Consider the following 144,179-nt stretch of genomic DNA (forward strand, 5'->3'; position numbering starts at 1 on the left):
TTGCCATCATTCAAACTGGCCAGTCCTAGACTGTTTCCCCTGCTCTGCCTTGCTTTGGGCTATGCTGTCACTTGACTCCTACTTCTGTCCCCTGACCAAGTTGGTGTTTCATCACCTTTGTGAAGTGGCATGCTCCCTCTTCTGGGGACATGCAAATAACAAAAGTACCTCAATGCCATTTGTGTCTTTGTGTCACCACACAGTCACCTCCATAAGTTAAAATGTCACAGGCATTTTTTAAAAGATTTTATTTATTTATTTGAGAATTTATTTGCGAATATATTTATTTATTTGAGAAGAGAGAAATCACAAGTAGGCAGAGAGGCAGGCAGAGAGAAGGGGAAGCAGGCTCCCTGGCAAGCAGAGAGCCCGATGCGGGGCTCGATCCCAGGACCCTGAGTTCATGACCTGAGCTGAAGGCAGAGTCGTAACCCACTGAGCAAGCCAGATGCCCACCCCAAAATCCCACAGGTATTTTAACTAATAACAAATGTTATTAGTCTGGAGACCTAGGAAGAGAAAATATTGCAGTTCAAGTTTGGAGTGGTCTGCTGGCATAATAACCTTCTTCCTCAGGGACACTTAGTCTTTTGTTCTAGTTAGGCCTTTGACTGATGAGGTGAGGCCCACTCACATTAGGGAAAGACTTATGCTTTACTCAAAATCCACTGTTTTAAGTATTAATCACATCCAAAAAACACTCTCACAGAAATATCTGGAATAATGCTGGACAAAATATCTGGACACTGTGAGACAAACCAAGTCGGTATATAAAATTAACCATCATAAGAATTTTATGGGAAATCTGCACATATTACTTTGGGACCCCAAGGAGCCTGACAAGGTAAGACACACTGTTCTCCTCAAACTCAGGAGCCTGCAGGGAAGGAGTGGAAAGGAGAAAGTGGAGGAACAGGTCAATGTGCCTTTGCAGTTTGACTAGCTAGGGGTCTGTCAACCAACAACAAGCTATGAATGTGGTTTGAGGTGGTCTGTGACTGGTAGGGCTCCAGCCTCCTGGCAGACATAAATGCTGAGCTGCTCTAAAGGAAGGTACAGTCATTCTTGGTATAAGGAAATCACTGTAGTTAATTTTGCTAAGAATAAAAACCAGCATATGGTCAAACAGAACCAACCATGAAAGGAAACAAAGCTCATGAAATAAGAAGTAGAAGATATAAGAGAAAGCAGAAATGGACTTCAGATATAATTAGGGTCATAGAAAAGCCACAACCTTCTATTAATCTGTAAGTGTTAAGCATGAGCCTTTAGAGAATAAGCATATGTCTTTAACAGCTTCTAGTTATGGTGCCATTATACTTGCCCAATTTAATGCTGCCAAAACCAATATGTAAAAAAAAATGCAGTACAAGGTTGCCAAAACCCAATTTGTAAAAAAATGCAGCACTTGCAAAGCTCAATAAAGTGAAGTGCAATAAAATGAGGTGTGCCTATATGCCACTTCCTAAATGTAGTCTGCACATAGTACACGATAGAAGGTGGGGTGGTCAGTGTGTGTATAGAAGGTGATAGAAGGTGTAAACTTAAAGAAATCTTACAAACAGTACCTCAGCCAAGTCATCAAGATTAAAATTGATAGACATATCATGCTGATAATATGTATCCTTAGTATGACATGATGAAAATAGCATTTCACCTGAGTGGTCTTCATTCCCAAAACCCATATCCTCAGAGAAAAGTCAGATAAATTACAGTAGAGGGGCATTTTACAAAATTCCTGACCAGTATTCCTCAAAACTGTCAAGGCCATCAAAAGGAAAGTCTAAGAAACTGCCACAGAAAGAGACGCTTAAGCAGACAACTTAATGTACATAATGTGGTGCCTGGATGACATCTCAGAATAGAAAAAAAAAACATGAAGGGAAAACTGAAGAAATCCAAATGAAGTATGGACTTCGTTTAACAATAAATCAATCTTGGTTCATAATTGTGACACATATGTCATAATAATGTTAGAATTTAATATCAGAGAAATTGAGTGTTTTCTCTTTGTAATTTTTTCAGAAACACAAAACTATTCTAAACTTTGAAATATATTTATAAAGTTGTTAACCTGATTTGAAATGTTAAATGGAAATGAACCCAGAAGAGCCAAAACAATTTGAAAAAGTAGAACAAAATTGAAGGACTTAACCTCCTTGAATTCAAAACTTACTTTAAATCTACATTAGTTAAACCAGGTAGTATTGACATAAAGACAGACATAGAGATCAATAGTACAGAGCTGATTTTTGGCAAAGTTGGGAATGCATTGTAGGAGAGTCTTTTCAGCAGTTAGTGATAGAAAAGTTGGATATCAATTTATCAATATGCAAAAACAACAAAAAAAATAACACCATACGAACATAAAAAATAAATTACCTTGAAATGGGCCATATGTCTGATAGCCATTTGTATGTCTTCATTGGAAAAGTGTTTGTTCATATCTTCTGCCCATTTTTTTAATTGCTTTTTTTAAAAAAGATTTTTATTTATTTATTTATTTGGCAGACCACAAGTAGGCAGAGAGGCAGGCAGAGAGAAAACAAAGCAGGCTCCCCACTGAGCAGAGAGCCCAATGCGGGGCTCCATCCCAGGACCGTAGGATCATGACCTGAGCTGAAGGCAGAGGCTTTAACCCACTGAGCCACCCAGGTGCCCCTGCCCATTTTTTTATATGATTGTCTGTTTTGTGTGTGTTGAGTTTGAGGAGTTCTTTATAGATCCTGGATATCAACCTTTTGTCTGTACTGTCATTTGCAAATATCTTCTCCCATTCCGTGGGCTGCCTCTTTGTTTTGTTGACTGTTTCCTTTGCTGTGCAGAAGCTTTTGATCTTGATGAAGTCCCAGAAGATCATCTTCGCTTTTGTTTCCTTTGCCTTTGGAGACATATCTTGAAAGAAGTTGCTGTGGCTGATATTGAAGAGGTTACTGTCTATGTTCTCCTCTAGGATTCTGATGGATTCCTGTCTCCGGTTGAGGTCTTTTATCCATTTTGAGTTTATCTTTGTGTACGGTGTAAGAGAATGGTCGAGTTTCATTCTTCTACAGATAGCTGTCCAGTTTTCCCAGCACCATTTAGCAGAAGAGACTGTCTTTTTTCCACTGTATATTTTTTCCTGTTTTGTTGAAGATTATTTGCCCATAGAGTTGAGGGTCCATATCTGGGATCTCTACTCTGTTCCACTGGTCTGTGTCCCTGTTTTTATGCCAGTACCATGCTGTCTTGGTGATCACAGCTTTGTAGTAAAGCTTGAAATCAGGTAACGTGATGTCCCCAGTTGTATTTTTGTTTTTCAACATTTCCTTAGCGATTCAGGATCTCTTCTGATTCCATACAAATTTTAGGATTATTTGCTCCAGCTCTTTGAAAAATACCGGTGGAATTTTGATCGGAATAACAAACACTTCTCCAATGAAGACACACAAATGGCTATCAGACACATGGAAAAATGTTCATCATCACTAGCCATCAGGGAGATTCAAATTAAAACCACATTGAGATACCACCTTACACCACTTAGAATGGCCAAAATTAGCAAGACAGGAAACAACATGTGTTGGAGAGGATGTGGAGAAAGGGGAACCCTCTTCCACTGTTGGTGGGAATGCAAGTTGGTGAAGCCACTTTGGAAAACAGTGTGGAAATTCCTCAAGAAATTAAAAATAGAGCTTCCCTATGACCCTGCAATTGCACTACTGGGTATTTACCCCAAAGATACAGATGTAGTGAAAAGAAGGGCCATCTGTACCCCAATATTTATAGCAGCAATGGCCACGGTCGCCAAAGTGTGGAAAGAACCAAGTTGCCCTTCAACGGACGAATGGATAAGGAAGATGTGGTCCATATACACTATGGAGTCTTACGCCTCCATCAGAAAGGATGAATACCCAACTTCTGTAGCAACATGGACGGGACTGGAAGAGATTATGCTGAGTGAAATAACTCAAACTCAAACAGAGAGAGTCAATTATCATATGGTTTCACTTATTTGTGGAACATAACAAATAGCATGGAGGACAAGGGGAGTTAGAGAGGAGAAGGGAGTTGAGGGAAATTGGAAGGGGAGGTGAACCATGAGAGACTATGGACTCTGAAAAACAATCTGAGGGTTTTGAAGGGGCAGGGGGTGGGAGGTTGGGGGAACCAGGTGGTGGGTATTGGAGAGGGCACAGATTGCATGGAGCACTGGGTGTGGTGCAAAAAACAATGAATACTGTTAATGCTGAAAAAAATAAAAATAAAATATCAGAACCCAAAAAAGAAAAAAGGAATGGACCATAGATCTAAATTTAAGAGGTAAATAGATCTAAATTTAAAAATATACAAGTATTGGAAAAATATATTAGAGGTAATTTTTATAATCTTAGGTTAGGGACAGAGATGGGGAAGTTCAGGACTAAGAGATGTTTTGTGTTTAATAGTTCTTTATTAATTGGAAGTAGAAACACCCCACTAACCACTGGTCCTATTCAAAATATGTTACGAGAGATCCAGCATGAGTACCAGCAGATTGGATTGGAAGCTAATCTTTGATCCTAGCAGAATATCATTCTAGCCACCATCTCAAACAATGGCTCATATGTCTATTCCGGTGTTCATAATTCTGAAATGAGTATAAATTTCAATACCCTTTCAGCCACTACTTGAGTAAAGAGCAGGAGGGTGAGAAAAGGAAGAGAACCATATAGTTGACCTGTCTTCAAATGTTGACTGAAACCAAAAGCAAGGGTTTGGGAGAGGATATGAGGGTTAGGGGAGAGGCAAAAGACATTAAAACACCTCATTTATTCTGCCAAAGTGTGAGTTAAATTCATAAAATATACCTTAAGTGTGTTTAGACATTTCATTCTTTCATTCATCCATATACGAATGCTCTGCATAAACAGGAGGGGCAATATAAAAATGGGCAAATACAATTAAAGAAAAGTGCAAGAAGTGTTCTTAAATCAGAATTCTGATTCTGTCCCTTGAGGTGACAACGTTTATCTCTTTGCTGGCATCCTTCAGCTTTTAGATCCTCTGCCACCTCCCGAACATTATTCAGAATCTTTTTTTCTTAATGTATAGTGAATTTCAAACACTGGTACACCTATGGTAGCCAAACTTCCTTGTGGGATTGGTTAACGAAATGTTGGTTGTACATTCTGACCACATCTTTAAGTGGGCTCTTCTGCCCAGTGTTGTCTCAGATAAGCCTGATGTTATACTGTGATTATTCCAGTTCCCCTCATCTAAGGTTGCCTGTTCTCTGGCTGGGGACTGGTATAGTGTGATTAATTGACATGACTTATGGTGTATTTACTTTCTAAGAAATCTCAGTGGTGTCGATTAGAAGACAGATGCCAGTTTTCTCTTCTGCTTCTATCCTATTTCTCTTCTCATCTTCATTTATCTTCTTCTTAGCACTTACGTTTAACAGGCATTATCAATGTTAGCAACAGAATGGACCCTTGGAGAGGTTAATGGATTTGGCGGTAGAGTAACTTTAATTTTGTACACTCAGTGAAAGCATCTATTCCTTTCTTTTTTATTTAGTGAGATTTAAAAAATAATGGTGGTTCAGTTTAAAGAAAAAAAATGCTTTTTTGTTGTTGTTAAGCAACAGGTGGGTAATAAAGAGGTGAAATGAAGCAAATAGTTTTCTTTTCTGTAATCTCATTTTTTGATATATATAAATTACTCTTAGTGGAGAGAAAGATTGTGAAGTCTGTCACATCTTATTCTTTTATGCTTCATCTTGTCTTTGCTTTGTAGCTTCATCCTATGCTTGGTAGCTTCAATCTATCAATCTTCAGTATCCAAATAACTAAATAACCAAAGTTTCTGGCATGTATAACTTCTGGATATTATATTTCAAATGAGTTGTTTTTTTTTTTTTTATAGGAGCTTAGTTTGAAATATATTAAGTGTGACTTAGTTGGAAAAAATATAGTAATTTGAACATTCTTTTTGAAAAGTGAATAGTTACTGTTGTTGGTCAATGGCAAATCTACTTTTAGTAGATATCCAAATTCTTACTGTACAAAGCTCTCTTTAATATTCTAGAAAGAAAATAACTGAGAAAGTAATAGATGGATGCCTTAGTGGAGAGCCCTTGATATCAGGGTCACTCCTAATGGGAGCATTTATTTTTTATTATTAGCATATCATGTATTACTTGTTTCAGGGGTACAGATATGTGATTCATCAGTCTTACATAACACACAGTGCTCACCACAATACATATCCTCCCCAACGTCCATCACCCAGCCATCCTTTCCCCCGCTTCCCATCCAGCAACCCTCAGTTTGTTTCCTGAGATTAGGAGTCTCTTATGGTTTGTCTTCCTCTCTAGTTTCATCTTGTGTCATTTTTTTTCTCTCTTCCCCTCTGGTCCCCTGCCTTTTTTCTTAAATTCCCCTTATCAGTGAGATAATATGATAATTGTATTTCTATGATGGACTCATTTTGCTTAGCATAATGCCCTCTCCTTCCACCCACATCATTGAAAATGGCAAGACTTCATTTTTTGATGGTTGGGTAGTATTCCATTGCATACACATGCCACATCTTCTTTATCCATTCATCTGTCAATGGACATCTGGGCTCTCTCCATAGTTTGGCTATTGTGGACATTGCTGTTAGAAATAGAATTAAAAGGCATCTGAATCAGCAAAGAAGAAGTCAAACCCTCACCCTTTGCAGATGATAGGATACTTCATGTGAAAAACCCAAAAGCCTCCATCCCAAAACTGTTAGAACTCATACAGGAATTCAGTAAAGTGTCAGGATTAAAGAAAAATCAATGCACACAAATCAATTGTATTTCTATACACCAACAATGAGACAGAAGAAAGAGAAATTAAGGTGTGACTCCCATTTTTAATTGCATCCAAAAGCATAAGACCCCTGAAATAAATTTAACCAAAGAGACAATGGATCTATACTCAGAAAACTACAGAACACTCAAGAAAGAAATTGTTGAAGACACAAAGAAATGGAAAAACATCCCAAGCTCATGGATTGGAAGAACAAATATTGCTAAAATGTCCGTGCTACCTAGAGCTATCTACACAGTCAATGCAGTCCCTATCAAAATACCATCAACCTTTTTCACAGAACTGGAATAAATAATCCTAAAATTTGCACGGAACCAGAAAAGACCTCAAATAGCCAAAGGTGTGTTGAAAAAGAAAATCAAAGCTGGTGGCATCATGGATTTCAAGCTCTATTACAATGCTATAATAATCAAGACAGTATGGTACCGGCACAAAAGCAGACATATATGTCAATGGTACAGAATAGAGAGCTCAGAAATGGACCCTTGGCTTTATGGTCAAGTAAACTTTGAAAAATCATGAAAGAATATCCAATGGAAAAAAGACAGTTTCTTCAACAAATGGTGTTGGGAAAATCAAACAACCACATGTAGAAGAATGAAACTGGAGCATTTCTTTACACCATACACAAAAATAGACTCAAAATGGATGAAAGACCTCAATGTGAGACAGTATTTCATCAAAATCCTTGAGGTGAACCCAGGCAGCAACCTCTTCGACCTTTGGCCCAACAACTTCTTGTTAGATGCATCGCCAAAGGCCAGGGAAACAAAAGCGAAAATGATGTATTGGAACCTCATCAAGATAAGAAGATTTTGCACAAAAAAGGAAGTAGACAGACAAGACGATGGACAGAAATAGAGAAGATACTTGATAATGACATATCAGATAAATGTCTAGTAGCAAAATCCATAAAGAACTTATCAATCTCAAAATCCAAAGAACAAATAATCCACTCAAGAAATGGGCGGAAGATATGAACAGATATTTCCGCAAAGAAGCCATCCAAATGGCTAATAGACACATAGAAAAGTGCACAATATCACTGGGCATCAGGGAAATACAAATCAAAACCACAGTGAGATACCCCTTCATACCAGTCGGAATGGCTAAAATTAAGTCAGAAAATAACAGATATTGTTGAGGATGCAGAAAAAGGGGAACCCTCCCACACTGCTGGTGGGAATTCAAGCCAGTGCAGCCACCCTGCGAGACAGTTTGGAGGTTCCTCAAAAAGTTGAAAATAGAGCTACCCTACAGCCCAGCAATTGCATTACTGGGTATTTTTTGCAAAGATACAAATGTAGTGATCCGAAGGGGCATGTATACCCAATGTTTATAGCAGCAATGTCCACAACAACCAAACTATGAAAGGAGCCTAGATGTCCATCAACAGATGAATGGATAAAGAAAATGTGGTCCGTATATACCATGGAATATTATGCAGCCATCAAACCCCCCAAATCTTGCCATTTGAAATGATGAGTATGGAACTAAAGGGTATTATGCTAAATGAAGTAAGTCAATCAGAAATAGACAACTATCATATGATCACACTAAAATGAAGAATTTGAGAAACAAGATAGAGGATCATATAGGAAAGGAGGGAAAAATGAAACAAGACAAAACCAGAGAGGAAGACAAGCCACAAGACAGTCTTAAACTCAGGAAACCAACTGAGGGTTGCTGGAGTGGAGGGGGGTTAGAGGGTTGTTGTTGCAGGGTGATGGCTATTGGGGAGGGTATATGCTATGGTGAGCTCTGGAATTGTGTAAGACTGGTGAATCACAGACCTGTACCCTACAACAAATAATAGATTATATGTGAATATAAAAAAAGAAAGTAATCAAATATCATGATCTTTGGGGAAAAAGGCACCAACATCATCACACTACTAAGATAATTCATTGGGGAAAAAGGAAAAGATGTACTTAAATTCAATCATAAAAGACAATGGTGGGATTTTAAGACACTGGAACCTCAAAATATCTTTATTTAATTTTCTATTTTCATGTTGTTTCTATTTTTCATTTTCTAAAAATGATTTTATTTATTATTTGTTTATTTACTTACTTATTATTTATATGAGAAGAGTGCACATGGACAGGGGAAGGAGAAGTGGGAGAGGGAGGAAAAGACTCCCTGCTGTGCTCAGAGCCTGACATGGAGCTCAATCCCAGGACCCCAAGATCATGACCTGAGTTGAAATTAAGAGTCTGTAGCTCGAATTTTATTGATTACTGGGGAGGAGTCAAGATGGCGGAGAAGTAGAAGGCTGAGACTACTTCAGGTAGCAGGAGATCAGCTAGATAGCTTATCTAAAGATTGCAAACACCTACAAATCCAATGGGAAATTGAAGAGAAGAAGAACAGCAATTCTAGAAATAGAAAATCAACCACTTTCTGAAAGGTAGGACTGGCAGAGAAGTGAATCCAAAGCGACAGGAAGATAGAATGCGGGGGGAGGGGCTTGCTCGCAGCAAGCGGCAGAGCAATGGAGCACAAAATCAGGACATTTAAACTTCTGTTCCACTGAGGGACATTGCTCCAGAGGCTTAACTGGGGTGAAGCCCACATGGGGTCAGCATGACCTCAGGTCCTGCAGGGTCACAGAAGGATTGGGGGTGGCTGAGGGGCACAGAGCTTGCAGGAATTAGAGCAGGGAAGCCAGCTACAGAGACAGAGCCAAGGAGTGAGCTCACAATTCGGGGTTACCTTGAGCCGGTTGCAGGCTCCGTGAGCTCAGAGCACGGCCAGAGGTCAGGCAGACGGGAATAAATGGGCGCTGTTTCTGAGGGTGCACTGAGCAGTAGGGCCCCGAGCTCTTGGCTCCTCTGGCCAGAGACCGGGAGGCCACATTTTCATTCCCATCCTCCAGAACTCTATGGAAAGTGCTCAGGGAACAAAAGCTCACAAAAGCAAAACCGAGTGGATTACTCAGCCCGGCTCCGGGTAAGGGCGGTGCAATTCCTCCTGGGACAAAGACACTTGAGAATCACTACAACGTGCCCCTCCCCCAGAAGATCAACAAGAAATCCGGCCAGGACCCAGTTCACCTAAAAAGGAGTACAGTTTCAATACCAAGGAGAGCAGTGGAATTCCAGAGGAGGAGAAATCAAGCATGGAACTCATGGCTTTCTCCCCATGATTCTTTAGTTTTGCAGTTAATTTTTTTTTTTCAATTTTTTTCTCTCTTCTTCTGCTAATTTTTTTTAACTGTTACCTTTTTCTTTTTTAACGTTTTTAACTAGTTTATCTAACATATATATATACATATATTCTTTTCTGTTTTATATTTTTTCTTTATTCATTTTATTTTTTTAATTGTTTCTTTTTTTTTTCTTTTTCCTTTCTGAACCTTTTTATCCCCTTTCTCCCCCATCACGATTTGGATCTCTTCTGATTTGGTTAAAGCATATTTTCCTGGGGTCTTTGCCACCCTTCTAGTATTTTACTTGCTTTTTCATATACTCTTATCTGGACAAAATGACAAGGCAGAAAATTTCACCCCCAAAAAAGAGCAAGAGGCAGTACCTAAGGCTAGGGACCTAATCAATATAGACATTGGTAATATGTCAGATCTAGAGTTCAGAATGACGATTCTCAAGGTTCTAGCCGGGCTCAAAAAAGGCATGGAAGATATTGGAGAAACCCTCTCGGGAGATATAAAAGCCCTTTCTGGAGAAATAAAAGAACTAAAATCTAATCAAGTTGAAATAAAAAAAAAACTATTAATGAGGTGCAATAAAAAATGGAGGCTCTCACTGCTAGGATAAATGAGGCAGAAGAAAGAATTAATGATATAGAAGACCAAATGACAGAGAATAAAGAAGCTGAGCAAAAGAGGGACAAAGAGCTACTGGACCACGAGGGCAGAATTCGAGAGATAAGTGACACCATAAGATGAAACAACATTAGAATAATTGGGATTCCAGAAGAAGAAGAAAGAGAGAGGGGAGCAGAAGGTATATTGGAGAGAATTTTTGGAGAGAATTTCCCCAATATGGCAAAGGGAACAAGCATCAAAATCCAGGAGGTGCAGAGAACCCCCCTCAAAATCAATAAGAATAAAGCCACACCCCATCACCTAATAGTAAAATTTACAAGTCTTAGTGACAAAGAGAAAATCCTGAAAGCAGCCTGGGAAAAGCAGTCTGTAACATACAATGGTAAAAATATTAGATTGGCAGCAGACTTGTCCACAGAGACCTGGCAGGCCAGAAAGAGCTGGCATGATATATTAAGAGCACTACACGAGAAAAACATGCAGCCAAGAATACTATATCCAGCTAGGCTATCATTGAAAATAGACGGAGAGATTAAAAGCTTCCAGGACAAACAAAAACTGAAAGAATTTGCAAACACCAAACCAGCTCTACAGGAAATATTGAAAGGGGTTCTCTAAGCAAAGAGAGACCCTAAGAGTAGTAGATCAGAAAGGAACAAAGACAATATACAGTAAAAATCACCTTACAGGCAATACAATAGCACTAAATTCATATCTCTCAATACTTACCCTGAATGTTAATGGGCTAAATGCCCCAATCAAAAGACACAGGGTATCAGAATGGATAAAAAAACAAAACCTATCTATATGTTGCCTACAAGAAACTCATTTTAAACCCGAAGACACCTCCAGATTTAAAGTGAGGGGGTGGAAAAGAAGTTACCATGCTAATGGACATCAGAAGAAAGCAGGAGTGGCAATCCTTATAGCAGATCAATTAGATTTTAAACCAAAGACTATAATAAGAGATGAGGAAGGACACTGTATCATACTGAAAGGGTCTGTCCAAAAAGAAGATCTAACAATTTTAAATATCTATGCCCCTAACGTGGGAGCAGCCAACTATATAAACCAATTAATAACAAAATCAAAGAAACACATCAACAATAATACAATAATAGTAGGGGACTTTAACACTCCCCTCACTGAAATGGACAGATCATCCAAACAAAAGATCAACAAGGAAATAAAGGCCTTAAATGACACACTGGACCAGATGGACATCACAGATATATTCAGAACATTTCATCCCAAAGCAACAGAATACACATTCTTCTCTAGTGCACATGGAACATTCTCCAGAATAGATCACATCCTCGTTCCTAAATCAGGTCTCAACTGGTATCAAAAGATTGGGATCATTCCCTGCATATTTTCAGACCACAATGCTCTGAAGCTAGAACTCAGTCACAAGAGGAAATTTGGAAAGAACCCAAATACATGGAGACTAAACAGCATCCTTCTAAAGAATGAATGGGTCAATCAGGAAATTAAAGAAGAATTGAAACAATTCATGCAAACAAATGATAATGAAAACACAACGGTTCAAAATCTGTGGGACACAACAAAGGCAGTCCTGAGAGGAAAATATATAGCGGTACAAGCCTTTCTCAAGAAATAAGGAAGGTCTCAGGTACACAACCTAACCCTACACCTAAAGGAGCTGGAGAAAGAACAAGAAAGAAACCCTAAACCCAGCAGTAGAAGAGAAATCATAAAGATCAGAGCAGAAACCAATGAAATAGAAACCAAAAAAAAAACAATAGAACAAATCAACGAAACTAGGAGCTAGTTCTTTGAAAGAATTAATAAGATTGATAAACCCCCGGCCAGACTTATCAAAAAGAAAAGAGAAAGGACCCAAATAAATAAAATCATGAATGAAAGAGGAGAGATCACAACGAACACCAAAGAAATACAGACAATTATAAGAACATACTAATAGCAACTCTATGCCAACAAATTTGACAATCTGGAAGAAATGGATGCATTCCTAGAGACATATAAACTACCACAACTGAACCAGGAAGAAATGGAAAGCCTGAACAGACCCATAACCAGTAAGGAGATTGAAACAGTCATCAAAAATCTCCAAACAAACAAAAGCCCAGGGCCAGACGGCTTCCCGGGGGAATTCTACCAAACATTGAAAGAAGAACTAATTCCTATTCTCCTGAAACTGTTCCAAAAAATAAAAATGGAAGGAAAACTTCCAAACTCATTTTATGAGGCCAGCATCACCCTGATCCCAAAACCAGACAAGGATCCCATCAAAAAAGAGAACTACAGACCAGTATCCTTGATGAACACAGATGCGAAAATTCTCACCAAAATACTAGCCAATAGGATTCAACAGTACGATAAAAGGATTATTCACCACGACCAAGTGGGACTTATTCCAGGGCTGCAAGGCTGGTTCAACATCCGCAAATCAATCAATGTGATACAACACATTAATAACAGAAAGAACAAGAACCATATGATACTCTCCATAGATGCTGAAAAAGCATTTGACAAAGTACACCATCCCTTCCTGATCAAAACTCTTCAAAGTGTAGGGATAGAGGGCACACACCTCAATATTATCAAAGCCATCTATGAAAAACCCACCGCAAATATCATTCTCAATGGAGAAAAACTGAAAGCTTTTCCGCTAAGGTCAGGAACACGGCAGGGATGTCCGTTATCACCACTGCTATTCAACATAGTGCTAGAAGTCCTAGCCTCAGCAATCAGACAACAAAAGGAACTTAAAGGCATCCAAATCGGCAAAGAAGAAGTCAAACTATCACTCTTCACAGATGATATGATACTATATGTGGAAAACCCAAAAGACTCCACTCCAAAACTGCTAGAACTTGTACAGGAATTCAGTAAAGTGTCAGGATATAAAATCAATGCACATAAATCAGTTGCATTTCTCTACACCAACAACAAGACAGAAGAAAGAGAAATTCAGGAGTCCATCCCATTTACAATTGCACCCAAAACTATAAGATACCTAGGAATAAACCTAACCAGAGAGGCTAAGAATCTATACTCAAAAAACTATAAAGTACTCATGAACGAAATTGAGGAAGACACAAAGAAATGGAAAAATGTTCCATGCTCCTGGATTGGAAGAATAAATATTGTGAAAATGTCTATGCTACCTCAAGCAATCTACACATTTAATGCAATTCCTATCAAAGTACCATCCATTTTTTTTCAAAGAAATGGAACAAATAATCCTAAAATTTATATGGAACCAGAAAAGACCTCGAATAGCCAAAGGAATATTGAAAAAGAAAGCCAAAGTTGGTGGCATCACAATCCCGGACTTCAAGCTCTATTACAAAGCTGTCATCATCAAGACAGCATGGTACTGGCACAAAAACAGACACATAGATCAATGGAACAGAATAGAGAGCCCAGAAATAGACCCTCAACTCTATGGTCAACTAATCTTTGACAAAGCAGGAAAGAATGTCCAATGGAACAAAGACAGCCTCTTCAATAAATGGTGTTGGGAAAACTGGACAGCCACATGCAGAAAAATGAAATTGGACCATTTCCTTACACCACACATGAAAATAGACTCAAAATGGATGAAGGACCTCAATATGAGAAATGAATCCATCCAAATCCTTGAGGAGAACACAGGCAGAAACCTCTTCGACCTCAGCCGCAGCAACTTCTTCCTAGGAGCATCGCCAAGGGCAAGGGAAGCAAGGGCAAAAATGAACTATTGGGATTTCATCAAGATCAAAAGCTTTTGCATAGCAAAGGAAACAGTTAATAAAACTAAGAGACAACTGACAGATTGGGAGAAGATATTAGCAAATGACATATCAGATAAAGGGCTAGTATCCAAAATCTATAAAGAGCTTAGCAAACTCAACACCCAAAGAACAAATAATCCAATCAAGAAATGGGCAGAGGACATGAACAGACATTTCTACAAAGAAGATATCCAGATGGCCAACAGACACATGAAAAAGTGCTCCATATCACTCGGCATCAGGGAAATACAAATCAAAACCACAATGAGATATCACCTCATACCAGTCAGAATGGCTAAAATTAACAAGTCAGGAAATGACAGATGCTGGTGAGGATGCGGAGAAAGGGGAACCCTCTTACACTGCTGGTGGGAATGCAAGCTGGTGCAGCCACTCTGGAAAACAGCATGGAGGTTCCTCAAAAAACTGAAAATAGAACTACCCTATGACCCAGCAATTGCACTGCTTGTTGTATAGCTTAAAGATACAAACATGGTGCTCTGAAGGAGCACATGCACCTGAATGTTTTTGGCAGCAATGTCCACAATAGCCAAAGTATGGAAAGAACCTAGATGTCCATCAACAGATGAATGGATAAAGAAGAGGTGATATATATATATATGCAACGGAATACTATACAGCCATCAAAAGAAGTGAAATCTCGCCATTTGCGATGACGTGGATGGAACTAGAGGGTATTATGCTTAGCGAATGAGTCATTTTGAGAAAGACAACTATCATATGATCTCCCTGATATGAGGAAGTGGAGATGCAACAAGGAGGTTTGGGGATGTAGGAAAAGAAAAAATGAAAGAAGATGGGATTGGGAGGAGAGAAACCATAAAAGACTCAATCTCAAAAAACAGACTGATTGTTGCTGGGGGAGAGGGGACGGGATAGGGTGGTGGGGATATGGACATTGGGAAGGGTATGTGCTATGATGAGTACTGTGAAATGTGTAAACCTGGCAAGTCACAGACCTGTACCCCTGGGGATAAAAACACATTATATGTTTATTTAAAAATTTAAAAATAAATATTAAAAAAAGATACTTTGGTATCTTGGTACACATGAAATATAAATATAATTATTTTAGCAATGGGCCATGTGACTAAATTTGCTTAAAATGGGCATATTACTTTCAATGGACTACTTCCAAATTATATTATGATCATGGAACTATAATTTCAAAACTTTCAGTTTACATGGAAGTACATTTAGAGAGTTATCTCTTCCAAAGTATTGCCTCTGGTAGACACTGTCTTTTCTCCATAATGACATATATATATATATATATATATATATATATATATATATATATATATATATATATAAAAACTTAAAATAATCTCTCTTTTACATGAACATTCTCATGTGAATATTAAATTCTAGTCTTAGGCAGTGAATAGCCAATAAGTTACTTGCTTTCAAAATTAAAATAATAAGCCAAATATAAATGATTAACTTATCTTAAGAATTAAGATGAAATACAATGTCACCAATTTTGCTGACAGAAGAAACTTCATAATAGGCATAGAGAGAGAAGAGGAACTTTGAACTGGTTTTGCAAATCAAAGTACAGAGTAAGTGGCAAATAGAAATCCAGAGAGAAAATAACCTGTTAAATTTGGTCATTTAGAAGAAATCTTGTGATAGTGTTTTATTTTATTTTTTTAAAGGTTTTATTTATTTATTTGACAGAGACAGAGTGAGAGAGGGAACACAGCAAGAGGAGTGGGAGACGGAGAAGCAGACGTCCAGCCAAGCAGGGATCCCAATGTGGGGCTTGATCCCAGGACCCTGGGATCATGACCTGAGCCAAAAGAGATGGTTAAGGACTGAGACAACAAGGAACCCTCTGATAGCATTTTAAATACATATGGGTAAGGATTAAAGTGGGCCACAGGCTAGGCTGTTGCTTGTGATTTGTCTGTATGGAAAAGCATAGCTTACCACCCTTTTAAGAACAGAAATAACAAAAAGAAAAAAGTAAATTCCTAAAAGTGCTCAGAAATCAAATCTAAGGACTGGGGGTATTGTTATACCAAACACTTTTTTCTATTCTGCCAGATAAGAGCAATTTAAATGATCTAGTTCAAGGAAGGAATGGATTAAAAGTATACAAATTATATTTTCTACTTCATCACAAAAATAGTCTTCTCCTCTTTCTGGATTTTGTTTTGGATATTTCCTTTTAATGCTGAGGTACATATTACATATTTTGATAGGTCATCAATAATTTGAACAAAGGAAATCATAAACTACATTTTAATGTACTCCAAAGATGCTCAAGAGACCCATGGTTTGCAAGAGAATGTAAGGTTTTTTGTTTTTGTTTTTGTTTTTTAATATTCAGTTATTCCCTCTATAGTACATCATTAGTTTTTGATGTAATGTTAAGTGATTCGTTATTTGCTTCTAACACCCAGTGCTCATCACAACATGTGCTTTCCTTAATATGCATCACCCTGTTACCCCTCCCCCCCAGCCTCCTCCTCTCTGAAACCCTTAGTTTATATCCCAGGGTCCTTGGTCCTCATGGTTCCTCTCCCTCTCTGATTTCTCCTCCTTCATTTTCCCCTTCTCCCAACATCCTCCATGCTATTTCTTATGTTTCACATGTGAGTGAAACCATATAATTGTCTTTCCCTGCTTGACTTACTTTACTTAGCTTAATCCCCCCCCAGTTCCATCCATGTTGATGCAAATGATGGGTATTCATCCTTTCTGATGGCTAAATAATATTCCATTGTATGTATGCACCACATCTGCTTTATTCATTGGTCTGTTGAAGGGTACCTGGGCTCCTTCAATAGTTTGACTGTTGTGAACATTTCTGCTATGAACATTAGGGTGCATGTGCCCCTTCTTCTCACTACATCTGTGTCTTTGTGGTAAGGACCTTGTAGTGCAATAGCATCAAGTTTTTTTATCAAAATAGTAATATATGTCTGTGTTTGATCCTGGCAGCAAATTCACATTGTTTCCTGATTAAGAAATATAGGTTTATCTACATATTGTTAAAATTTTGTTCTTAGTCTAGTGGGCCTGTGGGATATAGAGCAATGGCTGCATTGCTTGTATTTGGAAAAGGTTGGTATTTTCTTGATGTGGGTCCTTGTGCCTTCTCTCAGAAAATTGTAGCTCAGTGGCATAGGATGACCTGTAAATATTACAATTATGTTCATTTATAGCATGGGAAGGATTGATGAAAGGTAGTTTTGAATGCTGCTTGAATTTGGAAAACATATAAGAAGACAATGAAAAAGACTTTAGTTTTGTAATGGAAAATCCAGTCTATTTTCAGGGAGTAGGAAGAAACTTAACATAACAAGATTCTGTATTTCCAAATATTGGGCAAAAAGTATTATGTTTCAATTTCCATATTAGAGGCAAAGGCAGCTAATAGCATCAGAATTAAAACGGATAGAAAATTAGAATTTTTTTATAGCATATTGGTTTTTTATAGAATGGGTAGCTTCCAATTATTTTCAGTAAAGTTTTTTTTGTAAATTTTATTGTAAAGGTCTGTTTTCCCAAAGTGATGCCAACAGGTTAAACAGTGATTTTGTTGTTTATGCAGTAAAACTTAAACTGTCCCTTCCTCCTTCCCCCAGGGGATTTACTTAAAAACAAATGCCAGAAACTGGTCCCAGGTAACAAAGCCCAAATACAAGGGTGGGTCAGGCCAGGTGGAGATATTCAATCAGTGGGGGCACATACTGTCTCCCTACTTACCAAGGAGTATGTGTCCCGCCCTTTGGGTGCATTTTGGGGGCCAATTCTGACCAAGGTCATAGGCTAGTTCAAATATCTACTATAGGGTAAATTGCAATTCAATTGGTCACTTATGTGTGATCTAGCAGGACTGTACCGCTTTCTCTGTGTTACAGTCTCATTGGCCAGGCCCAACCACATGGCCTTTGCCCTTAAAAGTCAGTCTGTAAGGCAGAGAGGGGTCACCTCTTTGCAAGAGACAGCTCTGGCTGGTCAGTTCAATTCTCCATGCTTGGTGCAAAATAAAGCTTTGCTTGACTTTTGCTTTGTATCAGTCTCGCTCCTTTGACCATGGACCCAACATTATAAACTCTCATGCATTTCAACAGATACATTGCTTTCCAAATATTGCAAAGACATTTTCTTTTTTGCATTGTTTAAAATATTTTTTAAGGATTTTATTTATTTATTTGATAGAGAGAGAGAGACCATGAGAGGGGAGAATGTCAGAGGGAGAAGCAGACTCCCCATTGAGCTGGGAGCCTGATGTGGGACAGGATCCCAGGACTCCAGGATCATACCCTGATCTGAAGGCAGTCACCCAAGCAACTAAGCCACCCAGGCAGCCTGTCTAAAATAATTTAACTTTTTGGCTCTGGCAATTTCAAAGGATGAGGATTCAGAATGGGTTTATTATATGGAAATAACTCATACAATGGATTTTGCACCACTCTTTATCCAACCACATGGATTAATCAAAAGCCCTTCACTGGTGTTATTAGAGATTTTTTAAAAAAATAAATATAAGTAAGCATTTTATATTTCATCAAATAACACTCTTTAGGAGGACTTCAGGTGTCAGATAAGAGGGGAGTGGGTAATAGAGGTGAAGAAGTAGGATGCTGAGCAAAAGGATTTCCCAAGACATAATTGTCTAAAAAAGATCAGCTTGCTGAGAAAGGGGAGGCTGCTGTGTCTTCTCTCACTTACAACTCTGCGGGGTTAAGTATAAAAACACTTTCCTCTATCTAAGTTGTCCTAACATGATAATGTTTCTCTTTTATGTTTACTTTGACATGGTAATATTAAGAAGTTCTATTAGTTACACTAAAGAAAGAGCATTTGACTATAATGGTTTATACTATTAGCCTCATTCAAAAAATAGGAGATAGAATTCCATTCCCTTATAATCTTTGTTGATGGGTTATTGAAAGCCATTGTGTAATTCAATAATGCACATACACAAGTGACAGTCACTGTAACAGCTAATCACATTTTACATCATTTAGAGAAAAAATATATTCTTGGTTCACACGATAGGAAAATCAAGGTAAGAATTCCATAGAATTACAACGGCACTCAGCTTGTCCACTCAGGGAGGAAATGAGCATACTCTATTGTCCTTCCTAGGATCCCAGATATAACCCACAGGTGAAGAAGAAATTAAGAACTTTGATTAAAGGTTTATTTTAAAGGTAAGAGAACTGATATTGATTGAAAGTTTATTCAAAAGAATTGTAGTTACTTACTACAGCAAAAGTTTTCTCAAATTTCCCAAATACGGGGAGCTATAGGTCCTGAGGAGATCAAGGACAATCAACTGCTTCAGTTTGTTTTGGCATTTTTCCCATGGACCTCCGTGTAGGGATTCATTGGCTTTGTATCCTGTATGAGACTAATAATGAAATAACAAAGTCTTGATATAATGTTTTATTTTGTACTTTCATAGTATTCTTTTGCTTACTCAAACAAAAACTCAGCCTGGCTGGTTTCCTAACATCAAATCTTCCAAAACAAAAGACAGTAGGGTGTTTGCTTCTTTTATTTTTTTAAGATTTTTTTCTTGGTCACATAACACCCTGATGCTTTTAGACATTCTAAGTTATTGTTTTATCTGCATGATGATAGACACAGTTCATAGAAAAGAGAGAGTGTGCTTGCTTTATTTAGAGGAATACTAAATTCCATGCAGTTTTCTGTGACTTCAACCTCATTCACATTTCAAAATTTATGAAGAATTATACACAATTCAGTTCATGTTGTGTACTTTAATTATTTCTACCCCTGCAAACTGGCAGATGCAAAGAAGCCCTCTATAGGTACAGCTATCTGTTTGGAGAAATTCCCTTCAGAAAGTGTAACCTAATTAATTGGTAAATATCTCTATGTCCACAGGTATTTGCTGAACATTTAACATGACTTAACACTATCACTCAGGAAGTATAGAAGTATAGGACACTGTATCTTAATTATCTAGAGCAAAAAAATCCAGTTTTAAGTATTTCTGCTTTTTCGCAAAAACTATACAACTGTAAAATCCAACAAAATAAATTATTAGGAAAATGAAATTGAATTTAAAACAAACAAAATACAAGCCAATTTATACTATTAGATTCAACTGAAAATATGACATTAAACAAATATAATCAGAACAAGCATTTACTTACAGAACAGAAAAGATTTAAAAACTGTACATATTGTTCTTTGAAAGTTTGCATCACTGTGATCATATAAAGAACCACTATTACACTTGAACTTGTTGTAGTTCCATAACAGAAATTAAGTATGAGTAAAATAGTGATTCTCCACATGGAATACCTACTTCACAATTTGAAGAGACATCTTACACATCAAAATGTAAAGTTGTAGTGTAAAAATGAACTTGTTCCTTGTTTGACTAATCTAATATATCCTCTATTGGTCACAACAGTATTCACAGGGAGAAACATATCTGAACTACTTCAGTTTCATAAAACTTATAATAGAGGAATCAGTCTCAAAATTACATTGATAATTGTGAAAGAAGTGATTTTAAAGCAATTGCAGCAAACTCAAAAATACACATTCTTAAATTTATCTAAGATATAGAACTTGATGCCATAATTTCAAAATTCATCTTTAATTCTTCATCAGTATCCAGCACTAACAGTTTATCCTGAGAGTTATTGCTAACCTTTACTTAACTTATGATGAAAGAAGTTGGTCTTGGATTTCATTAATATCTGTAAGTGTTCTTTTGATGGAAAAGGACTTTAAATCATTCTACCAAATTTATAAGGTTGTTGATAACTTTACACAGGTAAATTATTAAGTTTACTATCTACCTACTGAATAATTATATTGAATTCTGGATCACATAACATTCTGTGGGAGTTCTCTTATCTCACAAATCTCGCTTTTGTTTTTGCCTTTAAAAAAACATCCTTCAGGAGAGAGGCAAGATGGCAGAGGACTAGTGGACTGAAATGACATCAGGTCGCAGGAGTTCAGCTAGATAGTTATCGAACCATTCTGAAACTTACAAACTCAACACGAGATCAAAGAGAAGAGGAGTAGCAATTCTAGGAACAGAAAATTGACCACTTTCTGAAAGGTAGAATGTGTGACAAAGTGAATTTGAAGCAGCAGGAAGATAGACCATGGGGGAAAGGCCAGCTCCCAGTAAGCAGCGGAGCTGCAGAACACAAAATCAGAACTTTTAGAAATCTGCTCCACTGTGTGATATCTCTCCAGAGGCTAAGCTGACCTAGGGGACAGTGTGATCTCAGGACCTGCGTGGTCACTGAAAGATCGGGTTGTCTGAGTGTGGCAGCTCTCCCAGGTATCAGAGCAGGGAAGCTAACTACAGAGACAGAGCCAAGAAGTGAGCTCCCAGCTTGGGGTTACCTTAAACCGTGATCTGTAGCACAGTTGGACCACTGCTCTTTGAGCAGGGACCCCACAAGTGGCGGGTCCAGGGAGACACACGTTCCTCCAGAGGAGGAGCAGTGTGGCAGGAAGCTGCTGGGTTTGAAGACTCCAAACGTTCTGTGCACCAGAGACAGAAATGCTCAGTCACAGGGTGAGCCCAGAGCATGGCTGGAGACAGGGAAACAGGAGTGATTGAGCGCTTTTCTCTGAGTGCACATGTAGAATGAGGCCCTGAGCTCTCAGTTCCTCTGGCCAGAGATTGAAAGGCCACCATTTTCAGGGCACCTGGGTAGCTCAGTGGGTTAAGCCTCTGCCTTCAGCTCAGGTCATGATCTCAGGGTCCTGGGATCAAGCCCTGCATCGGGCTCTCTGTTCAGCAGGCAGCCTGCTTCTCCCTCTCTCTCTGCCTGCCTCTCTGCTTACTTGTGATTTCTCTCTATGTCAAATAAAAAAATAAAATCTTTAAAAAACAACAAACAACCAAAAAAAAAAAAAAAAAAAAAAGAAAGGCCACCATTTTCATTCCCATCCTCCAGAGCTCTACAGAAAGCATTCAAGGAACAAAAACCCCCAAGAGTGAACCCTAGCAGATTTCATAGCCTGGTCCCTGGCAAGGGCACTGCAATTCTGCCTCCAGCAAAGGCATTTGAGAATCACTACAATAGGCCCCTCCCCCAGAAGATCAGCAAGAATATCTAGCCAAGACCAAGCTCACCAATCGAGGAGAACAGTGGAACACCAGAGCTAGGGGTAAACAGTGTATGGAATTCATGGCTTTCTCCCCATGATCCTTTAGTCTTGCAAATTTAAGTTAATTTTTTTAACTTTATTTTTTCTTATTTTTTTTTACCTTTTTCTCTTTCCTCTTTTAATGTTTTTTAACTAGTTTATATTAATACCTTTCTAAAAACAATCTTTTTAAACCTTGATTATTATAGTCATATTTTATCCTTCATTGTACTTAACCTTATCTTATCAACACATACCCTATTTTTTTTCTAAAAAATTTTGGGATACAATTTCTTCTAATAGATTAAAATATACCCTAAATCTAGCACGGGGCTTTGATCTAGTCTCCAGCCTGAGCACATTTTCTCCACTTTTATTTTTTTTTTCCTTCTTTCTTTTTCCAACCAACTTATCTTATCAATTCCTCTTTTAGAATTTTTTTTGTAACTTTCATCTTTATAGTCATATTTCATCCCTTCTTTGTGTTAAACCTTACTTTTGTATATATATATATATATATATATATATATATATATATATATTTCTTTCTTTAAAATTTTGGGAGGTAGTTTCTTCTATGAGATCAAAATACACCCCAAATCAAAATCAAGTGGGTGGCTCTGTTCTATTCACCAGTCTACTATATGTGTGTGTGTGTGTGTGTGTGTGTGTGTGTGTGTGTGTGTGTATTTAAAAATATGTGTATTTATATGTGTATATATATGTATGTACATATATATATACAAGTATATAAATTTAAAAATATGTGTATATATATATATATGCATATATATATATATATATATATACACACACATTTTTTACATTTCTTTTAAATTTCTTTCTACCCCCTTTCTTCCTCCCCTGGTTTGGGGTCTTTTCTGATTTGGTAAGTGTACATTTTTCTGGGGTCTTTGCTGACCTTTTAGTATTTTATTCTCTCATTCATATATTCTTATCCGACATAGGTGAGGAAATTCAAACAAAGCAAAACAAAAGAGAAAAAGAACAAGAGGCAGTACCAATAGCTAGGGACCTAATCAATACAGACATTGGTAGTATGTCAGATCTAGAGTTCAGAGTGACAATTCTCAAGTGATAGCTGGGCTGGAAAAATGCATAGAAGATATTAGAGAAACACTGTCTTGAGAAATGAGAGAACTAAAATCTAACAAAGGTGAAATTTTTAAAAAGGTATTAATAAGGTGCAATCAAGAATGGAGGCTCTTATTGCTAGGATAAATGAGGCAGAAGAGAGAATTAGTGATACAGAAGACCAAATGACAGGGAATAAAGAAGCTGAGCAAAAGAGAGACAAACAACTACTGGACCAGGGGAGGAGAATTCAAAAGATGAATGATACCGTAAGATGAAACAATATTAGAATCACTGGGATTCCAGAAGAAGAAGAAGAAGAGAGAGAGGGTCAGAAGATATATTAGAGTGAATTATAGTAGAGAATTTCCCTAATATGGCAAAGAGAACAGGCATCAAAATCCAGGAGGCACAGAGAACCCCTCTCAAAATAAGTAAAAATAGGTCCACACCCTGTCATCTAATAGTGAAACTTACAAGTCTTAGTGACAAAGAGAAAATTCTGAAGGCAGCTCAAGACAACAAGTCTGTAACCTACAATGTTAGAAATATTAGGCTGGCAGCAGACCTATCCACAGAGACCTGGCAGGCCAGAAAGAACTGACATGATATATTGAGAGGACTAAATGAGAAAAATATGCACCCAAGAATACTATATCCAGCTACACTATCATTGAAAATAGAAGGAGAGATTAAAGAGCTTCCAGGACAAACAAAAATTAAAAGAATTTGCAAATCCCAAACCAGACCTACAGGAAATATTGAAAGGGGTCCTCTAAGCAAAGAGAGAGCCTAAAAGTAGTAGACCAGAAAAGAACAGAGACAATATACAGTAATAGGCATTCTACAGGCAATAGAATGGCACTAAATTCATATCTTTCAATAGTTACACTGAATGTAAATGGGATAAATGCCCCAATCAAAAGACACGGGGTATCAGAATAGATAAAAAAATCAATATGCTGTCTACAAGAAACTCATTTTAGACCCAAAGACACCTCCAGATTTAAAGTGAGGGTGTGAAAAACAATTTACCATGCTAATGGACATCAAAAGAAAGCTGGGGTGGCAATCCTTATATCAGATCAATTAGATTTTAAGCCAAAGACAATAATTAAGATGAGGAAGGACACTGTATCATACTCAAAGGGTCTGTCCAACAAGAAGATCTAAGAGTTTTAAATATGTATGCCCCTAGCATGGGAGCAGCCAACTACATAATCCAATTAATAACAAAACCAAAGAAACACATCAACAATAATACAATAATAGAAGGGGACTTTAACACTCCCCTCATTGAAATGGACAGATCATCCAAGCAAAAGATCAACAAGGAAATAAAGCCCTTAAATAACACTCTGGACCAGATGGACATCACAGATATATTCAGAACATTCCATCCCAAAGCAACAGAATACACATTCTTCTCTAGTGCACATGAAATATTCTCCAGAATAGATCACATCCTGGGTCACAAATAAGGTCTCACCTGGTACCAAACAACTGGGATCATTCCCTGTATATTTTCAGACCACAATGGTCTGAAGCTAGAACTCAATCACAAGAGGAAAGATGGAAAGAACTCAAATGCATGGAGGCTAAAGAGCATCGTTCTAAAGAATGAATGGGTCAACCAGGAAATTAAAGAAGAATTGAAAAAAATTATAGAAACAAAGGATAATGAAAATACAACAGTTCAAAAACGTTGGGACACAGAAAAAGTGGTCCTGAGAGGAAAGTATATGGTGATACAAGACTTTCTCAAGAAACAAGAAAGGTCTCAAATACACAATCTAACCTTACACCTAAAGGAGCTAGAGAAAGAACAGGGAACCAAGCCTAAACCCAGCAGGAGAAGAGAATTAATAAAGATTAGTCCAGAAATCAATGAAATAGAAACCAAAAGAACAGTAGAACAAATCAATGAAATTATGATCTGGTTCTTTGAAAGAATTAATTAAGATTGATAAACCCCTGGCCAGTCTCATCAAAAAGAAAAGAGAAAGGACCCAAATAAAATCATGAGTGAAAGAGGAGAGATCCCACCAACACCAAAGAAATAGAAACAATTATAAGAACATATTATGAGCAAACACATGCCAGCAAATTTGACAATCTGGAAGAAACAGATGCATTCCGAGAGGCATATGAATTACCAAAATTGAACTAGGAAGAAATAGAAAACCTGAACAGACCCATAACCAGTAAGGAGATTGAAGCAGTCATCAAAAATCTCCAAACAAACAAGGGCCCAGGGCCAGATGGCTTCCCAGGGGAATTCTACCAAACATTGAAAGAGGAATTAGTACCTATTCTGACACTGTTCCAAAAAATAAAAATGGAAGGAAAACTTCCAAACTCGTTTTATGAGGCCAGCATTACCTTGATCCCAAAACCAAACAAAGACCCCATCAAATAAGAGCATTACAGACTAATATCCTTGATGATCACAGATGGGAAAATTCTCACCAAAATACTAGCCAATAGGATCCAACCGTCCATTAAAAGGATTATTCACCACGACCAAGTGGGATTTGTTCCTGGGCTACAAGATTGGTTGAACATCTACAAATCAATGTGATACTTTTAATAAAAGAAAGAACAAGAACCATATGATACTCTCAACAGATGCTGAAAAAGCATTTGACAAAGCACAGCATCCTTTCTTGATCAAAACTCTTCAAAGTGTAGGGATAAAGCGTATATACCTCAATATCATCAAAACCATCTATGAAAAGCCCACAGTGAATATCGTTCTCAATGGGGAAAAATTGAGAGCTTTTCTGCCAAGATCTGAAACATGGCAGGGATGTCCACTATCACCACTGCTATTCAACATAGTACTAGTAGTCCTAGCCTCCACAATCAGACAACAAAAAGAAATAAGCCTCATCCGAATCAACCACAAAGAAGTCAAACTCTCACACTTTCCTGATGATATGATCCTTTCAGTGGAAAACCCAAAAGACTCCACTCCAAAACTGCTATAACTCATACAGGAATTCAGTAAAGTGTCAGGATATAAAAATCAATGCACAGGGGCGCCTAGGTGGCTCAGTGGGGTAAATCTCTTCCTTCGACCCTGGTCGTGATCTCAGGGTCCTGGGATCTAGCCCCACATCCGACTCTCTGCTGAGTGGGGAGCCTGTTTCCCCCTCTCTCTCTACCTGCTTCTCTGCCTACTTGTGATCTCTCTCTCTCTCTCTCTCTGTCAAATAAATAAAGAAAATATTTGAAAAAAATCAATGCACAGAAATCAGTTGTATTTCTATACACCAACAATAAGACAGAAGAAAAAGAAATTAAGGAGTAGATCTCATTTATCTGATACAGGGATTTCACTCAAAATCATAAGATACCTAGGAATAATCCTAACCAAAGAGGCAAAGAAACTGTAATCAGAAAACTATAAAGTACTCACGAAAGAAATTGAGGAAGACTCAAAGAAAAGCAAAAGCATTCCACACTTGTGAAATGGAAGAACAAATATTGTGAAAGTGTCTATGCTACCTAAAGCAAACTACACATTTAATGCAATCCCTATCAAAATACCATCAGTTTTTTTCAAAGAAATGAAACAAATCATCCTAAAATTTATGTGGAACCAGAAAAGACCCCGAATAGCCAGAGGTATGTTGAAAAAGAAAGCCAAAGTTAGTGGCACCACAATTCCAGACTTCAAGCTCTATTACATAGCTGTAATCATCAAAACAATATGGTACTGGCACAAAAACAGACACATAGATCAGTGGAACAGAATAGAGAGCCCAGAAATTGCCACTCAACTTTATGGTAAATTAATTTTCGACAAAGGAGGAAAAAATGTCCAATGGAAAAAAGACAGTCTCTTCAACACATGGTTTTAGGAAAATTGGACAGGAACATGCAGAAAAATGAAACTGGACCATTTCCTTACACTGCACACAAAAATAGACTCAAAATGGATGAAAGACGTCAATGGAAGAGAGGGATCCATCAAAATTCTTGAGGAGAACACAGGCAGCAACCTCTTCGACCTCAGACACAGCAACTTCTTCCTAGACACGTCTCCATAGGCAAAGGAAACGAAGGCAGAAATGAACTATTGGGACCTCATCAAGATAAAAAGCTTTTTCACAGCAATGGACACAATCAACAAAACCAAAAAAGAAGATGGGTTACTGACCATGGCTTCTTCTACAGTTTCAGATCAAGTGGACTCCCCCTTACCCAACACTGAGATGAGAGGGGTTTCCCTCTTCTCCACACATGGTGTCTTGAGCAGGAAGCACAGAAACAACTCTCCCACAATCTGAAATTGAGGGATACCAAGTTTGGGGCTGGCAGAGGAATGGGGTCATGGCTAGAGGAGCCTGAGGGCTGTGGACAAACTACCTCTAGTGCCAAAGCCCTTGGATAAGGCTCTCTACATCCTGCAGCTTCCATGAGCAACCAATGTGCTTTGTAAAGGCCTTTCTTGCTCACACAAGTTCAAGTGGTTCTTTCCGTTGCCACTAAAAGTACATCTGGAACACATGTCTGTAACCCACTGATCTGCGCTGTTCTTAGAGGTTTCTTCTTGAGAGGTTGTGGTCCAGCCAGCATGGACAGGGTGCAAGCCAAGAGGAGTTGCCTGGCCTGCACCCCTCTGCTGACCTGGAGCAAGGCCTCATTGCTCTAGTTAGAGTCTGAGTTATGGAGTACCAAGGGCTAGAGTGGCTGGAGTGTGTACCAGACAGGACCTCAGTGAGATGTGTTCCAGGACATGGGACAGGGATGTTTGTGGGGGAGGACACATGGGGGGGTGTGGCAAGGCTTTTCCCTGCTCTGTGGTCACTCCCAGTACCCTGATGGACTCACTACTGGCTTGTCCTTCTCATGATTTCAGGTCTCATCTATACACTATGGAGTCCCTCCTTTCATAAGCAAAGCTGCCTTTAATAAAGAGAGCATTGATAGAGGAGCCAGCATCCAATCCTCCAAAAATGTGGTTAAAGTGTGTTCCCGAAATGGTGCTTGTAAGAATCACTCCTAAAGGAACAGATTTTGGCACAGACATACTTATTACTATTATTATAAGAGTCAAATAATTGGAAATGGCTCAGTTGTTCAACAGATGGGGTTGCTGAGTGCTGTCACTGAGAATGCCCAAGGGGACAACAGCAACAGTGCCTGTCCACTGTGAGGGCACAGGCAGAACAAGAGCCCAGCCCTAAAACCCTCCCTGCCCCACTCACATGCACACACAGACACACAGAGATGCACACACGTACACACACACACACAGTACACTTAGAGGGAAAATCATGGAGAAGGGACACTATTTATTATGGGAGATTATTTCTTGGTAGAAGGAATGTGTCTTCTTCATATTTCAATTATTATTTTACTAAATAAACATAGTTTGGCTAAAACCTAAAGAACTATTTACTTTATTACTTGACTTGTGGGTAATAAATGCAAAGATTTAAGATGGGATTTTATTATTTTTATGATATGCCCATTAGAATAGTTTAAGTGTGCCCTAACCAGGAAAATAAAAGAATTTAAAGATGTCTCATGGACCCAGACATTGCTCTTGTGGTTTCTACCTCTCAAGGCATCCTGATTTTAAAAACAAAAGAAAACAAAAACTAGCCCAGATAATAAAAAGCGTTCATTTTGGGGTTTCCCATGATCTTTGTTCTTTCAAGGAATGTTTTTTTGTAATAAAATACCAAAAAGGAAAAGAGAAAAAAAAAATCTATCTCTCTTACATTCCATAGCAGACATAGAAGGCCATGTTGTAGGATTGCAGGCACATGAAAATACCCAACTTTTGTATCAACACGGATGGGACTGGAAGACATTATGCTGAGTGAAATAAGTCAAGCAGAGAGAGTCAATTATCATATGGTTTCCCTTATTTGTGGAGCATAAGGAATAACACAGAGGACATGGGGAGATGGAGAGGAGAAGGGAATTGGGGGAAACTGGAGGGGGAGATGAACCATGAGAGACTGTGGACTCTGAGGGGCTAACTGAGGGTTTTGGAGGGGAGGGGATGGGAGGTTAGGTGAGCCTGGTGGTGGGTATTGTGGAAGGCACGTATTGCATGGAGCACTGGGTGTGTTGCATAAAGAATGAATTCTGGAACACTGAAAAGAAATTAGAGCAATAAATAAAAATTTTTTAAAAAAGGAAGAAAATCCCAGATGATGTAAAGTACCAGAGACAGAGAGAAGAGCAGTGGTTGCAGGGACCAGAGTGAGGGAATGAGCAGTGAGTGATTAGTAGCACAGATTTCTCTGTGATGGAAATGTTCTACAAGTAAATGGTTGTGCAACAATCTGAGTGTACCTAATGGGCACCTTGATACAAAACTGAAAAAAACCAGAGTAGGAGTTTATGTAAACTAAAATTCTACTTTATTTAACGAACAAAATAGATTAAGCCATTATACAGGTGTATAAAAAACACAAAAATTTCAAAGAGAGTATGACAGGGAAGGGGAAATCATTCTTGGGGTTCCAGCCAGCATGAGCTCTCGCTCAGAAGTTCAGGATGGTTGCTCCACTGAGACAGGTGGTAGACCAGGCTCTTTAGGAACTCCAGTAGCATGGTCAGGACTCTGCTGGACCTCTGGGTTGGGCAAAGGGGCTGGTGGCTCTTCCACTTCTGGAGAGAGAATGAGAGCCCTGACTACCAACTGCACTGGCCTCAATGGACAGGTGCCATCACTGCTCTTCCTGACTGGTGACCTCCAGAAGCAGGGATGGGTTGGGCCAGCTCAGGCTCTAAAGATGCAGCAGGTGCCACAGTGGGAGCTGGGTCAAGTTCCTGAGGTGGATCAGGATCTTGTTCTTGGGCTGGCACAGTAGTTCCATGAAGAGAAAGTATCATCACCGTGATTGATTTCCCATGTCCCTTCTAATAAAGGAAACTTTTTCTGCCACTCAATGTGGTCTGCATCCAAGAACCAATCCGTGGAGGGTCTGCCTGACTGAAGACTATGGGGACAGGGATCTGAGACTACTCATTCCTCTCAGCCCAACTGCACTCTATGGAGGCTTGCTCAGTGTGGCCCACCCTGTCCCTTCCACAGGTCCACGTAAGTAACCCCAGTCTTTCTCACACTCAGCCTCTGGCTAAGTGGGATCAAGGTGTTGCAGCTGTGACAGCAGAAGCTGGGCACCATGTTCCAAATCTGAGCCTGGCCATTGAGCCCCAATGATGCCAGCAGCATATCCAGGGTGAGAAATTCTGGGGGCTGGACACAATCCTTGGGATATTGTTCTAGCCATGTGTTCAAGATGGAGGAGATGACCCTGGGGATAGACAGGCCAAAGAGTCAGAGGACAGGGCACCCTCCCAAACCAATATCCCAGGGAACCCCTGTGGGAAACTGAGAGCTTGGGCTTCCAGCTCCTGTCAGAGAACAGTTCTACTCATTGTCCTCCTGTGATCTGGCAGTCCTGCCTGAGACAGGCCTGGTCAAAGATGACAAGCTGGTAAAAAGCCACTATGAGTGTGAGTCCTTAATCAATGGTGTGAGCATTCCTGTACTTCTTAGGGGAGCTGGACGCACTCCTCAGTCAGTCTTCTTGTCCACTTGCCACTTGAATTCAACTGCATGTGCCCAGGGAGTGGTGGTGTCTGGCCTCTTAATTACCCTCACTGCACAGGCCACTGCTCTGTGAAGATCCAACCAAGGAGGGAGCAAAGAGACTCTGTCTCTAGCCAGGACTTTCCAAGACCCTCCCAATACCTCAAATGTTACCACTTGTGCCCATGTGCTGTCTCTTTCACTAGGTTCCATGAGTGGGTCTCCTTCCACTAACACTAATCTCACACAGGGTTTGGAATATCTGGCCCCTGAGCTCTCACTGGGTCTCCTGAGCACCCTCTGAGCACCCAGTGTCCAGGTTCCAACACATTGCTGAGTGTGATGGTTCCCATGGCCTCTATTCTGGGTCCCAGGATTAGGGTAGAGTCAGGGGTAGGAGGGGATTGGGTGGGGAATAAATCTATTAGGAGCTAAATCTGTCCTCCAGCCCCCTCTACTGTCCCACAGTGCCCACACTCACAGCTCTCCTGGGCCCCTTCCTTTCTCCATAAGAAACTCTCAGACCTTCACCCTTAAAGATGAACCACAGATGTGTGGGATGAGAGTCAAAGAGTCCTTCCAACTCACAGTTCCCTGGCTGCCCTGGTGGAGAGGGAAGGCTCTCCAGCATCAGCCAAAACTCACATGTTCTGTGGCTCCTGGGCTCTGCCACCCTCATCACAGCTGGAGAAAATGCACCCATATCTAGAGGAGACCAGGGGACATCACATGAAATAGCCTGTGGATGCTACCTCTCATGACGTCCATTGTCACTGTCTGACCCATGACTAGTCTGGAGCCCTGGGATGCTGTCTGCTCTGTGCAGGGTTCACAGTCAGCTCCTAAAGAAGCACCTGTGCTGAGTGGGACTTCCTGAATGCTTGATGAATGAAATGGCCCCAACCAGCCCATCACAGATATCTGAGTGGGCCTGGGGCCCCCTGCTCACATCCAGTGATCCCTGCTCTGGTTTCACCTGACACAGAATCCAGACAGAGCCTCAGATCTCCTTTTAAATGGCCAAACATCCCAGATCAAGACCATAGCGATAGTGAGGAATAAGGCAGAGGCTTCATCATGAGCAGCAGGACAATGATAAATGAGCACAACCATAGCCCCTCTAACAGACCTTTCCACAGCCCCAGGCACCCAGTTGCACCTTCCCTTTGAGACCCCACTGAGTCCGTATGATAACTCTGCCTCAGTCAGAGGAGAAAACTGAGGCTTGGGAAGTTTTGGGACATTCCTGAAGCTCACAACCAGGCCATGGCCAATTCCCTTGGGGCAGTTAGGGACTGTGTGCTCAACTTGTCAACAGGAGGTCCAGCACCTCTTGGGTTGTGGCAAAGGCTCTGTATGTGCCCAGGAATATGTCAGCTTAGCTGAGGTCTCCTCCTAGGAAGGCAGGCACCAGATGTTGTATTTGCTTCTCCAGCAGGTTGGCCCAGTTGGTCCATAGCACGTGGTTCTCACTCCTCTTCATTGGTGAGCCATTTTTCCCCTGAGGTGAAACAGAGGAGTCATGAGTCAGTGCTATAGCCACCAGGAGGGTTAGGGGTTGGAGCACAGACCGAACCCCCAAGATCCCAGTGACTTACTGCAAGAGGTGGAACAAGAGGGCCCACAGTCATAAAAACAATAAGGTGACTGTGTGGTTCCTTGGCTTAATCCTAAGAGTCATGCTTTCAGCTCAGGACATGATCTCAATGTACTGAGATTGAGCTCCACGTAGAGCTGCGTACTTAGGGCAGAGTCTGCTTGAGGATTCATTGTCTCCTCTGCTTCTCCCCAATCTCCCCTGGCCTCTCTCAAATCAGTGAATCAACCAATCAATTAATAAATCTTGAAGGAAACAGAAAAAAATGTTCTTGGCATCCATACAAGAATTGAAGTAAGTGAAGTCTGAACTTGATGGTAACTCAGGTCAATTGTGAGCTGAGTATTGATAGCACCTCCCTGGTGAATGGCATCAATCCTGTGATTTCTGATAACACATCCCATTCTTGAGAAGGGAACACAAAGACATTTTCTTAGGTGAGACAGCTCAGGAATATTAGGGCATGTAGGATGTTTAGTGCAGCACTGTGAGAGGGCAACAGAAGGGAATCACTTCAAAGTGCTGCATCAGTGAATAGCTCAATGGCTGTGATAAATGACTGGCCTCCTGGAATGTTGTACCGCACAATGAGGCCCCTGCTCCTGACCCTGGAGGGCACCAGGGATGTATTCCTTCACAACCAAAAGGCAGAGCAGGAGACATAGTACCTTGGGCCCCATGTCCCTTTGGGTAAAAGTCTCCCAACTCACCATGAACATGTGCAAGACTTGCAGCACTTGGGGAAGGACTGTCAGGCCAAAGGGAATGCCTGGGAGCAAGAGGTAGGAAATTGCATAATGCAGTGCAAAAGGATTCTAGATGAAAGGGATAAGACAGGGTTTAAAATCTCTTTTCTGATATTCCTACAACTATGTGGACAGAGACTCTGCATCTGGCTGAGGCAGGGGCAGGGCCATGCTGGCAAGTTTGGGGAGGAGATGCTGATGCAGATTCATATGGGTACAGGACTCTAGGATGGAGCCCAGGGCAGAACTAGGTTACCTCCTGGCACATGGGCCCCTTTTTGCTGCACTGGGGCCCTGGGTGTTTGTTCTCCCCAGCACCTGCACTCACCCTGAGCCAGTGCTGGACTCTATTGGCAGTGTGGTGCACCTTCTTGTCCTTCAAGGAGGTAGAGCAGAGGATCTCTTCATTCAGCTCCTGCCCCATCTCCTGTATTCAGCCCTTTAAAGACAGTGCCCGGCAGCCCAGCAGGAGGCCTCAGAGCCCTGTTGGCTTCCTTTGCTGGTCCTCAGACCCAAGGCACTCCATTCCAGACACACAACACCCCAGTATGTGCACACCTCCACCAAGGAGATAAACGTGACACAGCTTCAGGGCCTTGGATGTGCTCTGGCACAGGTAAGACACACCTCACAATCCTCTTTCCATCCTGCCCACCATAACATTGGTGTGAACATAAAGGAATCACCAGGATATCCACTGTCCTGCAATCTCCTCCAGCTCAGTGGCAGGAACCCACACATGTCCCTCTTTGCCAGAAACTCAAGAGGAGGGGATGGGGCTGCCCTGGAATGGCTCATAGGGGTGGCTTGGCCTGGCTTAGGCTCCTTTGTATTACCTTATGGACCCTCCTGCCAAGTGCCCCGAGGCATTGGGGGTGAGGTTTGAGCCAAGGTCTGCAGCATGTGAAAAAGCCATTCCCCTGGGGTTTCTGGAAGCCAGAGCCCCAGGAAAGTAGGCAAGAAGCAAGAGAACATCTTTCAGTACTAGATGTCTCTAGCAAGTAATCCTGGTATTGGACTGCACTAGAATGTGTGCACCTGGTTGCAGGGGTTCTAAATTCTGTAGGGGTCTGTAGTCAAGGAAGTGTCTTCACTGCCTGGGATCACCACCCACATCCACTCCTAGACTGACACCTACACAAACAGTGCTCAGGGCTGCCATCTTCTCATCCCCTTTGTGCATACAAGGCCACATCTGCACACAGTGACACCAATACACCCCTCTCCACAGGTCCCAAAGGAATGCCTGGGTGCAGCCAGAGTCTCACCTGACTTCAGACACAACTCTCCACTCTTACCTGTTTTTGACCTTGGATAAGCCATTATTCCTATCAGGGGTGCTCTGCATCTTGTCTGTACAATACAGATGATTCTATCATGTACTTCCTCCAGATGTCCATAGGTATATCTGGAATAATATCTATGATATTAGAAGAGTGGTGTCACATGTAGGAAATGCCTCCTAGCACATTTTCATCCTCTTCCTACTCTCTCTGTCTGCTACTAGTCAGATGCCACCCTACAGTCCCTAATGGTGTGTGTGTGTGTGTGTGTGTGTGCGTGCGCACACGTGCACAGTTGTTCCTGTGTCCACACATATGGTCATCAGTGCTCACATTCTGGAGTTCAAGAAGATGACAGCCTCATCTACAGAGGTGTGAGCAATAGTTTCCAAAGATCTTGGGCTTTCTAAGTTTCCAAGCATACCCTAAAGAGGGATTGGAGCATTGGCCCTTGATGGTCAGAATTTACCCTTACCCCTAGAGACTGCATATCCTGTGCTGAGAGCTATTACCTCCTTTCCAATGGATAGCATGTGGATAGAGGTTGACTCAGTAGATTGCCATGATATGGGCTACCCCTCAGACAAGAACTTGCTGGAATGCCTCTTGTCTACGATTTCAATGCTCACCCTCACCCTGATACCATCTCCATGTCTGTAGCCACTTCCTTCAACACAAATTTTTCCAGAGCCCTCCAGTGAATGGTTAGGTGCATCCAGGGCCCCAACTTTGAGGACACTCACAAAGAGCTGGTGTCATGCCTGGTTCAACCTTCTTACCAGTCTGTGATTCTGGGCAAAGCACTAACACTGCAAGGGTCTTCACCTTCTCCTCTCAGTGGTTCCCTGAAATCCCATATCCTGTTTACACATCCTTGTTTAACCGTGTTCCCGGGAGTGTGTTCTGGACTGAGTGATTCCTTCCATTCCACAGAACATGGCAACATGACCCACAAGTCCCTTCTGAGATTTAGTTCTAAAAGCTCAGTGCCCATCCCCATACTGCCTCTGACCTGTGTTCTCTCTCAATTACTCACACAGGAGTACAAGCCCCTATGCTGCACATTGACACACACATGTGCACGTGACCTAACAATGACGCCAACAACAGACAGAAGAACTCAGGTTTTCTGAGATGGACTGAATCCTGCCAACAACCGTAAGCGAGCTCAGGTTCTCAGTGAACCAGGTCCTGCCTTGGTGTTTTCAACAGCCCCAAAGTACTTAGGGGCTCTGCCAGGAGCCCCTAGCTGAGCACTGCTAGATTCCCTATCCTCTGAGACTGTGAGACAGTGTTTGTTGGTGAAGCCACTGAGTGTGGGGTACTGTAGTCACACAGCACTAGGAGCAGGGTACTGATACAGTCCACCTTCCCTAGGCTGTGGCCCTCCTTCTCTTCCTCTCTGCTCCTCCAGCTGCCCTGGCCTCCTTTCTTACCCCCACTCCAGGAACTTCATATCCTGCTTCCAATCCTCTGCACTGTGGTGCCCTCTGCCGGGCTAAATATACTCAGCTATGTGCAGGGCTCTTCCCTTTTCTTGCTACAGAAATTCTGAATGTCATCTCAGCACAGCCTGTCCCACCTCACCTGGTGGAGCTCAGGACCCAGTTGTCATCCCTTGCTCTTCTCTTATGGACCAAATGTTCTTTCATTCACCTTTTTGGTTCATGTTTGTCCATCTTCTCCTCTAGACCCTGAGCTCCTAGAGAGAGAAACTGGTTGCCTGATAAGCACTGGCACCACCTGAGTGCTCAGGACCCAGTGGCTGAATGGACAGGTGAGAGGATCCAGCCCACCACTGACCAGCTCTGTTGTCCAAGCCTAATTGATTTTGGTCATATGTAAGTCCTTTTTTTTTCTTTTATTTCTTACATCAACTCTGCGTTCCATGTGGGGCTCAAGCTCATGACCCTGAGATCAAGTACCATATGCCTTACTGACTGGGGAAGCCAGGTGCTTCTTTGGTCATTTTTATGTAGGTTCTAGGCTGATAACTATTGAAGTTTACTTATTGATTTCAACATGTTGTAAGTATATTACATTATGCTGAATTACCAAATAACTCTCCAGATATCAGGAATTCGGAGTCCCTCCACCATGGGCCTTCTCACTCCCCAGGTTGTCATACACCTCTGATGCCATCAGTTCAAGGGGGACATCCCTGAATTAAAGGTGTTCAAGTGATGAAGTGGGGGAGAATCTCAGGTGTGGAAGCATGATCTCAAGATCCCAGGGGTCACAAGAAGAACAGTGGGGCCTGAATGCTCCAGAGTCCTCAGATATCAATTGGGGAAAGCTGGCTGAAAACCGCGAGGCTACGTGCTGGTTTTCTGCTCTATGTAGCCCTAAACTTTGAATCCCAGCACTTTGGCAATCGCATTCATGGGAGGAGTCCAACAAAACACATGGCAAGACTTCCAACACCTGAGAGGCATAGCATGACTCTGTAACACTGGAATACATAGAAATTGGAATTGGAACTCAGTTTTCTGCCTGAGATAAAAATGCTTTGTCATTGGGATGCTGAATACAGAGTTCTGATAGAAACTGAGGAGATTAGACTGATGGATTGCTTTTTTGTCAGGGAATACCGAAGAGTTGGGATGTAAATTTTCAGGTCCTGGGTAGAGAGTAAGGTGCAGCCATATTCATCCAACCTAATCATACTGAAAGCCTTCAGGGATTAAAAAAAGGGTCACATATTGAAATGCAGATTGTTTGTATGGAGGCCTGCCATTGCTTAGGAGAAGTGCATTTGCATTAGCTTAAGTACTCTTGAAAATCAGTCCAACAGGCTCCTCCCGCAGAAGACTATCACAAAAACAACTCACTCCTGTCAAGTTGGCTGATCATAGAGTGCTGCAAAGCTTCAACTTTTAGGGAAAACACCTAGTAGCATTCTTTCTATTTTTATTTCTTAGCTTTTTAAATTTTTTTTTCAGTTTTTTTTCTTATTTTTTTCATATCTTTTTAATGTTTATTCTGGGGGACCTGGGTGGCTCAGTGGTTTGAGCTTCTTCCTTTTGGCTCAGGTCATGATCTCAGGGTCCCAGGATTAAGCCTTGCTGCCAGGGATTGACACTATTGATATAAATCAAATTTCTAAACTAGACTTTAAAAGAATGATTCAAAAGATACTAGATGGGATAAAAAGAAGCAGAGCTACATTAGAGAATCCCTCATGTATAAATAAAAGAACCAAAATTTAACAGACTCAAGTTAAAAATGCTTTTACAGAGATTCAGTCCCAAAAGAAGACTATAAAAAGGACAGTGAATGAGACAGAAGAGGAAGTCAGTGAGACAGAAGATAAAATAATGGAAAACAAGGAAGCTGAAAAAGAGAGGATAAAAAAAAGAGAGGATCACGAAGGGAGGTTTTGAGAACTCAGCACTTCCATAAAGTGAAATAATATCCAGATCATAAAGGTACCAGAAGATGACGAGAGAAACAGAAGGGATTATTTAACAAATTGGAGTTGAGGAATTTCCCACCTAGGGGAAGGAAACATGTACTCAAGTCCAGGTGGCACAGAGAACCCCTCTCAAAATCAATAAAAATATGTCAACGTCTTGACATATAAGCATCAAGCTTTCAAACTGCAGTGATAGAGAGAAAATCCTGAAAACAGCTCAGGACAAGAGAGCCTTAACCTATAAGGGTAGATATATAAGGCTGGCAGCGCACCTAACCAAAGACACCTGGCAGGCAAGAAAAGACTACATCGTATACTCAATGTGCTAAATGGGTAAATTATGCAGCCAAGAATACTTAATCCAGGGAGCCTGTAATTCAGAATAGAAGGAGCATTAAAGAGTTTTCTAGGACAAACAAAACTTAAAGATTGTGAACATTAAACCAACCCTGAAAGCAACATTTTTGGGGTTCCTCTGAATGTAGAGAAAGCCCAAAGGTAACAAAACTCCAGAAAGGAACACAGACAATCTATAGAAACTGCAACTTTGCAGGTAATACAATATCACTGAATTCATATCTTTCGATAACACTCTGAGTTCAAATGGACTCAACACTCCAATCTAAAGATATAGGGTATCAGCATGGATTAAAAGAAGGGAGTTGAACCCAAAGAACAAATAATCCAATCAAGAAATGGGCAGAAGACATGAACAGACATTTCTGCAAAGAAGACATCCAGATGGCCAACAGACACATGAAAAAGTGCTCCATATCACTCGGCATCAGGGAAATGCAAATCAAAACCACAATGAGATATCACCTCACACCAGTAGAATGGCTAGTGCCCTGTAGCCTGTAGCTTCTAGATGAAAGGGCTGCTGGCACAGTACCAGGTAGCCCCAGTTATGCACAAGTAAGTGCTTGTATATATCTTGAATTTGGGGACTCCTTGGCTTTTCCTTCTCACCTCCTTCTGCTTTTCCTTCCTCCTTGCCTGTTCAAGTGATTCTCTGCATTCATCACTTCTTCGTCTATGGGCCCACACACATCTACTCTCTGCCTGCTATGTGCCAATAAGCAAGATGGGCACTGAGCCTACTGACATCTTTAGGGATACTTGTTCACCATTTTCCAACCAGCCTAGTTGGGGATCTAGGCTTTCTACTGGTAACTAAAACTAGCTGCATTTAAGCTAGATAATCACTAACATTTTCAGTTAGTTGAAATGAGTTGTTTTGGGGCACCTGTTGTTCAATAATTAAGCATCTGCCTTCGGCTCAGGTCATGATCCCATGGTCCTTGGATCAAACTGTACATCAGGCTCCCTGCTCAGCAAGAAACTTGTTACTCCCTCTACCACTCCCCTTGCTTGTGTTCTCTCACTTGCTGTGTCTCTCTCTGTCAAATAAATTAACAAAATCTTTTAAAAAATGAGTTATTTTAATTGACATATGACTAAATTGGTGGCAAAAGTAGGATGATACATTGATAGAACCTGTGTTGAGAAAATATCTAGTCCTATTTTTGTCCAATTGATTCTAAAATAGCAGTGATGATGGTTACTTGGGTGGCTCAGTTGGTTAAGCCTGAGACTCTTGATCTTAGCTCAGGGACTGGTGAGTTCAAGCACCAGGTTGGACTCCAAGCTGGGTGTGAAAAAGTCACCTGGAGGCCTGTCATCTCTCAGTTGGGTTATTTCAGGAGGGAAACTCATTTGACTCCAAACTCACACATCAGTTTCACTACTATCTTCTTTGCCATAATAAAAGCTGCCCACATGGTCTTGGGTTTACTTTTAGGCCAAGCCCTAAGATGAGTCTGCCAATTCCTTTTGTATGCACCTCCTGGCTTCATTACCAGCTAAAGTTATGAAGAGGCTGCTGGGTCTGGATCTCTTAATCTTGTCTCTTTCCCGGGTATCAGGTATATCTCACTTAGAAATCACAGGTCTGAGAGAGTCACTGTGCCTCAATTAAACTTAATTCTATATCCACCCTCTACATAGTCCCTCTTGGATTTACTCATCAAGGCACTGCTGCCAGATACCATCCTTCTCCTACTTGAGCTTGACATCCATGAGTTTCCATTTTCTCTATTATTCAATATCTCCTTACCATGGGTTCTAATTTCTGTTCCCTTCTAAGACAGATTTTAGCAGCCTTTGGAAAAACATCTGCAACTTTTTTCTGAGTGATTGTCAAGTTTATTTCTCTTTACTGCTCTAGAACATTTCAAATAAGAGTTCTTTAGACTACACACCAGGGGCCAGTTTCACCTTTTATGTGTTGACTCACACTCCCTAGAGCTGTGCAGCAATGTCTGTCTGGATAATCCTCACATCCTGTTTGAGAACGTGGGGGACTCGTCCTCTGGATAATTGGTCCATGCCCTCATCTCATTGTGCCTCTCTTATCTTGTGTCTATTAGGGAAATCATAAGAAGTTTGCACCTACCCTAGAGTTATGGTTCATTGGTTATGGTTCTGAGGAGCAGGTGAGAAAATTGTGTTTCTCTCCAGCATGCTCCTCCTCAGGGTCACACATTTGCTGTCCAGTTCTTACCTCTACTCATGAAATGGGGCTTTTGCCTGCCTCCCTCTCATTTCCTGCCCTTCCCCATCACCATCTGTGAATGTCAGCTTCTGCCATTTCTTTGTCCAAATAGTGGGGGCTACTTCTCCCTCAGGGGTAAACAAAATAGAAAGGAAGGTTACTCAGGAAATCCAAAAGGCTGGGTGCTTCATCAGAAGAAAGATGTACACCCAATCACCTGGCCCATCCTTTAAAGAAGCAGGAGATATTTTGAGGGATGGGAGAACAAGCCAATGTTGCCTTTTCCCATGCGGTATCCCAGGCCTCAGACTGCAGAGTGTTCTCCGTGATCCTCTGTGTTGCATGTGCACATATCAGTAGCCTTGACAATGGAGAAGTCCACTGGCTATGCTTACCAGACCTTGCTCCTTTGGGAGACTTATGAGCCAAGTAACCTGCCAGTGTTCCCTCCTAAAGACCATTTTCATCTACACAGTGAACTCTGCTGCAGAAGCAATGCTGCCAACTGGAGAATGGGTGTCCATGGGTAGCAGAGATGCAAGGCACACATCTAGAAGGTTGTAGCCAAAGGGCTCCAGTCTCTCCCTCAGGCAAAGGGCTCAATGACCCACACTGGTATAGGGCTCATACCTGGGGAAGACACCATGACTCTTCCCTATAGTAATGACTGTATCTAGACATTTACTTTTCTCATACACTGCCCAATAATTTCAGTCTGGACAGACCTGATCAACTAGCACACATCCTGATCCAACAGCACACACCCTTGAGGTTCCCATCCTCTGGTTACCATTCTGTCTCCGTGGCTACTGTGTGAGTGCATACACCTTGACCACTGGTTGAGCCATCCTCTCCTGCCATGCTTCACCTCCCCTCTTCTCCTGCAGTGTAGGACAGCTCCCACAGATCTCCTCAAGGACAGTGCTGCCTCCTATACCAATGCATTTTTAAATTTTTTTTTAATTATTTTTTTATTTTTTTATAAACATATAATGTATTATTAGCCCCAGGGGTACAGGTCTGTGAATCACCAGGTTTACACACTTCACAACACTCACCATAGCACATACCCTCCCCAATGTCCATAATCCTACCACCCTCTCCCCCTTCCCCCGGCAACCCTCAGTTTGTTTTGTGACAGTAAGAGTCTCTTATGGTTTGTCTCCCTCCTGATCCCATCTTGTCTCATTTTTTCTTTACCTACACCCCAAACCCCACACATTGCAGCTCCACTTCCTCATATCAGGGAGATCACGTGATAATTGTCTTTCTTCTATTAACTTATTTCGCTAAGCATAGTACCCTCTAGTTCCATCCACATACGGGACTGGAAGAGATTATGCTGAGTGAAATAAGTCAAGCAGAGAGAGTCAATTATCATATGGTTTCACGTATTTGTGGAGCATAACAAATAGCATGGTGAACAAGGGGAGTTAGAGAGGAGAAGGGAGTTAAGGGAAATTGGAAGGGGAGGTGAACCATGAGAGACTATGGACTTAATTAAATTATCTGAATTTAACAATCTGAGGGTTTAGAAGGGGCGGGGGGTGGGAGGTTGGGGGAACCAGGTGGTGGGTATTGGAGAGGGCACAGATTGCATGGAGCACTGGGTGTGGTACAAAAACAATGAATACTGTTATGCTGAAAATAAATTTTAAAAAATTTTAAAAAATGACTCCAGAATGTTCCTCAAAAAGTTGAAAATAGAGCTACCTGTACCAATGCATTTTTAAGTGTTTTGATGAAGGTTGTGGATTGATTGCTGTTTCTCTCAGCAAACATATTTAGGGATGGCTGAGAAGACTGCATATCACAGATCCATTTCAGCATTCCTGATTCTTATGCTTCCTGACTTCTTCCTGCCTTCTTCAACAAAGAAATAGCAGCATTTCACCCTTATTGACCCAATACAGTGTCCAGAATATCAATGCTACATGCAAGTGGTCAGGGTAGTCCTCTAAATCTCAACTCTTCACTGATATTATTCCTATCAATGAATTCAGTACAACCCATATCTTTATTTTGTCCCTTTGGTCTACCACTCTCACAACTTATTCCAGCCCTGCGACTCAGGCTTTTCACAACACAGATGGGTTAAATTTCATAAGCTGTCAGTGTATGGTCTAGCCTTCAGAAAAGGCCTGGGAACTTCTAATTGGATAATTTTCTTTTTTTATTGTATTATATTATCACCATGAAATACATCATTAGGTTTTGATGCAGTGTACCGAGATTCATTGTTTATGTACAACACCCAGTGCTTCATGCAATACATGCCCTCCTTAATATCCATCACTAGACTCACCCATCCCCTCATCCTTCCCTCTAAAACCTCAGTTTGTTTCTTGGAGTCCACAGTCTCTCATGGTTTGTCTCCCCCCTCATCTCCCCCAATTCAGTTTTCCTTTCTTTCTTCTAATATCCTCCACGTTATCCCATATGTTTCCCAAATAAGTGAAACCATATATGATAATTGACTTTTTCTGCTTGGCCTATTTCACTCAGCATCATCTCCTCCAGTCCCATCCATGTTGATGCAAAAGTTAGGTATTCATCCTTTCTGACGGCTGAATAATATTCCGTTGTATATATGGACTGCATCTATTTTATCCATAATTGGCTAATTTTCAAAAATTTCCTTCTTTTTTTCTTCTTTCTTTCTTTTTTCTTCTTCTTCTTCTTCTTCTTCTTCTTCTTCTTCTTCTTCTTCTTCTTCTTCTTCTTCTTCTTTTTTTGAGAGAGACAGAGAGAGAATGACTAGGAGCTGGGACATGTGGAAAAGGCAGAGGGGGCAATAACAGCTAGTAGTATCCATGCTCAGCATGGAACCCGACGCAGAGTTCAATTTCACAGGCCTAAGTTCATGACATGAGCCAAAAGCAAGAGTCAGACACTCAACAAAATGAGCCACTCAGTCACCCATAACATTTATCTTTAGATCAACCTCTATTATGAGCTCCCAATAATACAGAGCAACAAAGTCAAGCAATTTTTTCATTCTATAGAAAACCTTCTCCCTGAGGAAAGAATGACTCTGCAGGGACCAACAGAAGTTACGCATCAAACTAATCATGGACTACAAATAAAAGGGGAAAGTCATTTTCAGGTGATAGATACATGTACATTACCTTAATTATAGTCATTGTTTCACTGGTCTATACATATATCAAGAGTCATGAAATTGTACACTTAGATCTATACAAGTTTTGTTTACATAATTATACTTCAAAAGCTATAAAAATATTCAAAGGTTCACACACCTAGTACTTATTGATCTGAAATATTATCAAATAGACAACTCATCTCAAAAAATATGACCACATCATAAGGAGGAATTCTGGTAGGTCAGAAGAATTGAATGTAATAGAATGAATTCACTAAGATACTTGAAATATAGGAAACCAGAAGTTCATAGATTGAAGTCTTATTTACTCTCCAATTTCCCTCTTGATATACTCTTTTATTCTTAAAGATTTTATTTATTTATTTGAGAGAAACAGAGAGGGAGCACACACAGAAGCAGGGTAGAGTGGGGCAGAGGGAGAGGGAGTAGACTCCCTGCTGAGCAGAGAGCCTGATATAGAGCTCCACCCCAGGACCCTGGGATTATGACCGGAGCTGAAAGCAGCCACCCAACTGACTGAGCCAACCAGGTGCCCTGATATTATTTTTGTTGTTGTTGTTGTTAGTTTCTATCTTCTTATCTATTTTATTCACTTCTCATCCCTCACCTTGGAAAATGCTATCTATGTTCTATGTATCTATGAGCTGGAGTTATTGTGTTTTTTTTTTTTATTTTCTTATATTTTGTTTTCTGGTTTTACTGATTGACTTAGATTCTGCTTATTGTGAACTCATGTGGTAAATAGAGTCTTTCACCTTCTGATCTATTTAATTTAGCATGTCCCCTTGGCTATTATGAATAATGTGGCAATGAATAGAGGTGTGCAGGGACCTTTATGTGTTAGTGATTTCAGTTTCTTTCCTTTTAATATCTAGGAGGGGAACTGTTGGAGATATTGGTTGTCCTATATTGAAGTTATTTTTACTGATGTAGTCCATAACCCCAAACGTGTGTCTCAAACTCATGACCCTGAGATCAAGAGTCACGACCCTGAGATCAACAGTCACACTAAGCTAGCCAGGTTTCCCTATGCTGAAGTTTTTGAGCAAACTTGACACTATTTTCCATAGTAGCTGCTCCCATTAACAGCCCCACTAACACAGCACAGGGTTCCATTTCCTCCACATTTTGGCCAGACTTTGTTATAGCTGCTCTTTTGGATATGACCCATTCTGACAGGAGCCATGTGCCATCTCTTTGGGATTTAATTTGCATTTCCCTGATCATATGTGGTGGTGAACATCTCTTTCTGTATTTGTTGGCTGTATGCGTGTTTTCTTTGGAAATACGTCTATTCAGAACTCTACTGAATTTGTAACTGCTATTTGTTTTTGTGTTATTGAGTTGTATGAGTTCTTTAATAAATTGGATAATAAACCTTTATCAATTAGATAGTTTGCAAATATCTTATTCCTTTCAGCATGTTGTCTTTTCACGATGTTGATAATTGGTGACACTCACCAGTGTCTGCTCTTGATCCTAACTTTGTTTTCTACATCACAGTGCCTTAAAACCTCAGAAAGTAAACCCCAACTACAAAACATATTCCTCTCTAGACTGACAATAGCCCACATCCAGGTCAGGGTACCTCAAAAAACATGCCAACTCCTGCTCTACCTGGCCAAGAATCAAACTCCCACCCCACAATGGGTGGAGCTACAACCCTCGCACATCTTTATAAACTCCTTAAAAGTCCAGGTCTGATAGAAATTCGGGGCTGACTCTTGCTGTCTGGCCCCTCTCTTCCCTTGGAGAGTGAATCAGCTCTACCTCACTTGTGATTTTATTCTTAGTGCATTTCTTTGCCATCTGTATCACTGGCCACCCTAACCCTAACATCAAAATATATTACATTTTCAAAATTAGAGAAAATTGATATTGGCTATTAAGTATGTTTAGAGTTCATTCTTTTCTCTAAATCCCCTCTTGATCCCTTGTCAGATCTTCATGACTTCCTTCAGAGGCATTCAAGAGTTTTCCCATGGTCTGGCCTCCCTATGCTATAGTTCCTTCTGCATCACCTGGCCCCACCCACAGCTCCTCCTCCTGTCCTTCCACCCCTCCTACTGACTCTGGTGGTCCTGGTTGTCATCCCCATAAGACCTCCTTCCCTCTAGCAGGCAGTGCTCTCAACAGTGACACCCCAGAGCCCACATGCTGTAACTGCCCTGGAAATGTCCTATGTGGGTAAATACTTTCTGCTCTCTAAACCCCATACTTACCTGCAGAACTGGGGCAATGATTCTCCATCTAGTCTTTCCAACTGTGCCCATGCGGAAGCCCTCAGCCCCCATCATGGGACGGCAACATGTTGTCATGGTTGCAAGGGGTGGCTCATCGTTCCCTGCCTGGGCCACTGCTGTGAGGCACACTGGACAAGTCCTCAAGTCTTGAAAGCTCATTTTTCTCACCTAGAAAATGGAGAATTTAATGTATATGCCATAAGAAAGGATGACAATAAAATATTATAATTTGTGTGGCTCAGTGAGTATAGTTTGCCTGGTCTACATTAATCAACAACTTTAAAGCAACTTGAACCAAACAAGCTTGTAGATCAGATGAGCCTGGGTTTAAGCCTCCACACAGCCAGTACTTCCCATATCCCCCTGTCATCTTCTTAACTTCTTAAAATGGCTCTAGGTATGGTAATCCATTTATTCTTTTATTGATATGAACAACGCCAGATTGTGTGGTACCAGACATCAGGCACTGTGCTACAAGGTAAGAATGCAAAAAAAAAAGAAAGGAGTACTCTAAGCCCTGGGAGCACTGGGAGCACATAGACACCTAGAACATAGGCAGCAGAATCACAGTCCTGGATAAATACTGGAGTCCCCTGAGCATGTTAAACAATCCTGATGCTGGGCTCTGCCCAAGGCTTCTGAGCAGGAGGCCTTGAGGTATGGCTTTAGGATGGATCAGAGCTTCCCACGGACCCCAGTAGGCAGTACACATTGAAAACGAGTGCTTTTGCTACTTTCCGAGAATTCCTTCACACATACCTGATTTGTTGCAGAACATTTCCCTGAGAGATTGATTGAAGTTTTGAGGACACAGAAGTGGGATGGCCTTCCATCCTGGGACAGGGTGTCCCAATTCCCACACCCTTTCTGTCACCTCAAAGGGAGTCAGAGGTTCCACTGGAGGGTTGGTGCTTAGGTTGGCTTCAATCTTACCTGTTTACAACTGACAACAAGAAAGAACCTTCCCCAGAGCTTGGGATCCACTGCCACCAGTTTTAAAGTCATTCTCAGGCAGCCCCTTCCAGCTGGGTCTTGTTCACCAAACAAACATGGGCTCCTCTCCATGAAATGCAAAACTCCTTTTTACAATACTTGTGAGTAAAGGAGAGCAAGTGACTGAAAGCTTAAAAATAGCTATTAGCAGCTTTCTCCCCGCTAGGCATTAATCTCTTTCCTTCCCTCGAGCTGTCTTAAGCAAACAGCCACAGATGAGACATTCCATCGCTCTTTCTGGACTCTCAATCCTGTCTTGCTGAAAGGCATTTCCTTTGCTTTTCCTACACTTTCCTTATAAAGTGTATATTTTCAGAACTTTATTTGACATAGAAATTATCATGGGTCACCTGGGTGGCTCAGTGCATTAAAGCCTCTGCATTATTCTCAGGTCATGATCTCAGGGTCCTGGTATTGAGTCCAGCTTTGGGCTCTCTGCTCAGCAGGGAGCCAGCTTCCCTTCCTCTCTATCTGCCTCACTCTCTGCCTACTCATGGTCTCTGTCTGTCAAATGAATAAATAAAATCGTTTTTAAAAAAAAGAAATTATCATGAATTCTGAGATTTGTTTTCAGACTCCAGGAAAAAATGGGTGTCTGTGCAGAATAAATAAGACTGGCAATGTTTGATTCTTAATCTATGAACCCCAGTTCAATGAATCATTATCCTGGCTCTTGTGTACATTGAAAAGTGTCCACAATGCACAATATAATGAAAGACACTGTTGGGGGAAATTCAAATTTAGATAATATTCTTAGAGTGTTAATATCGTCAGAAATTATTGGATTCTTTCAATATCATCATGTGTACTGAAATTTTAAAACTTCTTATTCAAAGATATATAGTCCTTTAGATTATGCATGGTTTGTTTTATTTTATTGTACAGCCCATTTTGTTCAAAAAGTTTCTACTGCTTTAGAGTCATATACTTTTATATAAAACTAAATGAACCATGAGAGACTATGGACTCTGAAAAACAATCTGAGGGTTTTGAAGGGGCGGGGGGTGGGAGATTGGGGGATCCAGGTGGTGGGTATTGGAGAGGGTATGGATTGCATGGAGCACTGGGTGTGGTGCAAAAATAATGAATACTGTTACGCTGAAAAAATTAAAAAAAAAAAAACAAAAAACTAAATGATGTAGTTAACATGTAATAACCAGTAAGTCTAAAGGCATATTTGTCATGACTGCAGTTACAGATGTTCCCCTGACGTGTGAGGGGTCTTCCTGCACGTAGTTTGCCCAGGCAGGTCTGCTGGTCCTGATGTGATCCTGGCGTTTCACATGGGAAGCCCATGGCAGCCAGGTTCACCAATTCCCTTTGCTTTATTGCTTTATTTAACAGCATCTTTAATAAACTCCACATTTAACTGTTTAAAAAATTAAGTCAGTATCAAAGCCTATTTCATCCTTAGAGGAAGCATGCTATTTCTAGAAAGCCATTTTTATATGAAAATCACAGAAGAATTTGGCCCAGAGTTGCAAAGTCCCGTCTTCAGTGATGATAAAAAGGCCCCAATCCTTATTTTGGCAATCACTCCCATTTTGGACCCAGAGCTTAACATCAGACAATGACTGCAGCAGTCACCTCTGCACTCTGTGGTCCTCACAAGATGAGCACACTGTAGGCTTCTTCTCATAAAATCTGTACATTATATATTGTTTGAAGATCCAGCTGCCACAGGGACTTAAACTAAGCCTCTGTTGCCTCTCCTTTTACTTGGGGGGATAATAAAAATGCTGCCCCAGAGGCATGCTGCATTAAATGGGTAATACACATGACATAGACACCACAATGCTTGGTACAGAGAAAAAGCTCAGTCAGCGGAAGGATCCATAACTCCTCAGAAACCAGGTGATAAAATGTCTCCCTTTATATTCCTGCTGCCTAGTCAAGACTTTTCTGTTGCCTGTTGCCTAGGTCCCACACAATAGCTCCATTATCTAGCTGGACTGGGCCCTCACCACCATACCAGGGTACATTATACAAAATTTCCATTTATCTGTGAAAACTTCTTTTCGTGTTTAGATTTTAATTTTTTTGTTTTGTTTTGTTTTTCGGAGAGATAAGTCTTGTCACCTTAGCCAAAAATGTTTACATCCTAAGTATACTACTCTTGCTGCTGTCAGCACTGTTAACACTACTGAGGAGAGAATCGACCCAAGTCTCCAGCCCATACCACACCCCCACCTCTTCTCAGTGAGGGGAAAGTCCTGGAGGCTCAGCATGGGCCTTGCTTGTCACAGCAGCTCACTGCCTAATGGGTTTCCAAAGAAGAACCCAGAGATCTCACTGTTGTTTCTCACAACCCAAACAAGGGTAGGAAGATCTATATTTTCTTTCCTTATCCATCTTATGTCTTAATGTAGTTATTCCAGGATCTGGAGTAAAGATAACTGCAAATACAAAGCCCGGTAAGACTCGATTTCCCTTGGAAACCAATCTCCACTCCATGGAAATTGATCTTCAATGTACTGATGAGAGAAGGAGACTATCACATCGGATGTGTTAATGGGAAATGACCCGGAAAGACCTTTTTAGGTAAGAACACACATCATCCACATCTGAGGGTTGAGAGGAGCAGTTAAAAGCCTCCAGAATAAACTGCATTGCATGCACAATAGTTCCTTCCCTTTAATGGATATATACTCTTCGTTGGTCTCAAAATCTTCCTAAGTCATGACAACATTAATTAACTTATATCTACAAGTTACAGAATGATGGCATAATACTTATGATACATTAAATTTGTATATACTTATGTTTATATATGATTAGTTTACATTTTAAGCATACATACTTTCTACTTTTAATATTTTAAACTTCAGTGATTTTCTTTAAACATTCTAGGCTTGGGTTTTTTATCAGTTTAACGTTACACTTGGGAGACAACAGTAAGAAGCATTTTATTTATAGTCTCTTTTTATTGTATACTTATTTCTTAATCATCATGTCTCATATTTTCAAAGTTTTTAAAAAGTTATCAAAAAGAGAAACATAACAGTAGTAGAGAAGAAATCAACAGTTACGACCCAGAAGCTGCAGCAGAAGACACTCAACTGGACCCCGAGTAATTTTGGGGAGGGAAACGGAAGCATGGCTGGCTGGCAGTCCCAGGATTCAAGTCCCTACTTCAGGGCATTCCAAGGTCATAAGTCACGTTGTCCCCCAAATATCTCTGGGGTCATCACTGGCCTCCTAGGTAAGGATCTGAAAACAACCTGGAATAGATTAAGGATAAAATGAAAAACCCAGCAGATTTAATCTGCATTTTATCAGCTTCACATGACGATATAATATAAAGTGAAAATATGTCCTAGAGAGGTGCTCTTTTGCTGTGAAAACAATTTTTAGTCTTTGTTTGTACAATGTTGCATTTGCTCAGGTCTAGAGGAGTGTGATTTGAGTATATTCAAAACAGCTATTCCAACCCAAGTTAAAAGCAAACCCTTGCTTGGCTTACTGCAGACTCTCAGGATCCAGACCCCATGTCTCTGGAGGAGGGTTTTCTGTAGTCATCATATAGGGTTTTATGTAGGTGGTCCCCACCCTGAAGGCCTGTTTTTAAATCCCTGTCCAGGGAAGTCACTGCCTGACTTTAACATATGAAAGAAGGAAGGGAGAAAATCCTACCTGCAGGGGCCAGGGTTTCTCCTTGGGGCCTTAAGCTGGTTTCTAACCCTCCAGTACCCCTGACAGTTTGTTTTAAATTCTTAAATTAATAAGTACGGAGCCTGGACCTTCCACTGCGGCAGCCTTTGCAGGTGTGTCTTCTCAGCCCTGCACTCTCTCCGCCAGCAGACACCAGCAGCTAAGGTAAGCAGATCTACATCCTGTGCATACAGCCCACACTCACAGGCATTCCTCCTCTCTACCTACCAATGCATAGAGATCTAGCTGTGCCAGGTGACAGAGAAATGAGAACGTGGGTTTTTTGATCACATAGAAAAGTCACATTCATTGTGATTTGCAAGTCCTATTATTTTATATTACTTACATTAGAACTAACTTTTGTATGTATCATATGATGATATATATTATATTTATAATGATAATATGTTGATCATTAATATTATCATTATTTTTAAAAAACATATTATTTATTTTATTTCTTTTCAGTGTAAAACTGTTCATTATTTTCGCACCACACCCAGTGCTCCATGCAATCCGTGCCCTCTCTAATACCCACCACACGGTTCCCTCAACCTCCCACCCCCCGCCCCTTCAAGACCCTCAGATTGTTTTTCAGAGTCCATAGTCTCTCATGGTTCACCTCCCGTTCCAATTTCCCTCAACTCCCATCTCCTCTCCATCTCCCCTTGTCCTCCATGCTATTTGTTAAGCTCCACAAATAAGTGAAACCATATGATAATTGACTCTCTCTGCTTGACTTATTGCACTTAGCATAATCTCCTCCAGTACCATCCATGTTGCTACAAAAGTTGGGTATTCATCCTTCCTGATGGAGGCATAAAACTCCTTAGTGTATATGGACCATATCTTCCTTATCCATTCGTCCGTTGAAGGGCATCTTGGTTCTTTCCAGAGTTTGGCGACCATGGCCTTTACTGTTATAAAAATTGGGGTACAGATGGCCCTTCTTTCACTACATCTGTATCTTTGGGGTAAATACCCAGTAGTGCAATTGCAGGGTCATAGGGAAGCTCTATTTTTAATTTCTTGAGGAATCTCCACACTGTTCTCCAACGTGGCTGCACCAACTTGCATTCCCACCAACAGTGTAAGAGGGTTCCCCCTTCTCCACCTCCTCTCCAACACATGTTGTTTCCTGTCTTGCTAATTTTGGCCATTCTAACTGGTGTAAAGTGGTATCTCAAAGAGGTTTTAATTTGAATCTCCCTGATGGCTAGTGATGATGAACATTTGTTTATGTGTCTGATAGCCATTTGTATGTCTTCATTGAAGGACTGTTTCTTCATAGCTTCTGCCCATTTTTTAAATATGATTGTCTGTTTTGTGTGTGTTGAGTTTGAGTTTGATTAGAAGAAATAACACCTCTTCTCCTGAAGCTGTTTCAAAAAATTGAAGCAGAAGGAAAACTTCCAGACTCTTTCTATGAAGCCAGCATTACTCTGATCCCCAAACCAGGCAAAGACCCTACCAAAAAGAAGAATTTCAGACCAATATCACTGATGAATATGGATGCTAAGATTCTCAACAAGATCCTAGCAAACAGGATCCAACAGCACATTAAAAAGATTATCCACCATGACCAGGTGGGATTCATCCCTGGGCTACAAGGATACTTCAACATTTGCAAATCAATCAATGTGATAGAACAAATTAATAAGAGAAGAGAGAAGAACCACATGGTCCTCTCAATTGATGCAGAAAAAGCATTTGACAAAATCCAGCATCTGTTCCTGATTAAAACGCTTCAAAGTATAGGGATAGAGGGAACATTCCTGAACTTCATCAAATCTATCTATGAAAAACCCACAGCAAATATCATCCTCAATGGGAAAAAGCTTGCAGCCTTCCTGTTGAGATCAGGAGCACGACAAGGATGCCCACTCTCACCACTCTTGTTCAACATAGTATCCGAAGTTTTACAACAGCAATCAGACCACAAAGAGAAATAAAAGGTATCCAAATTGGCAATGAAGAAGTCAAACTTCTCTCTCTTCGCAGATGACATGATTCTTTATATGGAAAACCCAAAAGACTCCACCCCCAAACTACTAGAACTCATACAGCAATTCAGCAACGTGGAAGGATCCAAAGTCAATGTACAGAAATCAGTGGCTTTCTCATACACTAACAATGAAAAATCAGAAGGGAAATTAGAGAATCGATTCCATTTATTATAGAACCATAAAACACCTGGGAATAAACCTAACCAAAGCGGTAAAGGAACTGTACTCGAGGAACTACAGAACACTCATGAAAGAAATTGAAGAAGACACAAAAAGATGGAAGACCATTCCATGCTCTTGGATCAGAAGAATAAACCTTGTTAAGATGTCTATACTGACTAGAGCAATCTACACATTTAATGCCATTCCGATCAAAATTCCACCGGTATTTTTCAAAGAGCTGGAGCAAATAATCCAAAAATTTGTATGGAATCAGAAGAGACCCAGAATCGCTAAGGAAATGTTGAAAAACAAAAATAAAACTGGGGCCATCACGTTCCCTGATTTCAAGCTTTACTACAAAGCTGTGATCACCAAGACAGCATGGTACTGGCATAAAAACAGACACATAGATCAGTGGACCAGAGTAGAGAGCCCAGATATGGACCCTCAACTCTATGGGCAAATAATCTTCGACAAAACAGGAAAAAATATACAGTGGAAAAAAGACAGTCTCTTCAATAAATGGTGCTGGGAAAACTGGACAGCTATATGTAGAAGAATGAAACTCGACCATTCTCTTACACCTTACACAAAGATAAACTCAAAATGGATAAAAGACCTCAACGTGAGACAGGAATCCATCAGATTTCTAGAGGAGAACATAGGCAGTAACCTCTTCGATATCAGCCACAGCAACTTCTTCCAAGATATGTCTCCAAAGGCAAAGGAAACAAAAGCGAAGATGAACTTTTGAAACTTCATCAAAATCAAAAGTTTCTGTACAGCAAAGGAAACAGTCAACAAAACAAAGAGGCAACCCACGGAATGGGAGAAGATATTTGCAAATGACAGTACAGACAAAAGGTTGATATCCAGGATCTATAAAGATCTATAAAGAACTCCTCAAACTCAACACACACAAATCAGGCAATCATATCAAAAAATGAGCAGAAGACATGAACAGACACTTCTCCAATGAAGACATACAAATGGCTATCAGACACATGAACAAATGTTCATATTCAGTAGCCATTAGGGAGATTCAAATTAAAACCACATTGAGATACCACCTTACACCAGTTAGAATGGCCAAAATTAGCAATTCAGGAAACAACATGTGTTGGAGGGGATGTGGAGAAAGGGGAATCCTCTTCCACTGTTGGTGGGAATGCAAATTGGTGCAGCCACTTTGGAAAACAGTGTGGAGATTCCTCAAGAAATTAAAAATAGAGTTTCCTTAGACCCTGCCATTGCACTACTGGGTATTTACCCAAAAGATACAGATGTAGTCAAAAGAACAGCCATCTGTACCCCAATGTTTATAGCAGCAATGGCCACATTCCGCTTTTCAAAGGGAGTGTGGCAACATTACCTGTTAATGTAGAAGACCATGCTGTTTGGGAGATGTTGGGGTCACCTTTGGAAAATATCATCTGTCAATACCTCTTTTCTATTTATACAGAAGCACACATTTGATTTCAGTGGGCATTTGAATGGACATGTTTTGTGTCTATATTTCTGTCTAGAATCTCACCTTCTTTACCAGGAAGAAGGTGCTTTGTAAAGAAGGTCTTCTGATTTAGAGAAAGGGAAATATCTGAGGGAAATGGACGCTGGAGGAAATACCAACAAAGGGAGTTAGAGTGTAATATGCTTTTTGATATCATGAATGTCCCAGCAGCAGACAAATATAGACCAGGGGCAATGACTCTATGAACTTCATAAGATTTCTTAAAACTTTGAATTTCCCTTTGTTTGTTCTTCTGGGAGAAAAAAGGGATTTGAAGTAAAAACCATCATACCAAAAAGACATGCATTTGTCTTTGAGCATACCAAGAAAATGTTGAGCAGGAGTAAGGGTAAACCACTAAGGAGGCAAATGTGAGGAGAAAGAGCATAAAGGTGTGTTTGTAGTGTTAACACTTAAAGAGGAAGGAAGAGCAGGCTGGGTCCATAGGGATCACAGAGGGAAAAAAGAAAAAAAAGAAAAGAACAGGAAACTGGCCTTCAACTTAAACACAGTCCTGAGGATTTTGCAATCTGAAATCCCTAGAAAAGTGATACAGTAGCTTAAAGCAAGCCTGACATTAACAATGCCAGCTAAATCAAACTAGATTAAATGTTTAAACCTGACAAACATCTTGTTGTAAACGAGGAGCAGTCTGCAATGGCTAATGCAGAATTATGATTATTGTTTTGTAGGTCCTTCCATTGGTCCTATTTTCTCTGTTCCCCCTCTCTTTTCTACACCTCCCACTACTTTTGTTTACTTGTAAGTCATTTTTACTGTTTTCTTTCATTTTACAATTAGAGAAGTTAGAAGGAGAAATGAAAATATTAAAAATCATCTAATTCAGCAGTCTCACTTAAACCAGAAGAAAGCAGCCCCAGAGAAGTAGTGACATGCTCAGAGTCAATGTGGATTCTTTGGAATAGCAGTGTTGCAAACGAATGTTGATGTACTTACCATTCATGTGGTTCCTATATATGAGACTGCCTTTCCAGACCAGCTAGAGGCTGAAGTACCAGACAAGGAAAACTGTAAAACTATCAGAAGGTCCTTATGTCAGTTTGAGCTCTGTGGGGAAGCTGATGGCAAGACAGAACTAGAAAGGAATGAGATTTGGGCAGGGAGAGGTACATATAAAGAATAAAGAAGAATAAAAGAGAGGGGGAGAGGCCTCAGATCACACTGTTAGTCTGACACTCTGAAGGAGAAGGTAAAAGAAGAAAGACACGCTGATTCTTATATTGTTCTGAGAAAGTGTCAGCATGGTTGATGGAGTGTGCAGAGTGAAAATTCATCCATAGAGGAATCCTGCATTGGGCAGCAATATCTCAGCTAAAATCGTTGTTCAATCATTGGCTGAGAGCAGCCTGGAGGTAGTGGGAGGAAGAGTGAGAACCACTGCAGTGGATCCCAAAAGTGTGATAGCTCCAGACTTGGGTTAACTACACTCCTTGCAGCAGATTCTCTCTTGAAGCCATTCTGAGTCATACACTCTAATGAGTGCCTCAGTTTGCTTTGGCATAACTTATTTCAAATGGGTCTGTAACAAAATGAATAAGTAAATTAGTTGTCTTCTTCTGTCTAACAAATTATCGCAAACATAGTGGTTTAAAATAGCATACAGGTGTTATCTCACAGTTTCTATAGATTAAGTTTGAGCACAGCTTATCTTGATCATCTACAAGGCTATAATTCAAGTGTCAGTCAGGGCTGGGTTCTCATCTGAGGCTCAGCTAGGGAAGATATGATCCCCCAAGCTCATATTGTTGTTGACAGAATCCAAGTTCTCACAGATTGTCCAACAGCAAGCTTCAGTACTTATTGGCTGGTGACCAGAGACTATCCTCAGTCCCTGCCTATGTGGCTTTCTCAATAAGGCAGCTTGTACTTTCAAAGCCAGCAAGGGAGAGATTAGTAACATGAACATTAGAATCTTATGTAATGTAATCATGTACATGTAAGCATGTATATCCCAACATTTTTGTTGTATTCTCTTGGTGTGAAACAAGTCACAAGTCCCACCCATACTCAAGGGAAGGAGAATAGTGAAGGGCATAAGTACCAGGAGATGTGGATAATTGGGGCCATCTTAGACTATCTGCTAGAGTGAGAGGCTGTGTTTATTGGACCCAAATGGCTACTGAGCTTCTGTATACATGAGCATTTGAGTTCTCCCCTCTGAGACCAAACCTTGAGAGATTAAAACATAGGGGTGTTAGTGATCTCAAATTATTTGGAACAGTCATGAGTAGAACAAGTTTATTCACTTTTTGTAGGTTACATACTTTATCAGAATAGGTTTGATTGGAAAGCTGGGAGACACTAAGTCTGTCCTTAAGTCTTAAGATACTAAGAGTGTCCTAATGACTGTCCATTATACTCCACACTATCAAAATACCCTTTCATGGGCACCTGGGTGGCTTAGTGGGTTAAGCCTCTGTCTTCAGTTCAGGTCATGATCTCAGGGTCTTGGAATCGAGGCCCACATTGGGCTCTCTGCTCAGTGGGGAGCCTGCTTCCCCCTCTCTCTCTGCCTGCCTCTCTGCCTGCTTGTGACCTCTCTCTCTCTGCCAAATAAATAAATAAAATCTTTTTTTAAAAAAGTACCCTTTCACTTAGATTCATCCAAACTGGATCAAGTCACTTAATATTCACAATCATCGGTTTCTATACTCATTAATCTCCTGCTCCTATCTTGGGAGCTTTAGTCACCCAAAGTTATTCCCTAGCAGTGAATGCTCTCCCAGACTTTGCAGTCACCATCTATAGGTCATTGCTCAAAAGGCACTTTCTCAGTGAAATCTAATCCACCAATTTATTTTTTTTTTGATTATATAATATGTATTTTTATTATGTGTATCTATGTGCAATATTTTTTTTTAATTTTATTTTTAATAAACATATATTTTTATCCCCAGGGGTACAGGTCTGTGAATCGCCAGGTTTACACACTTCACAGCACTCACCATAGCACATACCCTCCCCAATATCCATAACCCCACCCCCCCTCCCAACCCCCCTCCCCCCATCAACCCTCAGTTTGTTTTGTGAGATTAAGAGTCACTTATGGTTTGTCTCCCTCCCAATCCCATCTTGTTACATTTATTCTTCTCCTACCCCCTCAACCCCCCATGTTGCATCTCCTCTCCCTCATATCAGAGAGATCATATGATAGCTGTCTTTCTCCGATTGACTTATTTCGCTAAGCATGATACCCTCTAGTTCCATCCACGTCGTCGCAAATGGCAAGATTTCATTTCTTTTGATGGCTGCATAGTATTCCATTGTGTATATATACCACCTCTTCTTTATCCATTCGTCTGTTGATGGACATCTAGGTTCTTTCCATAGTTGGCTATTGTAGACATTGCTGCTATAAACATTCGGGTGCACGTGCCCCTTCGGATCACTACATTTGTTTCTTTAGGGTAAATACCCAGCAGTGCAATTGCTGGGTCATAGGGTAGTTCTATTTTCAACATTTTGAGGAACCTCCATGCTGTTTTCCAGAGTGGTTGCACCAACTTGCATTCCCACCAACAGTGTAGGAGGGTTCCCCTTTCTCCGCATCCTCCACAGCATCTGTCATTTCCTGACATGTTAATTTTAGCCATTCTGACTGGTGTGAGGTGTATCTCATTGTGGTTTTGATTTGTATTTCCCTGATGCCGAGTGATATGGAGCACTTTTTCATGTGTCTGTTGGCCATCTGGATGTCTTCTTTGCAGAAATGTCTGTTCATGTCTTCTGCCCATTTCTGGATTGGATTTTTTGTTTTTTGGGCGTTGAGTTTGCTAAGTTCTTTATAGATTTTGGACACTAGCCCTTTATCTGATATGTCATTTGCAAATATCTTCTCCCATTCTGTCATTGTCTTTTGGTTTTGTTCACTGTTTCCTTTGCTGTGCAAAAGCTTTTGATCTTGATAAAATCCCAATAGTTCATTTTGCCCTTGCTTCCCTTGCCTTTGGTGATGTTCCTAGGAAGATGTTGCTGCGGCTGAGGTCGAAGAGGTTGCTGCCTATGTTCTCCTCAAGGATTTTGATGGATTCCTTTCTCACATTGAGGTCCTTCATCCATTTGGAGTCTATATTCGTGTGGGGTGTAAGGAAATGATCCAATTTCATTTTTCTGCATGTGGCTGTCCAATTTTCCCAACACCATTTATTGAAGAGGCTGTCCTTGTTCCATTGGACATTCTTTCCTGCTTTGTCAAAGATTAGTTGACCATAGAGTTGAGGGTCTATTTCTGGGCTTTCTATTCTGTTCCATTGATCCATGTGTCTGTTTTTGTGCCAGTACCATGCTGTCTTGATGATGACAGCTTTGTAATAGAGCTTGAAGTCCGGAATTGTGATGCCACCTACTTTGGCTTTCTTTTTCAATATTCCTTTGGCTATTCGAGGACTTTTCTGGTTCCATATAAATTTTAGGATTATTTGTTCCATTTCTTTGAAAAAAAATGGATGGTACTTTGATAGGAATTGCATTAGATATGTAGATTGTTTGAGGTAGCATAGACATTTTCACAATATTTATTCTTCCAATCCAGGAGCATTGATCATTTTTCCATTTCTTAGTGTCTTCCTCAATTTCTTTCATGAGTACTTTATAGTTTTCTGTGTATAGATTCTTAGTCTCTTTGGTTAGGTTTATTCCTAGGTATCTTATAGTTTTGGGTGCAATTGTAAATGGGATGGACTCCTTAATTTCTCTTTCTTCTGTCTTGTTGGTGTAGAGAAATGCAACTGATTTCTGTGCATATCCTGACACTTTACTGAATTCCTGTACAAGTTCTAGCAGTTTTGGAGTGGAGTCTTTTGGGTTTTCCACATATAGTATCATATCATCGGCAAAGAGTGATAGTTTGACTTCTTCTTTGCCGATTTGGATACCTTTAATTTCCTTTTGTTGTCTGATTGCTGAGGCTAGGACTTCTAGTACTATGTTGTATAGCAGTGGTGATAATGGACATCCCTGCCATGTTCCTGACCTTAGCCGAAAAGATTTCAGTTTTTCTCCATTGAGAATGATATTTGTGGTGGGTTTTTCATAGATGGCTTTGATAATATTGAGGTATGTGCCCTCTATCCCTACACTTTGAAAAGTTTTGATCAGGAAGGGATGCTGTACTTTGTCAAATGCTTTTTCAGCATCTATGGAGAGTATCATATGATTCTTGTTCTTTCTTTTATTAATGTGTTGTATCACATTGATTGATTTGTGGATGTTGAACCAACCATGCAGCCCTGGAATAAATCGCACTTGGTTGTGGTGAATAATCCTTTTAATGTACTGTTGAATCCTATTGGCTAGTATTTTGGCGAGAATTTTTGCATCTGTATTCATCAAGGATATTGGTCTGTAGTTCTCTTTTTTGATGGGATCCTTGTCTGGTTTTGGGATCAGGGTGATGCTGGCCTCATAAAATGAGTTTGGAAGTTTTCCTTCTATTTCTATTTTTTGGAACAGTTTCAGGAGAATAGGAATTAGTTCTTCTTTCAATGTTTGGTAGAATTCCCCCGGGAAGCCGTCTGGCCCTGGGCTTTTGTTTGTTTGGAGATTTTTGATGACTGTTTCAATCTCCTTACTGGTTATGGGTCTGTTCAGGCTTTCCATTTCTTCCTGGTTCAGTTGTGGTAGTTTATATGTCTCTAGGAATGCATCCATTTCTTCCAGATTGTCAAATTTGTTGGCGTAGAGTTGCTCATAGTATGTTCTTATTATTGTCTGTATTTCTTTGGTGTTCGTTGTGATCTCTCCTCTTTCATTCATGATTTTATTTATTTGGGTCCTTTCTCTTTTCTTTTTGATAAGTCTGGCCAGGGGTTTATCAATCTTATTAATTCTTTCAAAGAACCAGCTCCTAGTTTCGTTGATTTGTTCTATTGTTTTTTTGGTTTCTATTTCATTGATTTCTGCTCTGAAATCTTTATGATTTCTCTTCTCCTGCTGGGTTTAGGGTTTCTTTCTTGTTCTTTCTCCAGCTCCTTTAGGTGTAGGGTTAGGTTGTGTACCTGAGATCTTTCTTGTTTCTTGAGAAAGGCTTGTACCGCTATATATTTTCCTCTCAGGACTGCCTTTGTTGTGTCCCACAGATTCTGAACCGTTGTGTTTTCATTATCATTTGTTTCCATGAATTTTTTCAATTCTTCTTTAATTTCCTGGTTGACCCATTCATTCTTTAGAATGATGCTGTTTAGTCTCCATGTATTTGGGTTCTTTCCAAATTTCCTCTTGTGATTGAGTTCTAGCTTCAGAGCATTGTGGTCTGAAAATATGCAGGGAATGATCCCAATCTTTTGATACCAGTTGAGACTTGATTTAGGACCAAGAATGTGATCTATTCTGGAGAATGTTCCATGTGCACTAGAGAAGAATGTGTATTCTGTTGCTTTGGGATGAAATGTTCTGAATATATCTGTGATGTCCATCTGGTCCAGTGTGTCATTTAAGGCCTTTATTTCCTTGTTGATCTTTTGCTTGGATGATCTGTCCATTTCAGTGAGGGGAGTGTTAAAATCCCCTACTATTATTGTATTCTTGTCAATGTGTTTCTTTGATTTTGTTATTAATTGGTTTATATAGTTGGCTGCTCCCACGTTAGGGGCATAGATATTTAAAATTGTTCGATCTTCTTGTTGGACAGTTCCTTTGAGTATGATATAGTGTCCTTCCTCATCTCTTGTTATAGTCTTTGGCTTAAAATCTAATTGATCTGCTATAAGGATTGCCACTCCTGCTTTCTTCTGATGTCCATTAGCATGGTAAATTCTTTTCCACCCCCTCACTTTAAACCTGGAGGTGTCTTCGGGTTTAAGATGAGTTTCTTGCAGGCAACATATAGATGGGTTTTGTTTTTTTATCCATTCTGATACCCTGTGTCTTTTGATTGGGGCATTTAGCCCATTAACATTCAGGGTAAGTATTGAGAGATATGAATTTAGTGCCATTGTATTGCCTGTAAGGTGACTGTTATTGTATATTGTCTCTGTTTCTTTCTGATCTACTACTCTTAGGGTCACTCTTTGCTTAGAGAACCCCTTTCAATATTTCCTGTAGAGCTGGTTTGGTGTTTGCAAATTCTTTCAGTTTTTGTTTGTCCTGGAAGCTTTTAATCTCTCCTTCTATTTTCAATGATAGCCTAGCTGGATATAGTATTCTTGGCTGCATGTTTTTCTCGTTTAGTACTCTGAATATATCATGCCAGCTCTTTCTGGCCTGACAGGTCTCTGTGGATAAGTCTGCTGCCAATCTAATATTTTTACCATTGTACGTTACAGACTTCTTTTCCCGGGCTGCTTTCAGGATCTTTTCTTTGTCACTAAGGCTTGTCAATTTTACTATTAGGTGACAGGGTGTGGACCTATTCTTATAGATTTTGAGGGGGGTTCTCTGAACCTCCTGGATTTTGATGCTTGTTCCCTTTGCCATATTGGGGAAATTCTCTCCAATAATTCTTTCCAACATACCTTCTGCTCTCCTCTCCGTTTCCTCTTCTTCTGGAATCCCAATTATTCTAATGTTGTTTTGTCTTATGGTGTCACTTATCTCTCGAATTCTCCCCTCGTGGTCCAGTAGCTGTTTGTCCCTCTTTTGCTCAGCTTCTTTATTCTCTGTCATTTGGTCTTCTATATCGCTAATTCTTTCTTCTGCCTCATTTATCCTAGCAGTGAGAGCCTCCATTTTTGATTGCACCTCATTGATAGCTTTTTTGATTTCAACTGGATTAGATTTTAGTTCTTTTATTTCTCCTGAAAGGGCTTTTATATCTCCTGAGAGGGTTGCTTTAATATCTTCCATGCCTTTTTCAAGCCTGGCCAGAACCTTGAGAATCATCATTCTGAACTCTATATCTGACATATTACCTATGTCTGTATTGATTAGGTCCCTAGCCTTTGGTACTGCTTCTTGTTCTTTTTTTTTGTTGTGAATTTTTCCGCCTTGTCATTTTGTCCAGATAAGAGTATATGAAGGAGCAAGTAAAATACTAAAAGTGTGGCAGCAACCCCAGGAAAATATGCTTTAGCCAAATCAGAAGAGATCCCAAATCGTGAGGGGGGAGAAAGGGGATAAAAAGGGGTTCAGAAAGAAAAAAAAAAAAAGAAACTATTAAAAAAAGAATGCCGATAAAAAATATAAAAAGGAAAAAAAAATATATATATATTAGATAAACTATTTAAAAAAGGTTAAAAAAGATAACGGTAAAAGTTAAAAAATTTAGCAGAAGAAGAGAAAAGAAATTGAAAAAGAAAAAAAATTAAATTAACTGCAAGGCTAAAGAATCATGGGGAGAACGCCATGAGTTCCATGCTTTGCTTTCTTCTTCTCTTGAATTCCGCCGCTCTCCTTGTATTGAAACTGCACTCCTTGGTAGGTGAACTTGGTCCTGGCTGGGTTTCTCATTCATCTTCTAGGGGAGGGGTCTGTTGTAGTGATTCTCAAGCGTCTTTGCCCCAGGCGGAGTTTCACCGCCCTTACCCGGGGCCGGGCTGAGTAATCCGCTCGGGTTTGCTGGGTTTGCTTTTGGGAGCATTTGTTCCCTGAGAGCTTTCCGTAGAGTTCTGGAAGATGGGAATGAAGATGGCGGCCTCCCGGTCTCCAGCCCAGAGGAGCCGAGAGCCCGGGGCCCCACTCCTCAGTGAGCCCTCAGAGAACAGCGCCCAATGAATCCTGTCACCCTGCCTCCGGCCGCGCTCCGAGCTGACCAAGCCTGCGACCGGTTCAAGGTAACCCCGAGTTTAGAGCTTACTCCTCGGCTCTGTCTCTATAGCCGGCTTCCCTGTTCTAATACCGGTAAGCTCTGCGACACTCAGACACCCCCGATCCTTCTGTGACCCTGCGGGACCTGAGGCCACGCTGACCCCGCCTGGGCTTCACCCCAGTTAAGCCTCTGGAGCGATGTCCCTCAGCGGAACAGACTTTTAAAAGTCCTGATTTTGTGCTCCGTTGCTCCTCCGCCTGCCGGGAGACGGCCCCTCCCCCCGCGGTCTATCTTCCAGTCGCTTTGGATTCACTTCTCCGCCAGTCCTACCTTTCAGATAGTGGTTGATTTTCTGTTTCTAGAATTGCTGTTCTTCTTCTCTTCAATCTCCCATTGGATTTGTAGGTGTTTGCAATCTTTAGATAAGTTATTTAGCTGATCTTCCGCTACCTGAAGTAGTCTCAGCCTGATACTTCTCCGCCATCTTGACTCCTCCCCGCTTCATTTATTTTAAGTGAATGATGGAAGGAAGCTCTTGATCTTCCGCTACCTGAAGTAGTCTCAGCCTGATACTTCTCCGCCATCTTGACTCCTCCCCGCTTCATTTATTTTAAGTGAATGATGGAAGGAAGCTCTAAAGGGATAGCTGTTGTACACTTTCCTTGGATACTGTATGAGTCAGCTATCAACAATAAAACCCATAACAAGGGGTGCCTGGGTGGCTCAGTGGGTTAAAGCCTCTGTGTTCAGCCCAGGTCATGACCCCAGGGTCCTGGAATCGAGCCCCGTATTGGGCTCTCTGCTTGGCAGGGAGCCTGCTTCCCTCCCTCTCTCTTTGCCTGCCTCTCTGCCCACTTGTGATCTCTATCTGTTAAATGAATGGATGGAATCTTTAAAAAAAAAAAAAACCTATAACAAATCACCCCAAAAGGAATCAGACTTCAAACACTCAGAAAATCGCCAGCCTATCCACACTGAAAAACACAAGAAAAGCATGATCTGGAGAGAACAAAAATTGTTGGCTGGAAGAATACTTCGGCAAAGACATTATGGATGAGACTCCTGGCCAAGATAGGAATGAGTAATGTTGAAATTTGAACCAGGGATCCAGTTCTGGAATTTAAGTTTTTAACTCCAAACCTCTCAACTTTCACACTTTGCTATTCACAGAATCTATCTATCCTGTATTCTTTGTGTGTATATATATGATATATATTCATTACATGGCATACAAGTTTGGTAATTTCTCCATCCCCCTGTGGAACAGATTTTAAAGGACAAGACATGTGAAATTTAAGAGGAGTGACAGTACTATAAAAACAATACTACCATACGATTTCAGTTATATGTGGAATCTGAAAAACAAAAACCAAACAAACTCTTAAATACAGAGTACAAACTGGTGGTTGCTAAAGGGAAATGGGTAGGAGAATGGGTTAAATAGATAATGGGGATTAGAGGTAAATTTTTTTCAGTTACAAAATAAATAAGTTACAGAAATGAACAGTACAGCATAGGGAACATGGTCAATAATACTGTAACAATGCTGGGTGGTGACAGATGGTGACTATGTTTATCATGGTAAGCATCAAGTAATGTACAGAATTATCAAGTCACTCTGTTGTACACCTGAAACTAATATGACATAGTATGTTAATCATACTACAATATTTTTTTAATTTTTAAAAATTAAATAAAAAGAACAATACCAGTGCTAAGGGTGATTGGAATGTGCAAGGGACATTTCTTAGCCTGAGGAGTTTGTGTCTATGAACATAACGTGGAAAGGTTGGGATCTTGTGTTTTGTGGAGTTGAGCAGTAACTTGCATTTGCTAGAAAGAGAGGGGTGGATCTCCCTATCCACTGTCAATATTTCATGAGAGTTTTAATATATGGGGGCTAGGTATCCTCGGAAAATGTGATGTCTGAAATTAGTTGAACACTGAGAAGAAACATTTTATCTGTGGTAAGCTCATTGGCAGCTTCTAAGAAAGGCACTTATTTCAGCTGAATGATAAGAAAGCTCCAGGTGACTGGAGCCATGTGTGAAAAGACTCTTGTCATATTTTCTTTAAAAACAAAACAAAACAAAACAAAAAAAACTGTGCTTTACAGGGCACCTGGGTGGCTCAGTTGATTAAGCATCCAGCTCTTAGTTTTTGCTCAGGTCATGACCTCAGAGTTGTCAGATTAAGATTATGTGGGGCTCCCTGCTCTGCATGGGGTCTGTTTAGGTTTCTGTTTCTCTCCCTCTGCCTCTGCTCCTCCCCCAACTCATGCACTTGCAAATCCTCTCTCTATTCCTCTATAATAAATAAAATAAAATCTTTTTAAAAATGTGTTTTGGGGGTGCCTGGGTGGCTCAGTGGGTTAAAGCCTCTGTCTTCGGCTCAGGTCATGATCCCAGGGTTCTGGGATCGAGCCCCGCATCGGGCTCTCTGCTCAGTAGGGAGCCTTCTGTTCCTCTCCCTCTGCATCTGCCCCTCCTCCAACTCATGCACGTACACATCCTCTCTCTATTTCTCTATAATAAATAAAATAAAATCTTTTTAAAAATGTGTTTTGATTTGTTTTGGTTTGTTTTTTTTTTTTCATTTTTGGGATTTTGTACGTCTGGATTTTCATGTAAAATTGACAATTTTAAATGTCAGGAAGTAGTTATCATTAAGTATGTTGAAGGCAAAGAAACGTATCTGTGCACTGAGACTCAAGACCTCATTTGTACTCTCTGGCCTGCACAAAGTAGTGAAGAAGAAAAGAATAACAAGTTTCATTACAGACCAGCTAAGGCTGGATAACAAAAATGTTTAGTGCAGCCAGTAAGCTTGGTCACAATGAGCTGTATGGGATTGGAGGAAAGGGAATAGATAGTTGTAACCAACCTGGAAGTTTTGTTATGTGGGTCTGGCAGGCAGTCAAGAGATGGAAAGAAATCTGTATATGAAAAGAAGGACATTCATGAACCTATTGTTGGCAAGCTGAAATAGCCCAGAGATGCACTCTTTTCTCTTTCAAGGATAAGTTTATAGAAAGAATAAATAATAGATAGATTAACAGAGATACCAGAATGAGACAAGTGAGGCCTCTAGGATACAAAATTTAAGGAGCCACTCACGTGCAGAGTCATGAAGGTTCATGGTTGAGGCTTGCACAAACCTAGGCATGAATGTCTCCTGAACTAGTGTGCTCTGGATGCATCAATTGCCTCACCTTAGTGCTGGTTCTGGTGTTTATGATGCATCAAAAACAATTATTTATTCTTTTCTCAGATAATATGGCTATTTCTCAGTTTTGGGAATGGCAAATCTTAGTGGAAAATAGTAATGAAAGAGTAGTAAAAAGAAAAAGAAATCTAGAAAGTAATGACCCATTTTATGATGACAAATTTGCAACCATTTTCTCCAGTAAACAAATTCTTATTTTGTATTTATAGATTTTCAGTTATACTTCCAAAGTCTGATACGATTTCACTTTCTTGGTTTATATATTTATTCATTCAAAGGTCTTTATTGAGTTCCTACCTCATGTGTCATTGTGCTAGGCAATTGATTATATATTGGCCAATAAAACAGAAAAGGTGACTGACCTTTTGGAGTTGATAAATGAGAGAGAAAGAGGCACTTAATATGTACATAACTAAGTTAATAAGTACTTATCATTGTGGTAAGGACAATAAAAGAAACAAACACGATGCAGGAATGTCTACTATTACTGGTTCATTAGAGAATACAGTCAAGGATCACCTCCAAGACCTTTGGCAATGCAGTGTGGTTGAGGAGAATTCCTGCTAGAAGTCCTAAGACATTTGAGAAAGTAAACTATATAACATCTTTTCTTTAAATATTAAAGATGAAATTGAAATAATTCAGGTATGCTTTAAAAAATAGGAAGATATTTTTTCAAGTATGTAGAATAAAAACACAACACATTTTGGTCATACCACTAAGATACTACTAATAAAGTCATTTCTTTCTTTCTAGTTTTGTCTCATGCCACACTTTAGTAAAATTCATATTACTCTTTGACTACTCTTCCTCTGCTCTTCTCTTTCTTCTTTCTCTTCCTTCTTCTACTCTTCCCTTTTATTCTTACATGTTTAGGATTGATCTAACTTTAATCTCTTCTCATTTAAAGCTACTCTTGGAGGGGAGCCTGGGTGGCTCAGTTGTTGAGTTTCAGCTCAGGTCCTGATGTTTTGGGTCCTGGAATCCTGCCCAGAGTTGGACTCTGTGCTCAGCAGGGAGTCTGCTTCAAGATTATCTGCCTCTGCCCAACCCCTGCCAGCACAGGCGCACACACACACACACACAATACACAGTCTCTCTCTCTCTCTTTCTCTCTCTCTATTTCTCTCTAATAAATGCTATTTAAAAATAGATGAAAAAATTTAAAAAATGAAAAAATAAATAAAAGACTAAAAAATAACAATACAAAGAATGCTACTTAGTGTTTTCCCTAAGATCTGAAGCCTTGCAGCCCTCTATTATCAGTAAACTTGAAAAGAGTGAGTTGTTTGTGATGGTATTCTAGGGGAAGGACCTCTTACCCTGATTCGCAGATATACTTCAACGGGTGCAAATGCAGCTCTCCTAAGCAGCAGAGACGCCTCCGTGTAAGTAGCTCTTATGGTTTTACTCTGTTTATGCTGTTTTACTCCCTGAGGGCTTGCAGCACCAATGGGTGAGATGAATCTGGCTGCAACCTGATCTCTACCCAGGAGTTGAAAATTTGCACCCCAGCTCTTCAGTGAGCCCTCACAGAAAAACAATGCCCAAGTCTTAAGTCCTCAGTTTCTGTCAGAACTCTGTGTTCACCCTGCCAGTGACAAGGCGTTTTTACCTCAGTCACGTGACTGAGTTCCAACTCCAATTTCTTTGGATTCCTGTGGCACAGACCCACACTCTACCTGCTGGTGTGGTAGGTCTTGCCATGCTTCTGTTTTTTGCTGGACCCCTCTCAGGATAGTGAATGCCCAAATGTGCTGTGATTTGGAGTGTATGGCTACAAGGAATAGAAAGCCAGCACCTAGCCTCGTGGTTTTCAGCCAGTTTTCCCTGACTGATATCTGGGAACTCTGAGCATTCAGGCCAACATGTTTTTCTCGTGAACCCCGGGATCCTGAGATCATGCTGTCACACCTGGGATTCCACCCCACTTCACCACTTGAACACTTTTAAGCCAGGAATGTCCCCCATAGTAGTAGACTCCTAAAAGATTTGATTGTGCTCTTCACTGTTGATAAAATCTTTGTGGTAGGCTCCATTAGCTGGGTGCCTTCCCTCTGCTGTTATCCACAGCTACATCACCCGCACAACTTATTCCCACCTGCCACTTGAGCTCTGAAGCTGTAGCAGGCACCAGAGTGGGAGCTGGAGGTAGGTCTTGAGGTGGTTCAGGATCTTGTTTGGGGGCTGGTGCTGTAGGTCCAAGAAGAGAAAGTATCATCACCATGATACTCTTCCTTCTAAATAAAGGAAAATTTTCCCACCACTCAATGTTGTCTGAGTTCATGAGGAAATCCCTGGGAAGTCTCTCTTGATGGCAGGTCAGGGGCACAGGAATTTGAGGGTACTCATTACTCCTGCCCAACCACCATTGATGGAGGCTTGCTCTGTGTAGCCTAAGCTGTTACCTCCACAGGTCTATATCAGCCACCCCCTGTCCTCCTCACCTCAGCATCTCTCTGGTTCTCCTCCCTCTGCCCCTCCCTCCTGCTTGTGCTCTTTTCCCTCTAACAAATAAAATCCTTAGAAAATTAAAAAAAAAAAAGTTTGAGCATAAAGATGTACATTTTGGCCTTCTAGACCTGGCTAGAAACACTGTCCTATGTGTATTTCTTTGTCATCTTTCCTCTTGTGCTGATGGTGTGGGAGGTGCACGACAACCCAGGGAGTGAGAAGGTCCAGGGTGGAGGGCTGGAGGAGGGCTGGGCTCCTAAAAGACTACATGGAGGAATTCAGTCTACGATCTGCAGAGCCACTCGGCACTGTCATGTGGGGAAAGCTATGGTGACATGTTACCAAAATTTGGGGAGTTATTTGGATATTCAGGATAATGTAAAATACCTACAATATGTTGAAATCGCCAAGTTAACTTCAATAGTTATCAGCCTAGAACCTTTAAAAATGACCAAAGAGGCACCTGGTTTCCTCAGTCAATAGGGTACTTGACCTCAAGGTCATGAGTTTGAGCCCCACATCAGGCATGGAGTTTACTTAGGAAACAAAACAAAAGAAAACAAAGGACTTACACATGACACATGATCAATTAGGCTCAAATAATAGAGCTTGTCAGTGGTGGGATGGATCCAGTCTCCTGTTCACTCAGCCACTGTGCCCTGAGCACTCAGAAGGTACCAGTTCTTATCAGCCAACCAGTGTCTCCCTCTAGGAGGTCAGGGTCTAGAGGGGAAGATGGACAAACATGCAACAAAAACATGAACGAAAAGTGCAATTTCTCCGCAGGAAAAGAGCAAGGGTCTACAGCTAAGCCATGAGCTCCACCAAATGAGGGGGCTGATAAGGCTGTGCTGAGATGACATTGAGAATTCCTATGGCAGGAAAAGAAGGAGACAGCCCTGCACAAATCTGAGTATATTTAGCCTGGGAGAAGGCACCATGGTGCAGAGGATTGGAGGCAGAATTTGATGTTCCCAGAATGGAGGTTAGAAAGGAGGCCAGGGTGGCCAGAAGAGGAGGAGAGCAGAGAGGGAGGGTAGGAGGGCCAGGGCCCAGGGCAGGTTGACAGTCTCAGTACCCTGCTCCCAGTGCTGTGTGACCACATTACCGCACACTCAGTGGTTTAATCAAGAAACACTGTCTTGGGGCGCCTGAGTGGCTCAGTGGGTTAAAGCCTCTGCCTTCGGCTCCGGTCATGATCCCAGGGTCCTGAGATCGAGCCCCACATCGGGCTCTCTGCTCAGTGGGGAGCCTGCTTCCTCCTCTCTCTCTACCTGCCTCTCTGCCTACTTGTGATCTCTGTCTGTTAAATGAATAAATAAAAATCTTAAAAAAAATAAAAATAAATAAAAATAAAACAAAGAAACACTGTCTCTCAGTCTCAGAGGATCAGGAATCCAGCAATGCACAGCTGAGGGTTCCTGCCAGAGTCTCTCAGTAGGTTGGGGCTGTTGACAACACCAAGGCAGGACCTGCTTCACTGAGAACCTGAGCTCCCTTAGGGGTGTTGGCAGGATTCAGTCCATCTAGAAAGCCTGAGTTCTTCTGTCTGCTGTTGACTGCAAGTCAACAACCAGGCCATGTGCGTGTGTCTGTGTCATGGTTCAACAAAGGGGCTTATACCCCACTGTGGGGATCTGAGAGAGAACATGGGCAGAGTCAGCATGGTGCTGGGCACTTAGTTTTCATGACTAAATCTCAGAAGGGGCATTGGGTCATGTTGCCATGTTCTGTGGAATGTACGTGAATCACTAAGTCCAGACCACATTTCACAAGGATGTGTACACAAGGACTCCATAGGAATCTAAGGGAGCCACTGAGGGCAGAAGGTGAAGACCCCTGCAGGGTCCGTGCCTTGCCTAGATTCACAGTCTGGTAAGAAGGCTTACCAGGCATGAACCCAACTCTCTGAGTGTCCTCAAAGGTGCAGTCCTGGATGCACCTAGCCCTTCACTGGGGGCTCTGGAAAAGGTTGTCTTGAAAGAAGTGGCTACACACATGGAAAAGGTATGGGGGTGAAGGGGAGCATTAATATCCTAGAGACATTCCCGAAATTTTTGTCTGAGGGGGAGGCCAGGTCACGGCAACCCACTGAGTGGGCCTGTATCCACATCACACCCATTGGAAAGGAGGTAATGGCTTGCATCACAGGACAGGCAGTCTCTAGGGATAAGGGCGGTTTCTGACCATCGAGGGCCAAGGATCCAATCCCTTCTTTAGGGTTTGCATTGGAAATTAGAAAGCCTAAGATCTTGGGAAGTTACTGTCCATCCCTCTGGAAATGGGGCTGTCATCTTCTGGGACTCCAGAATCTTAGCACTAATGAACACATGTGGGCACACAGGAATGAGCGTGCATATGCACACACACACACACACACACACACACACACACACCCAGTAGTGACTGTGGGGTGGGATCTGACTAGTAGCAGTCTCAGAGAAGGTGAGAAGAAAATGTGGTTGGAGGTTTTTTTCTACATGTGACACCACTCCTCCAATATCATAGGTATTATCCCACATATGCCTGTGGATATCTAGAGGAAGTACATGCTAGAATCATCTGTATTGTACAGACAAGATGCAGACCACCCCCGACATGGATGACAGCTTATAAAGGGTCAAAAACAGGTAAGAGTGGAGATTTGTGTCTGAAGCCAGGTGGGGCTCTTTCTGCACCCAGACCTTCCTTGGGGTCTGTGGAGAAGGGTGTGTTGGTGTCACTGAGTACAGATGTGGTCTTGCATGCAGGAAGGCGATGAGCAGACAGCACCCCAGAGCACTGTTTGTGTAGGTGTCAATCCAGGAGTGGACTTGGGTAGGTGATCCCAGGCAGTGAAGTCACTTCCTGGACCATAGATCTCAACAGAACTTGGAACCCTTGCAACCAGGCGCCCACATTCTAGTGTAGTTCAGTATCAGAGTTATTTGGCTGGAGACATCCGATACTGAAAGATGTTCTCTTGTTGCTTGCTTATTTCCTGGGGCTATGGCTTCCAGAAACCCCAGCAGAATGGCTTTTTCACATGCTGCAAACATTGGCTCAAACCTTGCCTACATAAGAGCAGCGTAGGTGATGCCAAGTCACTTCTCTGAACCATCCCAGGGCAGCCCCACCCCCTCCTCTTGAGTTCCAGGGAAAGAGGGATATGTGGGCGTTCCCGCCCCTGGGCTGGAGGAGGTTGAGGACAGTGGATATCCTGGTGAACCCTTCATGTTCACACCAATGTCATGGTAGGCAGGGTGGAAAGAGGATTCCCGAGGTGCCTCTTACCTGTGCCAGAGCACATCCAAGGCCCTGAAGCTGTGTCACATTTCTCTCCGTGGTGGAGGTGTGTGCATACAGGGGTGTTGTGTGTCTGGAATGGAGTCCCCTGGGTCTGAGGACCAGCAAAGGCGGCCAGATAGGGCTCTGAGGCCTCCTGCCTGGCTGCCAGGCTCTGTCTTTACAGAGCTCCACACGGAAGATGGAGCAGGGGCTGAGTGATGAGGTCTTCTGCTCTACCCCCTTGAAGGTGCCCCACACTGCCAACAGAGTTGAGCGCTGGCTCAGGGTGAGTACAGGTGCTGGGGAGAACAAACTCCCAGGACGCTGATGCAGAACAAAGGGCCTCACTTCCTAGAAGCCAGTCTGGTCTCCCTTCTAGAGTCCTATGTCCACATGAACTCACATTCCATCTCTTCCCCAAATTTGCCCTCATGGCCCTGCCCCTGTCTTGGCCAGATGCAGAGTGATTGTCCACATATTTGTAGGAATATGAGAAAAGAGACTTTAAGATGTCTCATCCCATTCATCTAGAATCCTTTTGCACTGTACTATTCATTTTCCTAACTAGTGCTCCCAAGTGTCCCCGTTGGCCTGTCCCTCCTTCCCTGACTTCTGCAAGTCTTGCCCATGATCATGGTGCGTTGGGAGACTTTTACTCAATGAGACATGGGGCCCATGGTACTATGTCTCTTGCTCTGCCCTTTGGTTGTGAAAGAACACATCCCTGGGTCCCCCAGAGTCAGGAGCAGGGGCCTCATTGTGCTGCACAGCATTCCAGAAGGCCAATCATTTATCACAGCCACTGATCCCTTTACTGATGCAGGACTTTGATGTGGCTCCCTTCTGTTGCCAACTCAGTGTTCTATCCTACATCCTACATGTCCTAACATCCTGAGCCCTTTATCTAAATCATCTCTGTGTTCTCATCTCAAGAAAGGTATATGTTTTCAGAAATCATAGGATCCATGCCTTTCATGCAGGGAGGTGCTATCAATACTCAGCTCACAATCTGACCTGATATACTATCAAGTTCAGACATCACTTACTTCAATTCTTTTTGTGGATGCCAAAGATATTTTTCTTTTTCTTAATGATTTATTAACTGATTGGTTGATTGATTTGAGAGAGAGGCATGGGGAGAGTGGGGAGAATCAGAGGGAGAGACAGAATCCTCAAGCAGACACTGCCCTAAGTATGCAGTTCACAAGGAGCTGTCTCAGGACATTGAGATTATGACCTGAACAAATACCAAGAATCTTTTTATTAACTCAATGAACCACCGAGTCGCCTTATTCTTTTTATGCCAATGGCCCTCTTGTCCCACCTCTTACCATAAGTCACTGAGATGTTGGGGGTTCAGTCGGCGCTTCAACCGCCAACCTTCCTGGTGGCGACAGCACTGATTCATGTTTCCTCCGATCCACCTCAGGAAGGGGAATGAGACCTGCATGCTGTGAACCAACCAGGTCAACTCACTAGAGACACAAATCGAACACCTCTTGCCCACCCTCCTAGGAAGAGATCTAAGCTACGTCTACATGTTCCTGGGAGCATATAGAGTCTTTGCCACCACCCAGGATGTGTTAGACCTCCTGTTTGCCAAAGGATTCTGGACCACCGAAAAGAAATTAAAAACAAAAACAAAAACCTCCTCTTTGCTAGGTGAGCACCCTGACCCTAACTGCCCTGTGGGATTTGGCCACCGCCTGGTTGTGAGTCTCGGGAATGTCCCCACACTTCCCCAAGACTCAGTTTTCTCCTCTGGGGCAGAGTTATTACAGGGACTCAGTGGGTTCTTGTAGGGAAACTACACTTGTGTGCCTGGGCCTATGGAAATGTATGCTAGAGGGGCTGTGGTTATGCTCATTTATCATTGTCCTGCTCCTCATGATGAAGCTTCTGCCTCATCCCTCACTATAACTATGGTCTTGATCTGGGCTGTTTTAAAGGGATATCTGAGACTCCATCTGGGGTCTGTGTCTGGGTGAATCCAGAGCAGGGATCCTCAGGGATGAAAAGAGGGCCAGACCCACTCAGATCCCTGTGATGGGCTGGTTGGGACCCTTTCATTCATTCATCAAACATTCAGGAAGCCCCACTCAGTGCAGACGCTTTCTCAGATCTGAATGTGATCCCTGCACAGAACAGACAGCACCCCAGGGCTCCAGACTAGTCAGGGTCAGACAGTGACACTGGACACAATGAGAGGTAGCATCCACAGACATTTCATGTGATGCCCCCTGGTCTCCTCTAGATATGGGTGCATTCTTTCCAACTATAATGAGGTTGGCAGAGCCCAGGAGGAGTGGAACATGTGAGTGAGCTTTGGCTGATACAGGAGGATCTTACCTCTCCACTAGGGCAGCGAGGCTACTGTGAGTTGGAGGGGCCTTTGGACCTTCAGCTACACATCTATGCTTCCTGTTTTAGGGTAAAGGTCTGAGAACTTTTTCTAGAGAATGAGAAGTAGTCCTGAGGAGCTGTGGGTGGGGTGTGAGAACTGTGGGAGAGCTGAGGGGGCTGAAGGACAGCTTTAGCCCCTAAGAGAGTCATTCCCCAACCCCCCAACCAGCCCTGTCTCTACCCCAATCCTGGGACCCAGAACAGATGATCTGGGAACCATCCCATTCAGCAATCTGTTGGAACTTGGATACTGGGTGCTCAGGAGACCCAGTGAGAGCTCAGGGACCAGATGTTCCACAGCCTAGAGGAGATAAGGGTCAGTGGAAGGAGACCCACTCATGGCACCTGGAAAATGAGGCAGCATGGACACGGGAGGTAAAGTTCAAAGTATTTGGAGGGTCCTGGGAAGGCTTGGCTAGAGATAGTGTTCTTTGTTCCCTCCTTGGTTGGATCTTCTCACAGCAGTGGTGTGTGCAGTGACAACAATGAACAGGCCAGACACTACCCCTCCCTGGCCACAAGGAGATGAATTCATGTGGCACATGGGCAAGGAGAGAGAATGAGGAGTGAGTCCAGCTCCCTTGAAAAGGACAGAAATGCTCACAACATTGATCAAGGACTCCCGCTCCTAGAGATTTTTGCCAGCCTTTCATGTGTGACCAGGCTGTCTCAGGCAGGACTGCCAGATCACAGGAGGACAAGGAGTAGGACTGGTCGCTGGAACTGGTACTGGAAGTCCAGGGACCCAGGTTCCCACAGGGGTTCCCTGGGATATTGATTTGGGAGGGTGCCCTGTCCTCCTCTGCCTACTGTCTGTCTCCAGGGCCCTCTATTCCATCTTGAGCACATGGATAGAGCAATATCCCGAGGACTGTGTCCAGTACCCAGAATTTCCCAGGCTGAATATGCTGCTGTCTTGCATGGGGCTCCGTATGCCAGGCTCAGTCCTGAAGAACCAGGCCCATCTTCTGCTCTCACAGCTGCAACACCTTAGGCCCACAGAGCAAGAGGTTGTGGGTGAGGAGGACTGGGGGTGACAGGTATGCCCTTGAGGAGGGGACAGGGTGGGCCACACTGAGCAAGCCTCCATAGAGTGCAGTTGGGCTGAGAGGAGTGAGTATTCTCAGATTTCTGTCCCCATTGGTTTGAATCGGGGAGACCTTCCACAGATTGGTTCTTGGATTCAGATGACATTGAGTGTTGGGATAAGTTTCTTTTATTGAGAAGGCACATGGGAAGTCAATCATGCTGATGATACTTTTTCTTCGTGGAGCTACAACACCAGCCCAGAACAAGATCCTGATCCACCTCAGGAACTCGCCCCAACTCCCACTCTGGCACCTGCTGCATCTTCAGAGCCTAAGCTGGCCCAACCCATCTCTGCTGCTGGAACTCACCAGTCAAGAAGAGCAATGACACCACTTGCCCTGTTGAGTCCAGTGCAGTTGGTAGTCAGGACTCTAATTCACTCTCCTGAGCTGAAAGAGCCACCTGCTCCTTTGCCTGACCTGGAGGTCAAGCAGGGTCCTGCCCCTGCTACTGGGGTTCCTGAAGGGCCTGAACTACCACCTGCCTCAGTGGAACAACCATCCTCAGCCCCCAAAAAACAGCTCGAGCTGGCTTCAGTCTCAAAGGATGTCTTCCCCTCCCCTGTCATTCTCCTGTTTGTAATTTTTGTGCTTTTTATACACCTGTATAATGGCCTAAAATATTTTGTTCTTTAAAATAGAATTTGACTTTACATAAAAATTTTCTATGATCCTTTTCAATGATATATCAAGGTGCCACTAGGTACATTAGGAGTGTTCCCCAACCATTAACTTCTAGAAAACTTCCATCACAAAGACAACTGTACTACTAATCACTCACTGCTCATTACCTCACCTCAGTCCCCCAAACCACTGCTCTCTCTGTCTCTGGTACTTTACCTCATCTGAGATGTTCATGTGCCTGGAATCTTACAATATGGCCTTCTGTATCTGGCTGCAGAATATAAGATTGATTCATAATTTTCCTTCAGTTTTTATACAAATAACATTTTATTACAAAAAAATGTTACTGAAAGAACAAACACCACAAGAAGCCCCAAAATGAACTATTTCCATTATGTGGGATAGGGTTCCCTTTTCTAAGGATGCCTTGAAAGGCAGAAACCACAAGAGAAATGTCGGGATCCATGAGACGTCTTTAATTTCTTTCATTTTCCTGGATAGGCCACATTTTAACTATTCTAATGGGAATATTATAAAATATTAAAATCATATCTTAATTATTCCCATTTATTACTAACAAGTTAGGTAATAAAGTAAATAGTACTTTAGATTTTAGCCAGACTGTTTATTTAGTAAATAATGATTTAAATATGAAGAAAAGAAGACACCTTTCTTTTACCAAGAAATAATTGTCCATAACACACGGTGTCCATTTTCCCCACCATTCCATCTGAGTGCAGTGTGTGTGTGTGAGTGTGTGTGTGCACGTGTGTGTGTTCGTGTGTGTGTGACAGGGTGGGGCAGGGAAGGTTCCAAGGCTGGGCTCTTGTTGTACCTGATGTCTTCACAGTGGACAGGCAATGTCGCTGCTGTTCCCTTGGGCATTCTCAGTGACAACACTCAAAGTACATTCTATTGAACAACAGAGCCATTTCCAATTATTTGACTCTCATAATTAAAGTGATAAGCATGTCTGTGCCATAAATCTCTGTTTCTATAGGACTAGTACCTATAAGAACCATTACTGGAACACACTTTAACCACATTTTTGGAGGACAGCCTGCAGGCTCCTCTATGCTCTCTAAGGGGCAGCCTTGCTTTGGAAAGGAGGGATCCCGTTTTGCATAGATGAAACCTGAAATCATGAGGAGGACAAGCCAGCAGTGAGGTCATTGGGGTACTGGGAGTGACCATAGAGGCACAAAGAGCCTGCCCACAATCCCCTCATGTGTCCTCCCCCACAAGCTTCCCTGCCTCGTGTCCTGGAACACACCTCACCCAGACCCGGTCCAGTGACCTCCTCCAGCCACTCCAGCCCATTGTGGTCCATAACTCAGATTCTAACTATAGTAACCAGGCCCTGCTCCAGGCCAGCAGAGGAGCGACAGACCACTCATGTCAGGTTGCTCCCTGTCCTCCCTGGATGAACTCCATCCTCTCAGGGAAGAACCTCTAAGGACAGTGCAGGTCACTGGTTTACAGACAAGTGTTCATCCAGATGTAGTTTTAGTGGCAACAGCAAGAACCACTTGAATTTGTATGAGCAAAAGAGGCCTTTAGAAATCACACTGGATGCTCATGGAAGCTCCAGGATGGACAGAGCCTCAATCAGGGGTTTTGGCACTGGACCTAGTTCATCCACACCCCTCAGGATCCTCTAGCTGTGAGTCCGTGGCCCTGCCAGCCCCAATCTTGGTATCCCTCAAGTTAAGCTTGTCTGGGAGAGGGGGCTGTGCTTCCTCCTGAGACCCCTTTCCTCCCACAAAGGCAGGTAGAGGGAGTCCACTTGATCTGACGCTGTAAGAGAGGCCATCCTCAGTAATTCCTGTCTTCTCTGCCACAAGATGGAGCTCCCCAGTCACAGAAGATAGATCCTCAGGGGGAGAGAGGACATTTGGGCTCTCTCTGCAGGAAGAGGAACCACCAGAGAACGGGACTCAGTGAGAGAGGAGAGCTCTGACCACTAGCGGAAGGGCTTCCATAGGGTGGGCACTGCCCTATTGGTCAGCACAGGCTTTGTGTGGGTTTGTTGGGAGTGGCCAGGTTTCATCCTACCATCAGTTCCATCAAAAAGGAAGTTCACCTCCAGAAATCACTTTCATTTCTGACCACAAAAAGGCTCTGGGACTCTGGCAGCCAAGGAGGTGCTATGTGCCAGTGATTACACGGTGGGGGAAAAGGGGGGGCATGTGTGATGGAACTGAGGGCAGCTCATTTGCCTGTTTTGGGGAGAAAGAAGCCCATCACAAGGCACCCCAAAATTTGCTCCAAAATCAGGTGACAATAAAGGGGGCTCCAACTGACAGTCTCCACACTGAGGACTGTCCAGGCCCAGGACACAAGCTCTGAGTGACATCCCGTCCCAGGGCTGGCCTGGGTCTGATGGGTGAGCAGCAGTGCTGTGGGATCCCATACTGGAGGGGATGAAGGCTTTCTGGAAGGACAAGTGAGTCAGGGGAGGCTGAAGCGACAGAATAAGGCAGAGGTCCAGAGCCCAGGGCACCAATGTGCTCACAGTGGCCTAATCTAAGCAGGTAGAGCTAAGAATTACTGAGTATCTTTTGAGAGCATGAATCATGTCCGTCAATCTCCATAACAATTCCATGAGGAAGGGAGAAATGCTGTCTCTGTTTGACTAATAAGGAAACCAAGACATTAAGAAACTGCTACTCATTGAGTCACAGGCAGGATTTGAACCCAGAGCATGCCACCCTTGTGGCCCTGATCTCACAAGAAGGCTGCATCCAGATGCTTCAAAAGGGACTTCTCAACTCTGAGGTTGCATGAACCTTTGTACATGTATCCAGGGAGAAACCTTCTCCTGACCAGACAAAGGCTGGCTGCTACTAGGAGAGTCCTCTGTGCCATGACCTGCCTTGTCAGATGACAGACCCAGGCCAAGCCACAGTCAGGGGTGGCACCAACTGCCCCCTGAGCTCAGTGAGATCTCCAGGCCTGGGAGTTGGATATGGAGCTTTCCACATCTTTGAGTTCCAGGGACGAGCCATGTGGATGGAGGGCAGAGTCCAATGACAGAGAGACAGCAGTTTTAGCTAGCCCCTGCTCAGCCATTTTGTAGCTGGGTGATGCCAGGCAGGGCTCTGAAGCTACAGACCCCATCCCTAAATTGGAAAATGTAACGGGTACTGCTAAGTGGGATGTAGAAAGAAATGACTCGTATAGTTCCTGCCTCATGCCTGGGAGCACATGGGGAGCCCAGAGGAAATGTAGTCATGCTGGTGACCAATTTACCCACGTATCTGTTTTTCCACTTGTTGATTCTGACGTCATCCTCAAGAAACAGATGCTAAATCTAAGGACAGGAAGATTTCTTCTTAAGCTTTCTTCTCTGAGGTTTATAGTTTTAGCTCTTAAATTTAGGTCTGTGACCCATTTGGAGTTCACTTTCTGTCTCATCTGAGGGGAGGGTCCACCTTCATTCAGTCATTTATAATTTTATATATCTGCATGTGTAAGAAGGGATGCAGTTTAGTCACTGTAGTACCTTAGGTTGTCACTTGTAGGGACCTGTCAATAGATCCCCAAGAATTTTTCGAATCAATAATCCTTGAAGCAATTCCCCAAGATTGTGAAGGAAGTCTTAAAGGAGTTAATCGTATCTTCTGTAGAGGTGGTGTGTTAAGAGCACACACCACCCTCTGGTGGCCACAGGAGAAACTGCAGAAGTTCCCTGATTTTGTCTGCAAAACAAGCCACCTTCAACTTTGGACATCTTCAAGGATTTGTAGAGAGATCAAAAACAATTCTGCAAAATTCAATGTTTTGGAGGGTGTCTTCTAGGAAATCTGTGAAAAAATAGGCTTCCCAAGAGCACTATTTCGAGAAGTATTTTCTGAGAAGATGCGTCAGGCCCTGGGTTCCAGGACAGAAAGTAGGGAGAATGGTGGATGGCTCTTGAGAGGCACAGGTTGTAGGGTGGGAAAGTGTGGGGAATAACAGGTCTACACCACAGCTCTGTATATGCTGGTGAAAGAAGACAGTAAATGAAAATAAGCCATATTTATGGATTTCTTTGTTTACATTAATCACAAAACATTTTAGAAAGTTTGAAAACTACCTGTATCTGTAATCTCTTTTCTGTATCCTTTTTTCCCAATTAGATGACATCAATCCATATTCCCAGCTAATTTTTTACTTACGAGGTGAGGATGATATGATATGTCAAACCCTTAATGACTCTACAAAAATCTTTGTAGAACTAACAGATGGATTAAGTTATGCTTCAGGACAAAGATTCAATATAAAAAAAATGAGTTTCATCTCTATACATGGTTAACAAGGTATCATGAAGAGAAATTAAGAAAGCAATATTTAATTGGTAATCACACTAAAAGAATAAAATACATAGGAATTATTCTCACCAAGAGGTGAAAGACCTGTATGCTGAAAACTATAAATTGTTAATGAAAGAATTTGAAGAAGACAGAATTAAGTCCGAAGACAACTCATGTTACTGGATCCCAAGAATATATTCAATCCAAAGCCCCACACTGCATAAAGCAATCTAAATACCCAATGCAAACCCCATAACATTTAATGGTATTTTTGAAAAAAAACCGTAATCCTACAAAGTGAATAATACCACAGAAGGCCCTGAATAGCCAAAGCCATCTGGAGAAAGAAGAAAGCTGGAGGCATCATACTTTCTCAATTCAAAGTGTATTACAAAGCTGTAGAAATCAAAACATCATGGTATTGACATATAGACAGACACACAGATCAATGGAACAGAGTAGAAAGACGACGAAGAAACCGACACATATTTAGTCAATTAATTTACAACAAAATCTCCAAGAATACAAAATACAGAAGCAACAGTCTCCACAATAAGTGATGTTGGAAACTCTGGGCAACCTCAAGTGAAGGAATGCAACTGGATGTCTATCCAACCTCATACACAACAAGGAAGTCAAAATGTGGCAAAGACTTCAACAAAACAGCTAGAGCCATAAAATACCTAGATGAAAATTGGGCAGAATGTTATTAACACCCCTACCTTTTTAAAATAAACTCCATGAATGAAATTTGAACTCAATATTCTGAGATCAAGAGTCAAATGCTGTGCTGACAGAGCCAGCCAAGAACCTGTTAAAACTATGGAGCACAGAGGTGTCAGAATAGATCTATTCATTTATCCCCCTCAACACAATTTTTTTGGGAAGAATGTTTCTTGAGATCCTTCTTGACACTGATTTTTGGATTTGACATCAGAAGCAAAGGCTACAATGAAAGACAAACAACTGGGACTATGTCAAACTAAAAGCCTTCTGCAGAGCAGAGGGAATCTCCTCATCAACACATTGAAAAGACAACATACTAAAGAGGAGAAAATATTTGCCAACTACCTAACTGATAAAAGTTTCATATCCAAAATACTGAAGAACTCATATAACTCAATAACACAAGAACAGATAGCAGTTACAAAATCAGCAGAGTTCAGAATAGATATTTTTCCAAAGAAAACACACAAAGGGCCAAAAAATACATGAAGAGATTTCACCAACACTTATCACCAGGGAAATGCAAATCAAAGCCTAAAGTGATCTCACCTGATACCTGTCAGAATGGCTAGTATCCAATAGACCAGAAATAACAAGGACTAGCCAGAATGTGGAGGAAAGGGAACTGTGCTGTTGGTGGGACTGTAAATGGGTGCAGCCACTATGGAAACAGTATTAAGTTTCCTCAAAGAATTCAACATAGGGGCACCTGACTGACTCAGTCAAAAGAGTGAGTGACTTGATCTTAGGGTCAAGAGGATGAGCCCCACATTGGGGGTAGAGAGTACTTTAAAACTATCAATATAAAACAACCACATCATCCAGCAATTCCCCTCTTACATAATAGAATGACCAAACCTTCTCTCTTCTAAAATGAATAGTTTGTTGTGCCCCACTGTTTCACTCCAGCACTGAGAGTCTCTGCTCCCTTGAAGATGACTGTGAAGGGTCCTGGCCACCAAGCTAAGGTCTAAAGTCCCAAGTCAGCTGCCATCCAGAGCTCTACTCAAATCCTGAGAAGTTAGCTCTCAGTCTATTTTCCTTGCACCCACAGTTCTGTCTTTCCCCAATGTCTCATGGCCAGCCCACCACCCCCTGGGAACTTGACATAGCTTGTAGTCTGGCTGACCCTGGACTCGCTGGCTCAGCACTGAGCCCAAAGCTATGTCCTGAGCTGCCCCCTACAAACATGCCTAGGTCACAGAAACTTATTAACTACTTAGCAGAATGCTCAGAAGGGTCTCACGAGCACAGACCCCCAACCTATATACTTGCTTATTAGGAAGCATGCCTCAGCCATTGCAGGCCCACTGTACCCAATGTGCCATCAGGTGTTCTGTGCAAAGTCCTTCCACTCTTGTCCCTCAAACAACCTAGACTCTCACCAGCCAGTCAGAACTGGTTAACTTACATGCACATGATCACCAAAATCTGCTGTCTGTAAGACCTCTGCTACTCATGCGTATATTTCCTTCCCAGCTCAGCAGTATCTGGAAGTTAGCACTCATTACCGAGTCTTCTGATCTTGAATGCTTTGACCCTTCGTCTATCCCATGGTCTGATGTGCTTGGTGTCTTCCTTCTGCCCTCAGAAATCTTTCTCTTCATAAGGTCCAGCCCTCAGCTCTGAGTGCTGCATTCACCCATGGAGTCCACCAGGTAACTCTCTCGATCCTTAGAGCTTCCCCATTGATGGCATGGGAACAATAATCTGGAGTTTATAGACCTCTAGGAGTTCCTGGAGTGAATAAGTGACATTTATCAATCCAGCAGTCTCATATTTTGTTTTATGGAGGAAAATATTGACACTGACAGGGCAAACAAAGTCCATTCAAATGCAACATATTTCATACTATACATGTTCAAAAAGGAAAATTCAAACCGTAATTTGTCTCATTCTATATTTATATTTACTCAAAATGACAACCTAAGTTTGTTTCCTTCAAAAGGTCCACATAAGACAGCAAGAGGCTATTTTAAATGGTCACTTTGACGGGAACCTAAGTGGTGCATTTCCTGTCCCATCGCTATGCTTTTCTTCCTCCACCTTGCAACACACAGCCTATTCTTTCCTCCTCTTTGGAAGGAAGCCAAGTGCCCACCTTAACGCTCAGTCCCTGAAGAACATCTTTTACTTCTTCTTCTTCTTCTTCTTTTTTTTTTTATAGGATAGTGTCTTCTGCTAATCACACAGAAACCATTGCTGGCCTAGGTAAAGAAAACAGATTATCCACAAGGGAACAGCATTTCCACTGTAGACGACATTATCGGAGGTGAAATATTAGATCCCAGCTGGGCAATTTGGAGTGAATTTTCCTTAACACTGCCTGGAGTTTCCTCCTTTTTCAGAGTCCTCAGAGGTTGCTATGGGATATGGCTGCCCCAAGGCCTTACTGCCACAGGAAAGAGCCCTGCCCTGGAATTCCAGACTTTGAAGATTGTAGCAGGATTAACTCTAAAACCTGCTGTACTCAAAAGAGTCTGGGAGCAAGGGAAGGAGAAACAGTCAATCATCAGTGTGGGAAATACCCATCGGATGCTAAAAGTACTTGAATGCTGAGCAAGAACTGGGCCTGATGTCTTTCGTCTGGCATGTGCCCCCTACAGGAGGCTCTAGAGCAAGGACTAAAGTCACAGTTGATGACAAACTCAGAGTAGAAATAAACAGTCCCTTCCAGGTTGTGGAGATGTGAGAGAAAGTGTGTGGGCTTTGGAATCAAGGCACCAAACTTCAGTGCTTATTTCTCATATGTTGGCCATGTGCCTACATAGTCCTCAAGCCTCTGTTCCCTCACATAGCACACAAAGACCATGATGGTGCCTCTTCTTTTCTCATGCTTGATCAAATGCCATGAGGGAAATCCAAAGCCTGCTCAGAGGTGGAGTTATTAAGATGAAGTTATTACTGACTCAGTAACAGAGATTCTGAAGTATGGTTTTTGTTCATTTACAGCCCTGTCAACATGTTTTTCAGTGGTGATGGCATTTCCCCCCAGGCTTATTGAAGTACCCCTTGGTGTGCAATTAACTCCTGAGGCCCAAGCAGCACCAGGCTTCCCTCAAGAGATTGCACAGGGTCCAAGTGGATGCTCATGACTAACAATCCTAGTCTTGACCTCTGGGCATTACCTGAAGGACTGACCTTTGAGGAAGTACAGTCAACATGAGTTAAAAGTTTGCCATACCAGTATTTGCAGGAGGTTTCACAGTGATGACCCCCGTGCCAATGCTTAAGTGTTTGTTTGTTTTTTTTTTTTTAGTCCATTACAGTTCTAATGTATGAACAGCTCCTCCCTCATGTCTTCAAATGTAGCTTCTATTTTTATTAGGGGCGGCAAGGCCATTGCAAAGATAGTTTGTTATCCTCACAGATCTCAGGAGGACAGAACACAGCACATGCCACGTGGGGAAGCACAGGGTCAGTTAGGAGGCAGAGGGGCCAAAGGAAAAAATGTACCAGGAAACCGTACCAGGAAAGCCTTTATACCCCAGAGTCTGCTGAAATTCTTCAAACTAGCCAATCCTAAGCCTTCTTACTTTGCCTTGCACATTCCTTCCAATGGAAACCTCATGTAATGATTTTGCCTATACTTTCCCTTGTACCCCTTTCTCCTGAATGAGCCTGGTACTTCCCCATGTGGCTCTGTGTGGTGATCTATGCCTCCTATTTCTAGGCATCTGCAAATATTAACTTTATTCTTCATGAGAGTCTTTTTTGTGTCTATATGTCTTACCCTACTTGCTTAAAACAAGCCCTAGGTACATCTTAAAACAGCAAAGAAGTCACTCATGTCAACAAGCAGTGAAGTTCTCACACATGTAGTACCAAAGTGCAAAGAGGTTTCAGGTCATTAACATCATTTGTATGAGCATTAGAAATAGTTTCACAGTCGATCACATATCAGATGTAATGACAATAAATTAACTGGAGAAAGTGAATTAAGATGCAACATCATTTACCAAAGTGTGGTTGAATCACAACCATAGGTTGTATTCAGATGCAAAATTTCTAAAAACTCAACAACAGCTTATTGGCTACATGGAATTTACAATAGGATATTATATATGTTGTTATTATTATTATTATGTATAAATTCTGAGCTATCCATACTCTCTATATAGCAAATTATATCCACCCTACAGTATAAGCTATATAGTTTATCAGTATAAATTGATAAATATATCCACTTATAATGTATAATGTATTTGTAAATGTATAAAGTAAATATTATAAGTAACAATACATACTTTTTATAGATTGATTTCTTCTGGAGAGCTGGTAATCGAACATTTACCTGCATGCCAGTGTATAAACACCAGTGGAAGTGCTGAAGACATTTCCAGGCATGTTCCCACTCAGCTTGCCAGGATTCAGCTGCTGGGGCCACAGACCTCTCTGAGGCTACAAACTTTCATAATTTCTATTTGAGATCCGGTTGCAGGTCAGGAGATCAGTGGAGGGACCAGCAGTTCTAGCGGGAGGAGACACTACTCTTTGTTTTCCTTCCCAAGAACAGATAGTCTAGGTGAAATGATAAAAGCCTGTGTATATAAAGTTTCTAGAATTTAATTTTAAAGATTCAAAGATAAATTCAACTAAAGGTCCATCACAGAACCTATTACCTGTGTCATATAAAGCCACTTGTGCCAGAGTGGCTTTTGCAGACCTCAAACTTTGGAAATACACTCCGATCTCCTTTTAATGCTCCCAGCCAAGAAATCAATTGCTTTTAGGCTGGGGTGGAGGGATTGTGATGTGGCCGAAAAGTACAAGAGTGCTCCTGGCCCTGCAGTCACTCGCTTTGACTCTGGAAGTAAACTCTAACACAGTAGCAGGTCAAAAGCTCTGAAAGGTCAGGAAATGGAACCCCTGTGACTGGTATCAATCCCTTTGTCTTTCCTTCTTCCTTTTCTCAGTGTCCTCAAGTCGTTCCCTTAGCAAGAGCCTGCATAGCCTTATGGTAACAGAGCCTAATTTTCTAGGATATGCCAGGGTAGATTGGGTGAGAAGGAAATCTGGCAAGGAAAGAGTAGCTCCTATAAAAGATCCATTGTGGAGAGAGCTTGTAATTGCTGTCTTCAAAGGCGTTCCCCTCACCAGCTAGCTGTCAGGGTGAACAAAACCAGGGGTGTGAAAAGGCTCATCCCTGGGATGGGGCAGCTCTGACATCCTGGCCTAAGAAGGCTGTCTCTATGTGCTTTCGTCAATGCCAGCATGGAGATAAGGCATGTGCCACATTCATGTAACATTTCCAACCATGAGCCTTTGATCTTCTTTTGTTTCCTGGGAAGTGTCTGCTTTTGAGTAGTCTCTCTGGACACCTGGGGAGAGATTTATGGAGAAAACACCTTTTATCCTCAGATTCTCCATGCACCACAGAAGAAGCTGGTGACTTACTTTTCACAATTACTGGATGATAATTTATGTTCTTTTCTGAGTTAGCTAGGTAAAGGTTTCTTAGGAAGAGAGGGAGGGTGGTAGGTAGATGATAGATGGATAGATGGGTAAGTGGATTATCAATGGATAGATATATGATAGACAGATGATAGATGAATGATAGATGGATGATAGATAAAATGGTTGATTTGGTTTTCTTATTTATACACAGGGATTATTAGAAGGATCCAGTTTTCTACTTAGAAGATAAAACAAAAACAAACTGCAAGGGGAGCCTCCATATATTGGTGAGTTTTACCTGCAGGAGCTCTACCAGGTCCTCATAGTTAACAGTGGAGAAAAATTTCCTCGTGCCTCTAGCAGGAGAAAAGGAAAAAGAACCATTTTGAAAAATACCCCTTTTATCTATATAAGAACAACCTAAAATGCCGATGGAAGGTATCATTGAAGAAAAGAAATTGAGAGAGACCCTATATTCATGGATAAAGATTCCATATGGTGAAGATATCAGTTCGTCAAAAATTGGTCTATAGATTCAACACAATCCCAGTCAAAAATCTCATCAAGTTAACTTATGGATATCAGCAGACTGATTCTAAATTTACTTGAAAGGGCTGAAGGTCAAGAATAGCCAACATAATATTGAAGGAGAAGAACAAAGTCACAACACAGGTAATACTCTTTGTATGAAAGGAAGGACATTCAGGAATCTGTAGTTGGGAAGCTACAACAGCCTGGAGATGCACTCTTTTCTCTTTCATGGATAAGTTGATAGAAAGAATCAATAATAGATCAATTAAGAGAGATACCAGAATGAGACATGTGAGGCCCCTGTGTACTAAATTTATGGAGTCACTCACTTGCAGAGTCATGAAGTTTCAGGGTTGAGGCGTGCACAAACCTAGGCATGAATGTCTCCTGACATCATGTGCTCTGGAGGCATCAAGTGGTTGTGCTGGTTCTGGTGCTTACACTAGGCAAAAACAATTATTCTTTTCTCAAATGATATGTCTATATTTCAGTTTGGGGAATAGCGAATCTCAGTGGAAAATAGTAATGAAAGAGTATTAAAAAGAAAAAAAAAGTGGACACTAATGGCCAATTTTTTTGATGACAATTTCCAAGCATTTGTCTGGCAAATCAGTTTTTAATTTATACTTATAGATTTTCAGTTATACCTCCAAACTCTGTTACAATTTCCTCATTTGCATTATTCATTCAAATTTAGTTATTGAGTTCCTACCTAATGTGTCATGTGCTAGGCAACTGATTATATATTGGTGAAGAAAACAGCAGAGCTGACTGCCCTTTTGGAGTTAACGATAAGTGAGAGAACAAGAGACATTTAACATGTACATAACTAAGTTAATAAGTACTTATCATTGTGGTAAGGGCAATAAAAGAAACAAAGATGAATCAGGAATGTCTATTACTCTTGGTTCATGTTAGAGAAAACAGTCAAGGATCACCTCCAAGACCTAAATTATGGTGGGGATCAGCCATATATAAAAAACTTTGGGGATGCAGTGTGGTTGAGAATTCCTGCCAGAAGTCCTAAAACATTTGACAAAGTAAGCTATATAACATCTTTTCTTTAAATATTAAAGATAAAATTGAAAAAATCCATGCATGCTTTAAAAAATAGGAAGACATTTTTTCAAGTATGGAGAATAAAAACAGAACCCATTTGGTCATATCACAAAGATACTACTAATAAAGTTATTTTTTTCTTTGTAGTTTTGTCTCATGCCACACTTTAGTAAAATTCATATTATTCCTTGACTTCTCTTCCTCTGCTCTTGTCTTTCTTCTTTGTCTTCCTTCTCCTACTCTTCCTTTTTATTCTTACATGTTTAGGATTGATCACATTTTAATTCCTTCTCATTTAAAGCTACTCTTGGAGGGGCACCTGGGTGGCTCGGTTGTTGAGTTTCAGTTCAGGTCATGATCTTTTCATTCCTGGGATCCAGCCCAGAACTGTGCTCTGTACTCAGCAGGGAGTCTGCTTGAATATATTCTCCCTCTGCCCAAACCCCTACTCACACACTCTCTCTCTCAAATATATAAATTTTTGAGAAAGTAAACTCTTGGATATTTTAAGGTTTTGTTGTTGTTAATGAGGTCTGATCTCTATATTTCCTTTTCATCATTTTCATAATCAACATAGTCAAAATTATTCACTGTAGAGAAATTTAAACAGAATTTTAAATTCTAAGGAGTAAATAAAAATCACCCACAATGTGGTATCTGGTTAATATTTGCAGCATATTTCAAGTGTATGTTTATATTTATAAAATCAAGCATTTTTGTTGGTCATATGTAATGATTACATTTTGTAGCTATCATTTACTTACGTAAAAGAAAGTATTGAATTTTTCTAGATGTAGCTTGCATATGCCATTATCCCATTGCATCTAATTACTAACACTTTTAATCAAATGCTTTATCTTCATCTATTGAAGTAAATGTATTTTTCATTTTTCACCAATTGTTAAATAACAGAGTAGATTTATAGGTTTTTTTTGGAACAGTGATGTCCTTGTGTTCCTGGGATAAAATTTAGTCTATTCATGGTGTTTACTTCCATTTATTTTGTGTAAATTTACATACATACATACATACAATACACACTTTACTACAACTGCTCATATATGTCTTATATATCAAAATCGTTCCTCCTTACTTATGAGAGAATCCTCTGGTAGAAAATAATAATTCCTCCATTTTCATCCTTTTCTTTCAAAGATTTTTATTTCTTTGACTTTTCCATATCTCACTCTGAAGTCCCCTCATATGACATTAAAAATATAATTTTATACTTTTAGCCATTTTAATAGTGGAATCGTATATAATTCACTATTGCAAAGAGTGGTATGCTAGAAAATACCTATCAGTTGAAACTTCAGAATTAAAGAAGAAGAAGAAGTAGAAGAAGAAGAAGAAGAAGAAGAAGAAGAAGAAGAAGAAGAAGAAGAAGAAGCAGCCGTAATTGGTAACATTCATTTTTTCCCATGGTGTAAATACTCCTACCATGGCTTTTTCAGGCTGCCAAGGTGACATCATTGAACACAGATTTGAGACTTTCAGTAACCTGTAGAATCCTGCTCTAGGACACTACTGAAATTGATGGTGCAGGGATTATTCCTTGAGATGGCTGAATATAAGAAAAGTCTTATAGTCCTAATATCTATAAATGAAAATGGACTTATGCAATAAGATAGGATTGTACATATTTTATATGAATAATTCAAGAAGGTTTTGAAGGTTTGCTCACTCAACATATGGCAGTAAAAAAGTACTGGAACAAGAGCACAGACCTAGATACCAGTTTAAGCCTTACCACTAACTAGTAATTAAATACCTGAGCAAGCAACATAAATTTTCTGGTCTCCATGGTATCCATATTGGAGAGAGAGAAAGAGAGAGACTCTGTGTGTGTGTGTGTGTACATAATTAAGCATTAAATTCCAATTTTCTGTGAATGAGACATAATATATTCATTCCATCATAAACTGTACCAATTAGCCATTTCCCAGCTGTTATAGAGATTAGAACTGCCTTTCAAGATCATATTCAGGTCCCTAAGACCTTTATCAAGCCTCTTCTGACTATATTAAATTTTCATCTTTATTCATTTTCTTCTTTTTAATTCCTATCTTCATTTTCCCTATTATACAATGCAACATGTGTGTATGTATCATTTAGATTATTCACAGCTTCAATATGTCCTGATCTTTCCTTTTCAGACAGATTTAAACCCATTAATGTTTTGAATCATAAAACCCCAAATATTTATCATATTGCCACACATATAGCAGTTTTCCAATTAGTAACTCTTCACTGTATATATACATGAAAATAAAATAGAACTCTAAACTGGAAAAAGCAAGAAAGTAAAAACAAATTTTTATGTAATTTTAACTTAGAACTGTGATGGTACTTTTGAACTTGAATTATTACCCTATTTACTGTTGATTGCTTAATGTAACAGTGTCCAACACATTACTATACCTATCATGTACTAAAGGCTTCCTACAAGCCAAGAAACCTACCAGGAGGTTTTATGATCTTTTTTATCTTTACACTAATTCCAAAAGGATAGGTCATTTCATCCCTTATTTTTGAAAAAAAAAAGGAAGTTATGCTTTAGAGATATTAACATGTTCAAGGTTATAAAGCTTAAGTAACGGATCCAGGAATAAATCCAGGTGTGTCTGACTCCAAAGTCCATGTCTTCATGTACTGCATCACGAGTGCAAAAAGTATGTTCCAGAAGTTCACATTGAAATTAAGAATATATTCAAATTTATGGAGAAGAGAAATGAAATGCCCTGGGTCGAAATAATGGTTAACCATATAGGAAATCATAAGAAAGCTACTTGAATATAACCTTACCCTAGAAAGAACTCTAGTTCTAGCCACCAAACTGAATCAGTCATTAAGAGCTCAAGGTGGCCTGCAGAGAAAGACATTTAGCCCATAAAATTGATTCACGCATGCTCTTTCTGGATATGACATTCCACCAGGGCAAATCAAAGCCATGATCTGCTACTGAGGACACTATCTATATGGGCCCCAAACCACTGAGGCTCACTTTTATTTTTTGACTGTGATTCTAAAAGGTACTTTACAAATGTTGCATGATGTTCTGTACAAGAAGGCAAACAATAATAATTGGGGAAAATTGAGTATCATACATGAAAGGACTTCTGAAGGATCTCTGGCATTAATTTCACTTTTATTCCTTTTTATAAGTTTTAATTGAGGGTTAGCAATAAAGCAACTTTCTGGAAAAAGGTTGTGCTACTTTAAATTCTAAACAAAAATACTTGGAAGAAAGATAAATATTATAATAAGATACACAAACATAACAAAACTTCAAAACCCTAGGATTATATTGTGCTTAGTTCCTTTTTATAAATAAAGATTTCTGTTACACATAAAATTAGCACTATGGTTTACTGGTTCCCAATTTTGATACTTTGAGCTAACAGAAAAGATGGAGCTACATTCACATTTGGAAGTTGCTCAACTGGCCTAGACACATTAGTTATTCAAGAAGTATTTGTTAAATGACTAAAGAAAACTTTGTGAATATAAACATTTGTATGCTTATGTACACATATTCATGTTTCACACAGCAATCCTTATAAACACATATTTACAGTCCGGTGTGTGTGTGTGTGTGTTCGTGTGTATTGAAATATAGGGACTGAGTAAGAAATAGTCTAAATCCCTGGCTATGGTATACTCTGTATTATTGGAGAATAACAGATTTTAGAAGCAAAACACACTTGGCTTTGAACCCTGATTCTACCATTAACCACTTTCTAACATTTGGCAACCCCTCTGATGTTTCTAAGTCCCTGTTATCATCTGTTAGTACACAGTAATGCCACTTTTTCAGATTTTCTGATTTGTTAACATAAGGATTTCAAATATGAAATATAAAATAACCCAGATGACCCCAACATTTTAGTGTTACGTGGTCTTAAGTTTTAGATTCACTACTGAAATATTTCAACATTTCAAGATAGCTATGTGGGGCTTCAGTTCCCAAGTAGGCTCCATCTTTCAGGAATGATAAGATGATGCTTGTGATTCCTTCTATGACATTTTTAATGCAATAGATACATGATTATGAGAAGAAAATGTCAAATACTGAAGCTTTGATTCAGTATAGCTGAAATAGCTTCACCTTAGTATTTTAACATAGATTATCATCTCATGGGCAGGATGTATGTTGTTTGTGTGAAAATTCATAAGTTCACTTGATTCTTGGTTAACATAGTACTTAGTAATTTCAGATATATTTTCCATTTTTTTAATATTCATGAACTAATTAAGTTGTGTTTGTGGTATACTTTAGACTGCTTTTATTTTCCTGATAGAGTGTAATTCCAAATATTCTATCAAATTAAGTTGGTTGGACAGAAATCAAATGTATAATTCAATGAGAAAACAAATCCTAAACAAAAATCTAACAAGCTCTTAGAAATTTACAAAGAAGTAGCAGAAATTTGAAATGAGCAAGCATATACCATGATTCTGCACTTATAGAAAATTGGAAATAATATGATTGAAAACTGATTCACCATATTAGTGGACAATAATAATTTTAATTTTTAATTAGATAACTTTAATTGGGCAATGCTTTCCTTAATCTTTTATTTTGAATATAGGTGGCATTGACAAAACTCTAGTTCTCATCATATTTAATGAATCACTTCTAAGTGTATGTATACCCTTCTTAAGATTTCTAATTCCAAAATAATATATGATAATCATACTTTGTCTCCTCCATATCTGTCAAATTCAGAAACAACAAAACCATTACTAAAATGAATAAGTATACAGGGATGCCTGGGTGGCTCAGTTGGTTAAGCAGCTGCCTTTGGCTCAGGTCATGATCCCAGCATCCTGGGATCGAGTCCCACGTTGGGCTCCTTGGTCAGCAGGGAGCCTGCTTCTCCCTCTGCCTCTGCCTGCCACTCTGTCTGCCTGTGCTCCCTCTCTCTGACAAATAAATAAATAAAATCTTAAAAAAAATAAAATACATAAGTATACATCACCATGTTGGAAAGTAAGAAAGGGAACTATCAACAAACAAGAAACTGAAATGAATATGACACCAAAAAAAAAAAAAAAAAAAAAAAGGGAAAAAAAAAGGAAAGTAGGAGGGAAATTAATGACTACCTTTAGAAATAGAGCTAACTTAGGTAGTTGAGTGCACCTGGTGAGGCCCATGGCTGCTTCAGGAACCTGTAGTTTGAAAACTGTAGGCAGTGTTGCAAATAAGTGTTACAATAAATTCAATCACCATATAGTTAACAAAATCCAAGCTAATGAAAAACTAACAAACTCATCAACTAGAATGTGCATTCAAAGAACATTGTTAATAGAACACTTAGATCCTGTCTGTATAATAAACATATTTAGTGTGTCGGACAAATAAAGTGAGAATGTACACCCTTGGAAATAAAAACAGGAGACAGTAAAAGATAGAAAGGCGATGTTGGGGATGCCTGGGTGGCTCAATGGGTTAAACCATCTGCCTTTGGCTCAGGTCATGATCCCAGGGTCCTGGGATTGAGCCCTGTGTGGGGCTCTCTGCTCCGCAGGGAGCCTGCTCCCCCCCCCCCCACTCTGCCTGCCTCTCTGCCTACTTGTGATCTCTCACTCTCTCTGTCAAATAAGTAAAATCTTAAAAAAAAAAAAAAAACAAAAACAGAAAGGCGATGCTGGGAAAGAAGTCAATTCAATGTGTGTGTGTAATTGCTGAAATGTACTTTTCATCATTTTAAAGGTAATGTCAGAGAAAATGGTTGTCACCGTCTTCATTCTCTCTCCCTTCTTCTCCTTCTTCTTCCCCTTCTTTTAATTCCAAGTTCATTTTTTTTTTTTTTTGAGATTCCTTCTTTAGAGTTGGTTGTTGTTGTTGTTGTTGTTGTTTGGGTGTGTTTTTTCTTTGTTTGTTTTGTTTTGTTTTGGTCTGAAACTGAAATCCTCTTCCTTCATTCATTAGGAGACTCCATGAATTTGCATGATTACTTTGCCTCTGTGAGTTATATCAACTTTGGCTCTGTTATCCTATATTCTGAATGTATAAATGAACAAAGGGTAAATATAGCAAATTAAACCCAAATGCTTTAGGTTGAACATTCTTCTACTTCCTATGCAGCACAATGCTCTCTTTGATGTCAGCCTCAATTTTAAGTAGTTATTCCATTTCCCTGTTTCCTCCCACTTGCTCTCTTGAAGACACTGCTTCCTCTGCAGTCCCCTTAAGTAAGTCAGTTACAAAACACAGATTCCACTTCAGACTAATTCTCATCTTTGAGCTTGTGAAACCCCTTTTTATTTCCCCATTTATATTGCCCTCCCTTCTTGTTTCTGGATAATATTGTCTTATTTTATGAAATCCACATTTAGGGAAGACTTTGGTGCATGGTCCACAGACTCCTCCATTCCTGCTGCATCTCAGTGTGAATAACATCTTCTCCAGTACCACTCATCCATCTAATCACGCCTCCTTGCAGGCACCCTAATGCCCCCTAACTCCTCTACTTCCGTTTGAAACATCCCATCCTTCCACCCCACATACTATCTTCCAGACTGCTTGTTTAACTATTTCTTTTCTTTCTTTGGCCTCATTGAGCTTCTCAACTCCTGGATTTCTCATTTTTCTCATTACCCATCACCACTTCCTTCCTTTAGTTCCTTCTGTATTTGGCATAGACTCCCTATTCCCTTATTTCAGTCACTGTCTTCCAACCCAAAACTCTGCCTCTATCCCAATGAGCCCAACTGTTCTCTGCATGTCCACCTGGGCAAGGGACCATTGCTGAAGGAGACTACACAACCAGATTGGAATGAGACTCTCTACAATTTTTGTTCGCCACAATAAACACTGTTTCAAATTTAGGTGACATTTTCCTATTTGGCTAATTGTCCTACTTTCCACAATAACAATTTCAGTTTCTTCCATTCTATGCAGTCTTTCCTACTTCACCATACTAAGCAGTTTCAGAAGTCTCTTACTTCCTGTAGAATATAAAAGCCAGTATTCTGGAAATCCTTCAGCTTCCCACCACTAAACATAAATACCTCTCTGAATCCTCAGCCATCCCCTTTTTCCAGTGTTTAAAGTGGAGAAAACATTTTTTTTTTCTCAAAAGCTGCCTAGTACCACCATTTTCTTTACATTTCTTCACACTTAGCCCACTCCAATCCAATTTATTGAATTGAGAGTGGCAGTCCAAGAAAACTTTGGAATCTTAATTGAATATATTACTTAGTTTTTCAGTAGTATGATCCTGTGTTCCATAATACACTCCTACTGGTTTTCTTCTGACCATTTCTTTACCACTCAGCCTTGTCTCTTGGCTGTTTTTATCTATAAGATCCTTAAATATCAGAGTTCCTAAGTATTTCCCTACCTCCTTCTCTTAGCCTAACCTCCCCACACGTATCCATTTCCAGAACTTCAATCAATAGCTTTAAACTGAATGTTCTCATTTTTATATACTGAGCCAAGACTTTTTTCTGAGTTATCGATCTGTACAATTATTTGCCTACTTGACCTTTACACTTGGATTTTTAAGAAGCATTTCAAATTCTATACAAACTGAACTCATGATTACTTATCCCCCTAAGTCTTCTTGCTTTCCCTAATCTCCCCTCCACAAGTACTCCAAACAGGTCTTCAAGTCAGAAATATGGAAGCCCTTCTTAATACTGTTTCCCCAAACAACATTATTATGTCTTACCTATTTTACTTCCCTATCACTGGGATTCATCATTTTTTCCCAAATGTACTCTGCTCATCTATCTCCTGAACTACTGCAATAACTTTGCAAATAGTTTGCTTTTATTCAAATACTTGTTTCATTAATGGCATAACAACTGAAGGAATGTATGAGTTATTCTAATTGTCACTGTTGGAACAAATTATGTCTTACCTGGACATTAATTCTTACTCTCAAATCAGGGACCAATTTATTTCTTTGGACACTTAACAAATATTATAGCCCTAGGCCCTCATTTTCTGTAGTACCAGGTACTCATTTTTGTAGTACCAGGATGGAGACTTGGCATTTGCCAAGGTCCATGGCTGTAAGGTTTAGGATAACCTCTTCTTGTATTAGAGAAATAAGAGTTCTAAGACCAAGATTAGTGAATTAGTCTAGTAGAAACTGTGTAGGTGAAACAGATAATATCCTTTTACATGATTTCCAGCTCTGCTTCTCACTGTCATGGTTTCCATCGAGGTGTATGGAACCGATAGTTACTTGTCATTTCTGTTGAGATCTTAATGTGTTCAGCTGGAGCAGGAGTTAGCAGTTTGACAATTTTTGAAATTTGACTATCTTTAACTTGGTATCCTGAGATATTCCTGGGATGATGGCCCTGTTTTACCTCGTACTCACTCCTCCTAAAAAACAGAGTCATCTCTGAGATCCATGTGGGTGCTTGTGTCCTTGATTCGTGCTGATAATTTTGGTACAAAGTTCTTGCTAGGCTGGTTTTATATTCGGTTGTACCACCAAATTACTTTGTCTTTACTACTAAAGAATGTTTTTTTTTTTTTAATTTTTTTTAAAGATTTTATTTATTTATTTGACAGACAGATATCACAAGTAGGCAGAGAGGCAGGCAGAGAGAGAGAGAAGAGGAAGCAGGCTCCCCACTAAGCAGAGAGCCCCATGTGGGGCTCGATCCCAGGACCCTGGGATCATGACCTGAGCCGAAGGCAGAGGCTTTAACCCACTGAGCCACCCAGGCGCCCCGACTAAAGAATGTTTTAACTGAATCCTACAGTGACACTTTAGGAGAAATTTAGGTTAACATGGAATATTTGTTATTGGGAGAACTTATTTGGGGCCAAGGCTTATTGATTGAAGGAATGTTGATCCTCCTGTCAAATACTGTCATATCCCTCAACTGATATGGCATAAACTTACTGAGTTTATTCCATGCATTTTTTAATAGAATAAAATATACTCTTTTTTTCTGCTCCCCCAGGCCAGATCCCAAACAGGTATTAGAATCTACATAATGGAGGAGGAGGAGTCAAGATGGCGGAGAAGTAGCAGGCTGAGACTACTTCAGGTAGCGGAAGATCAGCTAAATAGCTTATCTAAAGATTGCAAACACCTATAAATCCAATGGGAGATTGAAGAGAAGAAGAACAGCAATTCCAGAAACAGAAAATCAACCACTTTCTGCAAGGTAGGACTGGCAGAGAAGTGAATCCAAAGCGACGGGAAGATAGACCACGGGGGGAGGGGCTGGCTCCCGGCGAGTGGTGGAGCAACGGAGCACAAAATCAGGACTTTTAAAAGTCTGTTCCGCTGAGGGACATCGCTCCAGAAGCTTAACTGGGGTGAAGCCCAGGCAGGGTCAGCGCGGCCTCAGGTCCCACAGGGTTACAGAAGGATCGGGGGTGTCTGAGTGTCACAGAGCTTACCGGTATTAGAACAGGGAAGCCGGCTACAGAGACAGAGCCGAGGAGTGAGCTCTGAACTCGGGGTTACCTTGAACCGGTCGCAGGCTCAGTCAGCTCGGAGCGCGGCCGGAGGCCAGGGTGACGGGAGTCATTGGGCGCTGTTCTCTGAGGGCGCACTGAGGAGTGGGGCCCCGGGCTCTCGGCTCCTCCTGGCCAGAGACAGGGAGGCTGCCATCTTCATTCCCGCCCTCTGGAGCTCTACGGAAAGCGCTCAGGGAACAAAACTCCCTAAAGCAAACCCAGCAAACCTGAGCGGATTACTCAGTCCGGACCTGGGTAAGGGCGGTGAAACTCCGCCTGGGGCAAAGACGCTTGAAAATCACTACAACAGGCCCCTCCCCCAGAAGATGAACGAGAAACCCAGCCAGGACCAAGTTCACCTACCAAGGAGTGCAGTTTCAATACCAAGAAGAGCGGCGGAATTCCAGAGGAGAAGAAAGCAAAGCATGGAACTCATGGCTTTCTCCCCATGATTCTTTAGCCTTGCAGTTAATTTAATTTTTTTTCTTTTTCAATTTTTTTTCTCTTCTTCTGCTAAATTTAATTAACTTTTACCGTTTTCTTTTTTAACGTTTTTTAAATAGTTTATCTAATATATATATATATATATTTTCCTTTTTATATTTTTTATCGGCTTTCTTTTTTTAATAGTTTCTTTTTTTTTTTCTTTTGAACCCCTTTTTATCCCCTTTTTCCCCCCTCACGATTTGGGATCTCTTCTGATTTGGCTAAAGCATATTTTCCTGGGGTTGTTGCCACCCTTTTAGTATTTTACTTGCTCCTTCATATACTCTTATCTGGACAAAATGACAAGGCGGAAAAATTCACCACAAAAAAAAGAACAAGAAGCAGTACCAAAGGCTAGGGACCTAATCAATACAGACATTGGTAATATGTCAGATATAGAGTTCAGAATGATGATTCTAAAGGTTCTAGCAGGGCTTGAAAAAGGCATGGAAGATATTAAAGCAACCCTCTTGGGAGATATAAAAGCCCTTTCTGGAGAAATAAAAGAACTAAAATCTAACCAAGTTGAAATCAAAAAAGCTATTAATGAGGTGCAATCAAAAATGGAGGCTCTCCCTGCTAGGATAAATGAGCAGAAGAAAGAATTAGCGATATAGAAGACCAAATGACAGAGAATAAAGAACCTGAGCAGAAGAGGGACAAACAGCTACTGGACCATGAGGGGAGAATTCGAGAGATAAGTGACACCATAAGATGAAACAACATTAGAATAATTGGGATTCCAGAAGAAGAGGAAACGGAGAGGGGAGCAGAAGGTATATTGGAGAGAATTATTGGAGAGAATTTCCCCAATATGGCAAAGGGAACAAGCATCAAAATCCAGGAGGTTCAGAGAACCCCCCTCAAAATCTATAAGAATGGGTCCACACCCCATCACCTAATAGTAAAATTTACAAGTCTTAGTGACAAAGAAAAGATCCTGAAAGCAGCCCGGGAAAAGCAGTCTGTAACGTACAATGGTAAAAATATTAGATTGGCAGCAGACTTATCCACAGAGACCTGTCAGGCCAGAAAGAGCTGGCATGATATATTCAGAGTACTAAACGAGAAAAACATGCAGCCAAGAATACTATATCCAGCTAGGCTATCATTGAAAATAGAAGGAGAGATTAAAAGCTTCCAGGACAAACAAAAACTGAAAAAATTTGCAAACACCAAACCAGCTCTACAGGAAATATCGAAAGGGGTCCTCTAAGCAAAGAGAGACCCTAAAAGTAGTAGATCAGAAAGAAACAGAGACAATATACAATAACAATCACCTTACAGGCAATACAATGGCACTAAATTCATATCTCTCAATACTTACCCTGAATGTTAATGGGCTAAATGCCCCAATCAAAAGACACAGGGTATCAGAATGGATAAAAAACAAAACCCATCTATATGTTGCCTGCAAGAAACTCATCTTAAACCCGAAGACACCTCCAGGTTTAAAGTGAGGGGGTGGAAAAGAATTTACCATGATAATGGACATCAGAAGAAAGCAGGAGTGGCAATCCTTATAGCAGATCAATTAGATTTTAAGCCAAAGACTATAACAAGAGATGAGGAAGGACACTATATCATACTCAAAGGAACTGTCCAACAAGAAGATCGAACAATTTTAAATATCTATGCCCCTAACGTGGGAGCAGCCAACTACATAAACCAATTAATAACAAAATCAAACAAACACATCGACAAGAATACAATAATAGTAGGGGATTTTAACACTCCCCTCACTGAAATGGACAGATCATCCAAGCAAAAGATCAACAAGGAAATAAAGGCCTTAAATGACACACTGGACCAGATGGACATCACAGATATATTCAGAACATTTCATCCCAAAGCAACAGAATACACATTCTTTTCTAGTGCACATGGAACATTCTCCAGAATAGATCACATTCTTGGTTCTAAATCAAGTCTCAACCGGTATCAAAAGATTGGGATCATTCCCTGGATATTTTCAGACCACAATGCTCTAAAGCTAGAACTCAATACAAGAGGAAATTTGGAAAGAACCCAAATACATGGAGACTAAACAGCATCCTTCTAAAGAATGAATGGGTCAACCAGGAAATTAAAGAAGAATTGAAAAAATTTATGGAAACAAATGATAATGAAAACACAACGGTTCAGAATCTGTGGGACACAACATAAGGCAGTCCTGAGAGGAAAATATATAGTGGTACAAGCCTTTCTCAAGAAACAAGAAAGGTCTCAGGTACACAACCTAACCCTACACCTAAAGGAGCTGGAGAAAGAACAAGAAAGAAACCCTAAACCCAGCAGGAGAAGAGAAATCATAAAGATCAGAGCAGAAATCAATGAAATAGAAACCAAAAAAAAACAATAGAACAAATCAACGAAACTAGGAGCTGGTTCTTTGAAAGAATTAATAAGATTGATAAACCCCTGGCCAGACTTATCAAAAAGAAAAGAGAAAGGACCCAAATAAATAAAATCATGAATGAAAGAGGAGAGATCACAACGAACACCAAAGAAATACAGACAATTTTAAGAACATACTATGAGCAAATCTATGCCAACAAATTTGACAATCTGGAAGAAATGGATGCATTCCTAGAAACATATAAACTACCACAATTGAACCAGAAAGAAATGGAAAGCCTGAACAGACCAATAACCAGTAAGGAGATTGGAACAGTCATCAAAAATCTCCAAACAAACAAAAGCCCAGGGCCAGATGGCTTCCCGGGGGAATTCTACCAAACATTGAAAGAAGAACTAATTCCTATTCTCCTGAAACTGTTCCAAAAAATAGAAATAGAAGGAAAACTTCCAAACTCATTTTATGAGGCCAGCATCACCCTGATCCCAAAACCAGACAAAGATCCCATCAAAAAGAGAACTACAGACCAATATCCTTGATGAACACAGATGCAAAAATTCTCGCCAAAATACTAGCCAATAGGATTCAACAGTACATTAAAAGGATTATTCACCACGACCAAGTGGGATTTATTCCAGGGCTGCAAGGCTGGTTCAACATCCGCAAATCAATCAATGTGATACAACACATTAATAAAAGAAAGAACAAGAACCATATGATACTCTCCATAGATGCTGAAAAAGCATTTGACAAAGTACAGCATCCCTTCCTGATCAAAACTCTTCAAAGTGTAGGGATAGAGGGCACATACCTCAATATTATCAAAGCCATCTATGAAAAACCCACCGCAAATATCATTCTCAATGGAGAAAAACTGAAAGCTTTTCTGCTAAGGTCAGGAACACGGCAGGGATGTCCGTTATCACCACTGCTATTCAACATAGTACTAGAAGTCCTAGCCTCAGCAATCAGACACAAAAGGAAAATAAAGGCATCCAAATCAGCAAAGAAGAAGTCAAACTATCACTCTTCGCAGATGATATGATATTATATGTGGAAAACCCAAAAGACTCCACTCCAAAATTGCTAGAACTTGTACAGGAATTCAGTAAAGTGTCAGGATATAAAATCAATGCACAGAAATCAGTTGCATTTCTCTACACCAACAATAAGACAGAAGAAAGAGAAATGAAGGAGTCCATCCCATTTACAATTGCACCCAAAACTATAAGATACCTAGGAATAAACCTAACCAAAGAGACCAAGAATCTATACACAGAAAACTATAAAGTACTCATGAAAGAAATTGAGGAAGACACAAAGAAATGGAAAAATGTTCCATGCTCCTGGATTGGAAGAATAAATATTGTGAAAATGTCTATGCTACCTAAAGCAATCTACACATTTAATGCAATTCCTATCAAAGTACCATCCATTTTTTTCAAAGAAATGGAACAAATAATCCTAAAATTTATATGGAACCAGAAAAGACCTCGAATAGCCAAAGGAATATTGAAAAAGAAAGCCAAAGTCGGTGGCATCACAATTCAGGACTTCAAGCTCTATTACAAAGCTGTCATCATCAAGACAGCATGGTACTGGCACAAAAACAGACACATAGATCAATGGAACAGAATAGAGAGCCCAGAAATAGACCCTCAACTCTATGGTCAACTAATCTTTGACAAAGCAGGAAAGAATGTCCAATGGAACAAGGACAGCCTCTTCAATAAATGGTGTTGGGAAAATTGGACAGCCACATGCAGAAAAATGAAATTGGATCATTTCCTTACACCACACACGAATATATACTCCAAATGGATGAAGGACCTCAATGTGAGAAAGGAATCCATCAAAATCCTTGAGGAGAACACAGGCAGCAACCTCTTCGACCTCAGCCGCAGCAACATCTTCCTAGGAACATCACCAAAGGCAAGGGAAGCAAGGGCAAAATGAACTATTGGGATTTTATCAAGATCAAAAGCTTTTGCACAGCAAAGGAAACAGTGAACAAAACCAAAAGACAACTGACAGAATGGGAGAAGATATTTGCAAATGACATATCAGATAAAGGGCTAGTGTCCAAAATCTATAAAGAACTTAGCAAACTCAACACCCAAAAAACAAAAAATCCAATCCAGAAATGGGCAGAAGACATGAACAGACATTTCTGCAAAGAAGACATCCAGATGGCCAACAGACACATGAAAAAGTGCTCCATATCACTCGGCATCAGGGAAATACAAATCAAAACCACAATGAGATACACCTCACACCAGTCAGAATGGCTAAAATTAACATGTCAGGAAATGACAGATGCTGGGGAGGATGCGGAGAAAGGGGAACCCTCCTACACTGTTGGTGGGAATGCAAGTTGGTGCAACCACTCTGGAAAACAGCATGGAGGTTCCTCAAAATGTTGAAAATAGAACTACCCTATGACCCAGCAATTGCACTGCTGGGTATTTACCCTAAAGAAACAAACGTAGTGATCCGAAGGGGCACGTGCACTCGAATGTTTATAGCAGCAATGTCTACAATAGCCAAACTATGGAAAGAACCTAGATGTCCATCAACAGACGAATGGATAAAGAAGAGGTGGTATATATACACAATGGAATACTATGCAGCCATCAAAAGAAATGAAATCTTGCCATTTGCGACGACGTGGATGGAACTAGAGGGTATCATGCTTAGCGAAATAAGTCAATCGGAGAAAGACAGCTATCATATGATCTCTCTGATATGAGGGAGAGGAGATGCAACATGGGGGGTTGAGGGGGTAGGAGAAGAATAAATGTAACAAGATGGGATTGGGAGGGAGACAAACCATAAGTGACTCTTAATCTCACAAAACAAACTGAGGGTTGATGGGGGGAGGGGGATTGGGAGAGGGGGGGTGGGGTTATGGATATTGGGGAGGGTATGTGCTATGGTGAGTGCTGTGAAGTGTGTAAACCTGGCGATTCACAGACCTGTACCCCTGGGGATAAAAATATATGTTTATAAAAAATAAAATTAGGGGCGCCTGGGTGGCTCACGGGTTAAGCCACTGCCTTCGGCTCGGGTCATGATCTCAGGGTCCTGGGATCGAGCCCTGCATCGGGCTCTCTGCTCGGCGGAGACCCTGCTTCCTCCTCTCTCTCTGCCTGCCTCTCTGCCTGCTTGTGATCTCTCTCTGTCAAATAAATAAATTAAAAATCTTAAAAAAAATAAAATTAAAAATTAGTAAGTTAAAAAAAAAAAGAATCCACATAATGAAGTAAGTCTGCTTCTGATGGATTGGACAGATTTTATCCACCTTCCTCTATTCTATTTTTCTGCCAAGATCTGCTCCCTCATTACATTTTCTGGAACACTGTACTATATTTCTGCTTTGTTAAAAAGGGACCCACCTATTTCTTGGGGTAAATTATGTTTCCTTTCCCACTTCACAACTAAGACTAACTTAACATTGAGCAAAATATCCCAAATGGAGCTTTCAACCTGAATACTGCTTTGGAACTATGCTAGCTTTTCCTGAGTATTAACTGCTCTTCTAAGGGTTGTCTAATTCTTCAAATTGCAGTTTGAATTATGTCTATTTTAGACCTACAGATAGAAAAATTCAGATGTTTCACACAGGGATTTGAAGAATTAATTTTCTAAGCAAAAAGTTTAACTGAGTCCTAGCAGAATAATAAGGTAATGATTTTGTGTGGTTTAATAAGACTCAAAGAAGGGAAATTGGGTCAATATCTATATTTTCGAAGAAATGTGTTTAAAATAGTCTTAAACATTATAGTTTGATTTCTAATTTCAAAAATGGTTTAACTTGCTTTATCTTTCATCCACTTTTCAAAAAAGGCAATATCTAATCCATTCATTGGACTTTGTCTTGGTGCCCAATGGTGGGAGAAAATACTAGCCCTGTCATCTTCCCTGTAATTATCAGAGCTGCTTCACTGGACTTCAGTAATGGTTCCAAATTCATTTTACTTCTTTAAGGCTCAGAGTAGGATATAAAAGGGGCCATGCCTCCCTCTCAACGGAATTTTTAGTGAATAGTTTAAATACTGCCCTAATTTGTGCTTTCTTTCCGCTCTTCGAGCAAAGACCTAAGAACAGGGAAGAATCTGTAACTTGATTTCATTAAACCCTGGGAGAAGAGCTCATGATTGACCTCATCATCCTTTTTTTCCTTGTTGTTGTTTTTATTTGTTCCTTTGTTTTTGGCTCTCTGTTGATGCCCCATGGAATGGGAATACAGAGGGGCCAGTGCTAAATATGGTTTTAAACTTAATTCTCATCAATGGCTTCATTTTCTATTTAAAGAAAGTAACTGAATTGATGGGGAAAAAAAGTGCTAACCAAGATTTGTAGCATGTTCAGCAAGCTTTTAATTCCCGTATGATAGTGTATTAAACACAGAGTATATAACCTCACACATTTCCTTTTTTTGTAACTATAAGAGTTAACTTCAGCCTGACACAACATTCTCTTCCAAGCAAACTCAGCATGAACCTCACCTTTTCCTAGCAACTCCATAGGGAGAATGCTGTTCTTCTACCTATATCTGTCAGGATTTGTACTTAAGTAGGGTGACATTGTTATTAATGCTGAAATAGAGACACTTTGGAGAGGAAAACAGAATGCTATTAATAATTTAAAAAGGTGAGGGGGCAAGATGGTAGAGAAGTAGGAGACACTGTTTCAACAGATCCTCTAAAGTGAGCTGATAATCTACCAGAACACCCTGAACACCCATGAAATCAGCCTGAGATGGGGGATTATACACTTCTGGATCTCTACAGGGGCAGAAGATGCCAGTGAGTTAAAGCAGCAGAGTGTGAATGATCTGACTGATTTTGGATTGATATCGGAGGATAAACAGAAGGGGTATGGAACCACCAAAAGCAGCCCATTGGAAAATAATACCCCAATATGAGAGTGCCCTGTGATTGGGTCCAGCATTAACTTGGAGCCAGATTAAAAGGAGCAAAAGATCTTAAGGGGAGACTGGTGGAATTGGGCAGTTATGGGCATGGGCTTAAGCACTCCGACTCAGGACGACCGGCGCTGTGCCAGAGAGACTGCAGCGAAGCTTCCAGTCCTTGGTCCCTCAGCTGCCTGCGCGTGAGAGAGTCTGGGTGCATGCCAGCCAGTGCTCTCTAGAACCACAGCCTTTTGCACTCTGCCGTGCACTGTGCGACCTGGGTCTGAGTTGCACACCACATCTTCCTCTGCAAGGGGTCCATTCAGGCACTAGCCCGTGCTATCTGGGATCAGCGAGAGTCTGAGCACTCCCAGCCCGGGTCGAAGTGAAAATCTCAGCGTGGTATCCCTGGTTGGGATTTCTCCGGTGGTCTGGACCTGCTCAGACAGCAGCCCAGCAAAGGCAGCCAATGGAAGAGGGCTCTCTGAACCAATATTTCTCGTGGTTTTATTGTTTGTTTGTTTTTTATAAATATATAATGTATTATTAGCCCCAGGGGTACAGGTTTGTGAATCGCCAGATTTACACACTTCATAGCACTCACCATAGCACATACCCTCCCCAATGTCCATAACCCCACCACCCTCTCTGGAACCCCCTCCGCCCGGCAACCCTCAGTTTGTTTTGTGAGATTAAGAGTCTCTTATGATTTGTCTCCCTCCCAATTCCATCTTGTTTCACTTATTCTTTTCCTACCCCCCAAACTCCCCACTTTGCATCTCCACTTCCTCATATCAGGGAGATCATATGATAGTTGTCTTTCTCTGATTGACTTATTTCGCTAAGTATAATACCCTCTAGTTCCATCTAGTCATCGCAACTAGTATCCTAAATCGATAAAGAGCTTAGCAAACTCAACACCCAAAGAACAAATAATCCAGTCAAGAAATGGGCAGAGGACATGAACAGATATTTCTGCTCATGGTTTTAATAGCACTGGGGGTACAGAGACAAGCGGGAGCTCCTGCAACCCACTGAGATGGTGGCTGGGGATGAGCTCTGCTGGTGGGAGGTGGCAGAGGGGGATATGCTCTGGCCCACCCAGAGGGGAACAGACTGAGGCTTCTCTCTGAGATGGAGGTCTGGGTGCAGTTTGCTTTCCTCTAAACCTCTGAAGAACCACCAAAGGCTGCCAAGGGGAGAAAACACAAACAAAAACAAAAACCCTCCAGTGAACAAAAGCCTGAAAAACAGGTTTTCTCAGAGCCCAGCCCCTTGATAGGGGACAGGAGGACTCAACCCAAGCAAGACTTCCTGAAAAACCATGCAGCGGGCCCCTCCCCCAAAAAGCCAGCCCAAAAAACCCAAGAGGACAACTACCATAGGGTCCTCATAAAACTGTAAAACCCCAATATCAGGGAAAAAGAAGATATTAAGCTCTCAGTGTAGCCCTAGAACCTATACTTCATAGAAAACAACTTTTATTTTTAATTATTAAGTAATGCATAAATAGAGATGTTTCAAGAAAATCAAGACATAAAAGTGCAGTAGAAATCAAAATAAAGTAGACCAAATGAGTCACTGAACTTGAATTCCTACTTGAATTGAAACCTTAGTTTCATGATCACCAGATCTCTCTCGAGAGCCTCTGTGTAAATATATGTAAATATATTTCCAAATTACTTAAGCAAAGCCCCAGTTTACCATTCCACACTCCAACAATGAAAAGTATTTTCTAAAGCTGTCAAGGAACATATCACACTTTTGCTTGACTCTCATGGTTTTTTTCATGCTCTTTTCCAGTAAAGGTATTTGTTTTGTATGCTTGTTTTAAATCAAGAACATGTGGACCCCTCGGTGGCTCAGTTGGTTAAGTTTTGGTCTTTGGCTCAGGTCATGATCCCAGAGTCCTGGGATTGAGTCCCACGTCAGGCTCCTTGCTTGGTGGGAAACGGGCTTCTCCCTCTGCCTGCTGCTCCCCCTGATTCTGCTTTCTCTCTCTGGCAAATAAATAAATAAAATCTTTAAAAATAAATAAATAAATCAAGAACATGGAGGTGAATTTATAGTAGAATAAACCCTTAGGTATACAACTACATGAATATTCCCAGCAAATCATCAAGACATTGCATATATCCATCACATGACAGTTTCTCTATTTTCTTTAGCAGTCACTTTCCTCTGTCCAAAGTCAGAAACTGGCAACTTCTTATCTATACTTTTTCTAGAATGTCATAGAAATAAAATTATATAGTATGCAACTTTTAGAGTCTGGCTTTTTTCACTTTGCATAGTACAATTGAGATTTGTCTATGTTACTGCATATATCAGTATTTTCTTGTGTTTTATTAATCTTTCTGCTGAGCAGTATTCCACCGTATAGCAGTATCACAGATCATCCATTCACCAGTTGAAGGGCATTTATGTCTTGGGTAATTGTGATTATAACCACTATATCTCTGCCATCAAGATCTGTGAGTGAACATTGTTTTTATTATCTCAGGGGGGCAGGATTGTTGGTTTGGATGTAAATGTATGCTTAATATTATAAAATACTGGGGCGCCTGGGTGGCTCAGTGAGTTAAGCTGCTGCCTTCTGCTCGGGTCATGATCTCAGGGTCCTGGGATCAAGTCCCACATCGGGCTCTCTGCTCAGCAAGAAGCCTGCTTCCCTCTCTCTCTCTCCCTCTCTCTGCCTTCCTCTCCGTCTACTTGTGATCTCTCTCTGTCAAATAAATAAATAAAATCTTAAAAAAATATATTATAAAATACTACCAATATGTTTTCCACAGTGATTGGTTTTCATTCCCACCAGAAATATGTGAGAACTGCAGGTGTTTCACACTCTCATCTGCAACTGATATTGCCATGGCATCATTTTTATCCAACCTTATAGACATGTGATGCTATCTCATCATAGGTCTCACTGGCATTTCCCTATTAGTAGTAATGTTGAACACATTTGCATGTGCTTATGGATCACCCGTTTATCTTCTTTTGTGAAGCAGCTGTCCAAACCCTGTTTTTAATTGTGACCTCATTTTCTTATTGTTATGAGTTTCTTCCCTCCTCAAGGGAAAAAAAGAAAAGAAAAGAAGAAAGAAAAAGACAAAATGAAAGGACACCTGGGTGGCTGAATCCTTTAAGTAACTTACCCTTGATTTTGGCTTAGGTCATGATCTCAGGGTCATGAGATCAAACCCCGCTTTGGGCTGCCTGCTGGCCATGGGGCCTGCTTGGGATTCTCTCTCCCTTTTCCTCTGTGCCTCCTCAGTTGCCTGCTCTCTCTCTTTCTCTCTCTCTCTCTCTCTCTCTCTCAAAAACAAACAAAACCACCAAACTTTATGAATTTCGAGCACCGTTCCTTTGCAAAAAGGTGTGTTTTGCATTTTCTTCCAGTAGTTTATAGTTTGTCCTTTGATTTTCGAAAACATTTGGAAGGAAGAAATATTAACTTAGATGAAGAATAATTTACCATGTTTTCCTTTGTGATTCATACCTGTGGTGTCCTATCCAGAAAATCCTCACTTAACTCAAGGGTGCAAAAATCTTTCTCAAAATGTTCCCCCCAAAATCTTAGATTTTTGCATTTACTTTTATGTCTGTTATGTACTTTATGTTAATTTTTGTATGTGGTAAAGATAGGAGTTGAGGTAGGATTTTGTTTTGTTTTGTTTTATGTTTTGCTTATGGATGTCCAGTAGCTCCAGCTCTATTTGTTGAAAATACCTTCTTTTCTCTATTTGACTACCTTGGCTTCTTTAACTGGTCATATACATGAGTATGTGTACATATGTACACATTTTTGGACTCTTTCATTCTCTTGACCTAGGAGTCTATGCTTTTGCCAATACTATACTCACTCGACTATAGTTAGTCTTAAAATTATGTAGTGTGATTCCTCCTCTAACACTGTTTCCTCCTTCTTCTCTTTCTCCTTTTTCTTTTTCTAATGGCTACTCTAGTTCCTTTGCTTCTCTATATACATTTTTATTTTTACTTTTCAAAGATCAATTTATTTAGAATTATGAATATTAAGAATAAAGGATTTATGCATTTCTTAACTAACATAACAATTTAGCTAAGTGTAAACTCTACACTAAAGTTCTATAGTGACACAGTACCAACAAAGAATATGGAAGCATTTTTAAACTATACAAAAATTTCAAATGGATAATAATCTCATTTCAGTTTTTTGTTTGTTTACTTGTTTGTTTTTTGACATACATAGATCACAAGTAGGCAAAGAGGCAGTGGGGGAGGGGGGAAGCAGACTCCCTGATGAGAACAATTTTAAAGTATTTTGACTTTATATTATACTATAAAGAGTTTTTGTCAGGCATCTGGTTGAGCTGCACCATCTCGAATGAGCCACCTCCATATACATTTTTTTTTTTCCATATACATTTTGATACCAGCTTGTTGATCTCTACAAAGCAAACAAGCAAATAAACAAAATAACTTGCTTGGAATCTTAAATTTTTTTTATTATTATGTTCAATTGTCCAACATCGTACATCATTAGTTTTTGATGTAGTGTTCAATGATTCATTAGTTGCCTAAAACACCCAGTGCTCATCACCATATGTGCCCTCCTTACTACCCATCACCTGGTTACCTCCTCCTCCCCCCCCACTTCTGTAACCCTCAGTCTGTTTCCCAGAGTCCAGAGTCTCTCATGGTTTGTCTCCTCTCATTTCTTCCCATTTAGTTTTCCCTCCCTTCCCCTGTGGTCCTCCACTCTATTCCTTACGTTCCATATATGAGTTAAACCATTTGATAATTGTCTTTCTCTGCTGACTTTTTTCACTTACCTTGCTTGGATTTTTAATTAGAAGTGAATTGAAAGTGTAAATAAATCTGGGGAGAATTGAAATATTGAGCATTTTAACTCAATTTATGAGTACAGTACATTTCTCCAGTTATCTATGTCTTTGATTTCAATGTTTTCAGTGTTTTATTATATAAATCTTAAGTATATTGTACAAATGTATTTAAGTGTGAATAATACTTCTAAATATTTTTTGCTACAATTGTATTTGGGACTATTTAAATTTCTAATTACAATTACTTAAATGTGAAATATGATGGATTTTTTCCATACTTCTATTATACCTCATTATATCAGAATTCATTTATGGGCACTAGTAGGTTTTCTTGTAGACTTTTTAAGCTATTTCCATGTAGAACATCATGTTGTAAGTGAGTTAAGTCACTTTGACTTTTCTTTCTTTCTTTCTTTCTTTCTTTCTTTCTTTCTTTCTTTCTTTCTTTCTTTCTTTCCTTCTCTCTCTTTCTTTCACTCTTTCCATCCTTCCTTCTTTCCTTCCTATCTTCTTTCTTTCTTCCACTTCCTGTCTTTTTTGCCCTATTGCACTGGCTAGGACCACCATTGTGATTTTCATTAGGAACAGTGAGAGAAGAACACTTCTTTTCATCCTGATATAAGAGGGAAGCATTTATTCATTTGTCATGAAGCAAGATTTAGCTGTAGTTTTGTTGTTGCTTTTTTTTTTCTTTTGCAGATGTTCATCATCAGGTTGAGAAAGTTTCCTTTTATTATTAGTTTGTGAAGGTATTTGTCATAAAGGAATTATTGAATTATATCAGAGGTATTGTCTGTTTCTATTGAGGTGGCTGTATTTTTTTTTTCTTTAGCTTATTAAATGGCAAAGTAATCTGATTTGTTTTCATATGTGAAAATGCATTCCTGCATGCCCGAGATAATGCCCTGATGTGTTACACATTTCTGGATTCTATCTGTAGTATTTTTTGAGTATTTTTATGTCTCTATTCATGAAGGATGTGTTCTTTGCCCTCTACTTTCTGGAGGCTTCTATACTGTTAATGATTTCTTTGGTAAAATGCACTAGTGATGTGTCTGGGCTTAAAATTGTTTTTGTTGCATGTTTTTGGTTTTTGGTTTTTGGTGGTAGAAAGCTATTGACTTAAAATTCAATTTCTTTAGTAAATAAAGTATCACATTATAATGAACTCAATAAATATAGAATTATATTCTATATATAGAAACATGTGAGTCTAGTAATATATGTCTTCTTGAGCAAATTTTGGTACCTTGTGCCATTCAAGAAATTTGTCCATTTCATCCAGATTTCTGAATTGATGAACACCAAGTTGTTACGAATATTCCCTCATTAACCTATTAATATTAGGATGACCTTCTGGATGTCCCCTTCTTTCTTGCTAATATAGTTTATTTTTACATTCTTTTTTTCTTAAGACATATCATTAGAGCTTAGTGATTATATTGATCCTTCTTAGTAATTAGCATTCTGTTTCATTCGTTTTATTGTTTGTCTTTCTCTTTTCAAGATTATTGCTTCTACTTTTGCTTTATTATATCTTCCTTTTGGTTGACTTGAGTCTCACTTGCTCTTCTCTTTCTAGTTTCTTAAGATGAAAATCAATATCACTTCGAGACATATATTATTTAAAGATTTTATTTATTTATTTGACAGAGATCACAAGTTGGCAGAGAGGCAGGCGGGGTTGGGGGGTGGGTAACAGGTTCCCTGCTGAACAGAGAGCCTGAGTGAGGCTTGATCCCAGGACCCTGAGATCATGACTTGAGCTGAAGGCAGAGGCTTAACCCACTGAACCACCCAGGTGCCCCAATGAAAGGTTTGTTTTTTGTTTGTTTTTTTAAGATTTTGTTTATTTACTTGACAGAGAGACAGTGTGAGAGGAAATACAAACAGGGGGAGTGGGCAGAGGGAGAAGCTGGCTTCCTGCCGATCAGGGAGCCTGAGCCCAGGACCCTGGGATCATGATCTGAGCTGAAGGCAGATGCTTAACCAAGTGAGGCACCCGGGCACACCTGAGATGTATTTTAATATCAGCATTTAACAATATTACTTTCCAAAAAAAAAAAAACCAGTATTACTTTCCTGTTCATTAGCCACATCACACAAATTTTGGTATGTTATTTTTATTTTTTTAAGGATTTATTTATTTGAGAGAGAGAGAGAAAGAGAGAGAGCGCATGAACAGGAGAGAGGGGCAAAAGAAGAGGGAGAAGCAGGATCCCTCAGCAGGGAGCTCTACATGGAGCTCCATCCCAGAACCCTGGTGTCATGACCTGAGCTGAAGTAGATGCTTAACCAACGGCGCCACCCAGTTGTTCCAAATTATTTTCATTTCCAATAAAATATTTAAAATATTATCTAATTCTCCTCGTGACTTGTACTTCAACCCATGGTTTTTTTTTTTTTTTTTTTTTTTTTTTTTTTTTTTTTTTTAGCAGTATGCAGTTTAGTTCCAGATCTACAGAGGAGCTGAAGGCAGATACCATTGTTCTTTGATATCAGGTTTTGATATTTCTATCATTTTCACTTGGTTCCTTTCTCTAGTTTCTAATGCTTTATAAAAATCCATGTATGTTCAATCTTGATATCTATCTCTCCCGTTATAACCCATAATATATTAACCATAGTTATTTTGAATTCTCTACCTGATAATCCTAATATCTGTTCATCTCTGGGTCCTTTCCTGTTGATTGATTTGGCACTTTATACTGTGTTCTTTTCCTTCCTTCATTCCTTCCTTCCTTCCTTCCTTCCTTCCTTCCTTCCTTCCTTCCTTCTTTCCTTCCATTATCTTTCTTCCTTTCAATAACTTGTCTTGTGGCTTCCTGAGGGACCATTACAAAGGGATTGCGTTTAACTCACCTAACTCACAATTCTCCTAGTGTTGAGCCTGATACCCAGGACACATTTGTTAAAAATTTTTATAGGCAATGATGTTAGTTTTTGCTGTCTTGTGGAATCAATAACAGTTAGGGCAAAGAATAGACTCACCAAAAGTTTGGAAGCGAAGACTGGGTTTTGAGATGCCTTGGGCCATAAGACCTTGATAAGCACATACCCATGGCAATGCTATTGCTTTGGGATTGGAGGGTTTGTGATTGATGGAGGATTTCCCTCAAAGTTTGTGTTCTGCTCTACATTTTCGCCAACCTGTAAGCCTGTGCTACAATGGTGTTCTCTTAACCACTCTTGCTTCTCCCCAAGGTTAGACTCTTATGGATTCTACTTGGTGCTTGCTCTTATGTAGTGTAGTTCACCTTCAAGTCAGGTAAGCTCTGTGTGGCATCAGAGGTAGGTTTCTCTCAATGGACTTGCTTCTCCTTCCCAAGGTATAAGGGAACTGTGAGTTGTGTTGTGGCAGGTCGTTTTTTTTTAAATCATTTTTAAATTTATTTTCAGCATAACAGCATTCATTGTTTTTGTACCACACCCAGTGCTCCATGCAATCCGTGCCCTCTCTAATACCTACCACCTGGTTCCCCCAACATCCCACCCCCCCACCTCTTCAAACCCTTCAGATTGTTTTTCAGAGTCCATAGTCTCTCATTGTTCACCTCCCCTTCCAATTTCCCCCAACTACCTTCTCCTAACTCCCCATGTCCTCCATGCTATTTGTTATGCTCCACAAATAAGTGAAACCATATAATTGACTCTCTCTGCTTGACTTATTTTACTCAGCATAAACTCTTCCAGTCCTATCCATGTTGCTACAAAAGTTGGGTATTCATCCTTTCTGAATGAGGCATAATACTCCATAGTGTATATGGACCACATCTTTCTTTTTTTTTTTTTAAAGATTTTATTTATTTATTTGACAGTCAGAGATCACAAGTAGGCAGAGAGGCAGGCAGAGAGAGAGAGGAGGAAGCAGGCTCCCTGACGATCAGAGAGCCCGATGTGGGACTTGATCCCAGGACCCTGGGATCATGACCTGAGCCGAAGGCAGAGGCTTTAACCCACTGAGCCACCCAGGCGCCCCTGGACCACATCTTTCTTATCCATTCGTCCATTGCAGGGCATCTTGGTTCTTTCCACAGTTTGGAAACCGTGGCTATTGCTGCTATAAACATTGGGGTACAGATGGCCCTTCTTTTCACTACATCTGTATCTTATGGGTAAATACCCAGTAGTGCAATTGCAGGGTCATAGGGAAGTTCTATTTTTAATTTCTTGAGGAATCTCCACACTGTTCTCCAAAGAGGCTGCACCAACTTTCATTCCCACCAACAGTGGAAGAGGGTTCCCCTTTCTCCACATCCCCTCCAACACATGTTGTTTCCTGTCTTGCTAATTTCGGCCATTCTAACTGGTGTAAGGTGATATCTCAATGTGGTTTTAATTTGAATCTCCCTGATGGCTAGTGATGATGAACATTTTTTCATGTGTCTGATAGCCATTTGTATGTCTTCATTGGAGAAATATCTGTTCATATCTTCTGCCCATTTTTTTATATGATTGTCTGTTTTGTGTGTGTTGAGTTTGAGGAGTTCTTTATAGATCCTGGATATCAATCTTTTGTCTGTACTGTCATTTGCAAATATCTTTTCCCATTCCGTGGGTAGCCTCTTTGTTTTCATTGCTGTGCAGAAGCTTTTGATTTTGATGACATTTCAAAAGTTCATCTTCGCTTTTGTTTCCTTTGCCTTTGGAGACCTATCTTGAAAGAAGTTGCCGTGGCTGATATTGAAAAGATTACTGCCTATGTTCTCCTCTAGGATTCTGATGGATTCCTATCTCACGTTGAGGTCTTTTATCCATTTTGAGTTTATCTTTGTGTATGGTGTAAGAGAATGGTTGAGTTTCATTCTTCTACATATAGCTGTCCAGTTTTCCCAGCACCATTTATTGAAGAGACTGTCTTTTTTCCACTGTATATTTTTTCCTGTTTTGTCAAGATTAACTGACCATAGAGTTGTGGGTCCATATCTGGGATCTCTTCTCTGTTCCACTGGTCTATGTGTCTGTTTTTATGCCAGTACCATGCTGTCTTGGTGATCACAGCTTTGTAGTAAAGCTTGAAATCAGGTAACGTGATGCCCCCAGTTTTATTTTTGTTTTTCAACATTTCCTTAGCAATTCAGGGTCTCTTCTGGTTCCATAAAAAATTTTGGATTATTTGCTCCAGCTCTTTGAAGAATACCGGTGGACTTTTGATTGGAATGGCATTAAAAGTATAGATTGCTCTAGGCAGTATAGACATTTTAACAAGGTTTATTCTTCTGATCCAAGAGCATGGAATGGCCTTCCATCTTTTTGTGTCTTCTTCAATTTCTTTCATGAGTGTTCTGTAGTTCCTTGAGTACAGATCCTTTACCTCTTTGGTTAGGTTTTTTCCCAGGTATCTTATGGTTCTTGGTGTTATAGTAAATGGAATTGATTCTCAAATTTCCCTTTCTGTATTTTCATTGTTAGTGTGAAAGAAAGCCACTGATTTCTGTACATTGACTTTGTATCCTGCCACGTTACTGAATTGCTCTATGAGTTCTAGTAGTTTTGGGGTGGAGTCTTTTGGGTTTTCCATATAAAGAATCATGTCATCTGCAAAGAGAGAGAGTTTGACTTCTTCATTGCCAATTTGGATACCTTTTATTTCTCTTTGTTGTCTGATTGCTGTTGCTAGGACTTCTACTACTATGTTGAACAAGAGTGGTGAGAGTGGGCATCTTTCTCGTGTTTCTGATCTCAGCGGGAAGGCTGCAAGCTTTTTCCCATTGAGGATGATATTTGCTGTGGGTTTTTCATAGATAGATTTGATGAATTTCAGGAATGTTCCCTCTATCCTTATACTTTGAAGCATTTAATTAGGAACAGATTTTGGATTTTGTCAAATGCTTTTTCTGCATCAATTGGAGGACCATGTGGTTCTTCTCTCTTCTCTATTTGATTTGTTCTATCACATTGATTGATTTGTGAATGTTGAACCGTCCTTATAACCCAGGAATGAATCCCACCTGGAAAAGGTGGATAATCTTTTTAATGTGCTGTTGGATCCTGTTTGCTAGGATCTTGTTGAGAATCTTAGCATCCATATTCATCAGTGATATTGGTCTGAAATTCTCCTTTTTGGTAGGGTCTTTGCCTAGTTTGGGGACCAGGGTAATGCTGGCTTCATAGAAAGAGTCTGGAAGTTTTCCTTCTGCTTCAATTTTTTGAAACAGCTTCAGGAGAAGAGGTGTTATTTCTTCTTTGAAAGTTTGGTAGAATTCCCCAGGGAATCTGTCAGGTCCTGAGCTCTTGTTTTTTTTGGGAAGTTTTTGATCACTTTTCAATCTTGTTACTAGATATCAGTCGATTTCTTCCTGGTTCAATTTTGGGAGTTTATAGTTTCCCAGGAATGCATCCATTTCATCTAGGTTGCTTAGCTTATTGGCATATAACTGTTGATAATAACTTCTGATGATTGTTTCTACTTCCTTGGTGTTAGTTGTGATCTCTCCCTTTTCATTCATAATTTTATTAATTTGGGCTTTCTCTCCTTTCTTTTGGATTAGTGTGGCCAATGGTTTACCGATCTTATTGATTCTTTCAAAAACCAGCTTCTACTTTCATTGATACGTTCTACTGTATCTCTGGTTTCTACCTCATTGATCTCATCTCTAATCTTGATTATTTCCCTTCTTATGTGTGGAGTTGGTTTGTTTTGTTGTTGATCTCCAGTTCTTTAAGGTGTTGAGACAGCTGGTGTGTTCTGGATTTTTCCATTTTTTTGAGGGAGGCTTGGATGGCTATGTATTTCCCCCTTAGGACTGCCTTTGCTGTATCCCATAGGTTTTGAACCGAAGTGTCTTCATTCTCATTGGTTTCCATGAATTGTTTCAGTTCTTCTTTGATCTCCTGGGTGATCCAAGCATTCTTAAGCAAAGTGGTCTTTTCTTCCAGGGGTTTGAATTCCTTCGGAACTTTTCCTTGTGATTGAGCTCCAGTTTCAAAGCATTGTGATCTGAGAATATGCAGGGAATAATCTCAGTCTTTTGGTATCGGTTGAGTCCTGATTTGTGACCCAGTATGTGGTCTATTCTGGAGATGGTTCCATGTGCACTTGAGAAGAATGAGTATTCTGTTGTTTTAGGGTGGAATGTTCTGTATATATCTATGTGTTCCATCGGGTCCAATGTGTCATTCAAGGCTCTTGTTTCTTTCTTTTTTTTTTTTTTAAAGATTTTATTTATTTATTTGAGAGAGAGACAGTGAGAGAGAGCATGAGCTAGGAGAAGGTCAGAGGGAGAAGCAGACTCCCCATGGAGCTGGGAGCCTGATGTGGGACTCGATCCCGGGATTCCGGGATCATGACCTGAGCTGAAGGCAGTCGTCCAACCAACTGAGCCACCCAGGCGTCCAAGGCTCTTGTTTCTTTATTGATTTTCTGCTTCTATGATCTGTCTATTTCTGAGAGAGGCGTGTTAAGATCTCCTACTATTAATGTATTCATATCAATATGACTCTTTATCTTGATTAACAGTTTTCTTATGTAATTGGCTGCTCCCATATTGGGGGCATAGATATTTACAATTGTTAGATCATCTTGGTGGATAGTCCCTTTAAGAATGATGTAGTATCCTTCTGTATCTCTGACTACAGTTTTTTAGTTTAAAATCTAATTTATCTGATATGAGAATCACTACCCCAGCCTTCTTTTGAGACCCATTGACATGAAAGATGCTTCTCTACCCCTTCACTTTCAGTCTGGGTGTATCCTTAGGTTCAAAATGGGTCTCTTGTAGACAACATATGGATGGGTCCTGTCATTTTATCCAATCTGCAACCCTGTGTCGTTTGATTGGTGCATTTAGGCCATTCACATTAAGAGTGATTATTGATAGATATGTTTTTATTGACATCGTGTTACCTTTGAAGTCTTTCTTTCTGTAGATTGTCTCTATATTTCTGTTCAATGCTATTCTTAGGATTTTTCCTCTTTTATAGAACCCCCCTTAATATTTCCTGCAGGGTTGGCTTGGTGGTTGCATAGTCTTTTAAGCCTTGCCAGTCTTGGAAACTCTTTACCTCTCCATCCATTTTGAATGTCAGTCTTGCTGGATAAAGTATTCCTGGCTGCATATTCTTCTCATTTAGTGCCCTGAATATATCTTGCCAGCCATTTCTGGCTTGCCAGGTCTCTATGCACAAGTCTAACATTATTCTGATGGGCTTTCCTCTGTAAGTAAGGAGCCTCTTTGTCCTAGTGGCTTTCAAGAGATTATACTACAACTATGGTTCCTCAATTTGACTATCAGGTGCCTTGATGTTTTTCTGGAATCTATAATCTTGGGTGGAGACTGTTTGGCCTCTAGTACATGAACGCTGGTTCCATTCGTGAGATTGGGAAAATTTTCATGAAGAACTTGTTCCACTATATCTTCTAGACTTCTTTCTTTCTCCTCCCCTTCAGGGATTCCAATAATTCTGATGTTGGAACATTTCATGGCGTCATTTATTTCCCTGATTCTGTTTTCATGGTTTCTAAGCTGTTTGTTCCAGGCTTAATCTTGATCCTTTCTCTCTGTTTGTCCTCCAGATTACTAATTCTATCTTCTGTCTCAGTTACCCTAGCTTTGAGAGAATTTAGATTAGATTGGAACTCATTGAGAGCATTGTGAACCTCAGCCCTGGTAGCTTTTAGCTCTGCCCTAACATTGTAAACATCCTGTCTGGTCGCTTTCAGCTCGGCCCTAAACAATTCCTTTTGGTCATCCATGGCTTTCTCTAACCTAGCTATTGCCTGGATAATTGTTAGCCTGAATTCTCTTTCCGACATATTGTCTATGTTGATAGCCATTAGCTCTGTTGCAGAAGGTCCATCCTCTGTATTTTTCTTCTGTTGGGCATTCCTCCTCCTAGTCATTTTGGTGAGAGATGGCTGAACAGATGTAACTGGTTGTATCGACCATGGTGCAGTCTGGGTGCACCCTGGAACACTTCTGAGCAATCAGGATTCCCCACCCAAATGAGAGGAAAAAAGAAAAGATAAAGAAAAAAAAGAGGAGAGAGAGAGACAGGTAACAAAAGGAAGATGAAAGAGAAGGTTCAGCCCAAATGGGCCCCAAGTTAAGATTTATGAGGTATACAATCAAAAACAGACAAACAAAAAGACTGGTAAAAGTATATAAAAAGAGAAAAAAAATATATATATATATTGAAATAAAGGAAGAGCCTCGTTGAAAAGAACCCCAAGTGTAAGATTTATATACTATTAGGACAAACACAAAAACACAGAAACAGTGGTGGAGGAAAAAGATGGGAGAGTGGCTATAAATTCTCAGCGTGGGCGAGGAAGGTTGTTTTGATTCTTCCTGGATGTATCTTGATATCTTTGTTAAAGGACTCAACTTTCCTAGGCTAAAGGGGGATTAAAAATTGGTTTACCTATAGGGGTAGTATTGATTGGGGAAAGGAGATTACTTTGAATTTTAACTCTATATGAATATTAGAAAATAAAAATAAAAAAGGAATAAACTAAACTAAACTAAAATGTAAAAAAATTTCAAAAAATAGAAATGCAAAAGAAAAACACAGGTGTATGTATCAAAAAGTTCAGGTTAGAAGGTTATTATGGAATTTGATGTACTGGACAGCTTGCTGTGATGGTAAATAGGTTAAACAATTATCTATATTAAAAAAATGAGCCAGAATAGTGGGAAAAATTAAAAATAAAAGTTGTCCTATGAAGTAGTGGTGGTGGTTCTCTAATAGTCTTTTTTTTTTCTTTCCTGGTTGGTTTTCTAGGAGGGGCCTGCCACGTGGGTTTTCAGTCAATGATGTTCCCTGAGTTAAGTCCTCCAGTCCCCCTCAAGGGGGTGGGCTCTGAGGAAACTGTTTTTTTCAGGCTTTTGGTCTCTGGAGGTTTTTATGTTTGTTCACCTTTTTTTTTTTCTCTCGCCTTGACCGCTTTTGATGGTTTTTGTAGGTTTAGAGGAAAGCAAACTGCACCCTGACCTCCCTCTCAGAGAGAAGCCTCAGTCTATTCTTCTGTGGGTGTTGCAGAGCCCATATAAATCCCCCATTGGCCGCTGGCCTAGCAGGTTCCCAAACACGGTCCTTGGGGATGCAGGATCTTCTGCTTGTACCCAAAACCAAAGCAGCGGCAGCTGTTTGGGCAGCTCCAGACCACCAGAGAGGTTCCAAGCAGAGATCACACACTGAGATTTTCAAATCTGCTGCCCCGGGCTGGGAGTGCCTGGTCTTTCTGGGTCTAAGAGCGCCCGGCTTGCGCTTACCTTTTTCAAGGGAGTCTGTGGGTCGCGCGCGCGTCTCAGGCTCTGAGAACGGGGCGCAGGTCCGAAATCACCAGGCTGGGCCTTTGGGCACCTCTCTCAGGGGAGAGTTTGGGGCGTGAGTCTTAGGCTCTGAAACAATGGTGCATGTCAAAGAGCGCCAGCTGGGCCTTTGTACCTCTCTCAGGGGAGGATGAGGGGCGTGCACATCTCAGGCTCTGTAGCAGGACTTGTGCATTCTGCCATCTGGCATGGTTCCCATCCCCTCACAGGGGCCAGAACCCACGCAATCTCGGGCATGCTGGCGGCTCAGGGACCAAGACCTGGTTTCTCCACCACACTCTCTCTGGCTCAGCGCCAGGGGAAGCTGTCCTGGGACCGGGGACTTAAGCCCCTGTCCTGAGCCGCCCCAATTCCCACAACCCCCCCCCCCCCCACGATCTTTTGCTCTTTTGGAGTGCTTTCAACCAGTCTCCAAGTTAATGCTGGTCCCCAGACGCAGGGCACTCTCACTGGTATTAGGGGTATTACTTTCCAACTGGTCACCTCTGGTGGCTCCCTCCCCCTTTTGTTTATCTTCCCATATCAGTCCGCCTTTCCCACTCTGCTTTACCTGCCCACTTGCGTCTTCTGCCCCTGTAGAGATCCAGACATGTATAATTCTGATCTCAGGCTGATTTCAAGGGTGATTGGAGTTCTTTGGTAGGATATCAGCTCACTTTTAGGGTACAGGTTGAAAAGGAGCCTCCTCCTACTTCCCCGCCATCTTGTCCCTCCCTCCTGTGGTAGGTCTTATGCAACAGAACATTGTTTTTCCATTCCCCAAATGTAGGAGACCTCTCCATTAGTACTGGTGTAAGATACTGTGCTCAGAGCTGGTAGTTTCCACTTCCCCTTGGGTAAAGGGCTTTTGCTAGTGTCTGGGAGTAATTGACCTAGACTTTTGAGAGCAAGGATGGGGCTTTGTAACTTTTCTGGGGGAGCAAACAACTTTCTGAATCCCTACCAGTGAAAAAGGAGACCCTTTCTTGTATCTCCACCTGTTCCCAGTGTTTCTTAGCACCCAGTGAAAGTCCATGGAAGGATAAAGGCCTATCTGTGGGTATAGATGTCCTAGTTTTGATAGTTCCAGGGGTTCTACAGAGTCATTTTAAGTCTACCCAGCCTTTATAAATTGATGAAAAAATTGGCTGAGGTATTCTTACTTGCTTGTGTGGTAGCACTATCTGTTCTCATACTCTGCCAATCTGTGATAAGCCAGTCCCCTTTTTGTTCATGGCGGCACCCATCTCCTTGGATTTCAGGTTTCTTGTCTGAGTTGGGAATTCAGCTCCCTGATGTGCAAAGGAAGAGTTATTTTGTGGCTTATCTGTCTAGTTGTTTCTCATTGTTATCAGTATAGTGGCAACACTTTCTCAAGAACTCCACATCCTAGGCATAAAGGGAACCTCCAGTGAGTTTCTGAATCCTAAAAATATATGAAACAATTAAATGAGGGAATGGTGAAGCTAACTCTTCTACATCATGGTTTCTGTTCCTCAACTGTGGAAATTTACGGAGGAAGTATCTTCATGCCTTAATGATATATTTTTCTACAATATTCTTCATGGACAAGACATCTATGACAGTCATTTCTTTCATATTATTTAAGTCACTGCTAAATTGATTAAAATGCTGTTACCCATTAGCACAGGGTATTTTAATTTTTATTATTTTTATCAAATTGTAATACTTGTCTTATTAATTGTTCTTAAAATGTTTGTTGTGGGATTACAAAAGACATTTGGGGAATAGAGGGTAGGCCTGTGTCACTGTATATATTTTTAATTTAGTATAGACATACTAAAATGTTAAAATAATAGACTTTGACACATTGAATTGACTTGTTTGCATTTCTCTCACATGCTGTTTGTGGACAAATTTTACCTCCAACCTCCAACCAAATCGAAACATTTTTTGTCATGAAACAGCAAGGCTTTTCAAAATAATATGCTAGACTCCATGTGCATAATACTCATATCATCGTGCTATATTACTTTCCTTATTATTATTTATTATTTGCTGAATTATTTCTTGACTCACGTCTTTACTCCATCTAACCATTTGTTCAAATTTTCACCTTTACAGAAGGCTGTTCCTGCCTTATCCAATCTAAAATATGAGCTCTCTTCCCCACTATCACAATCTATTCTGCTACATTGTCCTTCAGTTTTCCTCAAAGGATATTGTAGCATGACATTATGTATTTTTTTCACCAAGGAATAGGGAACCTTTATTTCTAACATAATTATTCTGGGTTAGGAAAAAGAGAATATATATATATATATATATATATATATATATATATTCATATATATATGTCAAAAATGGAAATGATGACTAGAAGAAACAATGACAAAAACAACTGGTATTTTATATGAATCTATAGAAGCATAAGTTTCAATACCAGCAAAAAAAAAAAATTACAATGTCTTTCGGTTTTGCATCTGACTGTTTTGAGATCTTTCTTTCAGTTTTGAGGTTCTCGAAGCAGGTTTGGTGATGGCAGACAAGATGAGCTAAGAAAGCATTCTCAAACATTGTTCTTTCGCCAGATTCCAGTTTACCAAGGTACCCGTTTACACCAGCAGAGATGACAGCTACTTGTTCATCATCAGCCATGAGAGTACACTGTACGTGTTTCAAGAACTCAGTCAGACATACACTAAGACTGAGGAATTGTGAGTTACACCATTGAGGTCAGAACCAAACTGGGCAAAAGTAGCGACCTGAGGATAATGAGGCAATTTATCATACCTGCTACCTGGTTTATAGTCTTGATTTGGGCAGCAGTAGAATGAACAAACTAACATTTACAAAACGTAAATACCTTTGAAGAAAAATACTGTCTCACTCACAAAAATGAAATTACCAGAGGGCTGGGATTTGTTGTGCACATTGATCCTGCAAGAGTGCCTGGTAGACAGGGAGATCTTTTGAGTGGATGCTTTAAAGGTATTCTTTGAATGAATGAATGAATGAATGAATGAAAATAATGTACAAATTCATAGCCAAATTCATTTTTTTCTGTGTATCCTGTATGAAAATGAAGAGGCATCACATCATTCTGCATTTCCAAAAAAAATTTTAAAGTTAGTATAAAGAGCTGGAGAAGAAAACTCTGGGTAAAAAGTATATACTAATAGATAAGAAGAGAAGAGAGGGGTGTAGACAATACATAAATAGAGCATGCATATATTGCAGAGATAAAAAGAAAGTAGATGTCATGTTACTAGATAGCAACAAATATAAACTGAATGAACAGAGAGCTTTAGAATGAGGGGGAAGTATGAAATCTGAGATAAACTTCTACTAGAAGATCAGCTAATAATAATAATGTTTGGAGGGGCAAGAATAAGATTTTAGGGGCGCCTGGGTGGCTCAGTGGGTTAAAGCCTCTGCCTTCGGCTCAGGTCATGATCCCAGGGTCCTGGGATCGAGCCCCGCATCAGGCTCTCTGCTCGGCAGGGAGCCTGCTTCCTCCCCTCTCTCTCTCTCTGCCTGCCTCTCTGCCTACCTGTGATCTCTGTCAAATAAATAAATAAAATCTTTAAAAAAAAAAAGAAAAAAAGAATAAGATTTTAGCCAACTGTAACTAATATTAGGATCCCTAATTTCTATGTGCATATTACTATTGTTAAGTGTTAAACATTAGCTTTAACTCTATTTACACTATGAATTTGCCTTACAACGTTTCCAACATACATGTATAGAATGGAAAACTAATTACTTATACACATTTCAGATGATGTCTCAAATGAGGGAATGAAAGGAAATGTTAATTCTTCCCACGAAATTCTATTCTTGAAGCACCTGGGTGGATCAGACTTAAGCATCTGCCTTTGGCTCATGTCTTGATCCCAGAGTTTTGGGATGGAGCCCAAAGCGCAAAGCAAGTGCCACGGGTGTATGTCGGGACAGCGCTGTTGCCCCGCACACCACACTCAGTCCCATGAAGTGAGAAGCAGTCGCGACACTTAGAAGCACAGAGTGAGGCGACAATGCCTCAGCTGCATGAATGAGCTTTACAGAGGAGCCCCAGTCAACTCCGGTTTCCCCTACAGCCAGAAATCCTTCTCTCAAATGATGGTGAACATACACACACCATGAGGTCATTGGGCCTCAGGGGCCCGTGGGTGCAGCTAGCACCTATGGTGCGACAGAATGTTTCAGGGAGACAGAGTCATTTCTCCCAGGGGCCCAGAAGCCAACCGAGCCAGTGGAGCCCTGAATTCAGAGCAACACCGTATTCTGGGAAAAGCGTCCTCCCCCGAACAGGGTTCTTGAAGAGAGAAGCGTGGATGAGAGAGGAACAGGCCCACTTCCTGACAGGCGAGAGCGAAGGCTGACAGGCTGGCCACTGAAGGCTCACCACCTTGGTCGTTCGCCGGGAAGTGTTCTTACTCACTTAGAGTGTATGAGAACACCTGAGGTAATGTCCTCTGCCTCCCTGTGAGAAAGAAGTCACAGTCTCCCTGTGAGAAAGAAGCCAACACCTTCCCCGCACAGGTCGCTCCACGGAGAAGGATGACTTCTCCATCCTGAGCCTGCACAATGCTAGAGAGAACCAGAGCCTTACCTCCAAGAAAGAAGCCTGAAGCCGAACTGTCTTTGGCATGTTGGCCTCTCTGGCGGAGAGAGAAAGAGTCGCGCCCGAGGGTTGGTGCGGTCTTAGGAAGGTTACTGGGCCTCGGGTCGGAGGACATCCATGAAGGCATCTGTTCATCCGCCCTCACAGACATTCCGCACAAGTGCGTCAAAACCGGGTCCTGATGCTAACATGTCCGCTGCCCCAGCCCTGCTACTCTCAGCCTGAAGGTCGAAGATGGTCTGCCCTACTGGAGCAAGCCTTAGGAAAACACTCTGCTGCATACCTGACCGCGGAAAGGACAGGACAGGGACGCCCTCCTTGGGGCACACATCCTTGGAGGCGCCCTGAGCGGGACGCGTGCATGAAAAGGGGGGTAGGTGGGGTGAGGGGTGGAAGTGCAAAGCAATGAATGCCACAAGAGTACTTCGGGACGATGTAGTTGCCAAGCATGTCACACTTAGTCCCCTGAAGAAGGAAGAAGTGGTGACACTCAGAAGCACAGAGCTAGGCGCCAACGCCTCAGCTCCAGGAACGACCATCACAGAGGAAGCCCAGTCAACTCGGATTTCCCCTAAAGCCAGAAAGCCTTCTCTCAGAAGGTGGTGAACATACACACCCTGAGGGCTTTGGGCTCCACCTAGGGGCATGTGGGTGCCACCAGCACGTCTACTGCGACAGCGTATTTCTGGGAGACAGATTCGTTTCTCACAGGCACCCGGAAGCCGACCAAGCCTGCGGGGCCCTGAATTAAGAGCAACACCATTCTCTGGGAAAAGCATCCTCCCCGGAACAGCGTCCATGAAGAAAGAATCCTAGATGAGAGAGAAACTGGCAGGCTCTTGAGGGGAGAGCACCCGGGCTGGTTGCCGGCCTCGGCTGGATCAGCGCCTGGGCCAAGCTCCGGGAAGAGGTCTGCTAAGTCAGTGTGTGTGAGAATGCCTGAGGTAAAATCCCTCTGCCACGCTGTGAGAAAGAAGTCACGGTGGGATGTCTACACCGTCCCCATGCATGTCCCTCCATGAAGGATGCCTTCACAACCTGAGCTTGCACAACGCAAGAGAGAACTAGAGCCTTACCTCCAAGAAAGAAGCCTGAAGCCGAGCTGCTTTTGGCCTGCAGGCTTCTCTGGGGAAGAGAGAAAGAGTCACGCCCTGGCGTTGGTGCAGAGGCCTGAGGAAGGTTCCCGGCTCTTAGGTCCGAAGACATCGGAGTAGGCGCTCCTTCACCCAGCCTCACAGAAGCTCCGCACAAGGGCGTCAAAACCGTCTCCTGCTGCTACCCGTGACCGCGGGCCCCACAGCAGAATGAATACACACTCCAGCTCTGAGTGCGTGAGAGTACTTCTGACAGCAGCCCAGCTTCTCTCAGCCTGAACGTCGACGATGGTGGGCCTCACCGGAGCAAACTTTAGGAAAGCACTGTGCTGCATACCCGAACTGCGGAGAGTACAAGACTGTGACTCCCTCCGTGGGGCACACATCCTTGGAGGAGCCCTGAGCAGTGAGGCCTGTCCAAAACGGGGGTTGCTGGGTAGGCGGGGTGGAGGGGTCGAAGCGTAAAGCAAGTGCCACAAGAGTACATTGGGACGACGCAGTAGCCCCAAACGCGACACACAGTCCCGTGAAGAGAGAAGCAGTCGTGACACCCAGAAGCACAGAACAAGGTGCCAACGCATCAGCTCCATTAATGAGCCTCATGGAGGAAGCCCAGTTAGCTCCTATTTTTCCTAAAGTCAGAAAGCCTTCTCTCATATGGTGGCTAATGTACACACACACTGAGGGCTTTGGGCTCCACACGAGCGGACACTGGATGCCGCCAGGACCCCTGGTGCGACAGCGTGTTTCAGGGACACAGAGTCATTTCTCACAGGGGCCCAGAAGCCGATAGAGCCAGAGGGTCCTGATTTCAGAGCAACAACGTTTTTCCAGGAAAAGAGTTCTCCCCTGAACAGACTCCGTGAAGAGAAAAGCGTAGATGACCAAGGAAGCGTCACCCTTCCTGAGGGGAGAGAGGCCGGGCTGAGGAGCCTGCCACTGCATATCAGTGTGTGGGTCTTAAGCGGGGAAGCGGTCTGCTAATTCACAGTGTGTGAGAACACCTAATGTAATGTCCCTCTACTTCCCTGTGAAAAAGAAATCACGGTCGTTGCCAACATCGTCCTCGACACATCACACCACGGAGAAGGCTGCCTTCTCAATCCTGAGTCTGCACAACGCGAGAGAGAACCAGAGCCTTACTTCCAAGTCACAAATCTGAAGCCAAGCTGCCTTTCCCTTGAAGGCCTTCTGGCAAAGAGAGAAGGAGTCACGCCCAAGTGATTGTGCAGAGGCCTGAGGAAGGTTCCCGGCCCTCGGGTCGGAGGACATCCGAGAAGGCGCCTGTTCACTTGGCCTCACAGAAGCTTGGCACAAGGGCATTGAAACTGGCTTCTGCTGCTACCGTGACCGCGGGCCCCACAGCAGAATACACACTCCAGCTCTGAGTGCGTGGGAGTACTTCTGACAGCAGCCTAGCTTCTCTCAGCCTGAACAACGGCGAAGGTCGGCCTCACTGAAGCAAGCTTTAGGAAAGCACCGTGCTGCATACCCGAACTGCGGAGAGGACAGGACTGTGACACCCTCCGTGGGGCACACATCCTTAGAGGCGCCCTGAGCAGAGAGTCCTGCCCAAAACGGGGGTGGCGGGGCAGGCGGGTGGGAAGCACAAAGCAAGTGCCAGAAGAGTACATCTGGATGACGCAGTAGCCCCAAACGCCACACTCAGTCCCATGGAGAGGAGAGGTCGTGACACCCAGAAGCACAGAGCAAGGCACCAACGCCTCACGTCCATGAACGAGCTTCACGGAGGAAGCCCAGTCAGCTCCGATTTCTCCTAAAGCCAGAAAACCTTCTTTTAGACATGGCAAAATTACACACACCCTGAGGGCTTTGGTTCCACCACAGGGCTCTGTGGGTGCCACCAGCACCTCTTGTGTGACAACCTGTTTTATGGAGATACAGTCATTTCTCACAGGGGTCTGGAATCCAAGTGAACAGCTGGTCCTGTATTTAGAGCAATACCGTTCACCGGGACTAGCATTCTCCCCCAAATGGCGTCTGCAAAGAGAGAAGCATAGATGAGAGAGGAAGTGGCCTGCTTCCTGAGGGACGAGTGCCAGTGCTGAGGAGCCTGCAGCTGAAGGCTCAGCGCCTTGCGTAGTACAGGGGGGGAGTGGTCTGCTACCTCAGAGTGTGTGTGAATGCCTGAGGTAAAGTCCCTCTACCTCCCTGTAAGAAAGAAGTCAGGGTAGGATGCTCACACTGTTGTCTCACACGTCGCTCCACAGAGAAGGATGCCTTCACAAATCTGACCTTGCACAGCACAAGAGAGAACAAGGGCCTTACCTCTAAGAAAAAAAGCCTGAAGCCGAGCTGCCTTTGCCTGCAGGCATCTCTGGGGAAGAGAGAAAGAGTCAGTCGCTCCCACGTGTTGGTGAGGAGGCCTGAGGAAGTTTTCAGGCCCGAGGATATCCAAGAAGGCGCCCGTTCACTCGGCCTTACAGAAACCCCACACAAGAGCGTCGAAACTGGCTCCTGCTGCTACCCTGAACCACCTACCCAGCGGTGAGTATGCGGGAGTACTTCTGACAGAAGCCCCACTTCTCTCAGCAGGAGACTCGCCATGGGTCAACCCCAATGGAGCAAGCCTTCATTTGGAAAACACCGTGCTGCATACCTGTTTCGCAGAGAGGAGAGGTCGGCGACTGTCTCCTTAGGGTGCAAATCTTTGGAGTTTCCCTGAACATCGAAGCGGGCCTAAACGGGGGATGATGGGCAGGTGGGGTAGAGGGGTGGAAGCCCAAAGCAAGTGCCACAAGAGTGCTTCGGTACGACCCAGGTGCCCTGCACTCCACACTCAGTCCCCTGAAGTCTCCTGCTGAGAGATGCAGGGCTGCTGTCAGAAGTATCCCCTGCATTCAGAGCTGGAGTGTGTATTCTGCTGTGGGTCCCGCGGGCACAGTAGCAGCAGGAGCTGGTTTCGACGCCCTTGTGCCAAGCTTCTGTGAGGCAGAGTGAACGGGCGCCATCTCAGATGTCCTGCAACCCGAGTGTCGGGACCCTTTCTCAGACTTGTGCACCAACACACGGGCGCGACTCTTTCTCTCCTCTCCAGAGAGGCCTGCATGAGAAAGACAGCTCAGCTTCAGGCTTGTTGTAAGGCTTTCGTTCTCTCTTGCATTTTGTAGGCTCAGGTTGGAGAAGGCATCCTTCTCCGTGGAGCAACGTGTGCGGGGATGGTGTTGGCATCTGACCTTGACTTCTTTGTCACAGGGAGGCAGAGGGACTTTCCATCAGGTGTTCTCACACATTCTGAGTTAGCAGAGAGCTTCCCCTCCTAGGACCCAGGCACTGATCCGGGGAGGCCGGCCGCTTAGCCCGGGAGCTCTCCCCTCAGGAGACTGCCGCTTTTCTCTCATCTATTCTCTCTTCACGGACGCCGTTCGGGGGAGGACGCTTTTCCCGGAGAACAGTGTTGCTCTGAATTCAGGACCTGCTGGCTCATCAGACTTCCAGGCCCCTGTGAGAAACAACTCTTTCTGAAACACTCTGTGTCACCAGAGGTCCTGGTGGCACCCACCGTCCCCTGGTGTGGAGTCTGAAGCCCTCAGTGTGTGTGTACATTCGCCACCATCTGAGAGAAGGCTTTCTGGCTTTAGGAAAAATCGGAGCGGACTGGGCTTCCTCCATGAAGCTCGTTCATGGAGATGAAGCGTTTGCGCCTTGCGCTGCGCTTCTGGGTGTCACAATTGTTTCTTTCTTCACGGGACTGAGTGTGGCATGCAGGGCAACTGGGTCATCCCGAAGTACTACTGTGGCACTTGCTTTACTCTTCAACCCCTGCCCCTCCGCCTGCTTCACCTCCCAACCCGCCCGGTACGGGCATGCCTCCATGTTCAGGGAGTCTCCAAGGATGTCTGCCCCAAGGAGGGCGTTGCCGTCCTGTCCTTTCTGCGGGTTGCTTATGCAGCATGATGCTTTCCTAAGGCTTGCTCCGTTGGGGCCAACCGTCGTTGACGTTCAGGCTGAGAGAAGCTGGGTTGCTCTCAGAAATCCTCCCACACATTTAGAGCTCCAGTGTGTACTCTGCTGGGGCTTCCCCGGTCACGGAAGCAGCAGGAGCAGGTTTCGGCGACCTCGTGTGGAGCTTCTATGAGGACTGAATGGGAGCCTTCTCAGATGTCCTTTCACCTGAGGGCCGGGTACCTTCCTCAGGTCTCCGCACCAACACGCAGGAGCGACGCTTTCTCTCTTTGCCAGAGAGGCCAGCACGGAAAAGACAGCTAGGATTCACGCTTGTTTCTTGGAGGTAAGGCTCTGGTTCTCTCTCGCCTTGTGCAGGCTCAGAATTGAGAAGGCATGCTTCTACGTGAAGCGCCATTTGCGGGGATGGTGTTGGCATCCGACCTTGGCTTCTTTCTCATAGGGAGGCAGAGGGACTTTATTGCAGGCATTCTCACATATTCTGCGTTAGCTGACCCATTTCCCGCATACAAACCAGGCACTGGGCATGCAGAGGCCCACACCTCAGCACTGGATCTCGCCCCTCAGTAGGCAGGCCGCTACCTCTCTCATCTATTCTTCTCTCTTCACAGACACCATTCAGGGGAGGACGCTTTTTCCGGAGAATGGTGTTGCTCTGAATTCAGGACCCGCTGGCTCGTTCAGCTTCCAGACCCCTGTGAGAAACGACTCTATCTCACTGAAACACACTGTTGCGAAGAGGTGCTGGCGGCACCCACAGGCCCCCGGGGTGAAGCACAAACCCCTCAGGATGTGTGAACTTCGCCATCATCTGAGAGAAGGCTTTCTGGCTTTAGGGGAAACCGGAGCTGACTGGGCCTCCTCCGTGAAGTTCGTTCATGGAGCTGAGATGTTGGATCCTTGCTCTGTGTTTCTGGGTGTCAAGACTTCTTCTTGTTTAATGGGACTGAGAATGGCGAGCAAGGCAACTGTGTCATGCCTAAGAACTCTTGTGGCATTTGATTGAGCTTCTAGCTCTTCACCAAGCCTGCCCCGCCTTCTGTCTTCTAAGGCAGAACTCCCTGTTCAGGGTGCCTCCAAGGATGAGTGCCCCAAGAAGGGCGTCACCTTCCTGTCCTCTCTACAGGTCTGATATGAAGCAGGTGCTTTCCAAAGGCTCTCGAGTGGTGACAAGCGTCATCAACGTTTAGGCTAAACAGAAGCTGGGCTGCTGTCAGAAGTACTCCCGCCGCACTCGGTGCTTGCATGTGTTTCCTGCTGTGGGGCCCGTGGTCTCGGGAGCAGCAGGAGCAGGTTCCGACGCCCTAGTGCCGAGCTTCTTCTGTGAGGCCGAGTGAACAGGCACCTTCCTGGACGTCCTCCAACCCGAGGGCCGGGAACTTTCCTCAGGCCGCCGCACCAACACGCGGGCGCGACTCTTTCTCTCTTGGCCAGAGAGGCCTGCACGAGAAAGACTTCTCGGCTTCAGGCTTGGTTCTTGGAGGTAAGGCTCTGGCTCTCTCTTGCATTGCGCAGGCTCAGGTTGGAGAAGGCACCCGTCTCCGGGGAGCGACGTGTGCGGGGACGGTGTTGGCATTCCACCGTGACTTCTTTCTCACAGGGAGGCAGAGGGACATTACCTCAGGTGTTCTCACACACTCTAAGTTAGGATAACGCTTCCCCACGTATGACCTAGGTGCTGAGCCTGCAGTGGTGGGACTGTCAGCCCTGGCTCTCACCCCTCAGGAATTGGGCCTTTTCCTCTCTCATCCACGTTTCTCTCTTCAAGGACCCTGTTCGGGGGAGGACGGTTTTCCTGGAGAACGGTGTTGCTCTGAATTCAGGGCCCCGCTGGCTCATTCGGGTTCCGGGCCCCTGGAGACTCTGTCTCCCTGAAACACTCTGTTGTACCATAGATGCTGGCTGCACCCACAGGCCCCTGAGGTGTAGCCCAATGCCCTCAGGGTGTGTGTAAGTTTGGCATCATTTGATAGAAAGCTTTCTGGCTTTAGGGGAAACCGCAGTTGACTGGGGCTCCCCTGTAAAGCTCGTTCATGCAGCTGAGGCGTTGTCACCTTGCTCTGTGCCTCTATGTGTTTTGACTGCTTCTCATTTCATGGGACTGAGTGTGGCTTGCAGGGCAACAGTGCTGACCCGAAGTACACCCTTGGCACTTGCTTTACGCTTTGGGCTCCATCCCAAAACCCTGGGATCAAGACCTGAGCCAAAGGTAGATGCTTAAGTCTGATCCACCCAGGTGCTTCAAGAATAGAATTTCATGGGAAGAATTAACATTCCCTTTCATTCCCTCATTTGAGACATCATCATCTGAAATGTGTATAAGTAATTAGTTTTTCATTCTATACATGTATGGTGGAAACTCTGTAAGGCAAATTAATAGTGTAAATAGGGTTTAAAGCTAATATTTAACACTTAACAATAGTAATATGCACATAGAAATTAGGGATCTTAATATTAGTTACAGGTTGGCTAAAATCTTATTCTTGTCCCTCCTAACATTATTATTATTAGCTGATCTTCTAGTAAATGTTTGTCTCAGATTTCTTACTTCCCCCTCATTCTAAAGATCTCTGCTCATTCAATTTATATTTGTTGCTATCTCGTAACCTGACATCTACTTTCTTTTTATCTCTGCAATATATGCATGCTCTATGTTGTGTCTACACCCTTCTCTTCTCTTATCTATTAGTAGATACTTTTCAGCCAGATTTTTCTTCTCCAGCTCCTTATACTAACTTTAAAATATTTTTGGAAATGCAGAATGATGTGATGCCTTTGCATTTTCATACAGGATACATAGAAAAAAAAAGAATTTGGCTACGAATTTGTATATTATTTTCATTCATTCATTCATTCATTCAATGAATACTTTTAAAGCATCCACTCAAAAGATCTGCCTGTCTACCAGGCACTCTTTCAGGATCAATGTGCACAACAAATCCCAGCCCTCTGGTAATTTCATTTTTGTGAGTGAGACAGTATTTTTCTTCAAAGGTATTTAGGTTTGTAAATGTTAGTTTGTTCATTCTACTGCTGCCCAAATCAAGACTATAAACCAGGTAGCAGGTATGATAAATTGCCTCATTATCCTCAGGTCGCTACTTTTGCCCAGTTTGGTTCTGACCTCAATGGTGTACCTCACAATTCCTCAGTCTTAGTGTATGTCTGACTGAGTTCTTGAAACACGTACAGTGTACTCTCATGGCTGATGATGAACAAGTAGCTGTCATCTCTGCTGGTGTAAACGGGTACCTTGGTAAACTGGAATCTGGCGAAAGAACAATGTTTGAGAAGGCTTTCTTAGCTCATCTTGTCTGCCATCACCAAATCTGCTTCAAGAACCTTAAAACTGAAAGGAAGATCTCAAAACAGTCAGATACAAAACTGAAAGACATTGTAACAATTTTTTTTTTGCTGGTATTGAAGCTTATGCTTCTATAGATTCATATAAAATACCAGTTGTTTTTGTCATTGTTTCTTCTAGTCATCATTTCCATTTTTGCAATATACTCATATTCCTAACCCAGAATAATTATGTTAGAAATAAAGGTTCACTATTCCTTGGTGAAAAAAATACATAATGTCATGCTACAATATCCTTTGAGGAAAACTGAAGGACAATGTAGCAGAATAGATTGTGATAGTGGGGAAGAGAGCTCTTATTTTAGATTGGATAAGGCAGGAACAGCCCTCTTGTAAAGGTGAAAATTTGAGCAAATGGTTAGATGGAGTAAAGGACGTGAGTCAAGAAATAATTCAGCAAATAATAACATAATAATAAGGAAAGTAATATAGAACAATGATATGAGTATTATGCACATGGAGTCTAACATATAATTTTGGAAAGCCTAGCTGTTTCATGAGAAAAAATGTTTCGATTTGGTTGGAGGTTGGAGGTAAAATTTGTCCACAAACAGCAAGTGAGAGGAATGCAAACAAGTCAATTCAATGTGTCAAAGTCTATTATTTGAACATTTTAGTATATCTATATTAAATTAAAAATGTATACAGTGACACAGGCCTACCCTCTACTCCCCAAATGTCTTTTGTAAGCCCACAACAAACATTTCAAGAACAATTAATAAGACAGGTGTTACGATTTGATAAAAATAATAAAAATTAAAATACCCTATCCTAATGGGTCACTGCATTTTAATCAATTTAGCAGTGACTTAAATCATATGAAAGAAATGACTGTCATAGATGTCTTATCCATGAAGAATATTGTAGAAAAATATATCATTAAGGCATGAAGATACTTCCTCCATAAATTTCCACAGTTGAGGAACAGAAACCATGATGTAGAAGAGTTAGCTTCACCATTCCCTCATTTAATTGTTTCATATATTTTTAGGATTCAAAAACTCACTGGAGGTTCCCTTTATGCCTAGGATGTGGAGTTCTTGAGAAAGTGTTGCCACTATACTGATAACAATGAGAAACAACTAGACAGATAAGCCACAAAATAACTCTTCCTTTGCACATCAGGGAGCTGAATTCCCAAATCAGACAAGAAACCTGAAATCCAAGGAGAGATGGGTGCCGCCATGAACAAAAAGGGGACTGGCTTATCACAGATTGGCAGAGTATGAGAACAGATAGTGCTACTACACAAGCAAGTAAGAATACCTCAGCCAATTTTTTCATCAATTTATAAAGGCTGGGTAGACTTAAAATGACTCTGTAGAACCCCTGGAACTATCAAAACTAGGACATCTATACCCACAGATAGGCCTTTATCCTTCCATGGACTTTCACTGGGTGCTAAGAAACACTGGGAACAGGTGGAGATACAAGAAAGGGTCTCCTTTTTCACTGGTAGGGATTCAGAAAGTTGTTTGCTCCCCCAGAAAAGTTACAAAGCCCCATCCTTGCTCTCAAAAGTCTAGGTCTATTACTCCCAGACACTAGCAAAAGCCCTTTACCCAAGGGGAATGGGAAACTAACAGCTCTGAGCACAGTATCTTACACCAGTACTAACAGAGAGGTCTCCTACATTTGGGGAATGGGAAAACAATGTTCTGTTGCATAAGGCCTACCACAACACAACTCACAGTTCCCTTCTACCTTGGGAAGGAGGAGCAAGTCCATTGAGAGAAACCCACCTCTGAAGCCACACAGAGCTTACCTGACTTGAAGGTGAACTACACTACATAAGAGCAAGCACCAAGTAGAAGCCATAAGAGTCTAACCTTGGAGAAAAGCAATAGTGGTTAAGAGAACACCATTGTAGCACAGGCTTACAGGATGGCGAATACGGAGAGCAGAACACAAACTTTGAGGGAAATCCTCCAACAATCACAAACCATCCAATCCCAAAATAATAGCATTGCCATGGGTATGTGTTTATCAAGGTCTTATGGCCCAAGGCATCTCAAAACCCAGTCTTCACTTCCAAACTTTTGGTGAGTCTATTCTTTGCCCTAACTGTTATCGATTCCACAAGGCAACAACAACTAACATCATTGCCTATAAAAATTTTTAACAAATGTGTCCTGGGTATCAGGCTCAACACTAGGGGAATTGTGAGTTAGGTGAGTTAAACGCAATCCCTTTGTAATGGTCCCTCAGGAAACCACAAGACAAGTTATTGAAAGAAAGATAAAGGGAGGAAGGAAGGAAGGAAGGACGGAAGGAAAAGAACACAAAGTGCCAAATCAATCAACAGGAAAGGACCCAGAGATGAACAGATATTGGGATTATCAGGTAGAGAATTCAAAATAAGTATGATTAATATATTATGGGTTATAATGGGAGAGATGGATATCAAGATTGAACATACATGGATTTTTATAAAGCATTAGAAACTAGAGAAAGGAACCAAGTGAAAATGATAGAAATATCAAAACCTGATGTCAAAACAATGGTATCTGCTTTCAGCTCCTCCGTAGATCTGGAACTAAACTGCACACTGCTAAAAATACTCCATGGGTTGAAGTACAAGTCACAAGGAGAATTAGATAATATTTTAAATATTTTATTGAAAATGAAAATAATTTGGGACAACTGGGTGTCGCCGTTGGTTAAGCATCTACTTCAGCTCAGGTCATGACACCAGGGTTCTGGGATGGAGCTCCATGTAGAGCTCCCTGCTGAGGGAGTCTGCTTCTCCTTCTTCTTTTGCCCCTCTCTCCTGTTCATGCACTCTCTCTCTTTCTCTCTCTTTCTCTCTCTCAAATAAATAAACCCTTAAAAAAATAAAAATAACATACCAAAATTTGTGTGATGTGGCTAATGAACAGGAAAGTAATACTGTTTTTTTTTTTTTTGGAAAGTAATATTGTTAAATGCTGATATTAAAATACATCTCAGGTGTGCCCGGGTGCCTCACTTGGTTAAGCATCTGCCTTCAGCTCAGATCATGATCCCAGGGTCCTGGGCTCAGGCTCCCTGATCGGCAGGAAGCCAGCTTCTCCCTCTGCCCACTCCCCCTGTTTGTATTTCCTCTCACACTGTCTCTCTGTCAAGTAAATAAACAAAATCTTAAAAAAACAAACAAAAAACAAACCTTTCATTGGGGCACCTGGGTGGTTCAGTGGGTTAAGCCTCTGCCTTCAGCTCAAGTCATGATCTCAGGGTCCTGGGATCAAGCCTCACTCAGGCTCTCTGTTCAGCAGGGAACCTGTTACCCACCCCCCAACCCCGCCTGCCTCTCTGCCAACTTGTGATCTCTGTCAAATAAATAAATAAAATCTTTAAATAATATATGTCTCAAAGTGATATTAATTTTCATCTTAAGAAACTAGAAAGAGCAAATGAGACACAAGTCAACCAAAAGGAAGATATAATAAAGCAAAAGTAGAAGCAATATTCTTGAAAAGAGAAAGACAATAAACAATAAAACGAATGAAACAGAATACTAATTACTAAGAAGGATCAATATAATCACTAAGCTCTAATGATATGTCTTAAGAAAAAAAGAATGTAAAAATAAACTATATTAGCAAGAAAGAAGGGGACATCCAGAAGGTCATCCTAATATTAATAGGTTAATGAGGGAATATTCGTAACAACTTGGTGTTCATCAATTCAGAAATCTGGATGAAATGGACAAATTTCTTGAATGGCACAAGGTACCAAAGATTGCTCAAGAAGACATATATTACTAGAATCACATGTTTCTATATATAGAATATAATTCTATATTTATTGAGTTCATTATAATGTGATACTATATTTACTAAGGAAATTGAATTTTAAGTCAATAGCTTTCTACCATCAAAAACCAACAACCAAAAACATGCAACAAAAACAATTTTAAGCCCAGATACATCACTAGTGAATTTTACCGAAGTAACATTAGCAGTATAGAAGCCTCCAGAAAGTAGAGGGCAAAGAACACACCCTTCATGAATAGAGACATAAAAATACTCAAAAAATACTACAGATAGAATCCAGAAATGTATAACACATCAGGGCATTATCTCAGGCATGCAGGAATGCATTTTCACATATGAAAACAAATCAGATTACTTTGCCATTTAATAAGCTGAAGAAAAAAAAAACATACAGCCACCTCAATAGAAACAGACAATACCTCTGATATAATTCAATAATTCCTTTATGACAAATACCTTCACAAACTAATAATAAAAGGAAACTTTCTCAACCTGATGATGAACATCTGCAAAAGAAAAAAAAAAGCAACAACAAAACTACAGCTAAATCTTGCTTCATGACAAATGAATAAATGCTTCCCTCTTATATCAGGATGAAAAGAAGTGTTCTTCTCTCACTGTTCCTAATGAAAATCACAATGGTGGTCCTAGCCAGTGCCAAAGGGAAAAAAGACAGGAAGTGGAAGAAATAAAGAAGATAGAAAGGAAAGAAGGAAGGATGGAAAGAGTGAAAGAAAGAGAGAGAGAGAAAGAAAGAATGAAAGAAAGAAAGAAAAAGGGAGAAGTCAAAGTGACTTAACTCACTTACAACATGATGTTCTACATGGAAATAGCTTAAAAAGTCTACAAGAAAACCTACTAGTGCCCATAAATGAATTCTGATATAATGAGGTATAATAGAAGTATGGAAAAAATCCATCATATTTCACATTTAAGTAATTGTAATTAGAAATTTAAATAGTACCAAATACAATTGTAGCAAAAAATATTTAGAAGTATTATTCACACTTAAATACATTTGCACAGTATACTTAAGATTTATATAATAAAACACTGAAAACATTGAAATCAAAGACATAGATAAGTGGAGAAATGTACTGTGCTCATAAATGAGTTAAAATGCTTAATATTTCAATTCTCCCCAGATTTATTTACACTTTCAATTCACTTCTAATTAAAAATCCAAGCAAGGTAAGTGAAAAAAGTCAAGCAGAGAAAGATTATTACCAGATGATTTAACTCATATATGGAACATAAGGAATAGAATGGAGGACCACAGGGAAAGGGAGGGAAAACTAAGTGGGAAGAAATGAGAGAAGGAGACAAACCATGAGAGACTCTGGACTCTGGGAAGCAGACTGAGGGTTACAGAAGTGGGGGAGGAGGAGGTAACCAGGTGATGGGTAGTAAAGAGTGCACACGTGGTGATGAGCACTGGGTGTTATAGGCAACTAACGAATCATTGAACACTACATCAAAAACTAATGATGTACAATGTTGGATAATTGAACATAATAATAAAAAAAATTTTTTAAGATTCCAAGCAAGTTATTTTGTTTATTTGCCTGTTTGCATTGTAGAGAGCAACAAGCTGATATCAAAATATATATGGAGGTGGCTCATTCCAGATGGTGCCGCTCAACCAGATGCCTAACAACAACTCTTCAGCAAAAGCCCTTGTCAGTTTAAAAGAGGGAAGCTTATCTGACACATGGAATGAAAAGTATAGCTCTTTACAAAAACAAACAAACAAACAAACAAAAAAACAAAACAAAAAAAAACACAAAGCAAAACAAAAACAAACAAACAAAAAAAAACCCCACACCTGTTTGGAAAGCAGGCATATGGGCTCCGCTGTGGAGATGCCTTTCAGAAATTCAAAATGAAGTTGACTCTTTTCCAATGAAGATGACAGACAGATAAATAAAGGTCACCCAAAAGGAACAGGAAAGTTGCAGTGGTCCCACCAAAATTTACAGCAATGATGTCCACATCAGATAAGAAAGCCTCACAGAAGATTGGTTTCTAATTACATAACCTACTCAAGCTTCCCAAAGCACATAAATGGTGCATATATGAATGGTTCTATTCAACTATAGATAAGCAACTGTTTGAAGGCGATGATGACTTCTGTGTCTTTCTGAAGGAATCCTTTCCTAACTTAAAAACAAGAAAGTTACAAGGGTAGAATGGGGAATAATCAGGCGACTTATGGGAAATCCACGGAGACTTTCTTGTGCATTTTTTGAGGAAGAGGACCAGCATTAAAACAGAAACGACAGAAAATACTACTCTCTCAACAAAGGCAAATTGCAGATGTTTCCCAGTTCGAATATCTCCCAGATGAAATTCCTTTGCCCCTGTTTATTGGAACCAAAGTTATAGCTCGATTACGTGGTGTTCATGATGGTCTCTTCACTGGACAAATAGTTGCTGTGGATACTTTTAATCCTCCTTATAGAGTTATTTTTGATAGGGCAGGGCTCGGCACCCATACCATCCCTGACTATGAAGTTCTTAGTAATGAGCTGCATGAGACGATGCCAGTTACTGCCTTTGACAAAAACAGGGGCCTTCTTGATTCTTTATGACTCCACCATGGTTACATTACACTCCTCCTCTCCAGTCACCAATTACGGATAATGATCCTGTACTAGCACAGTCACCGTGGAGAAGTAAGATTTCTGGCTCTGACACTGAAACGCTAGGTCATTTTCCAGTACAATTCCTCATCCAAGTGAACACTTTGTCAAAAATTCTCATGATTAAAAAGGAACATATCAGAAACATAAGAGCAATGCCCACAGAAGCAGAAAAATTGAAATCCTATTGCATGGCCATTGGCATTGAATTTCGGCAGAGTTACGCAACCATCATTCTGGAGCTTGAGCAACTCAACAAGGACCTCAACAAAGTTTTGCATGAAGTGCAGCACTGCTATGAGCCCGCTCCATCCAGACCAGGGCAGGCAGCCTGAGGACCAACCCACAGAGAGGAGACAGAGGTGTGAGGAGGAAGCCCAGGAGCTTGTTCCGCAGCCAGCTCCTCCACTAGATGGCTCTGTGTTGAGAATGAAATTCCGACAGATTTAATCTTCAGCTCACTCCTATCTTATTACAAATTAAGTGTCTGGCAGAAGGAGGAGAGTTGAATTCCTTTGAGTTCAAATCACTTACAGATTCATTAAATGATATCAAGAGTACAATAGATGCTTCTACTACCAGTTGCTTTCCCAATAATGTAGAAATCCATGTTTCACACATTCAGAGTGGCCTGAACCAGATGGGAAGCCTGCAGGCCTTCTCTGCCAAGGACACCAAGAGAGACTGAGAAGCAGCCTTCCCTGTTCCAGCCACACAGGACACTAGCACCCCTTCACTTCGGCTTCCATCACCAAATGACCCACGTGCTGGAAAACAAGGGAACTGTACACCTCCAGTGAAGACATTGGAACGAACATACTGTCGTGCTTCTTGAACCACCACTGCTGACCAGCATTCTATTTATTTTTCTTCCTATGATTCAGCTGCAGTAGCATCACTTATGTTACTGTCTGAAACTAAGATGCTTTCATGGACGAGTGTGCTGACTCCTTTATCAACATGCATGAATTCAGCCGACAGGCGCAGACAGCTGTTTCTGGGGTCTGCGAGCCCAGACACGAGCCTCCTGTGCGGAGCTAGGTCCTGAGGGTTTTAGTGCCAGCAGGTCAGCTCCTCTCCCTGCAGGCTCTGGAAAAGAGCACCCTCCAGAGGCAGGAGGTTACTTGTGGAGGAATCAACCAGAACAGCCCAGGGAGATGCAGCCTTGACAAGTATGTGGGATGGATACCTGCTGGTGACGTTGCTCTAGAGATCATTTTATAATCATAAATATTTTAATTTATCATAATTTATAAAAGAAACCTTTGTTGTTTGTCTGTTGAAAGAAAAGGAAGGAGCAGGAGAAAAATTAATTACTTGCAAAGCACTGCATTTCAGCAAGTGGATTTAGCCTGCCTTTTCCCATCAATTCAGGGCAAAAGGTGCGATTGTTATGAGACTTATTTAAAAAGACTGGTAACACATTATTTTCACATTTTGTTTATTTGCACAACTTTTGAACCAGATGACTGGTTAAAATCCAAACGTGCACATTTTATAAGTGAAAAGATTTTGTAGGGAAAGCACATATAATAACCAGTGATGTGAAATGCAGAAAAAAAGGTTTATATTTGGTTGTGGGGGTTTTTTGTTGTTTTCTTGATTTTTTAGAGAAAAAACCCTGCCTGAAATGTTAACCTTGTAAAAAGTGTGTATTTGGGATTTTCTGTGTTTTAATATAGTATAATATAAAGTCAAAATACATTAAAATTGTTCTCATCAGGGAGCCTGCTTCCCCCCCTCCCCACTGCCTCTTTGCCTACTTGTGATCTATGTATGTCAAAAAACAAACAAGTAAACAAACAAACAAAAAAATGAAATGAGATTAATTTCCATTTGAAATTTTTGTATAGTTTAAAAATGCTTCCATATTCTTTGTTGGTACTGTGTCACTATAGAACTTTAGTGCAGAGTTTACACTTAGCTAAATTGTTATGTTAATTAAGAAACACATAAATCCTTTTTTCTTAATATTCGTAATTCTAAATAAATTGATCTTTGAAAAGTAAGATAAAAAGGTATATAGAGGAGCAAAGGAACTAGAGTAGCCGTTAGAAAAAGAAAAAGAAGAAAGAGAAGAAGGAGGAAAACAGTGTTAGAGGAGGAATCACACTACATAATTTTAAGACTAACTATATTCGAGTGAGTATAGTATTGGCAAAAGCACAGACTCCTAGGTCAAGGGGATGAAAGAGTCCAAAAATGTGTACATATGTACACATACACATGTATATGATCAGTTAAAGAAGCCAAGGTAGTCAAATAGAGAAAAGAAGGTATTTTCATCAAATAGTGCTGGAGCTATTGGTTGTCCATAATCAAAACATAAAACCAAACAAAACAAAAACCTACCTCAACTCCTATCTTGTACCACATACAAAAATTAACATAAAGTACATAACAGAAATAAAAGTAAATGCAAAAATCTAAGATTGTTTTGAGGAACACTTTAAGAAAGATTTTTGCACCCTTGAGTTAAGCGAGGATTTTCTGGATAGGACACCACAGGTAGGAATCATAAAGGAAAACATGGTAAATTATTCTTCATCCAAGTGAACATTTCTTCCTTCAAAATGTTTTTGAAAATTAAAGGACAAACTATAAACTACTGGAAGAAAATGCAAAACACACCTTTTTGCAAAGGAACGGTGCTCAAAATTCATAAAGTTTTGTGGTTTGGTTTGTTTGTTTTTGAGAGAGAGAGAGAGAGCAGGCAACTGAGGAGGCGCAGAGGAAAAGGGAGAGAGAATCCCAAGCAGGCTCCATGGCTAGCAGGCAGCCCAAAGCGGGGTTTGATCTCATGACCCTGAGATCATGACCTAAGCCAAAATCAAGGGTCAGTTAGTCAAAGGATTCAGCCACCCAGGTGTCCTTTCATTTGTCTTTTTCTTTCTTCTTTTCTTTTCTTTTTTTCCCTTGAGGAGGGAAGAAACTCATAACAATAAGAAAATAAGGTCACAATTAAAAACAGGGTTTGGACAGCTGCTTCACAAAAGAAGATAAATGGGTGATCCATAAGCACATGCAAAGGTGTTCAACATTACTACTAATAGGGAAATGCCAGTGAGACCTATGATGAGATAGCATCACATGTCTATAAGGTTGGATAAAAATGATGCCATGGCAATATCAGTTGCAGATGAGAGTGTGAAACACCTGCAGTTCTCACATATTTCTGGTGGGAATGAAAACCAATCACTGTGGAAAACAAATTGGTAGAATTTTATAATATTAAGCATACATTTACAGCCAAACCAACAATCCTGCCCCTCTGAGATAATAAAAACAATGTGCACTCACAGATCTTGATGGCAGAGATATAGAGGTTATAATCATAATTACCCAAAACACAAATGCCCTTCAACTGGTGAATGGATTATCTGTGATACTGCTATATGGTGGAATACTGCTCAGCAGAAAGATTAAGAAAAACACAAGAAACTACTGATATATGCGGTAATGTAGACAAACCTCAATTGTACTATGCAAAGTGAAAAAAGCCAGACTCTAAAAGTTGCATACTATATAATTTCATTTCTATGACATTCTAGAAAAAGTATAGATAAGTAGTTGCCAGTTTCTGACTTTGGACAGAGGAAAGTGACTGCTAAAGAAAATAGAGAAACTGTCATGTGATGGATATATGCAATGTCTTGATGATTTGCTGGGAATATTAATGTAGTTGTATACCCAAGGGTATATTCTACTATAAATTCACCTCCATGTTCTTGATTTATTTATTTATTTTTAAAGATTTTATTTATTTATTTGCCAGAGAGAGAAAGCAGAATCAGGGTGAGCAGCAGGCAGAGGGAGAAGCAGGTTTCCCACCAAGCAAGGAGCCTGACGTGGGACTCAATCCCAGGACTCTGGGATCATGACCTGAGCCAAAGACCAAAACTTAACCAAGTGAGCCACCCAGGGGTCCACATGTTCTTGATTTAAAACAAGCATACAAAACAAATACCTTTGCTGGAAAAGAGCATGGAAATAACCATGAGAGTCAAGCAAAAGTGTGATATGTTCCTTGACAACTTTAGAAAATACTTTTCATTGTTGCAAGTGTGGAATGGTAAACTGGGGCTTTGTTAAGTAATGCAGAAATATATTTACATATATTTACACAGAGGCTCTCTAGAGAGATCTGGTGATCATGAAACTAAGGTTTCAATTCAAGTAGGAATTCAAGTTCAGTGACTCATTTGGTCTACTTTATTTTGCTTCCTACTGTGATTTTATGTCTTGATTTTCTTGAAACATCTCTATTTATGCATTATTTAATAATTAAAAATAAAAGTTGTTTTCTAT

General features: G+C 41.2%; 1 pseudogene; it reads left to right on the forward strand.

The window, feature by feature from the left end:
- Window positions 1-138,851: 138,851 nt before the first annotated feature.
- LOC125095527 (protein lin-9 homolog) lies at window positions 138,852-140,559 on the forward strand (annotated as a pseudogene).
- Window positions 140,560-144,179: the final 3,620 nt, after the last annotated feature.

Source organism: Lutra lutra, chromosome 3, assembly GCF_902655055.1.
Source record: "Lutra lutra chromosome 3, mLutLut1.2, whole genome shotgun sequence".
NCBI lineage: Eukaryota > Metazoa > Chordata > Mammalia > Carnivora > Mustelidae > Lutra > Lutra lutra.